This window comes from Syzygium oleosum, unplaced genomic scaffold (genome assembly GCF_021117445.2).
Source record: "Syzygium oleosum isolate NSW1041296 unplaced genomic scaffold, Sole_v2.1 Sole_v2.15, whole genome shotgun sequence".
In the NCBI taxonomy this organism is placed as follows: domain Eukaryota; kingdom Viridiplantae; phylum Streptophyta; class Magnoliopsida; order Myrtales; family Myrtaceae; genus Syzygium; species Syzygium oleosum.
The window spans coordinates 6,190,655-6,304,570 of NW_026607499.1; the positions used below are offsets into that span (position 1 = coordinate 6,190,655).

A 113,916-nucleotide genomic window follows, 5' to 3' on the forward strand; every position below is an offset into this window, starting at 1 on the left:
TAATAGAAATATACGAGAATTTTCCTCTCAACATTGTATCAGAGCCATCGAGGACTTATGGCTCCTTTCAACCCTGGCTTTCTTTTTTTTCTTTTCTTCTACAATGGATGGTGTTCGCCACAGACATAGAGAATCCTACCGCCATCGCCATCACCACCACCACAACCGCCATTACAAACCCTTCTTCTTCCTCCATTTAGATCTGCTCACCACTTCCTTTCTCTACATCTCATAGCATCCAATTACTTGATATGGAAACCACAAGTTAACCCGTTTCTCAAAAAACAAACCCTTTTATGGTCATGTCGGTGGGACCAAACTGTGTCCCTCTAATCTAGCCCACACAGGTCTTTGGCAACAATAGGACTAGTCCATCATGGACCTTTTAATTGCGTCCCTCTCAAAATTGATTTTACCTTTCATTGTTGATAAAACCAATTAGCAATGTCATTTAGGATGCTCTCAAAGCCACTTTTGGCTTAGCTTCCACTATATGTATGCTCTCTCTTCATCTCAGTCTGCAACAGAAACAGGACGAATCAGTTATTGATTTCCTCCGGCGTGCTAAATCCATTGCCGATAATATGGGTGTTGCAGGCAAGCCACTTGAACCGGAGAACTTCAATGTCCATATCTTCCGTGGTCTCCGATCTAATCTCCATAACATTGTTCCTACATTACTTGGCCATTCTAAACCAATCATGTTTATGGAATTTAAAGTTTTTCTCCTTAGTCAAGAGAGTATTAAGGTCTTCCAAAAGTTGCGGATCTCCAAGCCTTCCTCTCGTGCTATCTTTGCTACAACCAACTCTACTCAACGAAATTCCTCCACCTCTGCCTCCACCACTCTTGGTTCATCTTTCTTTGGCTGTGGTCTGTCCAGAGGTCATGGGGGTCGCGGTGGTCATTTTGACCGCGATCGTGCTGCCCGCGGTGCTCAACAAGGTTGGCTATGGTGCTGTCAACGTATAAATCACATTGCTGCCACATGCTACTATCGCCCTCTAGGTATGCCTTATTACTCACCCCTTACACATATCCTTTCGTATCAACCCTCTTAGTCTCCCAATGCCAGCCTGAGCCCTGGCCTTCTCCCACTTTTACCTTCACCTACCAACAACCTACCTTGGTACCTTGACACAGGTGCCTCTCACCGTGTCACGTTTGATATACAATCCCTCTCTTCCTGTGAAGTTTATAATGGATCGGATCAACTACACATGGGAAATGGTAATGGTCTCAAAATTACTAATATTGGTACTTCTTATATTCCCTCCTCTATTTCAAATCTTTCTTTACGTCTAAATAATGTTCTTCACCTCATTGATATTTCTAAGCGTTTACTTTTGATTCAAAAAATTTCGACTGATAATAATGTATTCTTTGAATTATATCCTACCCACTTTCTTGTTAAGGATCTAGTGAACAAGGCGGTTCTTCTTTCTGGCCCAAGAAGTGGTGGTCTTTACACTATACCGCAACAACCTTCAATACCTACCACCATTATTGCGGAAGGGACTTCCATGGATGGCTGGCATCAACGTCTTGGCCATCCCCATGAACATCCGTTACGGTTTATAATCAAAGAGAATAATTTATCATGTCAATCCACACGATTGAGTCAGTTATGTGATGCTTGTCAATTGGACAAGGCTAGTCGTTAGACCTTAGGATTGTCTCTAACTCGCAGTTTGTTTCCGTTGGATTTAATTTATAGTGATGTTTGGTGTCCTTCTCATTTTGTTTCGACTTATGGTCATCGTTATTTCGTTATTTTCTTTTATGATTGCACAAAATTCATTTGGTTTTATCTTCTTGTTTACTCTATTTTTCTTACTTTCCAAGCTCTTGTCAGACGTCATTTTTCACAAAAAATAAAAGTCGTTCAAATGGACTGGGCTGAGAAATCTCGTACCTTTCCCTCTTTTTTCTCAAAAATTGGTATTGCTCATAGTTGAAACTGATTTAACATTATTGGTGAGCCTCTCCTACATTCTTTTTGCTTTTTAAACAGATGTCTAAGTTGGAAATACTGATTTACTGCTTTAAAATTTTCAATGAATATTCCCTTGCCTTTTATCATTGTCCAATTGTCTCCAAACCCCTGAAAATAAAATGAAAGAGCGAGAGGGAAAACGTGTGCCTGTCCCATTGATAAGAGGGGGATCTAGACTTTAATCGAACCAACAATGTTTAAGGATCCGTTTGTGGCAAAATTATCCAAAAAGTCCTAGTCCTATTACACTTTTGTCAATTCAGATCTAAACCTTTCAATTTTGCCAATTGAATCCTAAACATTTTCACTTTTTGCCAATTAAAACCATCCAGCTAATTTTGACCGAAAATTGCTTACGTGAATGTTGATCGTCCTACGTGGCACAGCCGGCGCTGATGTGGACAATTCTTAATAAAGTATTTTTATATTTTTCTGATTCTTTATTTTTTTACTTTCTTCTTTTTTTTTTTGCTGGTGACCGGCCACATGCGATGGCCGGGCAAGCTAGCCTCACCTAGGCAAGGGTTGTCGTCAACCGCCACAGGCGAAGGTGAGTCCCGGCAAGACTGCCCTAGCCTAGGCAAGGGTCAAACTCGCTAGATCGAGCGAGGCCGGCCCTCGCGTAGGCCAGGGTGGCCTCATGGGGCATCATCTTCCCCTGGTAAGGCCACCCTAGCCTGGGGGAGGGCCAGCCTCGTCCGATTTGGCAAGGGGATTCATTGTCGGGGATCGCCCTCTTCCGGTCAGGCCATGCCTATGGTAGGCAACGGCAACCCTCACCTGAGCGAGATCACCCCGCCCGGCCATGACCGGCCACTGGAAGAAGAAGAAGAAGATCGAAAAAATATAAAAATATTTTAATTTTAAAAATTATCCACGTTAACGCTAATTGTGCCACATTGGATGCTGGCATCCACGTCAGCAATTTCCGTCCAAAATTGGCCGGATTGACTCAATTGGTAAAATGTGAAAAGGCTTATGATTCATTAGCAAAATTGAAAGGTTAAGGATTGAATTGACAAAAATACAATAGGTTTATGACTGAATTGAACAATTTTTTCATCAGTTTGTTTGAAGGAAAACTGTCGTTTGATTTTCCGTGTTTGGATGATGGAAAACTAATCTATCCACGGAAATCATTTTCCATTTGTTGAAAACATCATGCTTAGATTAGAGGAAAACGACTTCCCTTTATGGCAAGAAAGAAATCGCTTTCCCTAAACCACCAAATAAGTTAAAATAATAAGCCTTTGTTTCATTGAAAACTTCATGATAAAGAAAAATATATTCCAATGAAATCATTTTCAAGGAAAATAGTCAGTTTTCACTCATTTGGTTGTTTAGGAAAATTGATTTCCTTATTGCAAGAACGGGAAGTCATTTTCCTCCGATCTAAACTTATTATTTTCAGTCATAGGAAACATTTTCCGTAGATAGGGTAGTTTTTCGTCATTCAAACACTAAAAAATCGAAAAATAATTTCCGCGGAAATAGTTTTCCTTCAAAGAAACGGACCCTAAAATGGATTAAGGTGTTCATAACTGTGGTTATCTATTGAATAAACCAAGGGCAATATGCCTCATTGGATCAACTTTAGTGAAGGTGATGACTACTTGTTGAACGGACTGCCTCTTGGTAACTTATCAATGTCTATCTCATCTCTTAATATCCCATGGTAGTCAATTGGAGGACCCAATGTGCCATTATTTACAAATAATTATCGGTATCAATGTGATCATACTATCAACCTCTGTAAACAAATTCAGTAGACTTCAGTAAATAGCGAACTCACCAATCTTCAAAGAAGTTATTACCGATTCTCTCAATAACATGTACTAAGCCATATATGTAGATACTAAGTCATTATTCAGTAACCCCCTTCTATCCCGACGAAAGAAATTTACCGGTTGGGATTGATAAAAGAAACTTACTAGTATGGATTGGGATCTTTACTGCCTGAGATAATTTTGGTATGTACATGAAGGTCTGAGGTTGGTAAATGTCTATTCATATGTAGTACGTCATAGTCCTGAGCAGGACTTTAAAAGGCTCCACTAACAATGAAGGGAGAACCTTTATGGTGAGATTTCTCAACCGAGTCTGGCAGAGTCCGGTCTCGTTGAGACTCCCTAGGGGAATGTAAAAAACTTCCTGGGTATTGGCAGCTCCAACGCCAAGAAAAAGATAGTGGGGGGGTTCACGCCTATAAGATTGGTCCTGAGCAAGACCTTAAAAGGCTCAAGAGGGATAAGGGGAGGGAAAACCTCAGTAGAGGTAGGAAGTTTGTGATTTTTTACTTCTATTGAAGTTAGCTCTATCAAACTCCCTCGTATTCTCTCTCCAGGGAAGAAAAGATTTGGAGGGAATTTGGGCTTCCAAGTAGGAAAGGTAGACTCCACGTCAACTTCGGCTAGCTATCGTCGAGTAGGCAAGTATAGTAGCCTCCCACGTTTGGGATGACGGAAGGGAGTCTCATCTCCTGCGGTCCAACCACTAACGCGAATCAACCCGCAAAGCTAGTAATCATACCCCTGGTTGATTCGCGTTATTACCGATTCTCTCAATAACATGTACTAAGCCATATATGTAGATACTAAGTCGTTATTCAGTAACCCCCTTCTATCCCGACGAAAGAAATTTACCGGTTGGGATTGATAAAAGAAACTTACTAGTATGGATTGAGATTTTTACTGCCTAAGATAATTTTGGTATGTACATGAAGGTCTGAGGTTGGTAAATGTCTATTCATATGTAGTACGTCATAGTCCTAAGTAGGACTTTAAAAGGCTCCACTAACAATGAAGGGAGAACCTTTATGGTGAGATTTCTCAACCGAGTCTGGCAGAGTCCGGTCTCGTTGAGACTCCCTAGGGGAATGTAAAAGACTTCCTGGGTATTGGCAGCTCCAACGCCAAGAAAAAGATAGTGGGGGGGTTCACGCCTGTAAGATTGGTCCTGAGCAAGACCTTAAAAGGCTCAAGAGGGATAAGGGGAGGGAAAACCTCAGTGGAGGTAGGAAGTTTGTAATTTTTTACTTCTATTGAAGTTAGCTCTATCAAACTCCCTCGTATTCTCTCTCCAGGGAAGAAAAGATTTGGAGGGAATTTGGGCTTCCGAGTAGGAAAGGTAGACTCCACGTCAACTTCGGCTAGCTATCGTCGAGTAGGCAAGTATAGTAGCCTCCCACGTTTGGGATGACGGAAGGGAGTCTCATCTCCTGCGGTCCAACCACTAACGCGAATCAACCCGCAAAGCTAGTAATCGTACCCCTGGTTGATTCGCGTTATTACCGATTCTCTCAATAACATGTACTAAGCCATATATGTAGATACTAAGTCGTTATTCGGTAGCCCCCTTCTATCCCAACGAAAGAAATTTACCGGTTTGGGATTGATAAAAGAAACTTACCAGTATGGATTGGGATCTTTAGGGTGCGCATGAATACCATTCTGTGCCCGGGCGCTATTTCTGAACAGAAATGATTTTTTTTTATTCTGTGCCCGGAAACAATTTCTGAGTATTTGAAGGCGTTTGATAAATGTCCAAAATTTCTATTCCTAGAGTAGAAAAGAACAGAAATGCGTTTGGTAACTACACAAAATTTCTGTTCCCAAATAATATTTTAATAATATTTTGAATTGTTTAAATTTTTTTTTTCTTTTTACTTTCTTCATTGGCCATGGCCGGTCGCCGTCGCCGGCGGCCGGCCACGGCCCAGGCCGGCGAGGGCGTCACGGACCTCGCCGGCCGCCGGCGGAGGCGAGGGTCGCCCTCGCCGGCGATGGCGAGGGCCGGACCCTCGCCGCCGGGCGAGGCGGCCTCGCTGAGGGCGAGGCTCGGCCTCGCCCAGATCCGGCGAGGCCGAGCCTCGCCGTCGCGACCCACGGCGGCCGACCTCGCCGTGGGTCGCGACGGCAAGGCTCGGCCTCGCCCGCCTCCGGCGAGGCCGAGCCTCGCCGTCTCGGGCGAGGCCGACCTCGCCGTCGCGACCGACGGCGAGGCTCGGCCTCGCTCGATCCGGGCGAGGCCGCCTCGCCCAGCGGCGAGGGTCCCCCTCGCCCTCGCCGGCCCTGGGCTGTGGCCGGTCGCCGGTCACCGGCGGCCGGCTCAGCCAAGAACAACACCACAAAATAAGAAAAGAAAAAAAAGAAAAAGAAGAAAAAAAACTGATTCTCAAAATTGTGCCGAAAAACAAGAAGCAACTTTTTTTTACTTCTTGTTTCTCTTCCAAAACCGTTTCTCGGCACAAATTTTTGCAAAAATGTGCCGAGGAACAAAAAGTTTACCAAACGCATTTCTGTTCCCAAACTATTTCTGAGAACAAAAGAACAGAAATTTTCACTATTTGGCACGATACCAAACAGGCCCTTAGTGCCTGAGATAGTAGGTTTCTGTTCGGTAATTTTGGTATGTACCCGAAGGTCTGAGGTTGGTAATTGTCTATTCATGTCCAGTACGTCATCAAAATGCATTCAGTTGCTGTGCCACTTTGATGTAGTACGACTATCCAATTACTCAATAAGCACTTGTCTCTAGCGGCCTACAGTATTAACCCCTTGATTTAGGTTGGTAAATATCTAATCACTTGGTATCATTCCTCCATTCGTCGGTAAAATGAGATTTCACCCGTGCCAAATTTACGAATGGAGGCTACTTGACCCTTGTGGATGTAGTGAAATTACGTAGCGGGAGTCGAAGAAGCAAATTTTTGTCGTGAAGACAAGGTACTTAGTTACTTCGACCTCTTAGGTACGAGTTCTATGTTAATGCATGCAAGGCCTAGATAATGTCCGAAGCAAGGACAAGCAACAAATATCATGCCCGTTTGGCCCAAAAAAATAGAAAATAAAGATCATTCACGTCTGGCACGACGACATTGATGTTTTAGAGAGAGATGTAAAAGACGAATAAAAGCGGATAGCACTAATTGCTTTGCTTTTCCCCTATTATTGTTTCTCTCGACCCAAGGATAAAAGATGCAGAGCCAGAGTCATAAGAATCAACCAATGAATCAAATGATTGATGATGACTATCTAATTTCATGTTACTGCTGCAGGTTAAAATAAGAGCAGAGCCCGTCCAGTTTAACGCGTTTTCTAGCTGTTCTTCGGAAAGGCTTCCGACTATGCCACCACAACTGTTCAATCCCATAGGGACACAAAGATTCTTTCGGGTTTTTAAGGGATGAAGGATTCTTCACGACACTGGATTCACAATTTTTCGACGCGTGCCGGGGGGAGGGTGTTTTAGGCTCCATTACTCTGGTGCTTGTCAATCTGTCACAAAAGACCATCATTATCAAATATAAACGCATATGAATGAAAGCACTAAAAATTGTAGTACAACTAAGCCATAGATTTAGGCTTCCTAGCGGCAATGCCGATAAACAAGAAACTATGACCAGGTCATTGAAAAAAGCATAAAAAGGACAGAAAACGTTCGAGGACTCTCTGTACATGGAAAAGGGCAAGTAGAAGCATGACATCAGGAAACCCTAATTGCTCCTCAGATTATCATTCCAGATGATTAACAGAAAAGGGCACAACTTCAAGAAAACAGTCACCATGGATTTCAAACATATTACTCTCGACATTCATGCGTTTTCAAACTATGGTAAAAGACATGGTCGGTTACCATGAAATTTTGACTTTTGCATCTAGAATCCAGAAGTGAACACAAGTGGCAAATGCTTCACCTATGCCAAAAATAAGGAATTATGGCAAGATCAAGGTCACTTACATTTCATGATGCGAGGGCTTTGTTTCTAAGAACTTCTCTGTCTGAGGCTCACAAGCAGGGCAGATGTAGAAGTCTGGTGGAGAACATAATTTTACACAGTCAAAGTGGTACCACTCATCACATTGATCACAGGCAATCATTGGCCTTCGACCATAGGGCTTTCGACATATGCAGTAAAGCATACTGCGAGATCTTAAAAGCTGCATCACCATGCAAAAGATAAATCAGATAAAAATTGAAGCATATGAGAAGATGTATATTCAGAACATTTACCTTTAGTTCCTTCTCAAAACAGACAGGCAAGTTTTCTCCCTGCATGATGACTTCAAAAACCTTATCCAAGCCAAGAGCCCCAGAATCAGCGGCAACCTACCAAAAACAACAATTTACAATCAAATGGCTGTAGCAAGCTCATTGATTTGAAAATATTATTTCCTTTGCCAGGATCTGGACCTTCTTCGCATTCTTAGCCCACTGTAAGCAGATGTCCTTCGTTTCTATCAGTTTTTGCCGGTAGTAGTCCTCAATTGGTATGTTTTCAACAAGTCCCTGCCACACGATTTAATTTTCTATTAAGTAATATATATTGGTGCAAAAGACTTCTCGTTGAGAAAATAAGGTTCTTTTTTTTGCCTGAATCAAGAAAATAAGGTTACATTCAAACATACCGACAAGAAAAGAGAACGAGGAAACACTCCTTTTCTTTTTGGTCGGGAAAAACACTTCTACATTTTTTTTGGTCGGTAAAACACTTCTACTTTAGATGCTAATTTTCTGGTTCAACAAAGTAAAAGCCTTTCCAAGAGTCATCTATGTACATGGTATCAACGCCAAAAGGCTGTACATGTAGTTTATAAATACTTTTCCTCCAGTAAAATTGTCAAATACACCACATGAAGGTATTTTCACTCTTTGCCCAGGAGAAAAGCCTGAACCAGTCATGGTTCCTTTCCATCAAATAAACTCATGCTTCAACAGAAAATTAAACTACCAAGTCACCCTTCAAAGACATTATGCTATCCACTTATATTGCACTTGTCATTACTATCACCTGAAATATAAGATTACTTTAGTAAGTAAACTCCTCGGGAAAGCAAGTGTACCTCTTTCAGTAAATTCTGTATCTGCTGGACTGTTGGCTTCTCCAAACCCTGAAATAAGTTTCTGGCTCTAACTCTCCATGAATGTATTTCCAATGCAAGGTCCAGGCTGAAATTACCTTCACGATCATGTAAACCAGCCACTTCTATGGCCTGTCAAAACAATATATTCTGATAAACAATTTCATCGCAAGAACAGCTAGCATAATATACAGCGTCACAATACACCAGGGAAAAAAAAAAGAGAACCAGACCAACCAAAAATAGAGTATTACTACTTCTCGATAAAATATGAATTTTCGGTAGTAGAAGATAATATAACAAGTACCTTCATAGCAGTGGCCAGTTTTCCAGCGACAATGCCGAGATCTTCACCCAAAGGAGCCGACACAGAATCTATAATTTCCATCAAACAAACTTTGCATGCAAGAGCACACTCTAGAAGTTTTTGTAATGGATCTCTTTCTTCAATCCTGATGAAAATCCGTTAAATTGTCAACCCATAACAGTATTTAATCTCGTGCAAGTGTAACATAATTCAAGACAAAAATTGTGATTCAGATACATAAGTATCTCCAAAGGGCACATGCAACACCACAAATTATCCATTCATGCCTGTACTATTCCACGAGTCAACCAGTACTGCAACTAACAACTCGTCTTTCAGCCAAACATTGACAAAGGTAGAAGTATAAAAAGGTCCAATTGGGATAAATATTCAATTCAACCAGGAAGTCTGTGTGAAAAATCAAGCAGATTATTACCACACACAAAGATCTTCAACATCTGCAAAAAGTTTGCTCAGTATATCTAACTGGGGACGTTCTCCTTGACACCTCTGTAAGAAGGAAAATAAGACTTGAGAGGTTGAACAAGCTTCAATCAAATGAACATAAGCCATTGAAACCTTACCAAATGACTCTGACTATTTTTAAAATCGAAACCCCTCTCTACAAATTCACAGAAATTGCATTTGGACATCTGACAAATACTTCTATCCAAAACTGCCGGTCCCAGGCAATGCAGATGATAGCTGTCCACAGAAATCAAACTTTGTAAAGCAATATCGGAAAATAGAAATAAGGTAGAAAAGTCTTCTGTGTAGCCGTAAGGCCACTATATCTTTATGCACAAGAAGCAAAGGAGGCTGGACCAATGATTGAACCAATAAACGCTATAATTACTTAACCAGAATCTGGCATTTAGTCAATGTATCATCTACACAGTTTATCTGTGTACCTATAAGCTGTAATGGCTTAAGTAAGAATATCGCAGACTTTGTAATAAAAGGTGATATTCTTTGTTCCAATCATAAAAAGTACATGTAAAAGTGGAAGAAAATTAGAGAAGTAAAACAGGAACAAACTTCGTCTAATGCTATATCAGGAGACAAATTATCAACCATGACAACTGATCTTCTTAAAAAGCACTAAGGAAAAAGTATAAACTTGTTTCTATATGATGATAGGTATGTACTTGTTCATTAATGCAAATACCTTACCAGTCCTTGCATGTTGAACAAGTCAGGAATTCATGGCCCTCCAAATCACCAGAGCAGCACATGCATAGATTTTCCATTCTGCAGCCTCTTGATTGGTCATGTAAATGCAAAGACCTGTCTAGAGTACTTTTGATCTGGAAACATTAAAAACAAAGGAGGCAGCGATTATTCACCATCTATTATGTAGAGAACAAAGATCTCACATGAGAAGGAACTTAATTTGCGGTTAAGGGGAGAAAAGCTAGAACCTTCATTATGGCCTCAACAAGGGAAGTTGAATCTCCAATTGATATCCCCACAGCCTCCTTGAAGTGTTGCCTCCAATTGTTAACTTTTTCAACCTCTAACGAGACAATATCCCTTTCAGGACAGTTGAAGGCAGCTGCCATTGCCATCTCCTGACGATAATGACATTTATAATCAGTTCACAAAGATGTATGGAAGTGTGCAATTACTCTCTCAAACTGTGTACTTTGCTCCTTTTATTGGGTCAACCTATAGCTTACCATACATTTCCATTGGGTTAAGACATGCATGTCATACACCATTATAGTATGAAAATTTGTGGATACAAATATAAATCCCACATACGACAGATCCTTTACTGCATTTTATGTTTTCTTTTTGGTGGCATCTTTCAAAATCTTGCCACGGTCATTTATGGTGCCTATATGACAAGACAAACAAATTTTCCAGCATGTGAAGCCTCTGTAGGAGGAAGAACATCACATAATGAGGTGTGTCTAGGTTGTAATCCTATGCTAGCAGTAAAATAGGGACCAAAACCTTCCGTACATGAAATTGAGTTCTTAACCTTCCTATCGGTGCAATATAGTCCTCAACCTTTTTTGAAAAGGCAATCAAGTACTTCAGTTCTTTAATTCTCCCAATTCTCCTACGTGACAACTTCTAAGACCACCATATACGTAATTTTCAAAATTGTGCAGGCATATTGCCAAATAGAATTTTCCAAGGACTTGATTGCACCTTCATAATTTGATAGCATCAATTGAATGGCTTAGAACTCATTGCATTCAATAAATAAGGTTTAGGAATTCCAATAAACATTTCCAAAGAATAGAAGTAACTGTGGCAACCAAAAGAAGCAAGGCTCAGAGCCAACAGTATGCAATCTTATGGTAGGTGTTACCGTACAAATTACATCCCATATGTCATCATATTCACGGTTCAAGGAAAAATTATAGTACCCCCTGCATTTACCCCTGCTTCTGTAATTATACGACAAAGACAATTAGCCATGTTGGTCAAAAAGTGCTAGTTGAAGAGGTCATACCCACACCACCAGAATTTGAACGTATATTTTTGGCCGAAACCAACAGAAATCAAACACAAATAGCCCAAACCAACTCAAAGTCCTTAACCCCCCCCCTAAAGTTGTTCAAAATTAATGACATACAAGTACAACTAATGGATGAAAAAGATAACTTTTACTTGTAAAAATCTCCATTATTCTTTTTCTTTGGATCAAACTGAATCAACTGTTGGCCAAACTAGAAGCTTACTTTGAGCTCTTTTTAAAGAATGGACAGAAGTTTTCATAACTTCTTGGAACAGATTACTTGCATGATGAGCGCTTTTTTTTTTCTTTTGGCCTATCGTCATAATTTGTCAATTTTGAAGGTGTTGTAAAGGATAGTTAGCATTCCACCCATGTATTTGGCATCCTGATGGCAGCTCATTAGCCACCAAGTCTTTCTTGATTTTCTTAAATATTATTTAACTTCCAGGTTGTACAGTTGTACTCACATAAACCCAACTAACCATCGATAATTAATTGCTCTTGGAACATAATGGAAACATTATTTCACAGCACGGATGGATCCCTGAGCACAGAAATAGACATACCTTAAGCTGCAATAGTTGAGACCATGAACGTTGACCAATTTCCAAACTTAAAAATCGATCTACTTTTTCCTGCCACAACCTACATTTCGAATTCCAAGTTTTTTTTAAGAATAAACATATGAAGCATATCATCACAATGAACATAAGTATACAGATGCAAATGAATTGTCAACATAAGGCTGTTACCAGATAAAAATATTCCATTAACTCATAATAAGACATAATTGTATACATATGCAGTCAAATCCAAAAACTGTAAACTTGGATATAGAATAAGGGAAATAATATTTTCACTACTAAAAAATCTTCTTCCACAACCATTTCAAATTGAACCACTTGAATGGACAAAGTTATCCTCAAAAGCTCATAAAGATTCTTGAAAAATAACAAAAATATCATCCAAAGAGAGTACATAATCAAAGAAACTGGACTTACCCTTTTTATTTCTATTAATTCCTAAAATGTAACCCTACTTTTCTTTTTCCTTCAACTCTTTCCATTTGTTATTAGAACTTTGTTTTCTTTTGTTCATTTTATTCGTTGTTCAATCCTTTGTAGAGGTTAAGAAGGTCATCTCTTTTTGTTCATTGTTTAATTTGTATTAAAAAATTGAGCTTAAAAGAAACTTTCGAATGATAAATTCATAAAACTCATGAACTTGTCGCTTATCAATTTTCTCAAAGAAAATGAGTTTCAAATCAAGTAGATGGCTTAATAGAACTATTCTCATTATTATTTCTCAATTAAATGAATCTTCTGTATAATATAAGCTATATTTGAAATAAGTGAAATTTCAAAAGCCGAAAAAGATTAAATATAGTGTAAATATACTATGCTTCTAAAAAGTTACAATTTCTTATAAGATAATAGACTTCAAAACCGAAAGAAAAGCTACATAAAACAAATAAATCATATTTAACAAAAACTAATTTAATTTTTGCAATCTCAAAGTTAGAGCATTTATTTATGTCGATGCTGCTATCTCAAGTAAGGAAAGAATGTTATAATCTTCAATCTAATTTAAATTGTGAAAATGAAAATATACTATAAACATTAAACTTATATGAAATAAGATGAATCTATCTAGAATTTTTTACAGACAATTTTATTGCCTCTAAGACTAAGTGAATGTCTTTATCAAGTGCAATTATTCACTTGCTTAAACAAACTATACTTTGAAGAAATAATTTTTCAGTAATATGGAAAATGAAAGCAAATCTAGCTCTTTTGCTACAAAAAAAAGTTCAAACTTCTTTCGTTATTTACTCTATTTGACAGCACTTATCCTTGTCTTCCCACTTTGAATTTGCACTTAGATTGTGAATGATTGTTGACAGCAAATTAGTCCGATCAAATTATGTAGTTTGAAATAGTTGCGGAAGGAGACATTTTGGTTGTGAAAACATCATTTGCCTAAGATAACTCCCAAATTTTTTGCACCTCAGAAAGGAAGCTGGATTTTATGCTCTAAGGATTATGTCAGTTAAATTCAATTCTCAGAATTTTATGAAATAAATTGCAAGTCTGTATCCCAATATATACCATGATCCAGGATCTTTGCCCCCGTGATCACACATTACATAAGACATAAAACTGAAGCTACGCTTAGATACGCCATGAGAAAAAAATGGAAAAGAATACAAAAAGCCTTTGAAGCTTGTCTCTAATGGCATTAACTCTCATATCAAAATTTTGCACCCTATTTAGTACAGAACTAGTCCCATTAGGCACCACGTACTTTCCATAAATTCTTCTAATAACCCTCTAAAACCATTCTAAAGGTTGCTATACCTCCTTGCAACCGTGCGGCCCTCAAGAGTCTGACCGACAAATCTCTTCGGCTAAAAGAAATTATAGTTAGCTTGTAATCTAAGTGTTATGACAGATTGAAAAATGAAAAGCAAGGATAATGCTTTTTCTACTGTTTCCTTATTAAAATCAATTCTAGCTTTAGCTTTGGCTAAAATAAAAAAATTAAAAAAACACTTCCGGATATAGGCTAATGCAGAAACAATGTCCTGCTTACTTCAATTTTCTTGATCCGCTTTGCATTAAGATTCAAGCACTGTGTTTGATAAACTTGAAAACAGTGCAACCTTCGTTAGCTTAATCATAATTACAATTTCCAGTTTCATATCTTCAGCCGTAATTTTGAATCCCTAGGCATGCTAGTGATAAACTGCCACCTGGTACAACAAGAATTACTGATGTTAATGTGCACAGTGTGCTGTTGCTTGTATCTGTGCAATAGCTAATGTCAATACATGCTACTGCTTGTACCTGTGAAGTCACTGATGCCTATACGTGCTATTGCTTGTGTATATGAAGTCATGCTTATGTTAATGTGCACCATGGGTTGTGGATATGCAAGTCCTGTTTTTTTTTTCCTATATCATGGAATAAGAAGACTCACCTATGATCTTGAATTGTTTGTGCAAGTTGACTAGCCAACGCCGGAAATGAAAGAGGGATCATCTGCAAACAGATTGTAGATATGAAGTGTTCGCATACCTATGTTTGAGATCTTTAAATCAGAAGCAAGCACACTGCCGACCACAATATACCTGACATTCCGCAAGAGTTTCTTCAGCATCACTTAAACTGTACTTTTCATAGTTGGATGGAGCATGAATCACTTTTGATGCTTTCTTCATCCACTTCACCGCATCAATTAGCATGCCTAAGAAAGCACCAGATGGACATGTAACATGAATTTGCTCCTCAAACTCCATCAATCTCTCAATTTCCTACAAAATTGTCATGGCAAGTCATCCAGCATCGCTATACAAAATATTTTTAAATTCAAATAGCAAGCAAGTGAAGATCATAACAAGCAAAAGCACAATCCAATCTCTGCATCATGTCTCTTTTCGTATCCAAGCTCCAGCAAGAAGATCTCAGAGCATCTGATCACAATTTTTATGTAATCGTATAAAAGGTGACACTATCATCATTAATGAGGGAGTGACACTATCATCATTTAATGAGGGAAGAGTTGTGCAACCAGAAATAGAGAGACTGGGTGTCAGATCTCTGGAACTTCTCAATAAAGGCCTCCTCACTAAGAGAACGGTAGTTCACTTTAGAAAAGGAAAAAGTCCAGAGATCAACAATAGCAGCAAAATTTAGCACCTAACAGAATGTTTGGACAACTCTGAGGAAAATTAGGTATTCGAACTAGCCCTCAAGTTAAATAGCCCAAGGATAGAACATTTTATATCTGACCATGAGATTGGTCATGGGAATGAGCCTACTGAAAGACAAGCAATGGGTCTATTAATCCCTTATGACAATTTTGCCTGGTATGTTTCATTTGGCACAAAATAAAGATGTTTCTTGTGAGGGAAGGTTTTTAGGATTCAGAAGGTTTTTACAGATATGCGGAAAAGTTGGCATTGCAAAACTTCGATGACCTCCATGCCTTGCTCTAAAAGTTTCTATTATTATTGAAGAACAGTGATAAAGCTGTGCCCCTTCAAAGAAGAGATGGAGCTTTTTCTGCAAATTTTGCTAATAGGGTCCCACATCAATAGCCAAAAGCCTGGGTGCTAGCACTTCCATGGAAAATCTGTCAAAAATCTTGAGCAACGATAATGAGTGGATTTTTCTGCCTAAAAAATGTTCTTCAGACTACTTGTAGACCAATAAAATAGAATTAAGTGCTGGCTAGTGGTTGTTTTCTCTGCAAAAGGGACATTGAGACAGTAGATAGATCCTTCTAGATCTCCAAAAAACTCTGGGACCTAGACACAGCTCTTGCACTTCAAGGCTTCAATTGGATACTGGCTGTTGGTCAGATTTAAAGATTTTATGCATCTTAACTTCATCAAACTACCACAAGGACTGAAATGAAACAGGCTAATAAATCCAATTTAAGACAGCTAAACATTCCCAACTTCATAAGATAACAGCAATTTGATATAAGAATAAAAGCTATTGAACTTGTGAGAACCAAAAACAGGTGAGCGAATCCAATGAAGTGTAGCTTACTATTCCTAACCCCATGAAAAATAAGTTATTAATCATGAAAACCTGTGACCAAAATAATAGCAGGCTAAAACAAGGTTCAAATGATAAAATCACTTGATCTGATTTCGTGAATGGATTTAACTAAAACAAGAGACTAATCACCTCAACGGATGGGGATATGGCGCTAAACTGGAGGACCTTAATGCACCACTGCAATGCCGAGTGTGCATTTTGAAGTTTTTTTGTTTCACTGAAGTCAAAACCAAGAGAGAGCCCATCTTTGATCGTGGCATCCAGCGAAAGTAGTAGGCCTTCAATTTTTGATGTTAAACTATCCCGCTTTCCATCATCAACATTTCTAAAATCAAACAGGTAGTCTGCATGTTGCAGCAAGGAGCAAGCTTCGTGCTCCCATCGGAAGCAATTCTCCAACATTGTTTCAAGTGTTCTTTTCTCTTCCAGGGATATCTTAAGTAGTTTGGATTCTGAAACTAACTCCTGCAAGATGTAGGTCATCTTCTCAGTTCTACAGAATCAATGCACACAAAAATGGTTCCGTATTTATTGACTAAGTGTTAGCAAGAACCTTTAATTTATCGACTTCAAGCAACAAACTTGAAGAACCTCTATTCATGTGAGCAGACCCCAAAAATGGTTCCGAATTCTTCAACCAAGACTTAGACACTGTGATTGTCGAGATGATCTGAGGTAGAGAAGGTAAAATCACACGAATTTCCTCCGAACTCCTGGCATAAAAAAGTCAAAAATCACTTTCAACAAAAGTTATTGGTAGCACCTTATATGCATTTATATTAATATCCTGTGTCCATTCCCACCACCCAGTCTCACAAATGGGTCCACATGACGCGCACGCATGAGAGAGACAGAGAGAGAGAGAGAGAGAGAGAGAGAGAGAGAGAGAGAGACCTCAAAATTTCCTCATATTCAGGCAGCTGAGCCTCACGAGCTAGAATCTGCACTGCACTTTCTTCCCAAAGTGTAGCAGCATCAACAATCCCAGAAATATATACAAACAAGTTTTCGCCTGCAATCTGTAGTCTGGCAACGTAGAGTCCAACTGAACTTTAAAACGGGTTGAAGTAGTGCATATCAACTAGTTTTGACATTAAAATTTGAGAACCACAACCAAGAATACATTTACCCGACAGCTTCAATCAATAGTTGCTGAAGAAAGTTCAAGGTCATTTTATCTGAACGGGCCTGAAATATATTCAGGATTAAAGGCATTCAACATTCAAAGGATTGATAAAGAACCTTAAAAAAACCCATTCAGGATGAAATACTATCAGCTATAGTAGAAAATACTGGAGGATAGAATAGAAGAACAGAGAGCAGCAAAACATTTGGCGAAGCAGCAGAGTTCGTTACATTACCTGTAGAGCCTTTGCCCTGCAACAAGCCTTCTTCAACTCAAGCTCAATAGGAGGCAATTCTCTAACTGAAAACGGAAACAAACACCCAGGAACATGATGTATTAAGCATATTGTCATGAAAACAGCAGTAAAGGTAACTTCACTCTCAACCCAAACAAGCAAAACTGAAAGGAGATTCAGACCTCGAATTTTCAGAGATGCTGCATCTTTTAGTATGTTGGTCAACTCCTCTACAACATTGTCTTGATCAACTCTTTCATGAATGTTCACCTGGACACTGTTTAAGCGGGATATCCAAGAACTAGCTTGCATATGATATTGCCTTAGAAGCTCGAACTCTGGGAAATTGACAGTGAAACTGTCCATTTCTTGAAGAATCAATTCAATACCCTGTTGGAGTCAGGATTTTCCGAAATTAAGAGATCCAGATATATAGAAAGTCCAATTCCATTCAGCACAGAGAAACAGAAGACAATTAAATGTCAGAGCACTGCTGAGCTAACCTCTAAACATATGGGACCTTTCAGAATTTTAGCACATCGATCTCGGTACGCTTCTGTTTTTTCTAATAGCTCCAGTAGCATTTCAGTCTCCGGAAGCAATACTTGAAGTTCCATAATCTATCCAAAAGAACATGGTTAAAGCATGAATCAAAAGGGTCTGTAGTTCAAAGTAGAAAAGTAGTTATGATTTGTGAACTAAGAAGAGTGAGAATTACCTCTGATTTCAGCTTATATAGGGAGTCAATCTCAATTGCAGCAGTGCATTTCTCCGAGAGGCAGATTCGAACACGATTAATCCACTCCTAAAGAAATAAATTTTTCTTAAACGGGTAAGTCAGGAATTAGCAACTCCAACCAACTTATGAAAACTTCCTGCAGCAAAGGAGTGCCAGATACAGAACACAGCATGCACTAGATAGAAAATCTAATTTTAATCCGTATTAGCATGATTGTGGTAATTCTATTTATCAGATAATTAGAGATATACAAGGAATAATCGCATGAAAACATTGTAAGCATAGTCACGAATAAAATTGAAAATTCAAGGAAACCACATTCTCAATCATTCTCAATCAATGCATGCCAAATTAAAAGCGTCTGCCAGAAAAGCCAGATATACACCAGACCAAAAACAAAATGTCCTCAGTTAATCGCCGTCACCAGCGTAACGATTGAAGTCAAGTGATCATCCACTGGACGTGATAAATCAAGTGTACCATGTAGAGCAATTTTACCCAGTCATGGGCATCAAACTGCAGAGTGCTCACTCACAAACTGACAAAACCCAATTCAGCTTCAACCACTTGGGTGGAAAAAAGAGAACAAAAATTAATAGTTGTTAATCGGAGAACCACGCAAAAACCAGATTAACAGGAATGGCTTTTTAATCTAGACAAACCAGCAAGGGTAAAACAGAACCATAGAACAAGAAGCAAATGGGGCTTCTAGACAAGTAGAGACCAACCTATGACATTTTTGCTACCAAGAGAAAGAATTTAGATAGCTGTAGGGATATGGCTTAATGTATCTTGACCCACAAAACCAATCCTGATAGAGAATTACCTTCATCGAAGAAATTTTCTGCGCCAGTTTCTCATTTCCTTCGACAAGGATTCCTAAGCGACAGCTTCTATCATAAAGGTTTTCCAACTCCAATATCTGGAACAAAAGTTCATAAATAATGACAATATAAATTATGCAAAGAAAATTGGATAAAATGAACTCCATGTCACTATTGATAACTGAGACAATTTCATTTAACTCTTGTCACAATCAAAAGGTCATATAAATTCATGTTATATACTTTTGAAGACGACGAAAGAGTAGATTCAATCTCTCCGGCCAACTTCTTTGCCTCTTCAGCATACTCCTGTACAGATTTTGAGCAAATTACCGTAAGCCACTCAACTAGACAGAGTGCAGGTACATCAAATGCTACAACTTCACAAGCTTCTTCAGAACCTTCAATTTAAGATGTCCAGGCTCGTTACAGGGCATGGTATCAAAACTCAACAATTCAGTGACATATTCTAAATCTGCCCTCTTCACAGCATTACTAGAGCCCAAAGAATGTTTTTCAATTTTTGCGAGACAACTTCTTACACCTTCTGCCCACCTCTGCGCTTCGACTAACTTCTTTGCCATGGTACGTACCTGGATTTGATTGAAGCACACATTCATATATCATCGAATCATATGCATATAATCTGAGAGGAATTTCAGGTAGCTAAAAGGCTTTGAACTAACAGGATCCATTTCAGAACCAGCCCAAAGAAATTGTTCGGCTTCTTTCAACAGTTTTCGATAAATATCCTTAGAGAAAGGACTTTTAAGAGCACTGGTTGACTGCAACAGCCATTGCGCTGCAAGATCAGTCAAAGAAGCATGGCCACCTTTTACCTACAAGAACATATAATCCAGAAGAACATTCTCCCTTACTGAAGAACAAAAATGGCAAGCTAAAATAACAATCTTGACAAGGACAATCAACTCCAGCACAATATTAAAGAACAATAGGAGCTTAGCACAGATTCTAAACATCACTAAACACCACTGAATTTCACTTTGTTCTTCATTGACATTTATTCCAGAACCAAAAAATCATGCAATGACCTCCGTAGAATATAATTTTTTTAGAATGTACATAACTTGCCAGTAGACCAGTAAAAACATCGGCAACTAAGAGCAAAGCAATAAAACCAAATTCAGCTTGACTCTTCCATAAAACAAAGATCATAAAGTACTAAGTATGTATATAAATGAGATGATCCACTTTGCTTAAGATTGACACCTCATCCAGTCATAAATATATAGAATGAACGCCAAGACTGAAGTTGGCTTAATTGCTGCAATTTGTTTTCTTCATGCTTGTTGATACCTCATCCAGTCTCATTGTTAATGACTTAGCAAGTCTTGTATCTGACATTACCTTTTTCGCTAAAGCACTTGTTTCACTGGAGCAAGATCTTTGCTGAAGCACCTTACTCCTTTGAGTCTCCTTACCATTGTATTTATCGACAGTGAGCAGCAAGTCACTGAACTCTGCTAATGTATGACGGTAAAGGAGGCGATGTTTGCTGGGTTTGCATTCACAGATGTGTTGCCAGTGCTGCACAAAAGGGGTCTGATGATGAGGTCAAGAATCGCCAACTCTGGCTTTAGCCCCAAAAATGATGATGAAGAAGAAACACTTCATATAATTGGGTGAGGTGATTCATTTCTTTGAATATGAACCCAACCAAAGAAGATGTTATTTACGGTGCCATGTCAGATCAAAGAGAGGAAAGTACAAGTTTTTTTTTGGTCGGATTGGAAAGTATAAGTCACCAGCAATAATATGACAAATCAAAAAATTAGAACCAGAACCATTGATGTAATCAAACTTTTCTTTACAAATTCAATCCTATCATACGCTTTTTAAAATTATGACTATAAAGATGTATTTCATCATGACAGAGCCCTTCTACAAGGGCCTCATCTTCATGAATGATTTCACTCATTGAGCCCACGTAAGTGCCATACTCTAAGTTCCATAAGTTCAAGATCCTCCTTTAGGGGCGAATGTTTATGACATTGCAGTATTGCACATGTACTAGGCTTTTGTTTTCACTACCAATTTACTAAATTGATTGACTCTGACCAAAAAAACTACATAAATAAATTGACAGGATAATAAACCAGACTACAGTTTCCACGTACCTCAAGACAAACAAAGGCAGATGGCCTACAATCACAAACAACTGCAGAAAGATAAAGATATTGCTGACATATAATGCACATAGGATCCTACAAAAAAACCAAAACAAATTCATCAACTTGCATCATATTGACAAAGTCATCAAAAAGCAAGAGTTAAACATGAAAGGCCGAGTACCTCCTCAGTCCCCACGCATTCAGGACGTGTCCGTGGTGGCATTGGAGATGATTTTACAATGCCATTTTTCCAGAGTCGCTCCCTCCAACCTTTCTCCTCTGTATAAATTCTAAGTAATTCTTTCCTCAGAAAAGGTGACGCTTTTCTATCATAATTACTCTGCACATTGCACAAAAAGGTAACCAGGGACATTTCTATAATATGGAAGGACCTCTTAGCGAGCAAAACTTAACTTTGAAAAACAACTATCATCATAAGGAAACAGCAATTATTAATCCTTCCAATCAAATCAATGAAAGAGGCAAACACAGAAATGATGATTATCATGAGTCCATCACAAAATACCAAAAACAAAGAAAATATTCCAAGGTAAAGAAAGTCAAATGCACAACAGGCAAGAGCATTGAGCCATGACTCTTCGATAGAATAGCCCACAATTTTGATACTTGTAGTTATAATCCAGAACCAATTAAACCATGAAGAAATGGCCTAAAAGCAAACAACATAAATATATAAATGACAACTACAAATTACGCCCAATAATTTCATCACAGATAATCCAGAAGCACAAATGAGTATTGACATTTACATTGAAACATCAAATGGGTAAGTACTTTGCTGAAGCCTAGACATATCGCAATTTAGACTAATCCAATCTTTGCTCAAGCTACATATCACTCCTAAAGACCAGAAATTGCTGAATCAACTGCTCCTCCAGAACGGCTGGTAATACCACTTAGGGCGGATAGACCGTCCACCCAGTGCCGGTACCCAATTCTACTAAGTCTGGGCTTAATAGGAGCAAGAGACTTGGTGGCAACAACATAGAGGGAGAGGGAGAGGGAGAAGGAGAGGGAGAGGGAGAGGGAGGTAGGGAGATGGTGGCCGAGCACAGGCTGCTGGAGCTTAACATCCTCACTATTTAGCAACTCTATAGTAAGACAACTCTCCTCTTGTTTTCTAACTAGAATGAGGTCCATTGAGGATGGGACAACAAATAGACCCATCAAGTCCAATGCTTCAAATTATATGGAGTCATGTTCACAATCCTCATGAAATCTGTAAACTAAGAGAACGTGGAAACAGAGCTGCTGTACAAAGAAGGAGAAGGAAAGATAGGACTCCTTTTAGGCATCAATCTTGTGCTCCTATTGTTTTTTTTTGGTAAGGTATCTTGTGCTCCTATTGTTGAATGCCAAATAGTCAAAGAGAAGAGCTATCATTCAACTATTTGAAATCTCCTTCATCTTTGCACAGGAACGATTCCAGAAGTGGAAGTGCTATCATCATCACCCAATATCAAGACAAGATTCTTATTCAAAAGCAAAGTGCAATCCCTCCACAAAACTGATTTGTCCACAAAAGCGTGAAGTATGAGGCATTAGGCATCACCATTGCCCCCACGAATGTACGGTGGCAGTTATAACCACAGATAAACTAAGAGAGCATCATTCATAATTTGTTCAACAGCAAGTACAAAGAATTTCCAATTGAGTAAATTACTGACTGTCTGACTCCATTTATCTCACATCTTTTGTAAAGCAGTCACCCGCTTTATATCACTGACCTCCATACACAACAAAAAGAATAACATTAAAATGTTATGTCAGCATGACATATTCTTGTTCATTAGATCTGCCATAAACTGTAACCGACAGGCATTACTTTAGGACAGAAACGTAGCATGAAGTTTACAGGACAACTTGGGCTCTCAAAGGAGATATTGTAACCCACTTGCGGAAAGTCCAATTTTTGGGCTTCTCCCTGGAAACTGAAGGGTGAAGGATGGGGAATCCTAAAGAGTATTCTCAAGGGAGATTTTAAATTACTCATGTGACAGATGGCTTCAAGTTTGAATACCTTGGCAACAACACAAAGAAGCTCCTCGTGAGACAAGACAGCAGGTTTCCGATAGAGTCGATACAGCTCAGAACTGTATCCACCATGCGGAATCCAGTCAGCAGGAGCAAAATTTACAGCCTCGGCACAATTTAGACCTGAAAGTATAAACGAATAAAATTATCCTGCACGTGCACACACGTTGCACTTGTTCAACATTCATCTAGTCATCACAAATGTACCATACCAAAATTGAAACCACCATGGAACGATCTAGGGAAGGTGATTACAAAGTTGCCAGGCTCCTGAACCAAGAAAGAAAGCGCAAGTTCAATATACATTTTCTTTCTGATCACAGCATGAGTTCAGCAGACGTGACCAAAAAAGAAGTAAAACAGAATCTTTTCAAAAAATTATCATATCTAAGCCACATATAAAAGCACATGCGCTTGACAGCTTATCCATGGAATGCTCTGGTGCCACTTTCAAGATGCTTCAGCCATCCAGCCCACAATATATGAGTACATGGTACACTAAACCTATGAAGTCACCATTTTAAAAGTTTGAGCGCTCATCCAGTATCACATGGTAACAACCTATTCAACTTGAAATCTCTCCTCAAAAGCAGGATACAAGAAATCACTAGCTGATTCTTTTTTTCCAGATTTGCTTTGTGTGCTCTTCAATTGGAATAAAAACACGCCTGTTTAGTACTCAAGAAGGACAGAAACACAGAGCTTTTGTCTCAGAATATTGTACCTGGAGAATACTGTAAACTGGAACGCCATTTTCTTGCAGCACGGAGGGATTCAGCATTGTAACAAGCTGAAAGAGAAGGTCAGGTTGAGCATCAAAGAGGTCAGGAAGAGTCTCTCTCATCACCTGTTGGAGAAGAAGAGTTCCCTTAAAATTATACAAGAAATGAAGGTGGATAGAGGCATATGCATTGCAAGTTAGTAGTAGAACTAGTTTCTGAAACAGAATGATTGAGGCTGGAGAAGACCGAAAAGTATCTACAAGGGCTGATGGAAAAATGCAAAAAAAAGTTTTCATCTGAAGTTTGTTGATAAGAAGGTTACCTTCTCAAAAGCACGGGATTCACTACCAGGAACGCTGTACCAACATTTTGGTTCTCCCCTTAAAGACACAAGGAGAAGTGTTAACATACATTTGGCAACAACCGACACAAATTAATTATCTAACTAATGTTGGAAACGACCTTCCAAGCTAAGTACCATTGGACAAGTAAAATTCCACAAACACCCCAAAACATGTTTGAACCCAATCCTAGTACATAATAGGGGTAATGACACAAATGATCCCTGAACTTTGGCCCAATGTGCAATGTGGTCCCTGAACTTTTTATTTACTCAATATGGTCCCTGAATTTTAGCTCAATGTGCGATGTAGTCCCTGAACTTTTAATTTTTTCAATGTGGTTCCTAGACTTTTGGCATATGTTCAACTTAGTCCTTGAATTATATGAAAATGTTCAATGTTGTCCTTCCATTAATTCAAGTTCAGTGACAACATTGAACATTTTCATATAGTTTAGATACTAAATTAAATATGTATCAACAGTCCAGGGACCATATTGAACAAGCTGAAAGTTCAGGGACCACATTGTACATTTGGCAACTATACAGGATCACATTGAACAAATTAAAAGGTCAGAGACCACATCGCACATTGGGCCAAAGTTTAAGGACTATTTGTGTCATTTTCCTACATAATACTATGACAGCAAACAAATAGAATGTTCTCAAAGATTCAAGTAATGTGGGACAAAAATTGTGCATATCCAAGACAAAATGGAAAGAACATGCAAAGTAAGTCTAAATCAGAACATGAAATTTGAACAGCCTCCAAATCTTCAAAAGGTTCGGAAAACGAAAACCTTTATAACTAATTGTCAAAGAGATATGCTGTTTCAAAATGCTTCAGACTACCCAAGGAAAACAGCCTGAAGCTCCTCAGCCATTTTTACATTGAACAGCATAAAGCTAATCAATTTAGATCCAAAATATGGGCAGGCATCAATTAGTAATCAAATATCTATCTTTGGCATCTTAATCTAATTGGATATTATGATGGTTGCTCTCCATGTAAGAACTATTGGCAAAGACCACTTATATTAACAAAATCTGAAGAAAAACTTGACTCCATAACTATATTAACGATACTTCCAAATTTAAAAGGGCGCTCTCCATTTGACAGCTGCTACTTCTACCAGTGTCATATATTTCCAGGGGAACCTTTGTTTCTTGATAGACAAATTTATCTAAATATGCTATGATTCTACCAATTCGGTTCAATAGAATACAACTAATAGTGAAAAAAGAATCACCAGGGGCGGCAGTCCAGATTTTTCCAACCCCTAACCTCAAAGCCTGTGTTAAAAAACACACATCAAAGTTTGAATCTAATGTGCGTTGATCAAATCATGCGAGGCTCACTTACTTCGTTGATATTATAGATGCAAACTAAGGCTACTACAATTGCTCAAAAATTTCTCAGTCTGAATGTGTCAGAATGCTACCCCATGGGTCCCAGATAAATAAATGTTTTAGTGGATCCATATATTTCAACCCTAAATTTTCTACGGTCAGTTAATACTCACCAATAACATAAAGAAACAATGCCATATAATCACATGGAAATTATTGTCAAAACAAACTCATTCCAATATTCACTAGTTTTCAACTGACCGATTTATTTATTGCTGTGCAGGGCAATAAACTCAGAATACCGAACGAAAGCTCCACTAATTTCTAAAATTAGGTTCAACACCCAACATAAAGAACATATATTTCAATATCGCATCACTGATTTTTTTTCAAAAGACAGGCAATTCTCTCCTGGCCAACTTAAATAAAGAAAAATCAAAGGGTAAACCCTCATAAAAGAGGGCTGCGCGGTAAGAGCATAATGCATAATAGACGATACTAATATAGATAGTTAAGCCAAACCAACGCTGAAAAACAAAAGAAAATTCCGGTTAGAAAGGCCTTTTTCGTTGCATGATATCTTAGGATTTTGCTTTAAGATAGCGACTGAACTCATCTTCCACGGACTTTCAAAGGGTTCAGAAATTCACTAAGTCAAACAAGTTTCGATCTACCATCAGTTGTTAAGGCCTAAATCTTCTCATACCAGAAATGCTCAGAGTACACTGTAACCTCAGGTAAAGATGGCATATGGGCCGGGCCGGGCCAGGCACGGCACAGCCCACCCCCCCCCCAGTGAAAGGGAGAGGGGTTGTGTGTGTCCTCACCAGAGCCCTGCACAGCATGCCGCCCATCCTGGGCTGCGCTGGCCCAGTCCGTGGACGCTAATGGGCCAGCCTGACCGAAAACTCTTTTTTAGTTTTTTTTGCAAACTTTTTGGGCCCGCCGGCCAACAGTAGCCGAAGGCCCCACAAAGAAGAATTCACAGGCCACTGTGGCCTTGAGGGTGGAAGAAGAGTGTTCAGCACGATGGACCCAAACCACTACCACCCCCCCCCCAAAACTAAAACAACAAAACCCCAACCACACAAACACAATAAGACACATGGAAGAGAGAAAGCGCAATTTGGTTGTGCTGCTTTAACATGATGAAGTGTAGATAAGGGTGACCCATAAAATTTTACCTAAATTTGATTATCAAATTCCCAGTAGAGCTTTCAGTATAACAATTAAAATAACTTTTAGTTACTCTTTTACGCATCATTCGGGTTTAAGTCGGTTTAAGGTATTGTGCTATTTTAGGCCAAAATAAGGAGTCCCGTAAATAATGATTTTAACAGAATATGGACACTAAAATAGACAAAGGGGTATTGCCAACCAATTCCATAAGTACAAGGGTTATCCTACCAAATACTACCAGAATCGAAGTGCAAAGGGCCACTCCATCATCAAAAGTACAGCGCATCAAGCACAGAACCCAAAGACTACACCGGCATGAAAAAATTCAACAAGCCCCGAAAACAGAAATATTCAAGCTCATTCCAAAAAAAAATTAAGCAGGTTCAGCTAGGCCAAGTTCAACTTTCCAGACTCTAAGCTTTCTTCAACACCTCTACCCAGCAGTCCAACTAAAAATAACTCTGGTAAAGATTCTACTACAGATCCAATGCCACATCCTCAATTGTGTAGTTAAATCACAATCCATGCACCAACAACCTCGAGAGAAAGTGGAAAACAAATTATTCTTCCCATTTTCATCACATGGGATGTAAAGTTGGACAGTTGAACTAGATAGAGTCCTTTCCAAAAAAAATCATGCCGCCAAATGCAGCAGGGCATGATATGAAACTTCCTGGTTTGATCAAAGGTTTTAGTCTTTTCCTTTTACAAGCTCAGTCAATTCATGCTCTTAATTCTCCTAAGTCCATGGAATTGAACTGCAGAGTGGTTAATCTGATTATAAATCAACAGAGAACATTGAGGGACCGGAAATCTCTTCTATGTTAACAAACCATGAAAAAACACTATTGCATTTATAGAAGAATCACGCACCTAAATAATGATTCTTGCTTATGTTAATCATACATGTACCCAAAGTCCATTTTTGTTTTGACTCATAAGTACCAAGACTCGTAGTCGTGAGCACCAACGAATGTTACTAATCCAACATAAATCAACATCGACAGTGTATTGTGCCTCTTCTCGACAGAATAGACAAGCACGGGTTTCCACCATGGGAAGGGTTGGAGGCAGCCAATAAAACAACATAACTAAAAGATATTGCTTCACCAAGACAAGACGCATACCAATGGAGATAGTTCATTGAGTAAAAGCAGTGATCTTCAAAATGCCAGCAAAAGGATGAGAACAGCATGCCAACATACAGCCAGGGCACCATTACACCAGCAATGCTATTACGAACAGCATGAAGCATAGAGCCTTTCAACTTGGGCAAGTTATTAAGATTCCATGGGCTAGCACGATATTCATCCCATACCTTGGACTCAACTGAATCAGGTCTCTCGTCATTTACACGTGGGAAGCCACTCCCATATACAGAAGTGTCCAAATCACTACCGTACATCACCTCGACCTTACCCACTGATCCCTCTACAATTTCCCAGAACTTTTTCTCCACTTGAACCCTTGAAACAGAGCCAGACCCAAACCACTTCTTCTTGGCCCGATCAGCAATGCGCTTGAAATCTTCCATAGAAAATTTCTTCCCCGGAACAAAACCAAAATTATCTTCATTAGAACTCGAGCAGTCCAAGCAATACCAGTTCCCTGGTGGAATCTGCTCCAATGGCGGGGAAAGACAGTAAATGTGCCAACCCTTATTGCATCTATCGCATAAAAGCATCACTTCTCCATGCAAACCACTATCGCACTGTTCACAAATCTGATCGTACCGTTCCTCCGCCACCTCATCCTTCATCTGGCGAAGCTGAACCTTCCCAGCACCTTCATTCCTCCGCCTCCTTTTTGAACTCGAGCACTCCGGCCCATTTTCACTCTTTCCCCCTGGCTGGATTCTCCTCTTGCAAATCTTGGCTTTCTTCCTATTTAAACGATTATAATAACCCTCATAATCATATAAATGCTTGCGATAAAACTGACACAACACATGCTTTGCACACTCGGAGACCTTTCCCACCGACCTCACGAACCGGAAGACATCACCCCATTTCTTATCCTTCACGACTTTATCATACCCGCCGAACCGCTTCACAGCATTGAACAGCCTACACAGGTCCAAATCCGCCCCTTCGAAAACCACCCTCGCCCTCTTCTTCGACTTCTTCCCACAATGCTCCTCCAAGAACCTACTGTACTCCAGCTCGAACGTCTCCGAGTCGCATGCGGCCGGCCGGGCCTGCAGCTGATGAATGGCCTGGGTCTTCGTCGGGAACGTGAACTTATCCAAGTCTAGCGCGAACGGCGGCTTCCAACTCTTGGGCGGCACGATCTTACAAACCCCATACGGCTCCGCCTCCGGCCTGATCTTATCAATATACTCCAACGGATCGCTAAACTCCTCCTCGGTCGGGCAGAATACCGGCCCGGGCAGCACATTCAGCGACGGCGACGCGCCGGGGGTCTGCCTCAAGACCCCTTTCTCCACGGCCCTAGGCCTTCCTTTACCCATCTAACAAACACCAGAGGCTCGCGCATCAATGGCGGCTACCACAGCAACGAGCAACACATGCACCAGCCACAAACCCGACACCTAACAGCAACACGTATCGCCGCAATTCGATTCAGGAAGCCATTGGAGCGCGGAATCAAACCGAGCGGAAGCGAGTTTCTAGGGTTTCGAGCGTACCTTTTCGCCCAAGGAGAGAGCCTCTGGCTTTTGCCGGGGGGGGGGGGAGGGGAGGGGGGAAGCAGTTGTTGGAGCGAGAGCGAGTTTCGTGGGGGGAGACGATTGTTGGATTGAAGGAGAAGTTTCGTGGAAATCTTGCAGTTGAGGGCTCCGCGAACGCCGAAATTGCAGGATGGGGCTTGCTCGCGTGCTTGAGAATTTCTCGCCGGCTCGCTCGGTCTTTTGTTTTTACTCGCAGCAGCGCCGGGCATTACGAGGTTGGGGATGCGGATGCAAATGCCGACGCGCACGGTCCGGAGACGAGTGCGGAGCACGCGCGGTGTCACGGCCGTAGGATCTGGGAGCGTGCGCGGGGAGGGGGGGTTGTGGCGCGAATGGACGGGAGGGATCGGAATTTGCGGCGCGTGCGCGAGTCGAGGGAGAGTGGACGTGGGGGGACTGGGCCGTAACTCGAGAGATTGACCGGCGGTGCAGTTGACTTGCACGTGTGAGAAAATGAAAGGTCATCGGTTATGATTGTCATTGAGCTCGGTTGGATGATTTATTCGAAATCTCTTTTTTTTTTTTAACAGGGTTATTCCAATTTTTTTTGTTGGTCGAAAGATTATTACTATCTTGACAAGTCAATTTGGGGCTCGTCATTACTTCAAACTCGACAAATTCGCGATCATAGCTGAATTTCACTAGAATCCATGTGAATGCAAAATATCGTGCATGTAAATTTGAGCTCGAATTAAAAGATAACTTTATTTATAATCTTTCTAGCAAAAAAAAACTTTATTTGTAATTTAATTACAATCGAGTCGAGTGGAGTCTAACTCAAATATCTCAACTTTATAGTAGAGTCGAATTTGGATGGGACATTTTAATGCTCGATTGGGTCCAAGCAGCCAGAGTTTCAAACATTGAGAGTGCAAGTCCCGTTCCTTTGGAAATCCGGTAACGATCAATAGGCGGGCCCAAATAGGCCCGCGAAATGGCTAAACCGGGCCTAGCATGTGGCCCGAACCCGTATAATAACCCGGATTTGGCACTTGGGTATGATTCTCACCTTGGTAGGTAGAGCCTAGTTCGCGAGAAAGTATTCTGTGGTTGCTAACCACCATGTCATAGGCTGACATGGCATGCGTTTTTTTGCGAAATCCAATCACAAATTGACACGTGACAATGACGTGGATAAATAAAAAAATCAAAAATCTGTCCAGATTTGTTTCTCTCTCTTCCTCCGTTCACAGCGAGCTCTCCTCCATCCGCAACGGTGCGCTCAGTCCCCCACCGCCGGATCCATCTAGGGCGCTCGAACTCGTCGTCGTCCTTGTTGAAGAGCATGATACTGTTTTGCTGGTCTGCAATTTGTTTGTAACCTCTTGAGGGCTCCTGGATTTGAAGCGATTTACCTTCCGTTGTAACGGCAGGGTTTGCAGTAAAGCTTCGCACACCATGAAGCAGCCTTCATCCGCGAAGAGTAAAGCAGCCTTCGCTCGCGGCCAAGGCTCCGTTGTCGGCCTCAATAGACGAGCGTCGGCGATTTCCAGATCTGTGGAGAGTAAGGGGGTGTTTGGTTCAGCTTTGGGAAGGGGCTTTGAGCCCCGAAAGCCCCTTCCCAAAATGCTGGAGTGTTTGGTTCAATATTTGGCAAGATTGGCCAAATGCCAGATTCCACGAATGCTACTTGTTCACCAATATTTTTTTTTTGAAGCTGTTCTTCACCAAGCAGCCGGCGAGGGCGGCCGGCAAGGGAGAAGGCCCGGCGAGGTCGGGCGACCACCGGCGAACTAGATCTGCCGCCGCCAGCGGTCGCCCGAGGCCAGGCGACCCTCGACGGGGGTCGCACGACCTAGGCGACGGCCGCCTCGGTCGCGCGACCTCAAGCGGCCGTCGCCTGGGTCGCGACCCCAGGCGGCCGTAGGCCCTCGCCGGCGGCCGGCTCCGGCGATGGTAGGTTTTGTTTTTTTTTTTTAATAAATAAAATAATTCTCAAAGTCCATTTGCAAAAAAAATTTACCAAACACTATATTTTGGCCAAAGTAGCTTTACAAAATTTTTTTACCAAACACCATTTGCATTTCCTCAATGGGCTTTCACCCAAAGTATTTGCATTCCCCCAAGTAACATTTTCAAAGTTGAACCAAACAGGGCCTAAATCAGCCTTGGTTCACGGCCAAGACTTCAGATCTAGATGGCTTGGCCGTGAGCGCCTAAATTTCCAGATCTGTATCTGCGCGCTACTCCAGATCTAGCCGAACGACACCCATGGACGAGCATCGGCGTCGCTTGCGAGATTGGCTCGTCCATGGCCAGTGACGCTGCTGTCCATGGCCGCGGGCCTTTGTCGTCCATGGCCTTAAAAAGCAAAAAGAAAAACAATAGAGGCAGCTTGCCGGTGGTCCATGGCCGCCAGAGACTGAATGCTCAAAAGGCATAAAAAAAAAAAACAGAGGCAGGTCGTCGGAGGTCCACAGCTGCCGGCGATGTGTGTGAACGCACGGTTGCAGATGGAGGAGAGCTCGCCGTGAACGATGAGGAGAGGAAGAGAGAGAAACAAACCATGACAGATTTTTTGGATTTTTTTCATTTGTCCACGTCATTGCCACGTGTCAAGTTATGATTGGATTTCGCCAAAACATATATGCCACGTCAGCTTATGACATGGTGGTTAGCAGCCACCGAATACTTTCTCCCAGTTCGCGTTCTAAATTTGGACACGTGAACGAGACAAGATCGTGCGGCCAAGATTGGATGTGTCCGCGTTCATGTCAATCGGAGCCAATCATGGTGGGTTATTGGATTCTTGTAGAAGGCTCCGGTTCACTAGGAATCGCTCCATGAATTCTCTTGCGCCCTTTCGTATTGGATTTTCTTCAGAAGTTACTAATTAACTTTCCCGACATAAACTAAAGCATTATTTGAATTTTTAAGATATTATAGTGAAAGCATGCGCGATTATTTTCAACAATTTTAATTCATTTTGAAAGATCTCAACTCTTTCCGGTGCAAAAAAAATTTAAAGATGGGTGAATTGTAAGATTTGAAAAAAAAGTAAAAACGCAGATCTTATCACCTGAAAGATGGTAAAGGAGGCGACCTGGAAATTTTTTTAATTATTTTAGAGAATAACACGATTCACTTTTATAAAAATTATTCGTTAATGAATTATTTCATCAAGTCGCGACGAATTAAAAAGTCACATCACGATCCGAAACACCTAAAAATGTCACGGTGGTCACTTCCAGAGCATGGACAAAGTGGTGGAAGAACCCTCTACGATTCTCAATCGGGTCCACTCGTGTTTCGTCTCCTATTCGCAGTGCGTTTGAAAGGAATCTTCGCGTCCCCATTGTTCGTTTCCACTCCTCCTTGCATCAATCATGAATTTATAAATTGAGCCAAAAAAAAATAAATAAAAATTGTATACGTCAACGCCGACCAACATCTACGTTAGCAATTTCTGTCCCAAATTGGTCGCCGTACAATAAATTTAAGGCTTTTGGACTATATTATCTTTTCTAGTAGTATCTAAAAAGAAGAGACAATCTATATCGAAGCTGCTATAACTAGTTAACCTTCCATTTCAAGTAGCGCACGTGACGATGAAGAGGTCTCGAGCTGCCATTTCAAGAGTCAAAATTGGAAACTTCGACCCATTGCTCGCCCGTCTAGGTTTTCTCCCCCTTTTGCTGGGCAACCAAAATGGAAAATGGGAACCCGTCGGGTGCGTTGACTTTTCGGCCAACCTTTTGCCGAAAGAGTCTCTCGGAAGCTGCTGGGGATTACATAGGTCAATAGCCGTAGTATTAAATTAACACTAATCCATACATATATTTATGATGTTTTTCGCTAAATATAATACAGTCTCCGCACCAACCGGGATAAGATTAACATCAAAAGTATCTCGTCTTTCCTCCCAACGAGGTCCTTCTCTCCCCATACACCACAATTCGGGCCCCGTTTATTTCGCGATAAACGAACGATTTGTAAAACATTTTTCTTAGAAATGATCGCTTATACTGCTTACGAAAATGTACGAATGAAAAATTAGTTTCATCTTGCACAAAAAATGTTTAGACACGAATTGCCGCCGATAATAAAAATATCTTCCATTAATTAATTATTCCAAGCAATACAGGCGATTAATTTTAGAAAAATATTTTTCAAACCATTTAATTTTTCGCAAAAACAAACGGAGCCTCGGACTCTTTTTTTTTTTTCCTTTTTCTTATTTGAAAATCAACAGAAAGCAAAGGGAGGGAAATAAATACTGAAAATATCTTTCTACCTACTTTATTTAATTAAGCATTCCTACTACGTTGGTGAGGGCTTGAGAAATACACCACGATTTTATTGTTTTTTTCGCTGGAAATATCATCTAACCCCATGTGGATATTTGCCCTAGAAGGAGACGTGCGCGTTTCATCCCCCATCCTATTTTTGGCTGATTAGGAAAGCCAGACGAGACGCACCGGCACAGCAGCAAGATCGTTAAAATCGGGATTTTATAATAAGATCACTAAGGGCCCGTTAAACCGTATTATAAAATATTGTAATAAGTGGTGAATATAATGAAAATATTATAGTGCAAAGCCAATTGAAATATGTCAAATAGCGAAAAAAAAAAACCTAATGAAAATATAGTTGTGCAAAACGGACTGCCCAAATCGGGAACTGTCCGGATCGGACCGAACCGGTCGGCTGGGTTCGATTCCCGGTTCCTAAATGTGGAAATGGTGTCAGCGCGAAGGAACCGGACTGATTACATATATATATTATTTTTATTTATTCAAAAAAATTAGTAAAATGTGAACTATACCCTAAGTGAAGTACTTCGGTCCTCTCAGCTTCTCGAGTCTCATCTAGTCGCCACTCGCCGACGTCAGTTCGTGTTCGCAAGGGGTACTACTCAACACCACCCATCTTGACCAAAAAAAAAAAAAACACCACCCATAGGAAATAATGCAATGTCCTAGACTTATAAGTGTACAAATAAACAAGGGGGTAATACTAAACACCGTAATATTGTTTCCAATGGGTCTCTTGTCTTTTTTTTTTTTTTAACTTCCATCATAGAAATTAGTAACGCATGTGTAATCGACATGTATTAACCAGCCTAGATCGATTCGTCATCGCATTGGCTTGAACTGCACACTTATTTTTGTGATTATGTATAGTCGATATGGAAAATGCAATTCTAATTTCAAAACACATGGCATCAAGCAATGGAAAAAAAAATGACCGAATTCATTGAACCGGACCGATCGAATTAACTTTGACCTTGCAACCGGGAACCGTCCATCCCTAAATCCAAATACTCGATTGCGCCAAACGAAGATGACCGGTAGGAGGACTAAACTCTAAAAAAAATTCCTATTCGCGGGTGCTGCCCTTTTTGTTGTGTACCGTTTCCTTTCTCGGAATCGAGAGATCGAAGGGGAAACAGATACTACCCGACCACCGACACGTGTGCGTGTTCCTTCGCCGGCGAGCCTCCTCTCCATATCTCTCCTTCGTTGCGTAATTATAGACCACAAGCTGCGACACTCCCCCCTTCGCTCTGTCCCTCCGCACCAGAAAACGTGAAAGATTCATCCTGCCCCCGTCCTACCTCCTATATCCAAAGAGAATCTCTCCGGCACGCATCCCTAAGTCCTCCCCTCCAGCTTCCGGCGAACATCTCTCATCTCTCATCTCTCCTCTCTCCTCCCTCCTCCCTCCCACGGGTTCCGCTTCCTCTTCGTCTTCCCTCTCCTCTTCTTCTCGCTCTTGCCCTCCGGACCCGCGTGTGTACATACAGTGCGCGCAAAGCAATCCCATCCCTTCTGTGAATTGTCTGTTCCCCTGATAGTTCCGGTGTCCAATTGGGTACTGGTCCCGATTGGAGGCTCTCGGGGACGTGGCTTGTTGGGATACGGGGGCGCGTGGGGGGATTGTTGGGTTTGCGTGTTGGTTTTGGCTTCTGTTGCTGTCGAAACTTCTGGGTCTGTGGAGATATGTGCGATTTGGATATTGGGTTTTCGATCGTTTAGCGTTTCGGGGGGAGGGCGTGTGTGTTTGTGCCTGAATTTGGCTTGGAGTGGAGGGCCAAAGATGGTTCTTTGACTGTGAAGTTGGGTTTTTTTTCTGGTGTGAAGGTTGTGTTGTTCCTTGCCACTTTTGGGTTTTATTCGGACTTGTAGTAATAGTACGGGGTCTTTGATTGATTTGTTGTCGAACATGGGTGGCGTTGCTGGATTCTGAGTGAGCATCAGCTCGGGTTGTGTGGATTTGGCGGCAACTGTTGGTCAGGAATTTTCGATCCTGTTTTGGTGTCGCTTGATCGAGTCGAACAGGACGCTGAATTGTCTTGGGGCTAGAGAAAAATTTTAAGTTAAAGAGACCGAGACTTGGTTGTGTTGACTGTTGAGCAACTTTCGTTGAGTTAGGATGGTGGAATCGGTTGCTACGACTTCTCTTCTCGGGCATCGGGTGTTGTATGGCGGAATTCCTGTCAAGGATGCCTCTTGCAGGAGGAGATCCCCTGATATGTGTCGGTTTCCTCCAACCGCATTCTTAGGAAGAAGGGTGGTCACTTCTGTCTTGCCCAGGGTGCGAGTCGATGCAGCATTAGTTTCTTCAATTAAGGCGCTCGCCATGGAGTTGACAAAAGAGGCATATTCGTACAGGGAAGAAGAGAGAATTCCACGGAACTTGAATTATGAGACTGGCTTGGATGTTGACAGGAAGCCTGGTTTGTGGCCGCCTGAGAATAGAGCCGATGATCCTTCACTACATAACCCATTGCTTCGACAAGAACGGATGGGTTGTGGTTGGTTAGGTGCCATTTTTGAATGGGAGGGTGTTTTAGTCGAAGACAATCCAGATTTCGAGAAGCAAGCTTGGCTGGCTCTTTCTCAAGAAGAAGGGAAGTCCCATCCTCCCACTTTTATCCTCCGGAGGATAGAAGGCATGAAGAATGAGCAAGCTATCTCCGAAGTTCTTTGCTGGTCGAGAGATCCGGCTGAGTTGAGGAGAATGGCTGCAAGAAAGGAGGAGATTTACCAAGCTTTACAGGGAGGAGTTTACAGGTTACGAGATGGGTCAAGAGAGTTTGTCAATGTTCTGATGCATTACAAGATACCGATGGCACTGGTCTCCACCCGCCCCAAAAAGGTTGTCGAAAATGCCATCGGTGCCATTGGTATTAAAGGGTGTTTCAATGCCATTGTAGCTGCTGAGGACGTTTACAGGGGGAAGCCCGATCCCGAGATGTTCGTGTATGCGGCGCAGCTTCTTCAGTTCATACCCGAGCGCTGCATCCTGTTTGGCAACTCTAATCAGTCGGTCGAGGCTGCCCATGATGCACGGATGAAGTGCGTGGCTGTCGCTAGCAAGCATCCCATGTTTGAACTTGGGGCTGCAGATCTGGTGGTCAGGCATTTAGACGAGCTCTCAGTGGTTGATCTGAAGAACCTTGCCGATACTGAAATGGCAGAGTTCGGTTCGAGGGAGCTGGAGCTGGAGATGGAGGAAGAGGTAGAAACCGACCCAGATAGGTCATCCCTGGCAACCGTCGACGATAATTTCTGGTAAACTTCAATTGAATGTACAGTCATATCTAAGTACAAATATATATCACTTTTCTGATTCTTGATGATGGCAATCCCACGATAGCCCATGTATAAGGGGGCAAAAGAAAAAGAAAATAGAAAAGAAAAGTTGGTCTGCATTGGACTGACTTTTCATTTTATCATGTACTATACTGTGATTATATGTACAATGCTCTGTAGCTATTCAAAACTGCTTGTTACCCACTTGTTCTGATTCAAGAATATGTGAACCTCTCACGACATTATTTGGCCCTTTGGATGGTCTGACCTATTATGACTTGCTTTGATTTCGCAAAGCATCTTACAATTGGTACGGTTTATATGTTCCTGGCATAAACCTTGCATGCAACAAATTGATAAGCTAACTATTCAATTTTCTTCTGCTTATACTGGAGAAACTAATCCAACGTTCAGTTCATAACTTCTTTTTTTCTTTTGGTCGAAGACTGTTCATAACTTCACCCAGGATAACTAATCACTAGAAATTTGGAATGAACTTGCCATGAGAATGGCCATTTCATGGAGGTCACTCTAATTTTTTCCTTCTGCAAATAGAATAGCATTTCTCATTCCAGCACCATCTCTTCCTCCTACGCTACTCCACCAGCAGCTACCCGTGCAGTCATATATCCGGGCAAAACTGAGAGGAAAGAAATTATGCCCTCATTGGCTTGTTGCTTTAGATTGTCAATTCTCAAGATTTTCCATGGACTTCAAACAAAAACCAATACCAAATTACACATTAATCGCAATCAACCATCTTCTCTACATCACAGATCCTGAGTTCGAAGTGATGTGGCCTGTAGTGAGCAAGTCTCAGCTACGTTGGTTCTGCATCATTTGAGACTGGGACGATCTCGCTGGGTTTCAACATTTCTTGAGCTCCTGGTAAACAGTCGAAACATGGTCGGCCGACTAACATCTTGAAGCCGTCTTTAACTTAAGAGTAATCTTGAAGATCACTTTGATGCGTGCAGACATGCAAGTGCATGCAAATCCGTAGAGATTGGAGGTTAGTCAAGTTGAAGGTTCGAATAATCATTATTATCCAAATGAGGAAAACTCGTAACTCCAATCTCTTGGTATTCTCGTCAGCGAGAGAAAGTTGGTTCTTTACACCTCATCTTTTTAGCTCCCTTCCAACGCCGTTGGCCTCTTCTTATTTAGGACTGAGAACTCTTGAAGGGACAAAAAACCAGGACTTGGACCTAAGCTCAACCTCGCACGACATGACAAGCGTGAAGCCTATATTGATTTACATGAATTTGCACGTTCTTGTCTATTTTGACAATACGCTTTGCAATCACGTGGACGCAGTGGCACAAATAATCAACACAGATACGATAACAAGATACCCATTCGTGAAAAAAGTTAATTTGTATGGACTCGGGTTGGCTAGAGCGGATCTATCACAACCGTTGAGCATGTAAGACCTCCATAATTATTGGCATGGACCCGATTCAGTGGATTCAAGGGCACCAAACACCGGGGTATGCTACAATATCCACTTCAGAGCCAAACAAAACGGAGCAACTATCTTGTCGAGTTTCCCTTTCTATCTTGTTTTCCCTCAACAATGTGCGCGGAAAAGTCTTCCTCACAAAAGTGGACAACAACATCGAAACTAGGTAATGTTGTTAGGAACATGACCGTCATAATCGTTTCCCATTTATCCTTGTTAACATAAGCTAAAGTAAGCTTAAATTTGTCCATCCTTGAATAGAGCTCGATAAAGGGAAAATTATCCAAAAAATCCTAAAACTTATTGCATTTTTGCCAATTCAATTCTAAATTTTTCAATTTTGCCAATTGAGTTATAAATTTTTTCATATTTTGCCAATTGAGTCCATCCGGTTAATTTTAACAGAAAAGTGCTTATATCGACGTTGGTAGTGAGATGAAGAACGGCCGGCTTTAACGTGGATCATTTTTTTTTATAATTTTTGTTTTTTTATTTTGTTTTTTTTATCTTTTTCTTCCTTTCTTTTCCCTTTTTCTATCAAGTCTAGCGAGGGGGGGGGGGGGGGGGGAGGGTTGGCTAAAGGCCCTCGCCGGGCTTGGACGAAGAAAAAGAAAAGGAAAGAAAAAATTCATCAAAATATTTAAAATATTATTAAAAATTGTTCATATCAACGACGGCCGTCCTTCAGGGCACCACTGACGTCCACATCAGCGATTTCCAATTAAAATTGGCTGAATTGACTCAATTGGCAAAACGTGAAAAAAGTTTAGGACTCAATTGACAAAATTGAAATATTTAGAACTGAATCGGCAAAAAAGCAATAAGTTTAGGACTTTCTGGACAATTTTCCCGCCCAGTAAGGGTATATGTGGCGCAACAAAAATGATATAAACATGAGTGAACTCACCCAGGCGTAAACACTCGCGAGTGCAACTATATAGAGAAATCTTTTTCCTATACTTCCGTGAAAATATGACGAAAGTTGTTTGAAATTGCGAAACGATAAGGTAAATAATACTCTGCTAACCCCATGTGACACAAGAAACCCGAAAATAACCTAAAGTGGCAAAAGATTTCGGAAAGAACAAAAACCTAAAATAACATGAAAAAGAGACATAAAATAACTTTGTAATGTGCCTAAGCGATGGATTGAGACCCGAAACTACTAAAAACACAAAGCCCATTCTAGCCACGGCATAAAATGAGCTTTCCAAATTGGTATTATGGGCCACTAGACTTATCAAATGGGTGGATTGGATTAAGTTTGGGCCGGGTCATAAATGGTCCAACCCAAATTGACCCATTAACCCGTTTATGACCCATTTATGCGCAATGGAATTTTCTTGACCCCTACTCAACCCGACCCATATTGCTAAAACACATCCATATTTAATTAAATCTAGAAAAACTCATATCCAAAATGAGATGAGAGTGCGGAGTGAGTGAGGGCGAGAGAGAGATGAGTTGAGTTTACGACCCATTTAACACCCATATACTTATACCAATTCATGACTCATTTACTAAATATAACTAACTCATTTATGAGTTATGGCCCATTTAATAATATATGGGTTAAGAAATGGGTTTATGACCCATTTTGATAGGTCTATGGCCCACATAACTTCTTCGGGAAAAGAAATTATGTCCGTCTTCTCGCGCGTTCCTCGAATTTTTTGTCTCGGACTCGTCTGTTGAATTTATGTCTATCCGAAAACCCCAAAAGGTCATCAGCATTCACGTTTGCGCGAATAAGACAACATATTATCCATTTTGTTCCTCGCTCGAGCATCGGATTGCATTTGAATACCGGCTCATCACATCAAGGCCCGCCATCGGGGCTTTCGAGGTGAGGCAATCTTAGTCTTGTCCTTCTACAAATGATGGATTGAATCGCAAGTAATGACGAGATGTGTCCTTGGCTAACAAAGAAGGCCAAGGCGGGATGAAATGATTGATGCTTTACTTACATTATAGTTCGTGACATGACACTACTACACCCATTTGGACTCTAGCGGCTGCGCCAACATTATATGATTACGATGTTGTCGTGATTAACCAGCTTAATATAAATAATACCCAAAAAAGGGCAAAGAGAAATAATGTCCGAAAAGGAGGAGGAGGGCGATGAATCTTTTCACTTGGTTGAATCAGCCGTCGCGGGACTCGCAGACAAGTGGCAGCAGAGTTGATGAATCCAACTTCGATTCTGCCGTGACCCTTTTTGTGACCAAGTGCACGCTATCGCGAGTGTCAACTTCGAATTCCTCGTATGGATCGATGACAATGAGAAAAATGTCCGGACGAGGACACTAAAGTCCCCTCCTAAGTGGCTTGACTAGTTATACATTGAATATTTCGGCTCCGTTTATTTCGCGAAAAATAACTTTTCAAAAATTATTTTCCGAATTTTTCGATGTTTGGCACACAAAAAACAAAGCGGTGAAATTTTTTTTTCCATCAACGAAAAAGAGGTCTCCTAAAACAGGAGAAAATGGTTTCTGCTATCCGAAAAGCAAAAATCAATTTTCGAGTAACCAAACGAATCAAGAGTATCGATCATATTTGATCGAGGTCAAAATAGGAAGCAAAAAGAAACATGCGAGAGATTAATGCGATTGTGGAACAACTCGAGAATCTGTTGCTTCCCGAGGCCGGAATCGACATTGCTACTTGCGGGCGGAGCGTGGGGGCCGGCAACGGGCTTTTGGCAAATAGCAGCAGTGCAAGCGGTGTGTGCTTGGGCCCTCTCGAGTTTGTCGTCGTTGGGGTCAAGGAAAAAAGGGCTCGTCGGGGATTGAATCCGGTTGGCTATGGACCTGAGGATTTTAGTCGTGGAGCCTAAGCGAAACCTACGAAGGAGAAGGCGGCCTTAAGGTTTCGAAGCTCGGAATTCGAGGCCGATCTGGTGAGGCTCGAGCCTCATCGACCTCGCCCGATTTGGCAAGGTGGATGATCGGCCGAAGAAGGAAGAAGAAAAGGAAAAAAGACAAAAAGAAAAAATTAAAAATATTTTTTTAAAAAAATGTAAGAAAAGATAAAAAAATTATTAAAAGGAGTGCACAAAAGAAAATCAAATCAGAATTTTCTATATCAAACGACGGAAAATATTTTCTAGTTCATTTTGAGGTTTCAATCAAACACCGAAAAATATTGTTATTTTCCTGAAAAATAACTTCCCGCAAAACATTTTTAAAAAATGTCACATTTTTTCCGCAAAACAAACGGAGCCTTAAATTAAGTGATCCAGCTTGACCAAAAGTAATTAAGTGCTACATGATATATACACACAACTTGGTAGCTAAATATTCGATATACAAATGTTAATAAGAGATATTTACATTTTTGGTATTTTCTCTTTTATCGAGCCTCAAACTTCATGGTTTTAGCTAACAAAGCATTTTGAAACCATGTGCCTAAATGACGAGATCGATCTCGTGTTTCAATTTTGAAACCATGGTAAATTCTTTCTTCATATCTCGTGGTCTGGATGGTCCTGTAGTTTGTCTTTATCATGATGGGAAAAGCAAAACTCATTATGATATAAGGAATTCTAGGCCGTAACATCGGTGGCAGATGCAAAAGCCTAATTTAGAAAGGCGAGATAAAAGGAATTTGCAATACCTAACTCGAGAGGCAAAATATAGGAGTTTTATATCAAATTTGATTAATTATAAAGAAGAAATAAATAAAATAAAAAAAACCATCTTCCAATTTTTCGCCCATATAAGTTTACATCCTCAAATTTCAAAATAGACAATTTTCACCATGAAATTTTAGTTTTACACTTCAAATAACATCCGCAGTACATTCCCACTGTTGATTTAATTTTTATTTTATCGTTTGCTTTCCAAAATTACCCTTGTCGCTCTATTCACCCCAAACGACATCCTCATAACATAATTTCTCTCCATGCACCTCCACCCTTGCTACTGCCCAGGAGTGCCGTCTCCGTCCACCGCCATCGCTGCCGCACGTTGCCGCCACCGTCATAGCGCGCCACCGTCGCGGACTACGCCCGGCTAGCATCGGCATACGCGTGGGTCAGTGCTCGGCGATTACTCCTCCACCCTCACTTCAGGTCGCGAGAAGTGAAGATTACCTTCGATACTCCCCTCATATTCTATTATATGTTCCATAAAAATTGCATCGAGCACCAGCCTTCCCTCGATTCATCGGGTCACACCGTCTCGCGACTTTGAATATTAAAATTGAAGTAAATCAAACCTCAAGATCGTGACGGCGATTTGATTATTAAATTCTGAACACGATGAGCGGGGGGGCGATGGCGCCAGGGAATCTCCTGCACAAATTCCTAAATGCTTGAAAAAATACAGTTCTTCGAGGTATATTCTTTTTACCGATCCTATCTTGTATCTATGCGTGTTATGTGCGGGTTGCGAAACCTTGCTCTCCCTCGCTCACGCGTCCCCATCCCAGCCCTCGAGAAGAATTTTGGGGTTGGTAAGTGAATTTCGAGGTCAACGCAAGAACGATAATAGTACAACATCTCTACTTGCAAATTTTAGATACGTATGACAAAAATATTGAGGAGATTATGCACGTTGTGGAATCAGCGTGCACAAATTTCTTTCCTTATCTTGTCGAGGGACAAACGAGAAGAAAGAAACCTAGGAAATAATTCGAATTAGTGTACTGATTTTTATGGCGACATGCTAAGGAAACTTTCGTCAGCGATAAGAAAAAAAGAAATCATGTTTAAGGCTCCGTTTGTTTCGCGAAGAATGAATGATTTAGAAAATATTTTTCTAAAATTGATCGATTATGTTGCTCGAAATAATTAATCAATAGAAGATATTTTCATTATCAACAACAATTTATGATTTAAACATTTTTGCGCATGATAAGAAAATTTCCATTAATGCATTTTTGTAATTGATACAGGCGATCATTTTTAGGAAAATGTCTTCCAAAATTATTCATTTTTCGCAAAACAAACGGATTATAAAGAGCGAGTCTTGTTAACCGGTGTTTCGTTAAATATGCTTAATCGGTAATTGATTATGCATTAAAATTTGCAATCTTTCTTCATTTAATTGTTTATAGACAATAACACAAATAGTCCCCGAACTTTAATCCAATACGCAATGTTATCCATGAACTTTTAATTCGTTTAATGCAGTCCTTGAACTTTACTCAGTCGTGCAATGTGGTTCATGAACTTTTAATTCATTGAATGTGGTCCTTGAACTTTACTCAAATGCGTAATGTGGTATCCAAACTTTTAATTTACTCAACGTGATATATGAACTTTTGGTACGTGTGATGTTCAATGTTTAGGGACAACATTTGACCATTTCCATATAGTCCAATGATCAAATTGAACACGTACCAAAAATCTAGAGACCGCTTTGAACAAATTAAAAGTCCACGGTTCATATTGCATACTGAGCCAAAGTTCAAAGATCACATAACATATTGGGCCAAAATTCAGGCCATTCGCGTCGTTTTCTCAATAGTTTTATTCACCACCTTCGGAGGATTCGCCGGACAAGATCATTACACGTGGGGGGCCGCCTCCATAATTTCGAGATCGGAAAAAAAATGGGGGTGGTTCCGGTTGGTCTCCAAAGAACAAAGCTAGAGGGGGGAGAGGAGAGGAAGATTGCGCGGCCGCTGCTCGCATCGCAGGATCTCTGCGAGCTGACGTGTCACGGCCCGACCGGCGGGACCACGGGAAAGCCAAAGGTCACGGCCGCACCCCGTCCGCCGCCCAGTTCCTTATCGAGAGCAAGTGGCGACATGATGGGGCGAATAAAAATAAAAAAATAAAAAATCGAACCCGAAAAAAAAATAAAAATGGGACTATAAAAACGCCATTGCAGAAGGAAGGAAGGAAGGAAGGAAGGACGAATACGGCGCCATTGCCACCCTCGCTTGCCGTACCCACCCCCCGGCATCTCTCTCGCGCAGAGAGCTTGCGATCGAGCCCTAGAGCTTGGATTCTCTGCCGGAGATAAGGTAAAATTTCCGGTCGTTTTTCGAGCTCCGTTTGCATGCTCCGGCGCGTCTCCGCCGTGCCGGGCGCCTTGTTCGGTCGATCGCGTGTGATTCGCCGGCTTTGTTCGTGTTCGTTCCGCTGTTCCTGACGGCGGAACGGATCCTCTCGCTCGTGGTTTGATGATTTCTTTCTCTAAAGGAGCGACGGCGGGAGCGCCGGGGGGGGGGGGGGGGAGATTATTTGTGTGGTGCTGCTCGGTTTGAACCGCGGTTGTTTATTGAAATGTCAGTATGGAGGCGATTGCAGATACTGTTTCTGATTTTTTTTTTTCCCCGAGTAGAATAGGCTCTGTGTTGCTGCGCTATCTGTTCTTCGATTTTGGGCGGAGGGCAGTAATTGTTGCTGATGATAAAAGCGAGAAGCCGTAGCTTGATTTCGCAAGAGTATGTCGTGATCTTATGTCTGTCAATGCGTGTCTTGTTAGTTACTCGAACCGTAGGAGATGACGAGAAGTCTTGAATGAAAAACTCAAAAGATTTGGAAAACACTTTTCGAAAAAATGATTAGTCACGTCGCTTGGAAAAATTAGTCGACGGAAAATGTTTTCATCATCGACAACGATTCATTACTAACTATTTTCGTGGGTGATGAAAATATTTTTCATTTATTTTGTTTTTGCAAGCGATGCGAGGGATTATTTTTCGGAAAATATTTTTCAAATATTGAGTTTTCCGTGAAACAAACACACCTTAAATGGCTTCCGTGTATACAAATTAACGTGATTGATTGTGCTGGAAGTTTAGTGAGTGATGAAGGTTATCAGTTTTACTTCTTTCTAATGTGGGAAAATAACTGTGCTACGACAGGTAAAACCATGGCACTCATATCCAATACTAGTCCCTCATGCAAACTCAGGAACGAGATAATGCAGAGCAGATCGGGTTATAATCTGGTTTTTGGCACGATTAATAATGTCGAGACAGCCAGAACGAAAATAAACTGCCTCAATTTTCCTTCCTCCTCATGTTGTTCGTCAAAGATTGCACACTCGCTGCGTATAGATGATGTGTCGGGGAGATGCAAGAGGAGACGTTGGGGAATAGTTGCTGCTAGTCCTCCCACGGAAGATGTGGCAGTTGCAACAGAACCGCTGACCAAAGAGGATCTCGTAGGATATCTTGCCTCTGGATGCAAGCCCAAGGAAAAATGGAGGTAGAGTTCCTGTCTCATTGCAGTGAGTGCTCTGTAAGGTTATGCTATTCATTTCATGTTAAGAAGCTGCTGAAAGGTTATGGTTCCTTCTTGTTATTCTTTTAGCAGATATTGGTATTTTTGAAAGTTTAGTTGTACTAATTTAGTTCTTCTCTTGAGGTGATGTGATCTCTTATGACTGTTTCAACTCTTTTCCTTTCGCTTGTATCTTTACTGTGTTACAGGCGCTAGTTTGATCTGTTATCATCTTAATTCCCTTATAGTGTATTACAACTTTATCCCCTAAGTTTGCTGAGTATGTTTTGCTTCAGACCAGAGTCGCGGTCCCGAATGTGGAAAGATAACACTGACTTGTACTTTTCCCTTCAAAAAACTCAATTTCTAACAATCACTTCAAGTGAGAAAAGCATCTTTGGTCATATTTTTTGTTGTTTTTCATTTGGTATTGTTAAGTTGGCTGACTTCTGCGGTGTATTTGTCAGTTTATTCTCAGTATCTTGTTGCCATGCTCCTTTCTTGTCCATGATAGGGGCCAAATGGAACTTTCCCCATGTAAGTGGAGATAACAATTTTGCATGAAAATTGAGCCTCTGAAAAAGTGAAGTCCTACCATGTTGCCTTTGACTCCGCTTCCGTTCAGTTAAGAAATGTTTTCTAATTACATGTTCTGAATGTCAATATTTTGATTTTTTTTTTCTAGCTTCAGTTATGGTCTCGTTAATTGCTCTAAATTGACTTGTCATCATCTGTGACTGTTTTGCCTCGGTATGCAACTTAATCATGTTTAACTGCAGAATAGGAACCGAACATGAGAAATTTGGCTTTGAGATTCAAACTTTACGACCTATGAAGTATGAACAAATTTCCGAGTTGCTTTATGGTATTTCCGAAAGATTTGACTGGGAAAAAGTAATGGAAGGCGACTACATAATAGGACTAAAACAGGTACTTTTCTTACCTGAGTATGTATACTGAAATTAAAAAGAGTACATGTTGATTGTTCAGTTAAGGTTTACTTTATATGGTCAAATCATTTAATTGAATGGTAATGTTTGTGAAAAAAATTTGGGCCAGGGGAAGCAAAGTATATCTTTGGAGCCTGGTGGTCAATTTGAGCTTAGTGGTGCACCTCTTGAAACTCTGCATCAGACTTGTGCTGAAGTTAATTCACACCTTTACCAGGTCAGCGGATATGAGAAAATTGTGTACTGGATTAGCCTATGATGTACTTTTGTTTGACGTAGCATGTGCTTCAAATCAATATTCTTGAGGAGACATTTCTCAAATATACTACTTGTGATGGTTGAGGTCTCTCATGATCTTAATTTAAGGAGGCAGTTTCTCTTCTCATCTTTATTTAAGGATAAGTGCAATTGAGTCCTAAAACTTGTCATGAAAGTGCAATTGAGTCCTAAAACTTTCAAAAAGTGCAATCAATTGGTCCAACCAAGTCCTTCTGCTGATTGCACTTTTAGAAAGTTTTAGGACTCAATTGCACTTTCTTGATAAGTTTTAGGATTTAATTGCGCTTTTTGAAAGTTTTTTGACTCGATGGCACTTTCGCGAAAAGTTTTAGGACTTGATTGCACTTTTTGAAAGTTTTAGGACTCATCTGCACTTTTGTGACAAGTTTTAAGACTTCGAGTGCACTTATCCCCCTTATTTACCTTCTTATATTTAACTCCTGTCTCGGATGCAGATGTCTCTGTTACTGCATGCGAGCATTAATTTCTGGAACAGGAAATGACTACATCATGCTGTTCTTTCTTATTTACAGCATCTAGGAGGAGTCATGTTCTCTTTTTACCATATTCATTTCAGGTAAAAGCTGTTGCAGAAGAGATGGGAATAGGTTTCTTGGGAATCGGCTTTCAGCCTAAATGGGGACTTAAAGATATACCTGTGATGCCAAAGGTATTAATGGGCTTGTAGATGATTCTATAGTTTAAGAAGGGAAAGGATCTTGCTAAAATATGCTTTTTCGTAATATATATGTTTCCTTTTATTTTTATAGTACTGTAATTTCATAATTACTTTCCAATACTTCATGACCACTTATGGTTCCACAATAATGGTTTGGACTTGTGATTCTTTAAATGGTCTATGGTCATTATTTGGATGCATTGTTATATTAAAGGATCAAATCACAACAGCATGGCATGCTCTTTTAAAAAAAAAAAAAATATGTTTCAACTTTTTGACTGGCATGTTTGCCTAATTTTGTGCTTAGGTTGATGATGTGTGCACGACTTGTTCTCATATAACCTTTCGAGCATATAAAATGCATTGTCTCTATTCTACATAAGAAAGTAAAATGTGAAGATAAGCATCTATTGAGCCTTGTTATGAGTATCACGAGAGGACTACTTACAATTTGGAAATGACAGTATATGTTTCTATAATACGTTCTTGAAAATTTTACGTAAGAGCCGAGTCTACGCCGTATGCTGCAATTTACATTGTGTAGTACAAGGTTGTGTGTGGGTGGGGACCTTTTTACCATTTTCTGGTGTTCGTATAACTCAGTGTTATTGTTCCGTGATTTTTATCAGTTTCGGTTTTGCATTTCCTGCCTTCACTTGAACATCTTGAAATCTTCTTCTTCTTCATCGATATCATTCATTTTAAATTGCTCAGATTTAAAAGCCAAGAATACTACTTCTCTGTGTGGTGCCATTTGAATAATTCTACTAATTGCATGCTGACAAAATATTTGGCTCAGGGAAGATATGAGATTATGAGGAATTACATGCCCAAGGTTGGCTCCCTTGGTCTTGATATGATGTTCCGGACATGCACAGTTCAGGTGAGATAATATCTTGTGTAATTTTTTCCGGTCAAAATTTTGAAGTCTGCTCTTTCACTGGTTCTGTTGCTTCCAGTTTAGTCAAAGTTTAACTTCTGTTTATCTTAATTTATGCTCTTTAGGTCAATCTGGACTTCAGTTCTGAAGCCGATATGATCAGAAAATTTCGAGCTGGTCTTGCTTTGCAGCCTGTAAGAATTGCTAATACTTGATATGTAGTCCAGAATTTTTTGAATGTAACATTACTGACCAGCTGCATAAATAACAGATAGCGACAGCTCTGTTTGCAAATTCACCTTTCACTGAAGGAAAACCAAATGGTTTTCTTAGCATGAGAAGGTCCAAAAAAGTCACCAACCATTGTTCATTTCCTTGTTGACTTCTTTAAAAGGGTTCTAAGTTGTTCTTAATCTTTAAACAGTCAAATTTGGACCGATACGGATAATAACCGGGCTGGCATGCTTCCCTTTGTTTTTGATGACTCCTTTGGGTAAGTTTTTCTTTCTTTAGTTTGCCTCGTGGAAAAATCAGGAGAATTATTTTTTTTGGTTGTGGCAAAATTAAGTACTTCATTCGGTCATATATATTTATTCCTTTTTTCTTTCAATCCTGTCTTTTGATATAAATTATTTGGTTTGGGCCTTACTATTTATGATAATTGTTGATCTGACCTTATATTACTCAATCAAGAGCTATAGGCAACTTTTATAATGATGTTTTAATAAGTTAGCTTCCTTGTTTATGCATTTTATTGTTGTTTGCTTCAGAGACTGATCTTTCCTGAAGAAAACCAGTAGTGATTTTTGTCATACTTGGTGCAGGTTTGAGCAGTATGTAGATTATGCTCTTGATGTTCCGATGTATTTTGTCTACCGGAAGAAGAAGTACATAGACTGTAGTGGGATGTCATTCCGGGTTTCAATCTATCCCTACTATCGAATTTCCCCCTTCCTTTCTAGCATAAACCAGGGCCTGCTTCCTGTTCTACCTAGTTTTAATTGTGTTACATGATTGCAGGATTTTTTGGTGGGTAAACTCCCTTGTATTCCGGGCGAACTTCCAACTCTGAATGACTGGGAGAACCATTTGACAACAATATTTCCTGAGGTTACTATAAGCAGTCCGATCACATGCTTCGATTTTCTCTTTCCCGAATACCAGATAGTGAAGCATCCTCTGTTAATTATTTTATTCAGGTCAGGTTGAAGAGATATTTAGAGATGAGAGGTGCTGATGGAGGACCTTGGAGGAGGCTATGTGCCCTGCCAGCGTTTTGGGTAGGCTTACTCATTAATTTGATTTCTTGCGGCCGTGTGTTTGGTGCATAACCAATAGTGAACGTCCAATAGGATTGATCTGTATTGATCAGCGGTCTGCGATGTCATATTTCGAGCTTCTGGATTCTATCCGTGCTATTTATGTTTATTTTTGTTCTTCTACCAGGTGGGTTTGCTATATGATGAAGTTTCGCTGCAGAATGTCCTAGACATGATTGCAGACTGGACCCCGGAAGAAAGGCAGATGTTGAGAAATAAGGTAAGATAGTGTCATGCTTATCCTTGCCATTGCACAAGCGTACTTGGGCACCAGCTTTGGCTCGTTTCATCTATGAATGTCAGACGAGAGTTATATGGGAAAATGATCTGGCAAGGAGGTGCGTGTTCTGATAGTGGAGGGTGGTAGACCCTACTTAATCAAGTTACGCCAGTGATTTGTCTGAATTTGGGAACCTGCTTCTCTTTTTGTCTCGCCACCACCTATGCAGAAAATTATAGTGGAGTAAACTGCTAGGGCTTAGAAGTCAAATCTCTTCTTGCACTGGTTGCAACTGTGGCCTCATTTCTCTTCTGACTGCAGGATGTCAACCTATTTATTCGCCTGTACTCTTTGTTCGTTAGACTAACCCTATTTTGCTGGTATTTCTGCTTTAGTACATGATTCACTGTATGGGCCTGCATTGCCTGTCCTGAAATTACATGATGAATGCACATATTTTGGTTTTAAAGATTTAACTCCGACTCTTCATTCCCTTCAAATAACTCGGTGTCCTGACTTTATATCCAAGTTTTCATGTCGACTTCCAATCTCCTTCTACAGTGTTCCATAAGCGTGTTTAAAATTTGTCTTGATATTCATTTAACAGGTCCCAAAGACTGGTTTAAAAACTCCTTTTCGAGATGGGTACTTGAGGCATCTTGCCGAATATGTTGTGCAGTTGGCGAAGGTATCTTTTGCGCACTTCTTGTTGCTCAGTTAGTGCTGTTTCATTTGCCACTTTCAGATGCATAATTTGTTCTCTACAGGATGGCTTGGAGAGACGAGGCTATAAGGAGTCGGGATTCTTGAATGAGGTGAAAGAGGTGGTGAGAACAGGTGACTAGCTTATCTGTCATTTGCGTGTGCCATGTAGTATACTTAGATATGTGCATGTATATGCTTAGCAAGAAAAAGATATGCATGCATGCACATCCAAACTTGTGTGGGTTAGATTCACACGATTGGTTCTCCCAAATGTCAACTATGCTAGTGCATCTTTAACCTTTTGGGATATTTAAGCTACCTGTGGACTGGCAAAGTACAATGATAAGGTTCCGACCAAAAAAAAAAAAGTACAATGATAAGGTGACCACGGACTTATGTCTTGTGTTACTGCATGTGAAGTGACTGTTTATTCACCCTTCAGTACGGTACTTTGTACATCCATTTTCTATAACATTTGTTTTCCAGCTGTTAAAGATCAAATCTGGGGAAGATTAAATGTTGTTTGCTTTCTTCTTTCACTTAAACCATGTGATCAGTCATACATCTTGTTTAAGGGCTCTCTCTCTCTCTCTCTCTCTCTCTCTCTCTCTCTCTCTCTCTCTCACGTGTGCACTCACGCGCACAGGCCTGGGATTGAGTCTGGCTGTCTAATCAAATGGGCTAAAGTTGGTTGGCCCTCGGTTGTTGCCTTTGTCCCGTAATGGTGGATAGGCCCAGACCACTGGCTTTGCAATACATGTATTATTATTAGCTGAATCGTGACCAACTGTGGATGATTGTTTAATGCAGGGGTGACTCCAGCCGAGAAGCTTTTGGAGATGTACAATGGAAAATGGGGACAATCAGTCGATCCCGTTTTCGAGGAGTTATTGTACTGAAGTTTTAGATAGTTACTGCACCACCCGGGTTTCAGGTTCTGCAAAGCTCGTGTCTAGTCCTTTGGATTCAACCTTGCGTGTTTATCTTCTGACTGGCCTTTATTTGTAGTCTTAAATGTAGCAATTGGCATATTAAGTTATCATGTAAAATTTTTCTCATGAGGCTTCTCATGCAGTTTCCATTGATCTTTTATTTCTTTTCAATATCAATCATTGTATCCCCTGAATAAAATTTATTCGAGTGAACAAGTGAATTTGAACTTTAGAAAATTTTGGTGAAGCAGCACTATATGGTCGATCTTCTTGTTTCATTGTCTCTCGGGGAGTAATCTGTACAATTCATATCCATATGCGAGTCATACCCCTATTTCGACACACGACACAACACAACGTGAATTGCCAGCTCTATCTATGCGTAGTAGCTTTTAATGGTTTATCTCATATCAGATTCGCCCGCCTGCAAGTGTGCTACTGAACTTCTGTACCACCAACTGTTTTAATGTGCTCGAGGCCTAACTCCGCATCCTCCTCCATCTTCTGAGTCCTTTGGTCGTTAATACCGTTACAAACAACCTCAAGAAGGAGATTTAACGCGGAAACCCTAATACGCTTTGATTTTGAAGTGATCGACCTTTGATGCTTGCACTCCTCTTGACAGAGAGAATGAGTGCATTGATATTCAACAAATAAGTCCCAACCCCGAATTGGCATGGTCGCCTGGGACGTTGGAGGATTTATAACTTGGAAATTGGACGTCACCATTGGAATCCCACCAAAAGCTTGCCGATTAATGTAGGCCAGGTCGACCAAAAAAAAAAAAATGTAGGCCGGGAACCGGCCAAACATATTAAAGGTCTGAATTTAGTGCCGGCCTATCCACATCACCAATTTCATGTCGAAATTGGATGGAATGAATAAATTAGTAAATCGTAAAAAAAATTAGGATTATATTGGTACAATTGAAAGGTTTATGACTGAATTTGCCGTTATATAATAGGTTTATGAATTTTTACACAGTTATCCCTGGTTACTAATTTTAGCGCATTTATCTACTACTTTTCTTCTCTCTTTCCCATCAAAGGCTTAGAATATTAGTGAAACTTTAAAAAATTATGAAATGACTGAATCTAGATGCGGATATTTGGGTGTTTCGAAGAGTTCTTAGATGTTTCACTGTTTAATGATAGTCAAAGTGTTTCTGCAATGTGATTCTGTCGGTCTATTAGAATAAGCCTAGACAGTATCTTCTTTATTTACAAGGTGTCTCAAAGAGTTTAACCACGCAAAGGTTTTTGTTTTGGCCCTCCATCGGCTCATGCCATCTGTGGTTCTCTTTCCATATTTGTGTGGAAAGACGATGTTAAAGAGTACCTTCTTTAGACCATTTGCACATGTACGCGATCCGCTGTTTTGCCATCGACATGACCGCTGTTTTGCCATCGACATGACGGCGATTGTGTTATGCAAAGCAAACATTGGCTCAGAAGCTGTAGAAGATGTAAAATGGAAAATGCGGGGACAATCAGTTGACCCCGGTTTTTCTGTACTCGGAACTCTTGGATTGACGCTGCAAATCCAGAGTTTGAGTTATGCACGGTCTGCTAGTCTTCGGATACAATTTCGGTGCCCATCTTCTGATTGATTTGGTCAAAGCTTAGAACTAGAGCTTGTGGACTAATTTGCATGAGACTATGGTGAGACACTGGTAAGATGACCTATGAGATGAGCAGTGTGTGAGCATTGCACCAGAAAATTTGCTCTTTTATTTGCAGCTACACGGATCATACCCAACTCTGAACATTAAAACTTTCTCTGATTCGCTTGGTTCTTACTTGATTTTAAGCAAATTTATCATTCGAGTTCTGCTTAGATCTGAATTAGCAATCGCGTATACCGAACTAGTATCTTACCCACGAATATAACTTGTAGGTGATTTCACTTGAAAATATTCGTCCTATCTTCTCATGACTGGGTCATGTCATCAATTCTTGTATATGCAACACCCACAAATTGCAAAGGTGACGGTGCAAGGGGAACTTGGGGGACCACATGTTGTGGGGGGGTCCTGTGCTCATAAATTGCCTCCCGAGCAGATTCATGGGTGCGCATTAATCATGAGGAAATAGGTGCGCGAAAAATTGCACGTCGAAATCCACCAAATAGGTTTGATAGGTGCGGTGTAAGCGTCGGAAGGAACGCCCTAACACTATTTTGGTGATAAAACAAGCATGGAGGTTAGTCCATGTCCACCTCACAGAGGTTTTATTACAGAGTCATCTGCACATTTTGTGCTGATGCCATGAAAGGGATGCTCCAACACCAGCAACAACATCAGTAAAGCTTACCCTAGAAGGCTTGCCCTAGTTCAAGATCCAGCGTGCGTGCCAATCATTTCGATCGCCACTCAACCTGGTGGGATCCATATCGGCTCGATGGAGCACCCAATTGGCCAACCACCTCACCTAGGAATTTTTGGAGGGGCACGGCCAAACCAGAGTACTTCAATTGGGAAAACAGGACGGACTCAAGTGGGGACTCACATGCCTCCAATAATCTAAAGATTCCAAGCCCCATCCTTCTGTCAACTTCTCAATCCGTACCGCTCGAATTATAATGAGGAAGCACCTAATATGATCCCTACAAACACATGTAGTACCAGTACAATCATCTCCTCTGCCTCGGCTTCTCTGACATCTCTGGCTCATTTAACTATTTCCTCCCTTATCTCCTCAATACAAACAACACCCACTTGCAACCAAATGAAGAGGCTTTAGAGGTCCCTCATTGACAGCTTTCGATTTCGGAACCACAATGGGCAAAGAGTCATCGTCTCGGCGAAAATACACCACGTCATTCAGTTTACTTCACCCGGGGCTGCGCAAGAAATTTAGCGAATGTCAAATTTAAAATACTGCTTTAAGCTATTGAGAATGGCACTACGTGGGAAATTAGAAACTAATTAGGAGTCAATTATCTGTGATTGGTTAGTGTAATTAGTATATATGGAATGATGATCATCCTCGACAGCAAAGTGAATATGATATGATGCAACTTGGACCGCACTAACTAGAATAAACGAAATCATGGAGGGGGTTGGAGCCAAATACGGAAGTTGTGCTGTTTTTGTTGGAACACCAGATTGACAGATGAGAAATGTTGGGTAAATTTCAAATTGATGGTGTCCAATTATTTTAAGTAGCAACCCTGTTCTTGCTGTCTCTGCCAACAATCCAGCTCACGAACTCTTTGTCTGATTTTGACATCTCCTCTGAAGAGAAAAGGCGCAATTTCATAATCATTTTGCAGCTACTTTTTGTTTATTTCTTGTAATGTTATATGATATTAGAAAAAATATCAGTGTCACAAATATCTCTAATTCCTATCTTCTTGCCCCTACAAAAGGCCAACCCTGAACCCATCCTATTTCATTCCATACCACATTCTCTTTTTGAAGGATTCCCATTTCGCCTAATTCATCTTGTTCAAGATGAGAGAAATCCTCCATGTCCAAGCCGGCCAATGCGGAAACCAGATCGGCGGCAAGTTCTGGGAGGTCGTGTGCGAGGAGCACGGCATCGATGCCGTGGGGAACTACACTGGCGACTCCCATGTTCAGCTCGAGAGAGTAAATGTGTACTACAACGAGGCAAGCGGGGGCCGCTATGTCCCCCGGGCGGTGCTGATGGACCTCGAGCCGGGGACTATGGACAGTCTGCGCACCGGGCCATACGGAAGGATCTTTAGGCCGGACAACTTTGTCTTCGGCCAGAACGGGGCCGGCAATAACTGGGCCAAGGGACATTACACCGAGGGGGCTGAACTGATCGATTCGGTCCTTGACGTTGTCCGTAAAGAAGCGGAAAATTGTGATTGCCTTCAAGGTACACATATATAAGTTGTGATCTCATTAGTCGTTTCTTTTGAGTCAAATCTATAGGCCTAGAGAGATCGTTCTGTTCCTCAATGTTCATACATGCCTCCATAATCAGGCTTCCAGATTTGCCATTCCCTTGGAGGCGGGACGGGCTCGGGGATGGGAACGCTATTGATTTCCAAGATCCGAGAAGAGTTCCCTGACCGGATGATGCTGACCTTCTCGGTTTTCCCCTCACCCAAGGTATCCGACACCGTGGTCGAGCCGTACAACGCCACGCTCTCCGTGCACCAGCTCGTCGAGAACGCCGACGAGTGCATGGTCCTTGACAACGAGGCCCTCTACGACATCTGCTTCCGGACCCTCAAATTAACAAACCCAAGCTGTGAGTTTGAAAATGCTTAAATCAGTTACTATTTCGGGTGGCTCGTTAGTTTTGTTAGTTATGTCCCTTGTGTTCTGGTCTAATCTGACAGTTGCAATGTATACATTCACATGTAACAAACAGTTGGAGATCTCAACCATTTGATCTCAACCACCATGAGTGGCGTCACTTGCTGCCTCCGGTTCCCGGGCCAGCTCAACTCTGACCTCCGCAAGCTCGCCGTGAACCTGATCCCATTCCCGCGCCTCCACTTCTTCATGGTGGGTTTCGCCCCGCTGACCTCCCGGGGTTCACAGCAGTACCGCGCCCTCACAATCCCCGAGCTCACGCAGCAGATGTGGGATGCCAAGAATATGATGTGTGCTGCTGACCCAAGGCACGGCCGGTACCTGACTGCCTCCGCCATGTTCCGGGGCAAGATGAGCACCAAAGAAGTGGATGAGCAGATGCTCAATGTCCAGAACAAGAACTCGTCCTACTTTGTCGAGTGGATCCCAAACAATGTGAAGTCAAGCGTGTGCGACATCCCGCCAACGGGGCTGCGCATGTCGTCGACATTCATGGGGAACTCGACGTCGATCCAGGAGATGTTCCGGCGCGTGTCGGAGCAGTTCACGGTGATGTTCCGGCGCAAGGCCTTCCTCCACTGGTACACAGGGGAGGGCATGGATGAGATGGAGTTCACCGAGGCCGAGAGCAACATGAACGACTTGGTCTCGGAGTATCAGCAATACCAGGATGCTGTGGCTGATGAAGTTGAGGATTATGATGAGGATGAAGTTGCGGAGAACTGATTAAACAGGGGAAATTTATCTATCATGACGCCTTTTTTGGCTATATACGTGAGTATTATCGGATTTTTCGTGTGTTCATTGTACCGTCTGCATGATTGTTCATATGTACAATATGCATATTTCAAAAGCGTCTAATGATTTCGGCGATGAGAGGAGCTCAATATGGAGCTGCCGGTCCATGTTGCGGATTGTGATTTGAGGATCTATTTATATATAATTCAAATGTCAAATGTATGTGATTAATGTAAATATTGTGATTGATTTTGAAATTCACGAGATTACCATCCCATGTAATGAACTTGTCTAAATTGAATGTCGATGACTCTGAACCTTTGTGTTAAGATAATCAATTTCCAACCCTAAATTTGATGCATATGTATGGTCATGTCAACCTAGTTATCGTACTAACGTGGCAATCATTCGTGAACTATTGTGATATGAAAAAATGCAAATGAGATCCTGATTCGAATCATGACCTGCGGACGTGGTACTATTTTGATGGGAACGCTAATGTCAAAAGATAATAACTTGCCACATTCGATGTGAATACACTCCCAAAATTTAATTTTATTGCAAGAAACATTGTATATATATAAATAAATCGGGAGTTCATAGCCACGTAAGGGGTCCATAGCTCAGTGGTAGAGCATTTGACTGCAGATCAAGAGGTCACCGGTTCGAACCCGGTTGGGCCCTCTTTCTTGAATTTTTTTTCAATTTTCTCCTAAATTTGCTTCTTCTTTTACAAAAAAAAAAAAGAAAAAAATTATTCACCGTCTTTCTCCATGCTTACGTCCTTAAATTTCTTTGGCCTAATTCCAAAAACACCCAACATTAGGTTTCATTTCAATTCTACACCGAATATTTTTTTTATCTCAGAAACAATCCCAAACTTTAAGTCTAATCTCAAATCTATCTCAAAATTTGTTTTTTCTAATCTATTCTCGAATGTACATGTGTGGTCTAGTCCCAACATAAGAGGTATTTCCACATCGATAATAAATCCTCAGCAGCAAGGTAATTTTTGGACAGATGACTATTGGGGCTAGTTTGGGATTAGAAAAAAAATTGGTGATTTTGCTCTCGAGTTAGATTTGGGACTAAACTTAAATTTAAGAGTTTTTTTAGACAAAGAAAGGTTCAGGGAAGATTTGGACCTAAAGTTTGAGATTCTTTTCTAAACAAAAAAAAAATTCAGGGCAAAATTGAAGCTAGACCTAAAAGCTGGGCATTAATTCAAGTTTAGGGATTACATTGAACATTTTCATATAGTTCAGGGACTAAATTGAACATGTACCAAAAGTTCAGGGATGACATTGAACAAATTAAAAGTTCAGGGATTACATTGAACATTAGCTTAAAATTCAGGGACTACATTGAACAAATTAAAAGTTCATGGACCAAATTGCACGTTGGGCCAAAGTTTAGGGATTGTTTATGTCATTATCCCTTCCAAAAACACCCAACATTAGGTTTAATTTTAATTCTACCCCAAATATTTTTTTTGTCTCAGAAACAATCCCAAACTTTAAGTCTAGTCTCAAATTTATCTCGAAATTTGTTTTTTCTAATCTATTCTCAAATCTACATGTGTAGTCCAGTCCCAATATGAGAGGCATTTCCACGTCGATAATAAATCCTCAGCAGCAAGGCGATTTTTGGACAGAGGACTATTGGGGCTGATTTGAGATTAAAATAAAAATTGGTGATTTTGCTCTCGAGTTTGATTTGGGACTAAACCTAAATTTAAGAGTTTTTTTAGACAAAGAAAAGTTTAGAGAAGATTTGGATCTAAAGTTTGAGATTTTTTTCTAAAACAAAAAATTCAGAGTAAAATTGAAACTGGACCTAAAAGCTGGGCTTTCTTAGAGAATTAAGCCATTTTACTTTTCTAGCGAAACTCTGCGGTCTCTCCGTTGGAAGCATAAATTCAATTCACTAAGTGCAGCATGAAGACCACCCGCCAAGTGCTCGGCTAAATTCCTGTCAGAAAAGCATGGGCAAGAGACGAGGAAGCGGAAGACCCACCAATCCGACAGCGTCGCGCGGCGGTTCGATCACGCTGAGACAAGAGACCACCGGTCTGAAGCAACCCGGCAATACCGGGGCTCCCGCTAACCCCAAGTCCATCTTGAAGCTCCAGCACCTGCGGAAGTTAGCGGAATGGACCGGCCGAGAAGCTCCGGTTCCCTCGCTGAGCGCCTTCTTCGGGCGCCGTTTGGCCTCTGTTGGGGAGTCCCTGGGGGCTCCGCCCGACCCTTCTCTTGTTTCTTGCCAAAGGTTGCTTCTTTGTTCTTAAATTCAAGTTTCTTTTCCTGTTATTTACGTTAGATTTGTGAAGTAAAGTTTTTGCTAATGAATGTTTGAGCTTTTTCGTCAATGAAATTTTTTGAGTGATGGAATTGATTGTGGCCCATCGGGTGTTGCTATGCTTTTGCTCCGTAGCTCCGTGCGAGTGATAAGTTCGTGCGGGATTGTGTTGGATGATTGGTTTTGATTGTGCTTTTGTACTTCAGTTAGGGAGGCTTATACCAGTAATTGGAAAACAGATGACTGTTGTTTTGATGTCTCCCTCCCCCTAGCTGGTGGTTTGATGCTGGGACAAATTCTGTAATGATTCTATCTAGTGCTCGTAATATGGTGTGCAGATCGAACGATGTGAGTTGCTTTTTCAGCTAGTTATTTGACTGTATTTGAGTTATCGGTTGGGGAGTTCCTGCATAGGTTGAAGCACGGAACCCAGATGCAAATGGCGGAATGCAAGTAGTAGAATAGACGGGTGCTTTTGGAAATATGAATGATTATCAGCAAGTGCTCCAAACCTAGGTTCCTGAGTCTAATGAATTTGAGATGATGAACAATAAATGGAAAGATGACACTCCATTTCTCAAGAACCTCACTTTCTTTTTGTCTTTTCCGTTTATGGACCTCCATTGTCTCTCAAGATCCTTCTCTTCCTTTCGTAGGACTTAAGCCCAGTGGGTATATTATTTAGCCGAATATTATTCAGCATGGCTGCTTTTACTTTTGTTACTCTTTTGACTAAGTTTTGGTGTACTGTGTCATAGCTCCTGCGTACTTCTTGGAGGCATAAATTCTATGATTATTATGTGTGTAGATCTTTGGATGTAGTAGAGTTACTTTTAACCAAGGCAGACAAGGATTATAGTCTTACCCTAGGCTTAGCATGCTATTCTTTGGTAGATTCACTTGAAAATTAATTCAACTGGAACCTCCTGTAAAAGCTGAATGGTGTCAAAGGCACTTTCTAAGATATTGGCAACTTCCGTTACATATGCACATGATGTTGAACAACAGAATGGATGTAGAAAAAAAAAATGATTTTTTTCTAAAGTTCCAAATAAATGTGTTCTACGTAGCTTCTGGCACTAATTTGTCCCCCTAACTTGTATGTTTGCACTTCCATGTCTTGAATGTCTGTGTTTTTAAAGATATGACTATGTCCAAACCGCATTGCGTAGGTTATTGTTTCTACACTCGGAAGGACTATAGTAGAATTATTAGTTATGAACAGTATTCATCATCACCACCACTTGCATTGAGCACATTTCCATGCAATTATGCGAAAGTCATAGGTCATACCAAAGGTGTTTATTATGAACCATCAAATTTGATTGCTGAGCGAAGGTATGCCCTTATTGTTCTCATTCAAAAAAATGTGATGAAGTGTGCCCATATTGCAAGCATCGCATTGCAGCCTGTCCTACTCCTTGCTGATTGAACTTTGTATCTTAATTCCGTTCTTGAAAAGAGAAACATCAAGATATCCTAATCTATGTAAAATCAAAGCAGGAAATCAGGTTTTTCTTATGTCACCAGTTAGTATTCTTGATCTCGGCAGGTTGAATATCTGAGCGGAGTGTCTAGATAAGTACTTGCTGCTGTAGTTTGTGTTTCTCAGTCTATCAGGCGTGCGTGATCCGCTCTCCGCCTTTCTTCTTGAGTTGATATCTTGTGGGCTTAAAGTACCTGACCTACTCAACAACTTTTTTGCTTGTTAGATGCGAAACTGTTTTACAACCTGGCTACAATTGCACCATTCGGATTGAGAAGAATAGAGCAAAAACATGGCGCCGGCACAGGAAACCCGTCACTTCAACTCAGAACAATGTTGCATACATGTGCCAATTTTGTTCACATAGGAATCTGAAACGAGGTACTGCCAAAGGCCACATGAAAGAGTTATATCCCATGAAAGCCAGATCAATTTCCCAACCAAAACCTGCAAAATTTGTGCCTCCGGTGTCTTACGGCCAAGCCATGGGAAGTGGACGTGGGGATGAGACCAAGGAAGCAAGCCAGATGAGTTCACCTGCAGTTAAGGTTGAGACGCTTGAGAAAGTCAGTCCTTCAACTCCATTGACGAAGACTTTGCTTGATGGGAAGAGGCAAAAGAGGAATAGATCAGGGGCCAAGAGGCCTACTCAACCTGAAAGTGCAGATGCAGAAGCAACTGCCGGTGCTTCCAGCAAAAGGAGGAGAAAATCTTGGACGAGCTTAAAGGAAATAGCCGAGAGCAGCGAACATAGTAGAAATATCGCTAGTTTAAAGATTCCCTTTTGTATATGAACAGGGGTTGTATTATGATTGCTTGATTATTTTTGGAAGATGATATTGTTGGAATTCTGATTTAAAAAAGAAAAGATCAAATTGAGACCAGGGAAATTTGCAGACTGCTAGATTCTTTCTGAGTAGGTGTGAATACTCAGCTTTCTTAAGAATCCTTGAATCTTGATTAGCTTGGAAGCAAATCTGTCCACGGTGGAGAACCATTGTATGCAAATCCTAGACTACTTGGGCCTTCAAAACTTTTTGCTGAATGCCACAAATAACTAACATCGGATTCTTCAAAGTTATAGCAATAGATGTGCTGAACTGGAGTGCTCAGAGACAGTCTCGGATGTTGGCTCAGAGAATTTAGTGGGAAAATTGGCACTACTACCGCTATGGTTGCAGAAGCCTGGGCCTCGCAAGATGGAAGGGAACTTAGTGTTTCTGACGATATTCAGAATCCCGAAATAGAGAGTGATGCTCGTCATGATCCAAAACCTGATAATGTGCTTCTACCCTACCGTTGGCGCTTTTTCCATAGGCAAGTGCAGCACTTCAGAATCAAACATGTTGACCGTGAATGGAATCAATGTGCAGACAGGTTGGCCAAGAGGGGAAGGATGCATAAGCAGGAAATATCTGGAGTATAACCATGCACATACTGATGTGTGTAGTTCATAAACAGCATGCCCAATAGGGCCAATACTACCGTTCTGTGTATATAGTTTCTAGTTATAAATGCATTTCCCAACATTAAAAGAAGGCGTAGATGAAATGGAGGGTGATCATGCTCTAGTGCAGTTTGGTCATAATATCAACCGTAATCTTTAGATGAAAACACAACACTTCAAGATGGTCTGTTTGAAACAGCACAACCAATATAATCTCATAGTAAGGTCAAAGGGCAAAGGCAATGCTCTGTTTAAACCAGCCAATCAAAAGAGATAAGGTCAATGAACGATTCTGCTGTACAGAAATTGCAACCATGGCCGCATATCCTACGATTCTCTTAATGCACATTTAGACTCCAAACTCCTCTGAAAATATGCTCCAATCGCTTGTCTCTCAATTATTTCCACCTAACAGAAACCATAAATAGCATTTGAGTACAAAATTTTCCTCATAAGGGAAAATGCTCTTGCTGCTGCAGTACACAGGTTGGCCTTCAGCATAACAATTGGAATTGCCAGTCCAGTGTCAGAAAAGGCTCCTAACCTACCAAATGAAACATAATTGATGAACCAAATATACAACCAGAACCATGTGGAGGATTGACTCCAGGGTTTCGTTTTGTATTGGGAACTTCAGAGTCTCGTATTCCTTTGCAAGCATCTGATGCCCAATTCTGGGCAAAGAACAGTATCTGGAAAGGGGTAATCAATTCACATTTCAACTCGTTCCAATTGTTGTCAAGAACCGTTCTTTTTAGTTTCAAGGACATATCCCTCATGAAGTGCTACACGTGCTTCATTCTCCCTACCAAGCACAAAAAGAGCCACGGCTTGTAAATAGGAGGCTATATGCCAGACTGGTGATATCACTTGAGCCTGCACTGCATCATTAAGCGCTTCTTCAGGCGAGTCTGTCATGAGGTAAGATAGACTGCGGCGTGCATACACTGTTGGGGACACCATTGTTCCAACTTCAATGAACTGCAAATAGAAAGACAGTCAGCTGAGGGTGAATATGTCAGTCTGAACACATTTTAACACCAGAAGCAGTAGTATCAACTAACGAGAATCTGCAATTCTCAGCTTTGATGTCATTGAGATAGTTTTTGGTAGTTAAATTAATTCCATTTCATTCCAGCGATTCTTTTTGCAATCCCAGAGTTTAATTATTAATTTTCCTAATTAACTTCAAACCTTAAATTTCCCACAGCAGCGATATCTGTTTTACTTTAAGTGGGGACTAACTCAAAGAAGACAGAAACAAAATAACTTGAGATATCTATGTTGCTTGCAGTTTGATATGAGCAAGCAAGAGTATTGTTGACGATACTAACCTGACTATAGCATTCAATCGCAGAGCTGAAATCTTTATGCCGGAACGCAACATCACCTTTCTTTTTCGAGTTCAGTGTTTCCTGCATTTGGTTTGTCCACATCTGGAAAGAGAGCTGCAAGCCAGAAGATCAACAATATGAACAACATTTAATATTGACAAAAATTCTTAGAATCAAATACTTAACATGCAAGAGAAAACGTGCATCTAACTATACACATTCACAAAGAGGAGCCAGACTTCAGTCCTAGTGCATCAGTGAAATTAATTTATTTAAGTGATGTAGAAAATTGGCGTCTTAGGATTCACGAAAGGACTCAAAATTGCTACATACTAGACATTAACAGAATCATTTCATACCAACAGTTAATGTGAACTTTATAAGAACCAAAGTCACCAATCCTCACTCATCCAGAACAGGAAAAATATTTTGAACCTAAACATTTACAAGGCAATGCCAAGCATTGATGTGAAATTATGATGATGACAGTATACCAAATAGATCAACTATCTACAATGAAATCTTAATTGAATGCTGATATTATGATAAGAATAAAGTATACAAAAGCATTCAAATACGAAGCTAAAGTCATGATAAAAACTAACTACCAAAACCCAAGTCAGTGTACATAATAAATGGGCCACAAATTAAATGGACCACAAACTAGGAAGAGATCATGTGCCAACGCCTCATATTTCCTAAATCTAAATCTTAAGCACAGCAATAGAAGCATACCTCAGTAGCTGCACCTTCATCGTCCTTATACCCCAGCTTTTCCAAAACCTCATGTATAGCAGTCAAATCCTTTCTTACACAAGCTTCAGCAAGTGGAGATAGAGGTAGAGATGCTGTGCTATGCTGGATACCCATCAGTACATGTGAGGGAACCTGCAAAGCAAATGATCAGCTCCTTCTGGCAGAAGTTAGACGGGAAGTTTCTATGAAAACAAAAAAAGCCTAGTGCCATCTTTTGGAACATGAAAATTTGGTTACTCAAAACCCAAAAGCGAAAAGTGCACAGCAATCCAAAATGCCTCTAGCATCCTCATCATTCATCAGCTACCGTCAGGCCTCTGGTATGAGCAACTGTCTCCCATGGATGCATTTTGATCACATTTTTTTGACCGAAAAACAGCAGAGGAAATAAGAAGTGCTTAGCCAAGGTATTATTGATGACATACCTCAGTCTCCTTTTGAAGAGGAAGCAAAGCAGCAACTAATGACTTCGGGTTTGGCCGCTCTCGGGGCTCAGCTTGCAAACATCTTGTAGCTACACGTACAAGCTCTGTCCCATCATCATTTATAAATTGACCCTCCAAACAAGAATCAGTGAGCATCTCAAGATTCCTGTCCCTTATTAGGTCAAGTGCCTAAACAAAAAGGAAAAACCTTAAATAAGAACCAGAAGTTCTCCACAAAACTTCCAAATTGTAGACCTCGAGGAGAAAAGTACTACCGTATAGAGGACAGATCCTTATGCTGCCCAAAAGCTGGTCTTACAAATTGTTATGAAATGGCAATAATCTTTATTAAATTTATTTTAGCTATTAGATATGGTTCAGATATTTCTAGTCTTCATGCTTGGAAGTTTGCCATGCTTCACAAAAAGTCACTTATATACTCAATGGGCTGTTCTATCCCACAGTCAAAAGTTCGAAGATCAATTTAAAAGTGACCATCATGAGCCAGGAAACTCATCACTACATTCATAAACGCCTCGGGACAACCATCCATGTATGTCATACCCTGAAGTTACTTAAAATTACAATACCCATACAGCAGTCAATGATCTAAAATAGCCATTTTTACAGAGTGTACAGGTCAGTGGAAACTCAAAATCACCCGTCAATTTGCTATGTCCTTACACTAACTTGAGAATGTTTTCCACTCTTTGCTGCTTAGTAAATCATGGACGGAACCTACATCAAAAAAAAATCTCCAGGACAATGGCTAAACTATGTCACTTGTTGGTAATTTTGCACGCACCTTTCCCCGTCCTAAGTCTACAGTTGTTCTTAATGTTTTCAACTTAAGGAAGTGTACTGTCAGCTTAAACTAGCAATGCGATAGAATTATAATATAAAGAAGTCAACTTACACGGCTTGGAGGAATATGTTTCCCACTAATGAGGTCCAGCAAAAGGGTGCCAAAGCTATATGTAACACTTTCTGGCGTTACTCGTCCTGCCAAAAAAAGTGGCGTGGGTATTATCTAGCACAAAACAAGCAAAAGCAAAATGTAGATAAATATCTAATGGCAACCATTAACACAGATAAACAGACAACACAGAATGTGAAATCCCATTTGAGGTAGCACAATTAATCATCAAAAGCCAATTGAGTACAGCTCTCAGAGACAATGATTGAAATTGTTATGGGCGGGCGCTAGAGCCCTGACAATTGTTAATAACAATCTCAGATGTGAAAATACCCAAAGACGAGACAAAAGCCCAAATGAATCAATAAAGCAAATCCAAGAAACCATGAGTCCCGGAACCAGTATAACAGGAATAATTCTGACTCCATCCATCAGACGAGCAGCATCCAAGCTCCAGGAAAGCAAAACACCATTTGCATACAGACTCATAAAACAGGAGAAAGAAATCCAATTCAGCTGAAATAGATGCGTTCAGTTTATTGTTAGTAGTTCTAAACTTGTATTAGGTAGACTCCAGTTCCAGCAGGCAATGCAAAAAGAAAAAGTTAATTAATTGAAAGATATAGGAAGCTGATAACAGCAAGTCTGTTCTCAAAGGCTAAACTCATATCCCCGACAAATACAAATTAAGTGGAAGAAGGAAATTGATTGACAGACAGTAAACAAAGAAGTACGTCAACTTCTGCAAAAATCATATTCATTATTATTTTACCTGTTCTCAGATACTCGGGAGGAGTGAAAGCCAAGTTAGTACTATAACTTTTTCCATCTCTACTGTTCTTCATAAGACCAAAGCATGAAAGTCTAGGGTTGCCCTCCTGGAGAACAATATGTAAGACCAAAAGCACTATTGACAACTTTTTGGTTTCTAGTTGTAGGAAGAGAAATAGGAACTTACTTCATCAAAAAGAACTCTATATGCATTCAGATCATGGTAAAGGGTGCGTCCTTTGCTAGTACAATATTCCAGAGCTTCCGCAAGATGCAAAGCCACTCTCAACCGCATCACCCATTTCATGGGTTGAGCTTCCCCTACATTGGCCATTTATTTCATTTGCAAAATCATATGGTGATCAATAGACAAATGAATGTAACTAGGAAGGATAATGAAAGTCGTAAAAAATTGAAGACAGTCTTTTAAGTAAATTCAACACAATTATGTTAGTTTCTCTAAAAAATAGCCATGAGAACTTTCAGAGAATGATATGGGTGGTTCTTAATACTGCACCTAGAATGCGACATCGAGGTATAGAGAACAACTGGTCACGAGTAGGAAAGTATTATAGCTTGTGAACTCACATGACAGTTAAAGCCCTTTCTATTCCAATTATAATCATGGGCCCAATAAGCATAAAATTTAGCCCTAGTACAAAAATCAACAAATTAAGTTATTCGTTCTCACGTGGAAGAAGGTATTATCTAGAATATCCATAGAAAATGAGGCATTTTTTGATATAAACGAAATATCTAATACCAAGACAACCATAAGATCATTCGAGTTCAGTAAAATTACAATGGAATAGGTGCTTTGCCAATGTCTCGTTGGGCATATATTCTGCAACAAGCAATCTCTCATCACCTTCACAGCAACAACCAAGTAAATTTGCCAACCTCTGATTACGGAGCTGACCGACAGCTTTTGCTTCTTCCTGGAAATGTGCAAAGAGGTGGAGAAAATTTACAAGTCACATAAACAATCACAGTGTCAGGATATTCTAAAGCACCATATTAATATGAGGAATTGATTCAAGTGACACACTATTTTAAGATAGGACTAGCCTGATAGAACAACAAGAAGCACAGCTTCATCAAACCAAACTGATCAGAAGAGTCAGTGAACGCATTTACCATTGAGCAAGACAACTTTCATCCAAATAAATTCAAATCAAGACAATCACAGTGTTCTACCACCACTAAACGCTGTCGAAGCTCCAAACCAGCAGACTTTGAAACAACACAGCGGAATGTCCATAGAAGAAGTCAAAAAGAGGAAATTTAGGTTGCCCTTTGGGAAAAGATGCCAAAACAAGTATGGCAGGATTGTTCATTGACAATGGCTGTAAGAGTGTATGCTCACCATAAACTGTCGTGCATCTGGCCAAGCTGACCTGTTAAAGCGCTTCACAGCAATTCGCATTTGATTGTCCAACTTGCCTTTGTAGACAACATTGGGTGCCTTCTCGCCATGTTCAGAAACAATGTTCTCCACAGCGAATCCAGATGTGGCCATCTTAATTTGATCGTACGTGTACTCCCGAAACGCGGGCAGGCCACAGACTTGGGTATCGTTCTCATTATCTGCAACAGCATAGACTCTACGTCAGAATCAGTCACTTACACAGAAACAGAACTACACGACTAAAAAGTTAAACAAACGAACGATTTTTCTAGGCGGCACCATTGCACCCATCACTCCAGATACGTAGCCGACAACTCATTTTGTGCAAAAATCAAAAAGAGGCCAGAAGAAACTACCGGCGACGTCAGCCTCCGGCATCTGCCCGTTCTGCACCGAATCATAGCAACAAAACAGGAACTTGGAGCATTCGCACCCCATCGCAAGCTCGCAACCAAAAGAACGTCAACAGTGAACACGAACAAGTATCGAATCTCCGAAGAAGCTCAAAACTTCCCGAGTCGTCCCTCCCCCCGGCGGCTCAATGAACGAGAACCTCAGACGACAGCAGCATCGCTCTCGTCCTCCTCCCCGCCAGCAAGAGCTCCAGCTTCAACCGCCGCCTCCGAAGCTGAACCAGTCCACAGCAATGCCACGCGCATCTAACAAAAACAAACACGCAGAGACGCAGCAAAAGAGATTAGATTCGGAATGCCCAATCTCCCGTCCCCGCGCGGGGCACGGCTGGCTGGGCTCTCGATCGAACAATCTACGGCCGCCGCCGCCGCCAACACGGTTACAGCTACAGAAGGAAAAGAACTTCAGATTCGCGCAGCCGGAGGCTCCCATTTCTCGCGCGGTGCGAACTCCCCCCCCCCCCCCCCCGGGGCCCCACGATCGAAGCAGCACCGATACATAGTACATACCTTCCCGGTCAACTCAGCTCCGGAGTCAACAGAAGGTCCGTCGTCGCCGTCGTGGGTGGCGATTCAAAAAGCAGGAGATCGCGCCAGGAAGAAGACGCAGCAGCGGCAGCAGCAGCAGCAGCAGTATATACAGAGAGAGAGAGAGAGAGTGGTGGTTTGGGGGAGGAAGGAGGAGGGCGTGGGGGGATTGGGGGGTGGGAGTGATTGATTGGATTTGGGAATTGATTCCTCGTTTCTCGATTTGGTCAAAAAAGAGCAATTTGGAATGGAAAGTTAGTCCACTTTCTTTTCTTTTCTTTCTTTCCTTTTCTTTCTTTTTTTTCTTTTTTTTTGGGCTCTTGTCATTCTTCCTCTCCTTTATCATTTCTGCCCTGGTGTTTCTGGTGTCCTTAACTTGTGTTGACTGTTGAGTGAGTGTTTCTTTCCCCTCGCCTCCTTTCTCGCTCAGAAAACGAGGGTGAAAAGGCTCTCTCCCAATCTGACCCGATGCAAAAACTTTTTTTAGTCCCTCGCACGAGTGCCTCTCCCGAAACGCTTTGTCCTGATGCGCTCGAATATGTGAAGAGATTCGAATTTTTCGTAGTGTGATTACGCGGGTCGATATGATTTTACTGAAAATTGCAGCGTTTTCCTTTGTTTTGATCGTTTAAAAAGTGCCGTCATTTAACGAAATTCTTAATGGGGATGAAATTCATTGTTGTCGATTCTGGAGTAGGAATTTGACCCGTCGCCCTCCCTTAGTTCGGTTCAAACTTTTTACATGGTCGAAATATCTTCAGGTACCGACCAAAAAAGAAGGGGTATCTTCATATAATAAGGCTACTTATTTCTGTCTGATCTTAATAATACTACTTGATAATCATCTTTTCTTGTTCTTTTTTTTTAGTTATGATCAAATATCCAGCATGACAGTAACAGTAGCATCTAGTAAACTTTTTTTTAAAGTTAAGATTAAGATAGATGTAAAGTGTGACAAATAAGGTTAGGAAACGATATTAAAATTTGAAAAGTGTCACTATACCATCTTGAGACTTTGGGTCTATTCCAAAATTTAGATATGCACTTGTGGCGAATTCGAGAAATTTCCACTTTAGAGAGCATTGTAAGATTTTGTGTATACTCTAGGGATATTCCGAGACAAGATCTAATTTAGGGATATTTTGACATTTCGCGTTCACTTGGGGGGCATTTTGAAATTTAAACTTGAACTCCAAAATAATCATCAGCAAGAGAATATTTCATAATATTAGTAAGACCAATAAAAGTCAAACTGGCATCAATAATTATTCACGAGGCATAACTGTCGATTGGAACTTTTCCAAACACTGCCATTTGGCTCCATGTTGCAATCATAGTCATGCAATTATCCACATCCATGCCCTTCTTTAAGTTGCTCCCAAACATAGCACAAGTGGATCTTCTTGGATAAGATACAAATATAGCTTATGTCCTGTCATTTCCCAAACAAAAAGACAACAAAGACTCCATTTTTTTGGGCCAATATGCCATAGTGTATATAGCTCAGGACAGAGAAACCATCAGACACTCAGGTTGTCTGCAGCATTGTTTTTTTCTTCACATTTTTCAGGTGAACATAACACGTGAAAGATGTCTGTGAGTACAGAAAATGTCATACAAGTGGTACATCAACAATGAAAAACAATCTGCACAAGCTACAAGAGGGGATTTCCCCAGGCTTATATCTCGTCAACCGCAACTAGAGATGCGTCGCTCACTGGTTGACAGGAAAAAGAGACTGCTCTCTATTGCCCAGACTCATTCGTCAAGTTCTCTTTTAGCGCCACAGATCCTTTAGCCTGGAATCAAGAAAATCGACACCGCTTCGAGTTCAAAGCACAAGTAGTTGTCGTCATGTGATTAAACCAATATTAGGATATGCAGCAATTGGGTACCTGATCTATGGACCCTTGGGCATGGGCCAAGAAAGAGATTCCAATTTGACCGTAATTTGCGCCTCAAAGTTGGCAGCTTCAATTTCTCTATTCCTAGAGGATTTGATTCCTTTGGTTCTGAGGCATTTATGACTGCTAATTGCATAATTGCATCTCTCTCAAGTGCTAAAACTGAAATTATGACTGCTTCCTGTATAGAGGAGAAGTACTAGCAAATGAGCCGTCGCTAAGAGTTTGGTGATTGCACCTTTTCAACATGGCCTTAGAATTTGAGCTTATTCACTATCTTATAGGCATTCATACTATTAAAACATGGATGGAGATAATAAAGTAGTTCAGTTGACACTCCATACTAATCTTTTGCTAGTCAGACAAACAACAGGGCACGTGAAGGGTAAGAGATTTAAAACTCAAAGACCATTGAATCTATGCCAAAACTTAAGAAAAGGCAGCTTACCCAGTTGACAAACGGCAACTTCAAATGGGACTCCATTCTCTTCTTAGCTGTCTCAATCCAACCTAATTCGATGATCTAACCCTTCAAATCAGCGAGGTCATTGCCACCCAGAGATGGAGCATTTACCACATCTGATGTTTTACTAATGGAATCTCTCTCCCCATTCTCAAGGAGGAAACCATTAGATGCAGCCTCTTCGACGTGGAGTAATCTAGGTGTTGAGCTACAAGTAGATGGCCCATCAACATCCATCTTACAACAATTTTCCTTACTAGTTTCATTACAAAATCCATTTGGCTTGACTGCCATATCAGTTAGATGACCGCCCAAGTTTTCCGCGATGCGACCGGGAGTCTCTGACATATCCACACAATTATGCCCATCAGAAGAAGATAATGAGTTCTCATTTAAGCAATTTCTTTCCTCAACCAAATCACCGCCTTGATTTTCAGAAACAACTCTGATGCTTTGTGGCTTGTCAGTGATATTGCTACTTCCTTCATCAATTAGTGAACTCAACTGCTTCTGTATAAAGACTGCCAAAGAAATAGCATGATCCCGTACTAATGAATCATGAGGAGGGCAATGTAACATGTCAAGCAATGCCCGCTTGTACTGAAATAGACTGATAGATGGCAAAGCAGAACCTTGTTCACGACAGACCGTTATTACTTTGAAGACATGTTCACACAGGTAACCCACGTCTGCCCACTTACAATCGCATAAACTTAACACTGAACCTGGATTCCAGACAATGTGAACTTTGTCTCGATGAGTCTGGCTAGTAACTTTTGCACATTTCCCTTCTAGCGTAACATCAGAATTGGGAATTTTTAATGCATTGCGCCAAGATGTTAAGCCACTGGCCCATTCATCTTTACGGTACCGTGAAAAATCCTCCTTTTCTGAGTACTCATCAAGCCAGAAGAAAGCATGCACTGTCGTACCCAACTTGTCAACCAACCAATCAGCCCGTTGATAAGCGCTGGTGTTATCCTCATTCAGTAATCTGAGTCTTAATTGGTTGTGGTAAAACTCCATTGCTGCACAAGTCTCCTGACTCGCGAGTGGAAGATTTTTCAGCGCTGCTGTCCATGACCCTACATACAAAGAAGAAAATATCTGATCATTTTCTCTTGAGAAAACAAAGGAGAGACTCTGAAACATAAAACAGTTCAAAAAGAAAAAGAAAAAAATCTCTGAGCGATCAAATACAAAATGCATCAAGGAACCAATACAATTTCCATCATCTATTGTCCCTATAGAAAGTATATAGAAAGCCTTACTCGACTACTTCCAATTGTGAGAAATCAATTGGAAGATGAGAGCCAACAAAGAAACTTACGTGGGTACCAAATACACATAGTTACAGAGACCAACCTATACGGGGGTACCAGACTGCCTTAAAATAATCCATGAAGTGGTGCGCCTCAACAAAATCATCCATGAAACCTTCAAACAAATTCATGTTTCCATTTCCTCTGCAGATATTGTCTACTGCCTGTCCAAGTTGTCTTGCCATCTCCACGCGCATTGCAGTCTCCTGACATCTCTTGACTAAGTTCTTGTGCCATGCATGACGTAACCGCCAGAAGCAAAGTAGAACAGAGCACTGAAACACATCCCTGTATGCAAAAGAAAAAAGAAGATATGTAGAACTTCAATTCATGCAAATATGCTTCATAAGAAGGATTGCGGAACTCAGCACCCACACATCAGTCTATAGTGGCAAGAACTATTGCAACATATCAAAAGATGCAGTCATCCATCCAAGTCTCCAAGGGCAGATTATCTAAAGGTGCAAATGCCACTCAAGTGCAGCAGCTAGCCTGATATTATGCACTGTAAAATCAAATTGGCATGCTGAAATCGTGCTTCATCGCAGCCAATCAATACAGAGGATAGTCCAATAAATAAGCATGCTCAAACCAATATCAGCAGCAAATGAACAATTAACTGCACTGACAGATCAAATATATGTGTTAAAGTATGGTTCATGGGCAGACAGTAGATATTCCAACAAATAGCCATGTTAGATCCAATATTAGCCAAAAATGAACATATATCTTAATTACAGTCATAAGCACCAGAATAATCAAGGAATCCACCTACGGATCAAATCCAATTCCTTATGTCTCCTTGTTATCACTACAATGAATAATGGCAACAAGAACTCAAGCCCTGCAACTTGAAATACAATTCCCAAGGAACAAAGGGCGGTAACTATGGTTTATAATCTAAAGTAGACACCAGTCTCAAATGACTCATCTTCGACATTCCCAACCATCGTACATTTCCAAGTTTTGAAATCGCAAGATATCAATGAAAATCCTAGAAGAAAAGAATGTCTACGAGGAATATCCGAAAGTTCAAAACAGTTGATTAGTTTCATTTAGCAACCATCCAAGTTTTGAGTCCTCTCTGCGCTTAGCCTGAAATTAGTGGATCCCAAAACCTTGACACAGAAACACAGCTAAAGAGAATTATTCAACTAAGAATGATCCAGACTTACATGACTAGATCAAAATCTGATTCGGTTGGATGAATGAGAGCACTCTACCTGATAGCGAGGACATCAGCTAGAGGATCATCAACAATAAACCCTGCCAACTTCCACGAAGGATCTTTAGTACAAACTCTATTATACAGCGCCCTCATCCATCTATGAGTATCCATGCTTCCATATGCTGGTGCTATTATCCATGCCACAGGAATGGCCTTGTTGTCAGAATCGAAGACGAGAAGACTGTGAATAGGATACTATTGGACATCATAACAGAGAAAAGTCAGCTAACTTAGCAGGCAAGTTCATACTTAATGATTGCTATCACAAAGATAGATATGTTACTCAAGGTAGACTTAGACCTTCAATTTGTTGGTTCCAAATCTTGAATCAGAAGCCACAAGGCTGCGATTGCCAAACCGAATCATTTGCTGTAACTGCCACTCCGTTTGAATGCCCAAAGTGAATGGTTCAGAATCAGAGAACTCCTCATAAAAAAAAACGTGGCTCTGGTGACTTTCCACCCACATGTCAATGCTGATTATATCATCTGCATCCAGCTCATACGTAGAGCGTCTAATGCTTCTCTCCTGTCTACGAACATATCTGTGGGTCAAAAGGTCATCACGGTTAGTAGGGCCCCCTTGTCTCTCCACAGATTCATTGTGTCTCTGCATTATTGTCTCCACTGATACGCCCACATATAATAGAGACAAGACTCGAAGGCGAAGGTCCTCTGAGATATAAGGGGCAAACATGGCACGAGTACCAGCTGCCTTCTTGTCCTGGGGGCCGTGGCAGGGAAGACCTTTCTTATCTACATGTTTATCCTGATTATAAATGATAAGTGCCACCGATGGTTCAGCAATTAAGCGTTTCACAATAAAGTGACAGGTGCAGCCCCTCTTTGTATTAGGTCGACCAGCATTATTTTTCTTGGGGACATAATTAGTCCTACTAGGCCGCACGATCCCACCCTTCCTGTGGTCATCAGGACCAAAGGAACACCAATACCTACAACAAAATCAATCAGCGAACCTGCAGCATTGCCTCATCTACGGCAGGAAGCAACACCAGCAATTATGTGACTTCCAACAAGACACTGTTAGTGATGAAAATTGGAGAAAGGTAACAACTTACAGTATGTATTCAAGAATGCCATCGACCTTAGGTTTATAAGCCATCTCGAGAGGTCTTTTCCTCCGAGCTTCGACATGAAACCTCGTCGGACAGTCTTTGTTCGAAGACTCGCCCCTCACGAAATCATCAACTCTAGCATACGGGATCAAAGCCACTCTATCTATATTGTCGCGCCAACCTTCCACCTTGGACCACACCAAATCCGCAGCCGAGAACTCCAACGACGGAGGATTCTGCACGGGGAGGGATAAAATCTCATCCCATCGAGCCATCTGCACCACACAAAAGCAGCACAGAGAATGACAATGACTGATCCATGTCTACCGCAAACAAGCGACGGCACAGCAGAACTAGAGACGGAACCGATCCAGATCGAGAGTCTCCAAATACTGATCACCCATCCAACTTATGGAAAAGTAAAACAACAATTTCGCGGCGCCGCTACACCGATACGACAGATTCATCGATGCGCCTCACCTGAGTAGACGAACCCTTTAAACGAATCCACGCATTCAGACTAAAATTTCAAGCTCTAGCGAGCAACGACCTAACAAATAACCATCCAATTTGGAATAAAGAAACTGCGCGCGCAGCCATTTCGCAACGCCCTATCTACCACGGCGACTGATCATGTTGCCGGACACAAGCCAAGCCAACTTCTTTTCGACAAAAAGACTACCCGACACACCCCGAGCAGAGAAGCGACCCCTTTCACGCGAACAAAACGGAATTCCATGAACAGAGACGGTATCAGAACCGGACACCGCGAGGAAACAATCCGAAGAATTAAACAGGAAAAGACCAGCAGCTTCACGCAGTTCGAAGGCGCGGCGAGAGAAACTAGAAGCTAGGGACGATGGGCGTCACCCAGTCGCCATGTGCAGACGCCACAGAGCACGGTAACAGAAGAAGAAGAAGAAGAAGAGGAGGAGGAGGAGGAGCTTACAGGAACGGAGAAGGAAGCCGCAGTTCACCGCTGCAAGCGCGAGGTTTGGAGGGCGAGTCTCTCTGCTTTCTGCGACAGACGCGGTTGCTTCCTCCGGGACAGAGAGAGAGAGACAAAGGGGGGAGCGAAATGAGGTCGTTTTATGCCCTGAAATTTGGATGGGCTGTGCTATTGGGCTTGGTCTTGGGCTCCGGCTTTGCTTGTGAGATATTGGGCTTGTACGGAAAACGAAAGCCCACGAACTGGGGATGAGAACTTTGTGGTGCGTGCTGGGCATGATGAACATTTTGATTTCTAATTGAGCTAGCGAATCCCGGCCGAATGTTTTATTTTTTGGTCCGACAGATGCAAATGTGTTTTTTTCTCTTTTCTTCTTTTGGGGATAGCCAGAAAGTTGCCAAGAACAGTTGCCAAAAAAGGGAAAATAAATATATGAAAATTAAAAAGGCAAACGAGGATGTATGAAAAAGGGAAGAGGAGATTGTCTGAGCCCGGGTTCGAACCGGGGACCTCTAGTGTGTGAGACTAGCGTGATAACCGACTACACCACCCAGACCTCGTTGCTCAATTCCGCAGATAATTTTAAGTAATCTTAGAAAAGTACGATTTGTAACTACTACAAAAGGGAGAGCACCTAGTGATTAGTAATTTGTCGGTGCGATTTGTAAATTCTAATGGAGATAAGTAACAAGCTTTGTATAATCAGTACCTTATTTGTGCAACTAGTAATATTCCCGCGTGGCTAATAACTCATACACGGTGAAATAATCATTATTAGTATTCGTGTATTGGTAACTTCTATATGAGTTTGGATGACCTCTATTATTGACTTTTTACCTTTTGAACTCCTTAGGATTGTGACAATTTGACTTGTATTTCAAAACATAGACACATCGACACATGATTTTATATATAATTTTCCGTACCTTCAATAGTTTCAAGAAGTATTTCTTTCGCTTTGATAGGTATTTTCTTCCCCTCCGAAAAAAGAAAGAGGACCTAAGTTAAAACCCATGTAAACTTGGCCACGAATTCAAATCCTATATATTGCCCCGGCATGCTAGAATTGCACTACTTTTGACTTCGATAGTAAGTAACTGAAACAAATGGTGGGATGTCAGATTACCAAACAAGAAATAACCAAGTTCCGCACAGATCAATCGTTACCCTTTTTACTATTCCCACAAGAAATTGCAATGCACAGAGACGATTAATAATGCATTAAGCAATCCTGGAATTAAGATCAATTAGAGGATCACATTTCAGATGCCAGAGCCAAATTTGCTGGAATAAGAATGTAGAGGACCTCAGCAATCAATAGAACTAAGTTAATTGAGGGATTATATTACAAACTAAGCGCCTTGAACTACATCTTACAAGGCGGAGATCAGGGTGCTATGAACACAACTAAGTCATACAGTCGAAGGCCTAAAACATTCTATAAGACATGGCACTAACGAGAACTGGAAATGACCGTTAGAACATTGGAAGTTGTTCTCTTTTGCCATTCCACTCCCGTCATATTCACTGCCATTTTTTCAGGGGCTTCGCCGAGGAGGAGCCACCAGGGGTGGAGATGCTTCTCCTGGAAGCTGCAACAATCAGGAACATATAGTTTATATCAATGAGCAATGTAACAGCAGCAACCACAATGTCACGCTTGATAAATCTTTCCTCCAAGCAGTGGAAAAGCAAACTAAACATGAATTGCCAAGCCGACATACTTGATGGGATTTTGGTAGCACTTCGGGTCAAACGAGATGGTTTTGACTGCAACAACTTTTGTGGGGGCTTTGGCAGTTTAGAGGGAACAGCTGACCTGCATTCAATGGATCCAACACATCAAGGGAAGGCATAAAAGAGATCATTAGCCAGAACAATATCATGCATAGGGATATATAAACAGCTCGTAAACTTGCTTTTAGAGCATGAATATTAACTCCATAGTAACACATTTCATGAGAAAATTGCTAGTAGTAACACTTGGGACCAGTAAGCAGCATTGGCTTTTCTAGTACTTTCCCCCGAGGGCCTTTATTCTCTCTGTAAAGAAACAGCTAATTCCAGCATAAACTAAAAACACAAACATCTGCTGCTGATTTAGTAAACGCGATCATATGATAACCATAAATGGAAGGCATGCACATTGGGTAAACCATTTTCTACTGAAATAAGAGATTGCAAAAACCTCAACTGAAAATCACTTACTTCTCAATGTTTTCAGATTTCTCAGGCTGTTTCGGAGGTTCAGGAAAGAGAGTATACTCAACAACACTGCTAATGGAACCATCAGTTTCTGTGCCCATTGAAAGGTCACCATCAGATATATCACTCAATCTCTCCTCTAAATCTGCATCTTCCAATCCCAAGAGCTGCACATCATCGGTAGCACTCTGATCTACAGGCCCATCAGCAAGCTTAGATGGCTGGTAAAATTCCTTGTGATGTTTAAAATCATCCACTGACTGCTGTGAACCAGCTTCGGAATGCCTATCACTATACTCTGAACAATTGTCCCCATCAGAAGCTGCTTTATCACTTAAGCCTGAGAGTTTTCCACTTGACGTTTTCCGAACATGTTGAGGAGTACCTACTGAATGTCGTCTGGGAGAGGAGGAACCATATCTCAGTGAGGTCAAACTACGCTTCTCAGCACTGACATTAGTTTTGAGGGACTGCAATCGTTGAATCTCCTCATCCTTCTTGCTAATTATGTCCTTAAGAAAACCAACCTGCAGGATTAAAGATCAAATCAGAAAATGGAAAACCTACTCGCAGGATATACCAGAAAAAGTTGCAGCAAAACATAAAACTTCATGCGATAGTCTGTTGCCATAAAAATCACACCCTGTCTCTTGATCAGTATATAAGAATCTTAAAAAAAACTGGTTATAGCGTGAAATATTACAAAAATCTTAGACGAGGTCCTGCTCCTGCTATAATCAAACAAGAGCAAGATTTACAAGAAAGAAAAATCCAGTATCGGTTTGTTTCTCCTAGTTGAAACAGAGAAAAAGTTCCTTAGAGGCTTGAACTACTAATTATCAAAAAAAACCAGCAACCAACAATGTTCTCATCCGCAAAGATGTAAACTCCATTCTAGCTTGCATGAACATTTCATCTAACAGGTAGTCTTGTCTTTCTGTCATACTCCAACGAAAGTTTCGACATTTTACAATTAAAACCAGCAACCAACAATGTTCTCATCCGCAAAGATGTAAACTCCATTCTAGCTTGCATGAACATTTCATCTAACAGGTAGTCTTGTCTGTCTGTCATACTCCAACGAAAGTTTCGACATTTTACAATTTGCATTTTGCACAAGGTCTCCTAGCTCCGATGAAACAAAAATTTCCTACATAAACAAATTCATTACATTTCAAACGCCCTCCATCCAATAGCACCAAACATAAACTGAGTATGCACATAAAACTAGCAATAACAACTATGACATCTCATTCAAGAATCATTGCACTGCTTTTAAACTTATTTAGAATGGCAGATGACAGCAACTATGCCATCTACATCCGTTCTCCAATTTCATCACGTAAAAATCCAGATTTTCCGTACTCGCAAATACGTTTTCCCTGTGCTTTTCCTTTTGGGAAAAAATGAGAATGAGTTTCTCCGAGTTGCTATGCCACTACAGATATGCCCTCGGGAACAGATATGGACAGGGAAAAGATAAGATCTTAGGTTGGAGAACAAACTACAAAACAACTTGGTAACAACTATAGCTAATACCTGTTCCATTAGTTCCCTGATTTCTCTCCCCTCTTTGTTGCTCTTAGCAGCCCCCAGCTCAACACCAGATACCCTCTCCGCAAACTTGAGAGTACTTACAGTCTCGGAATAAGAATCAACATCAGGATTGAGTTGGACAAACATGAGAGTCTTGGCTTGACCACCTGGGTGAAAGAAAGATTGAAGAAGCAGTTAGCAAGAACTACAAAGTAAACTTCATAAACTATGGGAAAGAAAAATCTTAACGGATGCTATAGTTCCCTCTTCGTTATACATTGACATACATGAATCTTCCTGCAACCCTCACATTGACACGGGTAATTCTATATGTAGAAGTGACAAAACTAAAATGTGAAACACTCAGAAGATTATATTACATGTACCTAAAGAACTCTGCAGAACTTGCGTCAATTTGCTATTCCTATATGGTACATGAGGGCTCTTTTGTGCGAGAGCAAAGATAACATCTCCAAGTGCTGAAAGCGATTTATTGATATGTTGAGCCTCTTTAAGCCTATCTCCCGTTGCCTCCGATCGGTCCACTCTTTCACTTCCAGCGAGATCTACCAGATGGAGACTACCACGCAGAACAGCATCATTTTCCAAGTCGGTTCCTCGCACGTGAACAGTTAAAACACTGCATGAGTAACGCAGAAGAACCTTGTGATTAGATTTCAAATACTATTTTATCAAATACAGAGGCACTAAAAACAAAGAGTGTACCTATGAGATCGGCTGCTTCTTTCATTCAAAGCCGTGGCACCTACAGCCCGGTTAGTTAAGCCAATACTCATCAATTCTAGCACGTCTGAGGTCGATTTGACAGGATGCATGCTTGCATCAGGCACAGCTAACCCATTTGGTTGGGCAGTATTCCAAATCCCAAGTGTGTGCAAGTCAAGAGAAAACATGTCCATTTTATTTCAATAAAAAAAATATAAAGTGCAAACTGTAAAGAAGCATACTGTCCAGATATATGTCTCATAAAATCCCAGATGAAAACATCATGGCAGAACTACAAAGAAACCATATGGGAAGGATATCTTTTTTGAGGTCCATCACTTGAAAGTAGATCACGAACTTGCTCATTATATATTTCAACCATTTGCACGGCAACTTCATATATAACAGTAGCTGTTCTGATTTGTGCAATTTGAAAAAGGTCATTTAGGGCTCGATAATTGACACCCCAATCCCCCCTTGATGATGCACTAGGCCCACTCTGTCATTAGCATAACAATGTCTTTTAATAAGAAAGAAGAAGTGCAAGTTTTGTAAAGGCAGATAAAGATTTTGACATACCATGGTATATGTTTTCCCTGAACCAGTTTGACCATAGGCAAATATACACACATTAAATCCATCCAAAACAGAGCGAATTAATGGTTGAGTGTCCAAGAAGACCTCCTCTGCAAAAATAAAGTGCAGTTAGTTCTGCTTTCCACGTGAAAGTTTACTAAAATAGCATTGGTGAATGCAAACAGCAAGCAATTCAATAAAGATGCTTTATGGAAAGATAAACGGAACCTTGGGTTGCAGTAGGACCAAAAACCTTGTTGAACTTGAATAACCTGTGGCTGTCTTTTCCATGCTTCGTAGGATTTGCAACTACCAGGTCCCCATTTTCGCCAATATACTCAATTGTTGTTTGTTTCATACTCTGACCCGGGAGAAACGGTCTGATTCTACAGTACACTCTGATATTTCCTACTCATGAAACATGACGATTATGGAATAAACGAACAAAGTAAAGGAAGCGATGAATAAAGCAAGATAAGAGCAGGTACCTTTCAATTCTTGAATCTCATTGTACAACCTCCGATTCTCTGTTAAAACCACGTGGTAATTTTGAGCAGCATCTGCTAACCCTTTCAATTTGACTCCTGATCAATTCGAATCTAGAGATCGTGAGGAAGTGACGTGAGGAAAATTCAATAACAGATAGAAACAAAGAGCTCAGCCATACCCAAGCCGTTTAATTCCTCTGAGTGTTGTCTTCTGGTCTTCAAGACTTCCTTTTTCATAAATTTGGAGGCCACTCTCATGTCCTAGCAATTCAATGTGCTCATTGTGAAAGAATGCATTATCAACATAACGTAATTTCAAAAGAAGGATGGCAAGCAGACCTGCAAAGCATTGACTTGAAATTCAATAAACGTTTGGTACTTGTGTTCTTTTCTCTTCCATCTCTGATATTTACTAGCAGAAAATTCCTCGAGTTCTGCAACCTTCTTCCTTGAATCCTCTAGTAGGCACTCAAGTGCCTCCACCTTCTTTTCCAACTCAAGTTTAGTTTTGCTAGCCTCCACTTCTAATTGCAAGCGTTGATTTTCATACGTCTTTCTGGCCATCTCAATATCCCTCTTAAGAGCTGAAACTTCAGCACATATGTCATCCTTCTCTTTCTTCAACTTTACGACATCCATGTCCTCCAATTTTCTTCTCTCTTCTACTTTGATCTTGTCAATCTACAACAACAAAAGCAATGATTATAGCATTATTCAAAAATCGTAGAATAGGAAGGATTATATAGCAAAAACACAGATAGATGCTAATTCAACATTTTTTTTTTGGACGTAAATTCAACTTATTGAGCCTGCACAATTTCTTCTGCATGACTACACCATGGTTAAGTTACAACAACCAAGACCAAAATCACTGTAATGACACTGTTGGCTAGGTAGGCCTTCAATGGATAAAGCAAAAGATTATCCCAACAAACAAGATAAAATAAAAAAATAAAAAGACGATTGGAGCATAAACATGCACATATTCCATAACAACCAATATTCACTGCCAGCTTAAGTATAAAAGTACCTGCGGCTAATGCGCCTACTCAACTTTTCAAAATCATCGTAATAGCTTACAATCTTTAAGTTATGCTAAATTACTTTTGCCAAAAAATAACCTTTTGCCGCCACTAAATATCTCCAAAAATATGCAACTGAGTGAATAATAAATGTTTTCATTTGAATTTGCCCCCACAAACTAATAAAGCTTAACAAACATTTCTAGATTCGTGAAAAATGTAGTTGTCCATAGGGGAAAAAACTTACATAATCTGAAATGTTATGATAATTTTTTAGGTAAGAATCTATATGAATTACTAAAATTATCACGGACAATATTTTGCCCCCACAAAGAAAATTTTTTAGATTCGCCCCTGTTTATGGCCGAATTATTTGTCATGAGAAGTGAACTCATGAACTGAGGTCTTGTACAGAAAGCAGTTCTCTTAGACCACTTATGTTTATGCACATGTTACCATGGGAACTTGTCGAGTATTGTACTATGTTAATCATAGTTCCAGTAGCACAATTAAACGTGAAAGACATGCTTCTTCATAGAGGAAGATGAAAAAAAGGATTGGAAGATATCAACCATACCTTTATACTCTCTAAGTTCTTCACAGCAACCTTGGTAACAAGAGTATAGAAAGGAAATGTGTGAAAAGGTGATCAAGGAGTCATTTAATTTAAGCTAGATGAGATGTTACATGGAATACCTCATTTTCTTCACTAGTTCCCTTTGTAAGGGTCTCGAGTACTCTGATTCTTGACTGAAACTTCTGTTCCCGAGACTTGTGTACATCATTTTGCTGCAAGCAAAGCTAGTTAAGAATTTGAAGTACCCGATAAGTTGTAGAGCTTGAGAGTAAAAGTAAATTCAAATGTGATTACATGTCTAAAATTCTCGGCGTGAACTGACATTCGCCGCTCGATTATTTGCAGTACTTTTCTCAACAAACAAGCCATACGCTGTGCACAAAGTCCAACATCACCAGTTAGAAATCTAAGAATGAGATACTGCCAAAGCTTGAAAACATAGAGCTCAATATGCAAATAAATCTAGTTTTATAAAAAAAAAATATGGGAAGCCGCAGTGAAGGGAATGGAGCATGTGATAGCATATCCCTTACATGAGACAATTCTCCATTTTTTCTTTCAAAGCTTTCTTCCAAGATCCTGTTTGCTACACTGAAGAGCGACTGAGTAGGAGCATTCTGCAAGGATATCATAGAAAGAGCCAGAAAAACCGGAGAAGCCCGCAAACTTCAGATATGGCACACAGAAATGACATCTTAATATGTCAAAATCCATGAATAAGAAAAACGTAAGGAGTATCAGATAACATACTTCTAAGCTGGTTAACTTAATCAACTCCATGCTCTTTGTACTGAGTTGATCTGCAAAGAATTCTTGCTTCAACTGTAAAGTTTCCTGAATCTTATATCCAGGATGATGATTCGCACCGGCTAAAGGCTCTGAATACCAACACATTCCAAATTAGAATCATCAGAACCAGAAAAGCTTAAAGAAACAAACATAACCAATTCGGCTCTCCAACATGAAAACTAAAGATCCAGCCAATTCTAGCTAAGTATCCGAGAATATAATATCATCCCGTTGGCTCTTACCCTCAACTATGCCTTCAAAACCATCCATACATTCATCTTGCCCACGAGTTCCATTCAAACCAGCAAATCCCCCATTTTCAGCTTTGTGCTCTTCCAAATGGAAGTCCATGGTGGGATTGTTGCAGGTAGTTTCTATCCTGATCAGTTAGCAGGCATTGCTGCAGAAAAGGAAAGGATGCATCCACTGTAAGATACCTTTTAGCACATTTACTGAGGAATAGAGTCTAGCATATGCTGACAGTATTGGCCAAACACCGATGCAAGATTTCATATCTCTATTTAAGTAGTAAACACACGGTCACAACCACAAAGACAAAAAAAAAAAAAGACGTGACAGCAAAGCAAAGTGCGATGAACGTCAAGAAAATGCAGAAATTAGCGGCTTCATTCGGCGCACTTGTACAACTTCCAACACGACGACAGACGATGAGGGTTTCGGCGGACGGCTTCCAGTCGGGCGAAGCACATACGACGAAGCAATTTCACCCATAAAGACCAAGCGAGAGCGCGCAATCTACTCGCTATATAACATCAGCATCACCTCACAGTTTCCCCCACAAAGCACATTGCTCGCGCGGCGGAAATCCACACCCCGAGCACGAGCACCACAACATCAACCCCCCGCCGTCCCCGCGCTCAACAGGCAAAAAAATTACTGCATCGGCAAGCAAAATGCACCTCAATCTACCACAATCAAAGCTCCCAAAACCAGCAGGAACAGGGAAAGAAAAGACCACTCCGCCTCCCCGTCCCATTTCCCGTCCCCCTCGAACAAACAAACAAACCGAGCAGAACGCAATTCAGCCTCAGAAGCTCAGGCCAACAAGAAGCGCGCGGAAAGAAGCGACCAAAACGGCTCCAGCCGGCCCCGTTCCCTCACCCGAATTTCAGCCGCCGCATTACCAAATCGCCCCCCGCGTCTCGCGAAGGGACCGGCGAACCGAGCGCTGGATCCGGCGGGACGCGACAATGCGGGTCCGAGGAATCGAATCGTGTACCTGAGTGGAGCTCGGGAAGGCGAAGCCCCGGGAGATCTGGAAGCAAGAGGCGGGGACGAGGACGGGGGGAGAGCGCAATTCGCACGCAATGAAACAGCGACGTCGATCGGAATCGTGAAGCGCAAGCGTTCGATCACGGATGAATGAACGAAGATTTCCTCCGTCCGTCGCTCTTCGCCGTGCTTCGAACCGCTAACTCCGTCCGTGTTTTTAGATATCGAAAAGAGTTTTTAATATCGGCAAAAGGAAAGAAATCGACCGACCCCTTCGATTTTCAAAATTTTCGATTTCATTTTCATTTTCTCGTAATTTGAAATCATCCGGCATATATTTTATTAATATCTCGGCTTTTTTTTATTTTTAATAATGGCGGAATTGGGTGGGCCCCGCCCCAAACCCCCGCGACACGCGCATTTGTTTTTGGGGGCAGCGTTCCCGCCTTGTTGCTTCTGCCGTCTTCAAAAAAGGTCGCAACAGTAGCCCCCTCTCCTTTCCTTTCCTGGAGGAGGCCAATGGCGATGGGGTCCCACGCGGTGGCGACGTGGCGCATCCTCATTGGCCCTCGCGGTTATTTGGCGCAGAATCTCCTTCCTTCCGTTCTTCTCTTTTTTTTTTTTTTAAACGCCGAGGCTAATTCTGGGATGGGAAAAAATTCACCAAAGAGAAAATGACGAGAATATCCTTGGCCTTCTAGAAAGCCAAGCCTTTTTTTTGAAACTGACCTAATCACTTTAAATTCTTTTTTAATTAAAAACAAAATTCACTTCGAACCCTTATTTGAAATATTGTTCACTTCGTATCCTTATTTGGAAACAAGGTCCACTTCATGCATTTACTAGAAATTTTTCTCAGGAAAAAACCGATGGGTGTTCTTTTTTATCGAAAAAAAAAGTTGGCTTACAATTCTCCTCCAGATTTTGAAAATAAAAAGAAAAATGTTCTTTAGAAAGTTTTCATAAAATTTCTGCGATTCTCGTCGGAAGGTAATGTCTGTACTCGCGAGAGGAAACATTAACGGTGTTTTAATTTAATATGAGAACCCAAAACAAAATCCCAATGCTGACGTATGGATGATGAAGTGCTCGGCCGGTCCTCCAAAGAAATATCCAAGTGTTAATTTTTGGAAATAAAGCCGGAACCAGATTCTCGAAAACATCTTTTTTATTCTGAATTTTCTTTTTTGGGTTTGGGCTTTTCTTCTTTCTGCCGATTCTCCAAAATCCGTTGTATTGGGCCAATAAGGCCCAATGGGCCAAGTCTAGATCCAGAAGGAAATGGACCGACCCTTTGAGCCCATTTAAAGGCCGAGGCTTTTTCTTTTTTTATTTGGATGAGCAAGTTAGCTTGAATAACGGTCAACTTTGAGGGGAGATTAGTCCTGCTTATAAGCCCGCATGAAATTTTCTCCTATATGAACCGTTCTATGCTTGCAAAACACGCTTTTGTGTTTGGTTCATCTTTCCTCTCCAGTCGAATCAAAAGATCAAATTACTCCAAACACATCTCGATGAACGAACGAGATAATCTGCCGAAACGCTCTATCGAGAATAACCATACCACCCTCCAGAGATGCCCAGAGACTAACTTAATAATTACAGAACTACCCATTACAAGCATCGAATGAACGCTAGTTAACCAAGGTAAAAAATCGGATCGACGAGATGGGATGAATGCCAATCTCGATCGGAGGTGGAGGGAAATATGACCCTTCTGGAAAATGATGGGAGATCGAAGAAAAGGCACACGCGACGTGAGCTCACTTGTCTTTAGTCGGCTAAAAAGGAGGCTCGCGTCTTCCTTTTATGCAAAAAAAAAGTGACTTTTCTTTTCGAGAAAGTATGAATTGAGGACAGCGTGTAGAGATTTCATTATAACACGCATATAAAGTATGTGAGAGAACAGTTATCCTCATCAAGCGCAAAGCACCTTAGGAGGCAGCATCTAGGTTCTAGGGTTGAAGGCAGGCATAGGAATAGGATGGTTTGAAAATTAAGAATTTATGTCCGTCTTAAATCAAAAGCATATTATTTACAAAACACGTGCATTTAATACATAAAGTGAGCGAATCCAAGGCATCGTCAAAGTAATTAATGACGAGAAAAAAACCCGATAAGTACACTTTACAAGTACCTAATCATACTACTACGAATATAATATGTGGTTAGGTGGGTCTTATCCATACATATGGTACCGAAAAGAAAAGTGCCGTTGCGAGATCGCTAATTCAATCTTATGCTGTTTATCAATAGGGTTTTTTTTTTTGCGTATTGGATCGACCTTTTTTCTAGAGCAATTTAGAAATGGCGATTGCAGATTGGATATGTTATTTTAAGTGATCGGATAATATATATTTAAACAACCCAATTGGACTGACCGCTAGGTTTAATTAATGTGACACTGGGCCTGAGTAAAGGGGCTTGTCGTGGCTCCCATAAAGTGCGTGCCCCACATCAACTAGGGTTTTTAATATTTGGTATCTTCGGTGCACATCATACATTAAAATCTAAAAAGCCTAGGAAATGGTGCCACTAACTCCTAAAGTCCTAACCCTAGTGAATGTGCCCCCCATCCACTGCTGCCACTACATCACGTCCTACGTATTGGACCTAAAAAGATTGTTGATTTTCTTGTGGATTAATATGTTTCTTTTTTTTTCTTTTTTGTAGAACGGAATAGGGTTCTAGCTAGTATCACAAGATTAGAGCGGGTGGTCCACCTCGTGATTATGTAAAATGGGCATATATTTTTCTTCAAATGATGATGGCAGGAAGTTTCCTCTAATAAATCGTTGGATCGATGGTCACAAGCATGAAAATCCTTTACATTTTCTTTTTGGAAAATCCACCGTAAAGACGTCAGATCAATCCTAATTTTTTTCTTAAACTTTTTAACAATTTGTCAATATAGTCATTTTGGCTGATTGGCTGGAAATCACTAACATAAACGTCAGGCGTCTTATGTGGCACGGCCGGCACTGACTGGATACTCGGCGCCGACGCAAACGATTTTTGTAAATTTTATAATTATACAAATTTCTTTTAAAAAAACTTATTTCTTTTCCTTTTTTTTCTACTGAAGTATCGCCGGTGGCCATCCAATTCGGATGATGTCCAGTCCATATTCCTTTTTTATTTATGGGGAGATAAATTCTTATTCAATCTTTGACACTTTCTACATTGTTTTTGTTTTTTCAAAAGGGCAAAAGCCACCAAAAATCACAAATTATGTCAACTGTAATACATTTACTCTAAACTTTTTTCTGTGACAATGAAAATCCCAATCTTATATATGTGTGACACATTCACCATCTGTCAAAGTTCTATTAATGAGAACCGTTAAAAATCTATCTACACGAACACCAGAAAACAAACATGTTGACAAGGCGCCCACGTAACTTAAGTGAAATAAAAACGACGATATTTTGGCCGGAAAATCGTATAACGGAACGTTGACGGAGGGTAAATGTGTCACATAGGTACAAATTTTGGGTTTTTTATGTCACAATAAAAAATTTAGAGTAAATGTGTCACGGTGGACATAGTTTTGGATTTTTCAGTGGTTTTTTCCCTGAATTCACACCATCTATGCTTGCGAAATGTAACAAGGCTCAATCCGGGATAACCCTCAAAGTAAAGTTATTCACCAAAAGAAAATAGTAAAGTTGCGGTAATGCACTGACATTTTCCTAAAAATGATCGCTTGCACCGCTTAAAAAAAATCATCATCCACAAAAAAGTATAACCATAAATTGTTGTCGATAACGAAAGCATTTATCATTAAATAATTATTTTAAGTAATACAAACAATCACTTTTTAGAAAATATTTTCTAAATCATTAATTTTTCACGAATCAAACGAAGCCTTAGGCTCCGTTCGTTTGGCGGAAAATATTTTCCGGGTTTTCCGGTGTTCGGGGGGCGGAAAATGTTTTCCGTGGAAAAATATTTTCCTTCCCCCCCTCACAAAATAGCATAAGTCTATGGAAAATGACTTCCGCTTCTTCAAAAGCGGAAATCATTTTCCGGAGCTTCTTCTTCTTCTTCTTCACTAAGGTCGCCGGCCGCCGCCACCGGTCGCCGCCGGCCGCCCGCCGGCCGCCCGCGAAAAATATTTTCCGAAACTTTTTCATATTGATCACCGAACACCGGAAAATTATGTTCCGGAAAAACATTTTCCAGGAAAATGACTTCCGGGAAAATATTTTCCAAAAAGAGAATATTTTCCGCCAAACGAACGGAGCCTTAGAATAGCTGCGTTTTCCTTTTATATTAGTTGGAACCTAGATGTGGTTCGCATCTCTCAATCGCACCCGCTCAAATGGAAGTATCATGAAGCCCTCCTCCCATACAAACAATCATGTTTTGGAAAATATTTTTCAAATTATTCATTTTTCGCGAAACAAACGAAGCCTTAAAATAGCCGCGTTTTCCTTGTATATTAATTGAAACTTAGATGTGATTCGCATGTCTCGATCGTGCCCCCTCGAATGGAAGTATCATGAAGCCCTCCCCCCTTCGTCTCCTTCCTTACAATCCGGGTGCACATTTCGTCTCTTCCCTTCGCATTGCGCAAGGCAGGATGCATGGTCCCGAAACGCATATGGCAATGCGATGATTTTCATTACTCATTTTGGGTGGACTGGAGTGTTGTAAATGCGAACGAATCGTTCGTACGTTCTCAATCGATGCCGAGCGCATTCACTCGAAGGGCAAAAGGAAAGAACAAGAGGAACAAATGGCGACAGTTGTGTCGGAATGGAGGGGGACCCCAACGACAATTTGTCGTAATGGGGGGGACCCCAACGACAATGTAATGCGGGTGCAAATTGCGTCCCGGAAACATCGGCATGGCCAAGGATGATTGTGTGATGGACCGGTGCCTGTTAGAATTTCGATGGTTCACCTCTCACGATGCACTGAGGTCCGGCACCATCATGGGCACGTAGATCTCGGTGGTGTTTTTGCCCTAGTGATGTCGGATCATCGACCATTCTGAGCTTGCCAAGCATGACCGTCGGGCCATCGGAGAACTCGTTGAGCTTGTGCATATATCGGGACGAGCTGATGTGAAGGAGTCTTTTTTTTTTGGATTGACAGGATATGTTTGGTGCACTTTTTCGGTTCGAATAATTTTCACATAAAACTCATGCGGAGAAACTCGCATAGGCATATAACCTGCCAACGTTACTCTAAATGGAACACTATAGTTTGAATATGAAATTTGGCCATTCGAACCAAGCTCTTATCACTGATTACATATGGGCCTCAACTAATCTTCATTTAAGTTACTTCTCCTATTATAAAATATACTGAGAAAAAGAAAATATAATATCGGACTCGTTGCTTGGTCGCGTAACGAAGGTTCAGTTAACGAGATTAAGGTGGAGCAACAAAGTCTGGAAAAAGAAAGCACTTACAGAAGATGACCCGCACAATAGAAGAAATTTAAAGAGATACATGCATTCGCCACTCCGTGTGCTCCGAAACATTCAAGGCCCGTGAAGAATCTCCGGACGACGAGCTCATGGAACGAAGCGGCGGGCATATCGACGTTTCCGCGTATTACTACTTCCAGGAGATGACTCGATCCGTAAATTTCGATTTCGCAGACAGTCAAGCACGAACCGTACAAGGCCGATATCAACTGCCATCTTTAACAAAAAGCCAAATGCATCGCCAAGAGCACGAGAAGTGGCAGGTGGGGCTTTCGCTCCACTCTCGGTTGCCGACTTTCTTTTCGCCTCACTGAAAAAGGCATCGTAATGATTTGTTGTTGGGTCGAATAGTCGGGATCGCACACTATTAAGGTGGCTACAGCCGATAGATTTATAAATTCTGGACGACGTGGGTTTCAAAGAATGGAGCAGGTGGGGGTCGCGCATGCATTTCAGTGCCACTTAAAAAAGGTGTTGGTTTTTGCTCCCTCAGATTGGGTACGGACGTGTCTGAGCCACTTCACGCCATACAAGAATTGAATCTCTCACAATCCGTGTAAAGCGACCCGCCAAGAATCGACCCGAGCCCACTGTCCCCCGTAGTTGTTGCTTTTTGGTTGGACGAGGTGGACAACTGACGCTTGCCAGAAATAGTGTAATTGTGGCCGGCGAGGGCGGCCCTTGATAGATAGGGCGAGGGCGAGGGTCGCCTCGCCAGCAGCCGGCCGGCCCAGCCCTCTCCGGGCATCGCCGGTGACTAGGCAAAGAAGAAATAAAAAATCAAAGAAAGGGAAAAGTTCAAAAAAAAAAAGGAGGTAAAGAACAAAAATGTCCTTGACCATCCGGAAAGTCAGACCCTTCTTTGAAACTAATATAGTCGCTCCATACCTTTATTTGAAACAAAATCTACTTTTTATTTGAGAAAATTATGGCATTTCAGGCCCTTATACGAAACAAGGTCCACTTCAGGTTCTTATTTGAGAAAACGAGAGCATTTGAAGTCATTATTTAGAATTTTCCCCGAGAAGAAAGCCCTACGTAGGCAAAACAAGTGACCGGATGACCGAATTTTGAGAAATGAATAAAATTTGCAAGAACACTAATACGCCTCGAATAGCAAGACGAGTAATATATAAAAATCTCGGAATTTACAGTAAAGAGAAAATATAAAAACCTCGCTTTATGAGAAGGCCCAGATAATTCTCGGTGGATGCACCTGCCCAACATATTAAAATGAATTAATAAAAACTAAAGGACCGGTACCTAAGTTAAATCAAATCAATCAATCATGGTGATTCATGTAAAGACATGAAAACATGCAATGAGAAACAAAGGGACAATGATAGTCTCTCTAGGGTCGCCTAAGATCTACACGATGTTGATTCATATAATTCCAATCGAATGTTGTAATTACATATGTAGCCTATAGTTTGATAGCATCTCTTTCACCTTTTTCTTTTTGTGGGATTTTTTTTAAAAACTTTTCCTATATTACTGTCTGTCCAATCCACAATCATGGAGACCGAGAATAGGACTTTTGATGTTAATCGAAGGAAAATGTCAAAGGGTTGTCCCAGTGTGCCTAACGACAAAGACGTTTGTTGCACCAGCTCAAGGGGTTTGGACCGAAGCAGGTCATGTCCTCTGAATTTCGCACTAGCTAATCTAGAGATTTTCAAGAACGCCTAGGATCCCACTTCTCTCATATTCATGAATTAACTGTTAAAATCAAATCAAATATCTTCCGTTGCATAAAAGATAATGAAAAAAACAATGCAAAATTTAAGGAGTATTGTTGGGAATTGAATTATTAACTTGTGCACTCATTCAATATCTCTGACAAATTTCTTTTTTTGGTTTTTTGTAAAGTTTAAGTTGTCAAGGAATAAGTTTTTTTTTTTTTGGGTGGAACAAGAAATAAGTATGCTATTAGCATATTTGTCAGCAAATTCTACGTAGTTAATATTGACTATTCAGATTACCAAACGAGTGATTTATTAATTAGAAAAATCCCCAAAAGAAAAAAAAAATTGCAAGCCGTACATTAATAACACTAAAGCTGCCAAAGTTGATTTACAAAAATTCATTTTTTACGATATGCGATGAACAGTAAATAGCATTCAACCAAGCAACACATGTTCGAGCACTCACGAATTTTCTGTGTACTTTGCGAGCAAAATTTGAAATTAGTCTCGATAATCTTCATGATGTTCTTTTCTTTGATACACAGCTCAGTTCAGTCGTATCAAAATCACTCGATCGATATTTCTAATCAGTTCGCTAGGCGTGTTTGCTCATGATGAGGAGGGGATCTTGGGCGCGCATGTGAAGCTAACTCACACGGGCCAATGGATTAGGGCGGGTTCTTCAGCCGTGGGACCTCGACCCGTTCGATGATTCGTGCGACTTAGACTCTCGTTAATCGAGTGCAGTCAGCTTTTCCTTTTTAATGAATAGAGAGTACTCTGCCTCATTTTCCATTAGTAATGATGGACCTTGCTTTTTTCATCGAGACTTTTGCCTCATTTCGAGTACTCTCGTGGCGTTTTTTCCAAACCAAAACAGGACAAGGTAAAAAAAAAAAAAGTTAACTTGCAATTCTTTTTTGGTCTAAGGTTCCAGTTATTTGGTGAAGAATGAATAATTGAAAAAATATTTTTCTAAAAATGATCGCTCGTGTTACTTTACAAAAATAAATTAACGAAAAATATTTTCATCGTCCGCGAAAATATTTAGATGTAAAGTGTTGCCGATCATAAAACCATTTTTCATTGGCGAATAATTTCAATGACACGAGCAATCATTTTTTTGGAAAATATTTTCGAAATTATTCATTTTTCGTGAAACCAACATAGGCCAAATTTGCTTCGACGCATCTCGATTCTCTCTTTTTTCCCCTTCACGGCGCACAGTGTGCGAGACTATATATCCAAATCTATAATAAATAGAAAATGAAAATATTTTAAGGTTTCGTCTGTTTCGCGGAAAATGAATAATTTAAAAAATATTTTCTTAAAAATAATCACTTATATTGCTTGAAATAATTAGTCAATAAAAAAATTATTATCGACAAAAGTTCGAACTAAACATATTTACGGACAATAAATATATTTCAATTTTATTTATTTTTATATGTAATATTTTAAAATTATTTATTTTTTACTAAACAGAAGGTAAGTAGGCACACTTTCGAGAAAGTGACAAATCGTGGTCCGCTGAATGGGGAAACTACTGTGGATGTCTGTAGATATTGGAACCGTTGGCCATGTAATCTGGTCTGAGGCCAGAGAAACCGACAAAGCGGTGGCATTGAATAGCCCAACTTATTGCAACTTCTTTAGATGCTCTTTTGTTAATTATGGACCGGATGAGTGTTAATTCGAGACCAATTTGGTCTCTCATTCGCACTCACCACATTTGACTTGGTCTAGGGTGATGTTTATAAAAATTCTATAAAATTGGTCAGGGGTCACTATTAATCATTTATACATGTTGTGTCTCTGTAAGTAGCTTACTAATCTTCCCCGAGACACGCATCATGTCGATTAATGATCGCTCTAATTTCACTTGAGATGATCTTACGGTGTATCCCGAATTTTCTAGCGTTAAAGCCGATGGTTTGATAAGGGGTACGCAATTAATTGTGTAAATTAAAAATAATAACTATTATTTCCTGTATAAACTACCCAGTTTCTAATATTCAACGGAAAAGGAGAACCTTTCCTTTGCCTCACCTCATAAGAAGCTCAAACAGCTCATGGTGTCGTAAACCTGTCAAAATGAGTCATAAAACGATTTCTTAACTCATTTTTATGGGCTAAATTATTATATGGGCTGGCTATATTCAGTAAATGGGTTTAAAATGAAAAGGCTTAAAATAATATAAATATTAAATGGGTTCATAACTTACTTGGACTTGACCAACTTTTATGACTCTCTTTTCACTCTCTTGTGCCTCGCTCGATCTCGTGCTTGATCACTCCGCATTCTTATCTCAGTTATGAATTTTTAGATTGAGTTAAATATCAAACTATTTAGAAAACATGGATCGCGTAAGAATTGAGCATGAGTTGGGTCGGGGCATGAATCGCTAAATTTATATTTCATGAAAATTGATCAAATGAGTCAATCTGTGTCGAATCATTTCTAATCCGACTCGATCAATCAGTTTGGTATGTCTGACAGTGATTAGTAAGCGATAATTGGCTAGGGAAAAAGTAAGTCGGGAAGAAGCGCAAGAATGACGCGAACAAAGTGAAGGAGAAATTTCCAATCAAATCATGTCGTCCATTGATGGCAGCTTAAACATAGATTGTACGATGGAATTAATTAAGGGGGTTACCTAAGCAGTCGTCTTCATTAGTTTCGAATTCCTGCGTTGCCCATTATTTTCCCTAATTCGCAATTATGCTTCGTCAAAATTCATCGGCGAAAAGTTTTGAGGTTGACTATTTATATTCCCCACTACCCACCTACCCGCCCTAGCTAGCTCGAGGGGTTTCACGTTTATCGAATTTTCTTTCCTTTTTTTTTTCCTTATGTAATTTAGCAAGTTCTAAGGAAAACCCACTTTAGTTGGTACTAATCAATGGCGCTATCCCTATAGTCATAACTTGCATTGATTAGCAAAGCGCCGGGGAAGATTAAAGTCGTCGATTTTTTCAATGTTTCACGCGAGGAGGAGGTGTTAGGATTAGGAGATAACCCGATGCGCCGGGAAATTTATTTATTCATTCTTTCCTTTTTTTTTTTCCTTGGCTTGCTTGCTTCCTTCGTGCGCATCGCCGGCTAGCGTCGCGACACGTGTCGAAGACCCACCTTGGCGAGGATCCAATGAATGTGACCGGGCAGCCGCCGCGGGAGTGCGGTTTGACGGGTAGGTGACACGTATTTTAGAATGAATTAACACGTACTCCCCCCCCCCACCTCACGTCCCCTTGGAAGGGTCGCTGCGCTCTTTCTTCTGGGGCCCCACACGCGCGACGTTTTCTGTCACGGAAAATTCTTTTTGTAGTTTTTTATTTCGGGAAAAATTCGGAAAAAAGAGGAGAAAATGGGGCTCTCCGTACGAGTCGGCTCGCGTGGAGCGCCGGCTGAGCCGATGTCAAAGTGGGAGGGACTGATTTGCCCCGAGCCACGCCCGCCGCCCCATCGGAGCCCTCGAGAGTCGCGAGCCAGGGTGGGGGGAGGGGGTGTTCCCCTGTGCCTGAACCCATCTTGCTGTCCCCGCGTCTCGACCGTTCGATGTGCGCCACCTGTCTAGACGTCGTGTCCCACCGACAAAAATAAAAGAATCCTTAGCTCTCTGTCTCTCTGCTCTCCTCTCCTCTCTTCACCGGGGGTGAGCATGATCGGATGGGCGGTTCTCACCATGAAACCGGAAATCGCCCAATAAAGATTGATTTCTAAAAATTGGAATCGGATTCTCCCACCAAGTTTCATGCAAATTGAGATGACTGAGAGCGAGAGAGGGAGACGATAAACGGCCGGAGGCACAGTTGTGAATCGATGAGAATTAAAAGTCGAGGCCGTGAATTGATGGGCATTGAGCTTGAGAGTCGAGACCACGGGTTAGAGATAGAGAGACGACTCGGACTAGGCGAGAGCACTCAGGTGATGGGCGTCGAGCTTTAAATTGGGATTTTAGGATTTTCATTTTTCTTAAAATAAATTTTTTTTTTGGAAATTTTTCTTAAAAATTATATATTATATATATTACCGATCCGGTTCAGATGGGCAATTCCACATCTAGAATTAGGAACCAAATCGGTACTTACTGATTCTGGTAAATTGGAACCGGGGATCGCAACAGTCCCCATAGAAAACCGCCAATCTTTCATCTTCCTAAAAAAGTGATGTTATTCATTTGCAAAATTTTTGTTGGTTTCGGTATTGCAAACTCATACGAGACTCATGGCAAAAAAAAAGAATAATTTCTGGAAACCTATTTTGCAAATTATTTTACCTGTATCTCTTACAAAAGAAGCAAAGTCCGAGAAATAAAAATTAGTCTCGGTATACTGTACATTTTTAGTGGTATTGCTCCAACAATTTTTGGAGCTTAATTTTACATTCTGCGTATTGGGAAAGTGCTGTATGGATTGTCCGCGGTCCATGCTTAAAATAATTTAGGGTTGCTTTTCTTTTCGAATTTTCAGATATTATATGCATGATCATTTTTTTGTATTATTTTATTGTGATTTCAATTCTAGTAAACGGGTTTATCTAGATTTGAATTGGGAACGGGCATTGACTCAATACGAGTAGATAGTTAATAGCGAAAGCTATAGGATTTGCTGAGAAACTTACAAATTGAATTGGAGTTCGTATTTACTATAGATATCTTTTCACTCAACATTAAAATCCTTTTTTTATTTCCTTATGGGAGAAGACGCGAAGACAAGTAAGAGAGAAAATATGACGAAATTCTATGTTCTATACCAATCAAAATTTCATTAAAAAATGACCAAATTACAATATTGCAACGAGTCAATGTTCACGAGATATTAAAAATAATAGTTTGTACTTTTTTTCTCACGACTTACTGTATAAAATGTCGTCAACTATCCTTGTACATGTTGTTAACACCTAAATTTCAGGAGGTCGTGACACATGTTAGTTGCTAAATATCGTACCAGTGAATTACTATAAATTTAGTCATCACTTCATATATTTTATAAAAGTCCGCACGACGAGCAGGTATATATATATATCTATTTACTTATACAATTAAGTCAATCATTTTCTTGCATAATTCACGCGTAGCCCTCCCGTGACTGTCTGTCCTTCTCCTTCCTTACCTTTCAGAAAGAATTTTGTAGTCAATGGCATTTTTGTCCATAGAAAAGGATAAAAGAGCAGTCTAGGAAATGTAAAAGTGAGACGAAAGAGCACTTAGACTTAATAACATGGGTCCTGCGGACGAATATTCCGCGGCACTTGTTAAATGATATGCTTAGTTAGGAATAGTTCGGTTTGCAATGCACTGATTATACATAATACGAAATAATCGCGCATTGAAAATTGTTAGCTTTCCTTAATTATTTGCTCGACAAATGCGCCTTGAAAACACTCAATAATAAACTGCTAATAATATATGGCTGTAGTTCTCTCGAGTAATCAACTCATCAGACAATGTTTCTTTCAAAAAGAACGATATAGATACACATCAAATATATATAACATATGTATACACACACTCAAATTTATATTTAAAGTAAATTATATTACCTTTTCTAAAAGTTCTTTTTTTTTGTCACAACTTTTTTAAAAGTTCTAAACCATATCACAATGCATCGAATTTTTCTCGACACACGACTTTGTGACTTGTTCCAAGAAGTCAAGTCTAGAGGTTACGCAATAATCGAAGAGAAACTAATAAAAATAGTAAGGAATTCGCATTCATTCCGTCCTTTTAATATTTTCAATTCAAAGTAGAGATTCACGTCCTTTGACCGTTTTGTCATCGCTCCATTGGGTGAAATATATCTTCATTTCTCCACATTCTCGCGAATTTCTAAATAAATGTAGAATAAAATATTATTTTTTTCTTAAATAAGAGCTACTGTATATCACGTGACACACACGAGCTAGATGCCAAGCACACGAGCAAAACAAGGTGGCCAGTATGCGAAGATATAATTATATTATTATATATAAAAAAGCTAATTTATTGTAGCTTACTGACCTGAAATTCAAAGTTGAATTTTCCTTCCACCCTTAATTTCTTCAACAGCGGTTATAAGTTTGGCTTCATCGCCTAGGGCAACCCCTTAGTAATTAATATTTAGGGAAAACACCACAAAAAATCCCAAACTATGCCACTTGTGATAAATTTACCCTGAATTTTTTTTAGATACATGAAAAACCCCAAACTATGCCACTTGTGACACATTTACCCCACAATACTTTTGCCCAAGGGCATTTTCGTTTTTTTTCCCTTTTTTTTTCTTTCTTCTCTCTTTCCCGCGACAAAAATATTGTGGGGTAAATGCGTCACAAGTGGCATAGTTTGGGATTTTTCGTATCGCAAAAAAAAGTTCAAGGTAAATTTATCACAAGTGGCATAGTTTGGGATTTTTTGTAGTATTTTCCCTAATATTTGATGCCGCTCTTTTTTAAATTTTTGGGATATTTTTCTTATGTTGCTAAATGCCAAAGAAAGAGCTGTTCAGAGAAATAGATGCACTTGGCTGGTATTCTAAATCATTTCTGTTCCGAGAAATATACGCATAACTACGAATCGAAGAAGAGAACTACGATATCTTACTCATAAGAAATTAAACTATGAAAATAGAACGAAACGTCTAAATGGCGATTGAATTGAACATAATGTCAAAACAAGCGCTAATACCATAAGTTTAATATAAAAGGAAAAGACAGATCATGGAGTGATGCGGATACTAGTGAACCTCGGTTTCAAGCATCTTTTAGGATGCATTTATTTCACGGAAAATAAATAATTTTGAAAATGCTTTCTTAAAAAAAATTACTTGTATCGCTCACAAAAATAAATGAACGAAAATATTTTAATCGTTCACGAAAATATGTTGACAAAAATTATTATTGATAATGAAACTATTTTTCATTGACTAATTATTTCAAGCGATACAAACGACTATTTTTAATAAAATAATTTCAAAACCATCAATTTTCCGCGGAACAATCAGAGTTGTGCAATTTTTCTTGTCTTATGTACAATTAAAATTTCTATAATTGTAACATTTTTGTTGAGTACATCTAATAAGCGTCCTCAATACTATATGGAAATACTTTTTCTGATTTCGGGGAAAAATATAAAATAAAAGTATTAAATTTATTACACTTTTTCCAATTCAATTTTCAATTTTTTAATTGTGCCAATTGAATCATGAATATTTTCATGTTTTACCAAATGAGTCAATCCTACCAATTCTGGCCGGAAAATCTCTGACACGGACGCCGACGCCGCCCGCCATACGTGGTACGATCGATGCTGGAGTGAACGATTTTTTAAAAATATATCTTCGAATTTATTATTATTATTATTATTATATTTTGTCATCATATAAAGAGGACCACCGAAAAATCTCACGAGATTCCATTTCCTCGACAACGATGAACCAAGCAATCGATGTTCCTGTCGTCCCGTGTCGTTCGGGTCGGGGTTGCAAAAAAACACAAACACAAAAAATGAAAAGAAAAATTCACACGTAGACTACGATGCGCGCTTTTCGAGCCTAGGCGGCTCAATCGCAAACCGTCGGCGAAAATTCCAGAAGGAAGGAAGCTAGCAAAAGCTCTCTTTCATATAAAAAAAAAAGCACGGGACGACAATTTTCAACAGCTAGGATAAATTTTGTTTCGTCTGCAAGACCATTAAATCCGAAAGCGACTCTTTTGTCGGCAGCGAAATCACGCCTCGTGTCGTTCGTGGCATCACCGTATTACATGAAAAAACCACCAAAAATCTCAAATTTTGCCATTTGTGACACATTTACTCCGAACTTTTTTTTGTGACACCAAAAACCCCGAACTTTGCTTTTTGTGACACATTTACCCCAATGTATTTAGTCCATGGGCATTTTCGTCTTTTTTGCTTTTTCTTTTTTTTTCCTTTCCGGCGAGAGGAGGCCTCGCCGGCGTCGGGTGAGGGCTGCCCTTGCCGGATCCGGCGACGGGGGCCCTCGCCAGCATCGAGCGAGGGCCGTCCTCGCCAGATTTGGCGAGGGCGGCCCTCGCCGGCGTCGGCGAGGCTCGCCCTCGCAGGCGAGCGAGGGCGGCCCTCGCCCAGGGCTCGGCGAGGTCGACCCTCGCCGGCGTCGGGCGAGGGTCGACCTCGCTGAGTCGGGCGAGGGCCGCCCTCGCTCGCCTAGGCGAGGGCGAACCTCGCCGGCGTCGAGCGAGGGTCGCCCTCGCCCGTCGCGAGGGCCGCCCTCGCCGGCGTTAGGCGAGGCGCCTCGCTCGCCCCAGTGAGGGTGACCCTCGCCCGACGCCGGCGAGGTCGACCTCCCGGATCGGGCGAGGGCCGCCCTCGCTCGCCCAGGCGAGGGCGACCCTCGCCAGCGACTCAGGCGAGGTCGACCCTCGCCTAAGTCGGGCGAGGGCCGCCCTCGCTCGCCTAGGCGAGGGCGAACCTCGCCCAACACCGGCGAGGCCCCCCCTCGCCGGAAAGGAAAAAAAAAGACGAAAATGCCCATGGACTAAATACATTGGGGTAAATGTGTCACAAAAAGCAAAGTTCAGGGTTTTTGGTGTCACAAAAAAAAGTTCGGGGTAAATGTGTCACAGATGGCAAAGTTTGAGGTTTTTGGTGGTTTTTTCCCCCGTATTACAAGCAAATCCAAAGATTATTTTCCTTTTTCTTTCATGTATATGTCATAAGTAACATCAACAATCACAATTTTAAAATTACTTTCTTTACCCGACATCATAAATAGACCAATCAAACCGGTAGGTCGGATCGAATCGAAAATAATCCGACCCACATTGATCCATTTACATACAACGCTATTTTAGCGATATATACCAAACTCGGCCCATATTATTAAAAGATTTTGATATCAAATCCAATTTAGAAAAACTTGTTTCTTGTAAAATTTTAAAGATATATATTGCTAAAACATTGTGGACAATTTTTACAATATTTAAAAGATTGTAATTTTTTAAAAAATTTTAAAATTTTTTTCTTCTATGTCAGGCAACTGGTGGTGACCAACAACCTCCAGCCAACTGGCAGTGACAGTCAGCAACTCTTGCCGGATTTCCTAGAAAAAGAAAGGAAAAGAAAGAAAAAATTAAAAATTATGAAAAATAAAAAATTAAAAGAATTAAAAAAAATGACCCGTCTATCTATGACTCACTTAACTAACTAATTTATAACCCATTAAGTTTCGACCAAAAAAAAAAAAACCCATTAAGTTGTTAACTAATCCATTTATGATACACTTAAGTTTGTTTTCAAAACTTTAAAGTAACCCATTTATAACCCACATTATTAAATATGGGTTCTAGACCCATTTTTGCCACCTCTAATTGTAAGGTTTATCAAAGTATCTACTGTTATTACAAAGCGATTCTACCTAACAATAGACGTATGAATAGGAGGAAGTCATTTAGAGAGAGAGAGAGAGAGAGAGAGAGAGATGTAATATATCATTATGAGCAATCATAATTCAAAAAAGTATTTTGTACCATTGTTATGCGATAATTTCTCTCGGCGACTCAATTTTTTTTTTGAAAAAATGGGTCTAAAACCATACTTTAATTCTTTTAAGTACCAATCAATACTTAATAATGTACGATGTGCTGACCTTTGAACAGCGTCTTATGCATGATCGCAAATTGTCTTTTCATGCGACGTGCGAACAATTTTTTCTTATCGGTATTTGTGAACTCAAGATATAATCATTTTTTAGACTCTTTTGCAATAACTTAAAAATTTTCACGTACTTTTGAAAAGAAAAAAAGATGACAATACACCACCCTCTTTAAAACAGAGAGGCCCAAATCAGTCGAACGAAGCTGCTTCTTGTCCTCTCTCTTTCGCTCTCGTCAAAATGCTGCAAACTCGTCACAAGTCTTTACCTATCGCGTGAATTCTGACAAGGGAGAAGTACAATTAATCAAGAAACACCGAAGGAGGAAGAATCTTGCAAAAGTGGTAAATTACGGGGATAACGATATGAAAAATCTCTAAATTTTGTTGGACTTATCACCGGCTTTTGCCTATTGCGTGAATTCTGACAAGGGAGACGTACAATTAAGCAAGAAAAACAAGTGGGAGTATATATATTTTGATACCCCAGAGGAGGAAGAATCTTGCACGAGTGGTGGTGACTCATAAGACATGTTTTCTTTCTTTCACTGTGAAACCACGTGACTGCTTGTTCTAATTAAAAGAAAAAGTGCACGTACTTCGAAACTATATATATATATACATATACTAACACACAGCATGTTTCGCGAAAAATATGATGTTTTTGAAAAATAATTTTCTGGAAGCCATTTTTCAGGAAAATAACAATATATTTTTTTTTATGTTCGGCTAAAACTTGAAAATGAATTAGAAAATATTTTTTGCCGTACGGTATCTTATTTGATTTTTTGGGAAAAATTACCAAAAGGTTGAATTTTTTTGGTTTTTCTTTTCTTTTCCTTTTCTTTCTTTTTCTTTTTGCTTCTTCCTTGGCCAGCTACGGCGACGGCTGGCGATCGGCCACAAGCGAGCTCGGCCTTTGTCAAATCCGGCAAGCTTGGCAAGGCTCAGCATCGCTTGAGGTTGCCATACGTCGGCGAGGCTCTAGTGACCTTGGGCTAGGCATGAGCCTCGCCCAGTTTGCCAGATCCGACGGGGCTCGAGCTCGTCGAATCTAGCGAGGCTCAAGCTCTTCGATCGTCGAAGAAGCAAAGAGAAAAGGAAAGAAAAGGAAAAAAAAGAAAAGAAAGAGAAAAAAAGAACAAAGAAAAGAAAAATAAAAGGAAAATGTGTTTGGTGAAATAAAGTGAGGTGAAAGAAGATATGAAAAATGCTTTCCGCTCTCTGAAAAGGGGAAAACATTTTCCTTACTTTTGAAGGCATTTTTTCTATTGGCGGAAAATATTTTGTTTGACTAGTTTATTTTCCATGAACTAAAAGCCATAATATCCGAAAAACGTTTTCTTAAAAGTTGTTTTCCAATAAAACAAACTAAGCCTAAAAGAATTATTTCTTCTTCCATTTATATTCCGTTTTTTAACACTCTGTAAATGTGTCATTTATGAAAAAATCAATATATCTTATTTTAAGGAATCTAGTTTCTTTATTTTAAGGATCCTTTTAGGTTCCTTGTGTTTCGCGAAAAATGAATGATTTGAAAATAATTTCCTAAAATAATTACTTATATCGCTCGAAATAATTAGTCATTAAAAAATATAATAATTATCGTCAATAATTTAAATCTAAATATTTTTATGGACGATGAAAATATTTTCAGTTCATTTGTTTCGAGGGGATTTCTTTTTTTGTCAATCTAGATCACCCCTTGCCCTTTCTCTTGTGACAAGGAAAATAAATAAAAAAAATTGATGTTGGAATTTGGATTTTCTTGGAGGATGCACAGAGTCGTTATCCTGAGCCGAGTAAATGCACATTAATGTTGCCCCCTGCAGCGAGTAACTAATCGATCAAGATCAACATTTCGAGAAGAGACGGGGCGTGGTGGTGACCAACATAAGGATAAGAAGTCATTAAATGTGGATGGCAACGATCGAGTCGGGTCGTGCGTACCACGTCGATCCATGACAATTTGGGAGATATTTATGGACCACACACGACATAATTCAGCAAACACGTCGTGACCCACGGTGCTCGACCACGACTCCCAAAAGGGGCAAACCCTATAGTGCGTCATCTCAAATTCGATGGTCGTGTATTATCATGGAAATGTGTTCATTTCTCGTGCATGTGATGTGAGCCGAATCATGCATGAATTCGGAATGTGTTGTGTGTTATAGTGTTTCATCTCGAATTCAATGGTCGTGTACTGTCATGAGAATGTGTCCATTTCTTGTGCATGTAATGTGAGAACCGGATCATGCACGAATTCGGAAACGTCGGGTGCACAAGCAAAGGTCACCACCTCAGATAATTCGTTTGCATTGGGATTTTTAGGACCACCTTGGCGAGGGGCAACCAGATTGCAGCAGGAGGACCACTTTTGTTAAATTCCTTTAGCATCTATCGTCGAAGTTTCACACATTTTTCTGTTCTTTTCCTTTTTCGGTATGTTCTCTTTTGGCTGTCTCCAGCGTTTGAGAGCGACCCTCAATCGTGAAGAAAACCTTACCTCCATGAATTTTGTCCACCAGAATTTTGTCTAAAATCTAAAATCGGTACAGTCGTGCCTCGTTTATTCCAAGCAAAATTTTGTCTTGTAAAACATCTCAAATCGGCACATTCGTGTTACATTAACCCAAAATTAATCTTTGTCAAACTTGCATGCTGGTGTTACAAAAAAACCTAAACTAATACATCTGTGACAAATCTACCAAAATCTTAGGGCAAAATTAGGGATTTTAGCATATTTTCAAAACGTTAAAAAGCTCTTTGGGGGAAATTAGTAGATTTCCCAATTTCACTTCATTTTCTTTAGATTTGACTTTACAAAGCAACGTCGTTTAGGAGACCCATTTATGTTAAATTTTCTCATTAGATCAATTTCACATGCATATATTCGAGTTGTGTTGCCACGTGTGTGCCAACGTCGGCAATTTAACTGGATATTGGATGGAAGCTAACGGGGCATAAATTTATCGCGAGTATACTAACTTGAGATTTTTTTTACACGAGAATTAGTTTAGAGTAACATGGATGTACCCGTTTGAGATTTTTTGCGACATAGAAATTAATCCGAAATAAATGTGATATGAGTGTACCGGTTTAAATTTTTTATGGTATTAATTACTGTTTTTTTAATTATTTTCCGGTAATTACAAGAGTCTATTGATTTTGGTATAACGAGTGGGAGTCATATAAGTCACTTACCCGGCAGCAGTAGCAGGAAGAACTGTTAATACTTGAACACAATAATTTAAACGCGGCTAATTAATAACAACAGCTTAATTAAAAGGCCTAATCATCGAAAAAAAAAAACTGGTAATAGGACCCTTGTAATCAAAAAGGCTTCACACTATAATTTGCACCACATGCTATTTATGAAATAAGTACTCAACCATTTACTTTCGGTATCTTATTGGCCTAATTAAAAAAAAAAAAGCACAAACTTTACCTTGGGTGAAAATTCTGGCCCGAACTTTTTTTTGTCTTACAAAAAATCACAAACTTTTACCTAAGTACGATCGACCGTCTTACTTTATGTCCATAACAAAATAAACCTATTGACTACGAAACTTCATATTTGAACTTGTATTAATTCCAATCCTCAAAAATCCATTCTTTTTTCGCCATTTTTGGCCACTAGGGGGGGGGGGGGGGGGGGGCAAATGAGTAATTACGCGAGCCCCGACGGCCCTCCAGAGTCGCGCCAAGAAGAGGAAAACTCGGCGTGCCGCGCCGAGCCGAGCCGAGCCGGGTGGTTGGGGGGTGGCAAATAATTGAAAAAGTGAAGATTGGTGGCGCTTGTGGGATAATCATTTGGGCACATGCATAAATCTCGCCCGATGTACGACTTTCAAACCCCCGCCCCGTCGCTTCAGCAAAAAAATCTGTAAAGCTACCCCCCCCGTTCGCCACCTTAACGACGTCGTTATTGGGTAAAAAATAACGGGACTTATACCAGCGTTAAATTATCAATAAATGTTGTAATTTGTTACGATTTAAAATATAGCATCTTCCAGCTTTAGGAAAATGCCGACGCTGGTTGTTGTCGGGATTGCGAAATTAAATCACGCCGTTCTCTAACGTTTCTATACTTTCTAGTGAGGAGGAGTGTCGAGATGGGAGTTACCGTGCCGTCCGCCGTACGCGGGAATCGGAATTCCATTGTTGGACCGCTGTATGTGAAAATGAAAACTTTGGTTTGTATTGGTATTATTTCCAATATATTAAGACAAAACGTTTGTTACCCATATGCGAAGATACATAACAAATTGACTTGTGGAATTCATTCAAGTAAGGAGTAAAATTACCAACACGAATAGATGACATGAAGACGGAGAAAAACAGAATGATCAAATGACGAAAACTACAGCTCTTAGTTGTCACGTATCGGTTAATCTCATACACGATCATTTCAAAGTAAATAACTTCCCAAAATCACGTACTTTCGTGCTATGATGGATTTTTATGCATATATGATGTTAGCATTTCGATAAAATAAATATCACACAATTTACTTTTCTCTCGTGGAAGAATAGTGCTTTAATCCACTTTCGATAAAAAAAAAACATTTATAATGGCACTTATATTAGCGTTGTTAAAGAAAATAGACATATAAACATCTAGACAATGCGATTGGTATAATCTCGGAGCAATTGCATTGCACAGATCAATACCGTCGAGAATAAAAAAATCGATGGAGCATAACGATCTCAAACCACAAAAATCAATAAATGGGACAGAAAACATCTCTAATCTGCAAAAAAGAAAAAAGAAAAATCTTTTCTATATATTGGCAATATGAGTTTTGCCTAATTCTTTTTGGGATTCGGATTCTATTGGCGGTGGATGATAAAATAAACTTTTAGAGTAAATAAATAAATTATATATATATATATATATATATATATATATATATATATATATATATATATATATATATATGAATAAGGGTTTTGCCATGGCCAGGGCCATTTTTGGTCTGGAGCGAAATACAGAAAGAAGAAGAACAGCGGAATAAGCAAAAAGAGTGGGAGGTGGGAATGTGGATTTTAGGACAAGAAGCGCTGCATGAATGTGGATGTCCACACACGCATATGAACATAATTATTATTCTTGGTTCTTTCGCTATAATTCCTCACCAAATGCCCACCATCAAGGATATACGACGACCGTGCAACTCTGGCTTAAATTTCCCCATGTGACCACTGGGCTGCTCCTCGACGACGTCCTCTTTCTGTCTGTCTGTCTCTCTCTCTCTATCTCTGTGCGCTCTGCTGAACAGCGCCATTGACTGTGGAGTGAAAGAGCACCCAAAAGGAAGCTGGAATCTTTCTGATGCTCGTTAGCTTTCTGTGCCCTTTTGTTTTTGTTTTGGGGCTTCTGGGCAGCTCAGAAACCGAGAGGCCAGCTCAAGCAATTCGCCAAGTTCTCTCCTTTCTTGATTTTCTTGTTTTTGTGGGGAGTTTGAAGTCCCTTTTGCCCTTGCGACTTTTCTCGGCTCTGTATTATTAGGGGGCTCAATCTTGAGCTGGTTGGATATTCTTTTTAGCCGAAAAATCAGAGTGCCCACATTGCAAGAAGGTGGTGTTTTTTTTAGGGGGGGGTCTCCTTGTAGGGCCGAGTGTTTTAGTTCTCTGGATGAAAAGGGCAGATCTTTGTTTTGGTTCTTGGTTTATGAGCTCCAAAACAAGGGACACGGGCTAGTGATACTGATGCTTTTCCCCACCACTAAAGACCCTTTCGTGGGCGTCATCCCGATGAGGGTTCACAACTGTTTTTTTCCTCTTCTATTGTTGGTGAAATTGGACTCTATATTGATGTTCATACCTTTAACTCGGATGATATTTCCCTTTTGTTCAGTTCTGTTCCTTTTGTCAAGCGCTGTGCTCTCTTACTAACAAGAAGCCATCTGCTTCTTTTATCAACCTTCCAGCGTTGATTGAAATTATTGGCCATGCCCATACCTCGTTCTTTTTTATCTCATTTGATGCTCTGAACAGAAAGTATCTAGTTTGACCTTCTCTTCGCGTTTCAACGAACATCTTCTTGGGCAAAAGCCATATTCTTCTTTCTTTTGGAATTTTTGCTTGTTGGTTCAATTTGGAGGAGAGTACTTGAGGAAAACCCATCTGGGTCATTGCTTTCCGGATGCAAGAGCAAGCAATTCGGAACAATTACATTCCTTTTTCCTGTTTCTTGATAGAAGACTGAAGGTTCTAGAACAAGAGGAAGAAACCTAGTGCAAAAAAGGGTATTTCGGCTACTTTATTAGTTTATCTTGGAGTATGGCAAGCGGTATGGAGAACCAGGGGAGAGTTCCTGCAAATTTGAAGAAGCAGCTTGCTCTTGCTGTGAGAAAAATCCAATGGAGCTACGGAATCTTCTGGTCCATCTCAACCAGACAGCCTGGGTACTAATAGTTTCATCTCAAACATGTTTTTCCTTTTCTATTTTTGGTCATTATAATAGCTATTGATTTTATGCTAAGCAGAAAAGATCCATTATTATTCATATTTCATACCAAAAAACACTTTGTCCTGGCTCCAGAGTTTATTCTCTTACGATTCTGGAGATTGTGCAGCGTGGTAAGTATGATTTGCAGTTTCAAAATGTGGTGGACAGATGCAAGGAGCTAATTTGATGAAAAATTATATGTTTTGATTTTCTTTTGCTTTTTCTGTGAATGCTTCCTTTGTATTATTGTACATGCCATTGTCTGTCTATTCTGAAATTTCAATTATAGGAATTGGCTTTGTTACTTGCAATGTACTTGATATCTTTCTTTTCTTACTTATATGATATCTGAGAAATCTGGATTTTATCGATCATTTTATGTTCTTTATCTGTTGTTATGTGATATCGTCTGGGAATATATCTTTACGGGACGGAAAATGGTGGCTAGTTTTTTATTGTTGGATGGTTGGATTTTTTTTTCTTGTATTTGGTAATTCCTGCATTACTTCAACATAATTAATTATCCCTTCAGCGGTTAAGGGTTAAGTGTTTGATTGTGATTCTGAATGTGGTCCACAATGTGATTACTGCAGGGTCTTGGAGTGGGGTGATGGGTACTACAACGGAGACATCAAAACCAGGAAAACAATTCAAGCCGTGGAACTTAATACTGACCAGATTGGTATGCAGAGAAGCGAGCAACTGAGGGAACTATATGAGTCCCTATCCGCTGGTGAATCCAGCCCACAAGTTAGAAGGCCTTCAGCAGCATTGTCCCCTGAAGATCTCACCGACACGGAGTGGTATTATTTGGTTTGCATGTCGTTCATCTACGACATTGGCCAAGGGTAATCACTGATCACTCTCCGAGTCTCTTTCACTTCTGTTAAAATGCTTGGACTTTTGATATGCAGTCTCGTGTTCTTTTCTGCACCCTCTGCACCTGCACAATCCGACAAGGATTATTGAGTTTTGATGCTACGAACTGCAATGAAGCTAAACCATTTGCCATGATTCTAATGTGCCAAAGGTCTGTCTCTCGAGGGTCATAATGGTAATTCTTCAGCTGCATTATGCTGCAGGTTGCCAGGAAGAACATTAACTACAGGTCAACCTACTTGGCTCTGCAATGCCCATTATGCAGATAGCAAAGTGTTCAGTCGCTCTCTATTGGCAAAGGTTCGTGACGATCTCGCTTGAGCTACAAATTTTTCGTGGATGATATCTGATCTGCAAGGATTTTCTTATATGCTCAAGATGATTGAAGACCACTGATATAGTTTTGTGTTTGATTTTGTTGCACAAATGGAACCTGTGGGACCATCCTCCTCAGAGTGCAGCCATTCAGGTACATTATCGTCTTCGGAAGAATTTGAACCAAAAACCCTAAAGTCCTTCTCAAAATGTCTTTAGCTACTTCTCATGTCATCCATTCATTCAAGTAGCCACCCAGACCAACAGGAGGGTGAATTCCCAGTGAGATCACTAGTATTTGAGTGCCATACCACCATTACTGTTGACATAGCAGGACCACCTTGGCCATTCTCATCCATTATGCTCTTGCACGTTCATAAAGTAGCTGATGGCTTTAGAATGAGCAGAATTTAGCTAGTCTTAACATCTGTACGTGCTCTAATTAGTCATAACCATCCACTTAAAAAGATGCTGGTGGGAAGTGATTGAGTCCTTCAAAAGTAACTCGTGGTGGTACCTCTATGCCCATAAAATTTGCTCAACTAACACATCGACGGGCTAATGGGCCCAGGCGATACAAGATTTGGCTTGTTCTCCCTGGTTTACTTTTCACTGCTCGAGGGCACATTTCATCTTTTACAGTTTGCAAGTACGTATTGGGGTTGTAATTAGTAAGCAAGTGATTGAGCTAATTCTCTTGGTCTTGAACTGTCAATAGCTAGTAGAAAGCCTGACTTAACCACCAGCCAGTGTAAACATGTCCCCGGGATTAATGTTAATTGATATGTCATCTTTTCTGAATTTTCAGACTGTGGTATGCTTTCCATTTCTGGGGGGCGTGATTGAGCTCGGTGTGACCGACTTGGTATGGTATCAGTATCTGACTCCTGCTTCATTTATGAGGAATTTCTTTGTTTTCTGAGAATGCAAATGCAATTTAAGCCAACTGGCCCTAATGGAATCGTTTGTTAAGGTTTTGGAGGACCCTGCTGTCATCCATCATGTCAAAAGTACTCTTTTGGAAATCCAATACCCAATAGCTTCCAAGAAATTCAGTGCTCTTATTGGAGATACAAGAAACCAAGATGACGTTGATATTCTCGATCATGACATTCTCGATGCCAAATTGGTTCCTGTGGTAAGAGAACTGGATATGGCTTCTCCAGACACCAGCTCGAATGGTTTTGGGGCCAATCAGCAACCGGAGAATTCATTTGTGGTTGAAGCGATAAATGGAGTAGCTTCTCAAGCACAAAGTTGGCAGTTCATGGATGATGAGTTTAGCAACTGCTTACACCATTCTGTGAACTCCAGCGATTGCATATCCCAAACAGTAGTTGAACCGACGAACTTAAGGTCAGTCCAGGCAGATGACAAGGCAAATGACCCTCAAGGTTGTGATTACATGAAACCAACCATGTTGGAGAATGAAAATGACGATGTGCATTACCAGAGTGTCCTTTCATCGCTTTTGAAAACTTCACACCAGTTGATCATCGGGCCACATTTTCAAAGGGGTAATAAGGAGTCGAGTTTTTTTGCTTGGAAGAAGGGACGGTTTCCATCTCGGCAAACAACACTAGGTGGAACGCCGCAAAGGGTACTGAAGAGAATCCTATTTGAAGTTCCACGAATGTATGATAATGCTCTTGAGTCCCCCTTAGAAGATAACAGGGAAAATGGAGTTTGGAGGCCAGAGGCCGATGAAATTGGTCTGAACCATGTGGTATCAGAAAGTAAGCGAAAGGAAAAAATAAACGATCGCTTGGGTGTACTTAAATCCATGGTTCCTTCGGTCAGCAAGGTACATGAAAATTTCTCTGCTCCCTCAAAATGATCGCAATAGCTCGTCTCTAGAATCTCTTATTATGGCTTCTTATCTTTTGTGACTCCATGCTATGCAGGTTGACAAGCTGTCTATCTTAGATGACACCATTGCATACCTGAGAGAGCTCCAGAGGAGGGTCGAGCAGTTGGAATCTTGTGGGATGCCGATGGAAGTAGAAGCGAAATCGAGAAGAAAGCCCCATGACATGGTTGAGCGAACTTCTGATAACTGCGGGACCCATGTGACAGGCTCTGGCAAGAAGCCGGTCGTGAACAAGAGGAAGGCCAGCGACATTGATGACATGGAGCCGGAGACCAATTCTGTAGTGCAGAGAGATGCGTCTGCCGATAATTTGGCAGTCAAGATTAATGATAGGACTGTGCTAATCGAGATGCGGTGCTCTTGGAGAGAGGGAGTATTGCTCGAGATCATAAACGAGGTGAACAATCTCCATTTAGATTCTCACTCAGTTCAGTCATCGACCATCGACGGGATTCTGTCCTTGACCATCAAATCTAAGGTAGGAATCAAGTTACTACTTTTGTATGCGGTTTTCAGAAAAAAAGAAAAGAATTAGCTGTTGTAATGTTTTGCCAAGATCAATCGTTTTTCATCGAGGTTACTGCACTTAATTGCATATAATAGATGCACAGCATATCCTATGTGAGCCTGGACATTTCGTCCATGGTCGAGATCGCTCTTATTCTAATGACCTCCATTTCTAATTTGCAGTTCACAGGGTCGAAGGTAACGTCTGCTGCAACAATCAAACAAGCACTCCAGAGATTCGCTCGGAAACGCGGAAATTCATCTCCGTACTAATAATCGCATGTCGGTTTGCACGACACCGCGATGTTAGCGTAGTCCTCTATTGCAAGACCACTGTAGAAGAAGTCTGTTGAGTAGTTCTTCACGACAGTTGTTCTCAGTAGATAGCCTAATAAAATGTTGGTAAATTCTGCGAACATTGTAATTTGTACTTAATATGAGACGTTCATCACATGCCTCTGTACCTATAAGAGAAATCAATGACTTCCATCTGTTTTCTTACTGCTGCGGATGTTCTTACGGTATTGCCATTTAATGTCGCGCTTCGCGCTCCGTTGTACCGATGAGAAAACTGCTTTTCTTGATGTGCTTTTGCATCGACTAGAAGAGTGGTTTGCACGACATTTCATACACATTCGATCACGTTCTTATCCTCTTTTTGCAACTCTTATACAAGATTAATTGAAGTTTCTATACTTCCATATCGACCTCTTCTTTAAATTACCATTACAATGTATATAACCAAGCAGAGCAGAGCAGAGCTCCTTAAAGAGCGTCAGCAATTATTATGAGGACAGCAATTATTATGAGGATAATGTGTAAAGTTGACTTTAGAAAGAGTTCCTTCATCATCGACCACTTTTCTCTAGTTAAATATCGGTTGTTGCCTAATTTGTATAAAATAGTAATGGGGGGCCGACTATTACGTATAGGGATGGTATAATAGTCCATTCCACTTGGTACAACAAGAAAGCAAGAACGTGTTCAAGCCCACGTTTTCTTGAAAATTTATTTGTGCAATAGATCCCAAAAGTTGCAAACTTTCAAGGACGAAGTCAGTTTGACCAAAAAAAAACAAAAGAGGACGAAGTCGAACGAATCCTCTCTGTCGCATTGTCCCTAATGGAAATTGTCACCATTGAAATGATTTTTTCTTTCCAACTGCTCCCACCTAATTTAGTAAGCGAGGCGGCAAATCAAAGCATGACTTTTGAAAGTACTTGTGATGAGCCATTCATCTGTTTTCATTGAAATAAGTGTTAATATCATGAAAAATCTTAAACTGATACATCGTTGATAAATTTATCCCAAATTGATATGGATTTCCACGTGCATTTGCCATGTTAGTTGAGTTATTATCAAATGTTATCCAACTCGGTAATTTCACGATAAATTTGTCGTTATCGTATCGGTTTAGGATTTTTTGTGATATTTATCTTTGACATATTCAAGGTCGTCACCTAGAAACCCAAAAGTACTTTTCCCTCATTTTTGTTTGGTCAACATCAGGATGCTGGAAGATGGAGTAAAAGGAAGTGATTGAGATACTACCCCATTTGCACCTGTTCTCTTTATGCAAGAAATGAGCATGGAAAAAAGGAGAATAGGATTTAGATAATTATAAGGTACGCCCTCGGTGCAAAAAATATTTACTTATATGAATAAGTCACGAAACGTCTCATACTTTAATAGAGCAATTTTTTTTTTTTTTGGTCGTGAATAGAACAAGTTCGTTCGCCAAAATTAAAAACTTTGGTACGTGACCGCCTTTCCACTCCTTGCGTAGAGATTTTACTTTTTTTTGTACCGCCAGTGTGCTGGATAAAAGTAAATAAAAAGAGTAATTACCTTTGGAACGGGTGGGCCCTGATTATATAGCTTGCTTCGCGGGTCGTGCTTGTGGCCCGACCCGGTGGGTCCGGGTCCGACCGATTTCGTGGAGACTAGGGGGAGCAAAAGAAACCGCCTTGATTGGTCAGTTTTAGATGGCTTCTTGTTCCATTAAATTAGAACCGGTGAATTTCGGTCCGGTTCTCAGTTTCCGATGTGGAATTATCCACCCGGACTATTCGGATCGAACTGATTTTTTTAAATTTGTTTTAATTTATGAAAAATCCGCAAAAAAAAAACCCTAATATATCTCCTATTTTACAAAGGAAGGCCCTTCAAGGTTTTAGAGCGACTACGTTTACTTATGCACGGGAGTAAGATGATAAGAACAAATCAAAACACAACAGTGATTGCTCATTTCAATCAAAATTTTGCCACAAATTGAAAAAATCACCATGAAACCTACGATGTTACACATAACTCACTGATAATAGAAACGCCTTAATTATCAAGAACATCTTCAATCTCATTTTGAACATTAACAACAAATAAAAAAGAAAAAATCAAGTACACCACCGGTTCCATTGGCCCACCCGAGAACTGATCGCTCTGGTCCAGTTCCCGATTCCAAAACTGGGATACGAGATCATCTCTAGCGGAGACAGGCTCC

At 40.4% G+C, this 113,916-nt stretch overlaps 9 protein-coding genes and 2 non-coding genes across 18 annotated transcripts; 6 read left to right on the forward strand and 5 right to left on the reverse strand.

Moving 5' to 3' along the window:
• Positions 1-6,989: 6,989 nt before the first annotated feature.
• LOC115675368 (lysine-specific demethylase JMJ17) lies at positions 6,990-29,714 on the reverse strand. 4 transcript variants are annotated; one of them, XM_056318243.1, is made up of 34 exons: positions 29,554-29,688; positions 28,034-29,457; positions 24,360-24,417; positions 24,040-24,162; positions 23,528-23,585; positions 23,302-23,438; positions 21,442-21,600; positions 21,267-21,353; positions 20,497-20,691; positions 19,815-19,967; positions 19,530-19,721; positions 19,372-19,437; positions 19,131-19,226; positions 18,284-18,370; positions 18,069-18,185; positions 17,748-17,955; positions 17,566-17,630; positions 17,334-17,392; positions 17,099-17,230; positions 16,758-16,917; positions 16,334-16,669; positions 14,767-14,949; positions 14,616-14,677; positions 12,203-12,281; positions 10,585-10,734; positions 10,337-10,470; positions 9,748-9,868; positions 9,600-9,673; positions 9,164-9,308; positions 8,839-8,988; positions 8,189-8,284; positions 8,009-8,104; positions 7,736-7,935; positions 6,990-7,272 (listed from the first exon to the last, which is right to left on the reverse strand). In XM_056318243.1, exons 2-34 carry the CDS (start codon positions 29,374-29,376, stop codon positions 7,041-7,043), a joined length of 5,553 nt encoding a protein of 1,850 aa, XP_056174218.1. In that variant the 5' UTR covers positions 29,377-29,457; positions 29,554-29,688; the 3' UTR covers positions 6,990-7,040. The 4 variants fall into 4 exon arrangements, with proteins under 4 accessions (XP_056174218.1, XP_030453841.1, XP_056174220.1 ...); XM_030597981.2 differs by having other exon boundaries at positions 20,497-20,676; positions 28,034-29,628; XM_056318245.1 differs by lacking the exon at positions 29,554-29,688 and having other exon boundaries at positions 28,225-28,404.
• Positions 29,715-35,194: 5,480 nt separating this feature from the next.
• LOC115675540 (5-amino-6-(5-phospho-D-ribitylamino)uracil phosphatase, chloroplastic) lies at positions 35,195-37,385 on the forward strand. Its single transcript, XM_030598254.2, has one exon. The coding sequence runs from the start codon at positions 35,971-35,973 to the stop codon at positions 37,114-37,116; it is 1,146 nt and encodes a 381-aa protein (XP_030454114.1). The 5' UTR covers positions 35,195-35,970; the 3' UTR covers positions 37,117-37,385.
• Positions 37,386-44,445: 7,060 nt separating this feature from the next.
• On the forward strand, positions 44,446-51,995 carry LOC115675482 (glutamate--cysteine ligase, chloroplastic). Of its 2 annotated transcripts, XM_056318246.1 has the most exons (16): positions 44,446-44,574; positions 45,421-45,766; positions 46,561-46,711; positions 46,841-46,948; positions 47,588-47,680; positions 48,489-48,572; positions 48,695-48,763; positions 48,841-48,911; positions 48,994-49,062; positions 49,394-49,487; positions 49,590-49,679; positions 49,769-49,849; positions 50,016-50,108; positions 50,716-50,796; positions 50,876-50,945; positions 51,624-51,995. In XM_056318246.1, exons 2-16 carry the CDS (start codon positions 45,429-45,431, stop codon positions 51,710-51,712), a joined length of 1,581 nt encoding a protein of 526 aa, XP_056174221.1. In that variant the 5' UTR covers positions 44,446-44,574; positions 45,421-45,428; the 3' UTR covers positions 51,713-51,995. The 2 variants fall into 2 exon arrangements, 1 of the variants encoding a protein (XP_056174221.1); XR_008818029.1 differs by lacking the exons at positions 44,446-44,574; positions 51,624-51,995 and adding an exon at positions 50,430-50,488 and having other exon boundaries at positions 50,876-50,929.
• Positions 51,996-55,091: 3,096 nt separating this feature from the next.
• Positions 55,092-57,014, forward strand: LOC115675484 (tubulin beta chain-like). The gene is made up of 3 exons (XM_030598172.2): positions 55,092-55,593; positions 55,702-55,971; positions 56,095-57,014. The coding sequence occupies exons 1-3, from the start codon at positions 55,200-55,202 to the stop codon at positions 56,763-56,765; spliced, it is 1,335 nt and encodes a 444-aa protein (XP_030454032.1). The 5' UTR covers positions 55,092-55,199; the 3' UTR covers positions 56,766-57,014.
• A 375-nt stretch (positions 57,015-57,389) lies between these two features.
• TRNAC-GCA (transfer RNA cysteine (anticodon GCA)) lies at positions 57,390-57,461 on the forward strand. Its single transcript has one exon. It is a non-coding gene; the product is annotated as a tRNA-Cys (tRNA).
• Positions 57,462-58,645: 1,184 nt separating this feature from the next.
• LOC115675486 (uncharacterized) lies at positions 58,646-61,409 on the forward strand. The gene is made up of 2 exons (XM_030598173.2): positions 58,646-59,045; positions 60,788-61,409. Exons 1-2 carry the CDS (start codon positions 58,762-58,764, stop codon positions 61,353-61,355), a joined length of 852 nt encoding a protein of 283 aa, XP_030454033.1. The 5' UTR covers positions 58,646-58,761; the 3' UTR covers positions 61,356-61,409.
• Positions 61,410-62,218: 809 nt separating this feature from the next.
• Positions 62,219-68,744, reverse strand: LOC115675483 (serine/threonine-protein kinase BSK7). The gene is made up of 11 exons (XM_030598171.2): positions 68,542-68,744; positions 67,975-68,277; positions 67,577-67,797; positions 67,013-67,148; positions 66,398-66,531; positions 66,212-66,317; positions 65,440-65,525; positions 64,524-64,712; positions 64,078-64,230; positions 63,343-63,456; positions 62,219-62,989 (listed from the first exon to the last, which is right to left on the reverse strand). Exons 2-11 carry the CDS (start codon positions 68,054-68,056, stop codon positions 62,747-62,749), a joined length of 1,464 nt encoding a protein of 487 aa, XP_030454031.1. The 5' UTR covers positions 68,057-68,277; positions 68,542-68,744; the 3' UTR covers positions 62,219-62,746.
• Positions 68,745-70,072: 1,328 nt separating this feature from the next.
• LOC115675481 (uncharacterized) lies at positions 70,073-75,618 on the reverse strand. Of its 4 annotated transcripts, XR_008818070.1 has the most exons (8): positions 75,501-75,618; positions 74,555-74,826; positions 73,777-74,428; positions 73,472-73,671; positions 72,292-72,536; positions 70,912-72,011; positions 70,455-70,644; positions 70,073-70,358 (listed from the first exon to the last, which is right to left on the reverse strand). XR_008818070.1 is itself a non-coding variant. In XM_056318391.1 (6 exons), exons 2-6 carry the CDS (start codon positions 74,824-74,826, stop codon positions 70,987-70,989), a joined length of 2,394 nt encoding a protein of 797 aa, XP_056174366.1. In that variant the 5' UTR covers positions 75,501-75,618; the 3' UTR covers positions 70,073-70,986. The 4 variants fall into 4 exon arrangements, 1 of the variants encoding a protein (XP_056174366.1); XR_008818071.1 differs by having other exon boundaries at positions 70,073-70,644; positions 73,777-74,020; XR_008818069.1 differs by having other exon boundaries at positions 70,073-70,644.
• Positions 75,619-75,982: 364 nt separating this feature from the next.
• Positions 75,983-76,056, reverse strand: TRNAV-CAC (transfer RNA valine (anticodon CAC)). Its single transcript has one exon. It is a non-coding gene; the product is annotated as a tRNA-Val (tRNA).
• Positions 76,057-76,709: 653 nt separating this feature from the next.
• On the reverse strand, positions 76,710-84,680 carry LOC115675542 (kinesin-like protein KIN-14J). Its single transcript, XM_056318390.1, has 19 exons — positions 84,542-84,680; positions 83,662-83,819; positions 83,381-83,508; positions 83,164-83,247; positions 82,925-83,002; positions 82,750-82,842; positions 82,631-82,660; positions 81,371-81,712; positions 81,211-81,292; positions 81,032-81,127; positions 80,772-80,951; positions 80,547-80,653; positions 80,287-80,466; positions 79,968-80,131; positions 79,628-79,881; positions 79,245-79,408; positions 77,709-78,232; positions 77,225-77,319; positions 76,710-77,092 (listed from the first exon to the last, which is right to left on the reverse strand). Exons 2-19 carry the CDS (start codon positions 83,768-83,770, stop codon positions 77,025-77,027), a joined length of 2,778 nt encoding a protein of 925 aa, XP_056174365.1. The 5' UTR covers positions 83,771-83,819; positions 84,542-84,680; the 3' UTR covers positions 76,710-77,024.
• Positions 84,681-106,478: 21,798 nt separating this feature from the next.
• Positions 106,479-111,867, forward strand: LOC115666059 (transcription factor EGL1-like). The gene is made up of 8 exons (XM_030587850.2): positions 106,479-107,801; positions 108,439-108,693; positions 108,928-109,024; positions 109,179-109,193; positions 109,848-109,904; positions 110,013-110,843; positions 110,944-111,387; positions 111,600-111,867. The coding sequence occupies exons 1-8, from the start codon at positions 107,677-107,679 to the stop codon at positions 111,687-111,689; spliced, it is 1,914 nt and encodes a 637-aa protein (XP_030443710.1). The 5' UTR covers positions 106,479-107,676; the 3' UTR covers positions 111,690-111,867.
• The last annotated feature ends 2,049 nt before the right edge of the window (positions 111,868-113,916 follow it).

What these genes read in the sequence shown, in the direction of transcription:
- LOC115675368 (XM_056318243.1), bottom strand. Translation starts at nt 29,376, where the DNA reads ATGGGTAAAGGAAGGCCTAGGGCCGTGGAGAAAGGGGTCTTGAGGCAG. An exon ending in CCATGGTGGTTTCAATTTTG is followed by an intron (nt 23,439 to 23,527) that starts GTATGGTACATT and finishes TTATACTTTCAG; the next exon opens with GTCTAAATTGTGCCGAGGCT. An exon ending in GTTTTGAGAAGGAACTAAAG is followed by an intron (nt 7,936 to 8,008) that starts GTAAATGTTCTG and finishes ATGGTGATGCAG; the next exon opens with CTTTTAAGATCTCGCAGTAT.
- LOC115675540 (XM_030598254.2), top strand. Translation starts at nt 35,971, where the DNA reads ATGGTGGAATCGGTTGCTACGACTTCTCTTCTCGGGCATCGGGTGTTG.
- LOC115675482 (XM_056318246.1), top strand. Translation starts at nt 45,429, where the DNA reads ATGGCACTCATATCCAATACTAGTCCCTCATGCAAACTCAGGAACGAG. An exon ending in ATATACCTGTGATGCCAAAG is followed by an intron (nt 47,681 to 48,488) that starts GTATTAATGGGC and finishes TATTTGGCTCAG; the next exon opens with GGAAGATATGAGATTATGAG. An exon ending in GTGCCCTGCCAGCGTTTTGG is followed by an intron (nt 49,850 to 50,015) that starts GTAGGCTTACTC and finishes TTCTTCTACCAG; the next exon opens with GTGGGTTTGCTATATGATGA.
- LOC115675484 (XM_030598172.2), top strand. Translation starts at nt 55,200, where the DNA reads ATGAGAGAAATCCTCCATGTCCAAGCCGGCCAATGCGGAAACCAGATC. An exon ending in AAATTGTGATTGCCTTCAAG is followed by an intron (nt 55,594 to 55,701) that starts GTACACATATAT and finishes CTCCATAATCAG; the next exon opens with GCTTCCAGATTTGCCATTCC. An exon ending in CAAATTAACAAACCCAAGCT is followed by an intron (nt 55,972 to 56,094) that starts GTGAGTTTGAAA and finishes TGTAACAAACAG; the next exon opens with TTGGAGATCTCAACCATTTG.
- LOC115675486 (XM_030598173.2), top strand. Translation starts at nt 58,762, where the DNA reads ATGGGCAAGAGACGAGGAAGCGGAAGACCCACCAATCCGACAGCGTCG. An exon ending in TCTCTTGTTTCTTGCCAAAG is followed by an intron (nt 59,046 to 60,787) that starts GTTGCTTCTTTG and finishes TTTGCTTGTTAG; the next exon opens with ATGCGAAACTGTTTTACAAC.
- LOC115675483 (XM_030598171.2), bottom strand. Translation starts at nt 68,056, where the DNA reads ATGGGGTGCGAATGCTCCAAGTTCCTGTTTTGTTGCTATGATTCGGTG. An exon ending in ATAGAGTTCTTTTTGATGAA is followed by an intron (nt 66,318 to 66,397) that starts GTAAGTTCCTAT and finishes ATTGTTCTCCAG; the next exon opens with GAGGGCAACCCTAGACTTTC. An exon ending in TCCCGAGTATCTGAGAACAG is followed by an intron (nt 65,526 to 66,211) that starts GTAAAATAATAA and finishes TTTTTTTGGCAG; the next exon opens with GACGAGTAACGCCAGAAAGT.
- LOC115675481 (XM_056318391.1), bottom strand. Translation starts at nt 74,826, where the DNA reads ATGGCTCGATGGGATGAGATTTTATCCCTCCCCGTGCAGAATCCTCCG. An exon ending in GCTGATGTCCTCGCTATCAG is followed by an intron (nt 72,537 to 73,471) that starts GTAGAGTGCTCT and finishes TTTTGCATACAG; the next exon opens with GGATGTGTTTCAGTGCTCTG. An exon ending in AGTCTGGTACCCCCGTATAG is followed by an intron (nt 72,012 to 72,291) that starts GTTGGTCTCTGT and finishes CTTTGTATGTAG; the next exon opens with GGTCATGGACAGCAGCGCTG.
- LOC115675542 (XM_056318390.1), bottom strand. Translation starts at nt 83,770, where the DNA reads ATGGACTTCCATTTGGAAGAGCACAAAGCTGAAAATGGGGGATTTGCT. An exon ending in TTTTGAAGGCATAGTTGAGG is followed by an intron (nt 83,509 to 83,661) that starts GTAAGAGCCAAC and finishes GTTGGTATTCAG; the next exon opens with AGCCTTTAGCCGGTGCGAAT. An exon ending in AGAACTTAGAGAGTATAAAG is followed by an intron (nt 81,713 to 82,630) that starts GTATGGTTGATA and finishes TTGTTGTTGTAG; the next exon opens with ATTGACAAGATCAAAGTAGA.
- LOC115666059 (XM_030587850.2), top strand. Translation starts at nt 107,677, where the DNA reads ATGGCAAGCGGTATGGAGAACCAGGGGAGAGTTCCTGCAAATTTGAAG. An exon ending in ATCTACGACATTGGCCAAGG is followed by an intron (nt 108,694 to 108,927) that starts GTAATCACTGAT and finishes ATTATGCTGCAG; the next exon opens with GTTGCCAGGAAGAACATTAA. An exon ending in TGGTTCCTTCGGTCAGCAAG is followed by an intron (nt 110,844 to 110,943) that starts GTACATGAAAAT and finishes CATGCTATGCAG; the next exon opens with GTTGACAAGCTGTCTATCTT.